The sequence below is a fragment of the Hibiscus syriacus genome, unplaced genomic scaffold (genome assembly GCF_006381635.1).
Source record: "Hibiscus syriacus cultivar Baekdansim isolate YM2019G1 unplaced genomic scaffold, ASM638163v2 tig00110154_pilon, whole genome shotgun sequence".
NCBI classification, from domain to species: Eukaryota; Viridiplantae; Streptophyta; class Magnoliopsida; order Malvales; family Malvaceae; genus Hibiscus; species Hibiscus syriacus.
This window is the reverse complement of record NW_024062605.1, coordinates 145768-289946: the sequence shown is the minus strand read 5'-3', so window position 1 is coordinate 289946 and position 144179 is coordinate 145768. Positions and strand designations below refer to the sequence as shown.

The 144179-nt window shown below is 33.8% G+C and overlaps 6 protein-coding genes, 1 long non-coding RNA gene and 5 pseudogenes across 7 annotated transcripts; 3 read left to right on the top strand and 9 right to left on the bottom strand.

Moving 5' to 3' along the window:
• Window positions 1-7907: 7907 nt before the first annotated feature.
• Window positions 7908-10299, bottom strand: LOC120215699. The gene has a single exon (XM_039213302.1). It carries the CDS (start codon window positions 10231-10233, stop codon window positions 8296-8298), a length of 1938 nt encoding a protein of 645 aa, XP_039069233.1. The 5' UTR covers window positions 10234-10299; the 3' UTR covers window positions 7908-8295.
• An 18985-nt stretch (window positions 10300-29284) lies between these two features.
• On the bottom strand, window positions 29285-31035 carry LOC120215709 (scopoletin glucosyltransferase-like). Its single transcript, XM_039213310.1, has one exon. It carries the CDS (start codon window positions 31001-31003, stop codon window positions 29534-29536), a length of 1470 nt encoding a protein of 489 aa, XP_039069241.1. The 5' UTR covers window positions 31004-31035; the 3' UTR covers window positions 29285-29533.
• Window positions 31036-39915: 8880 nt separating this feature from the next.
• On the top strand, window positions 39916-41807 carry LOC120215716 (annotated as a pseudogene).
• A 1832-nt stretch (window positions 41808-43639) lies between these two features.
• LOC120215698 lies at window positions 43640-45308 on the top strand (annotated as a pseudogene).
• Window positions 45309-45626: 318 nt separating this feature from the next.
• Window positions 45627-46456, bottom strand: LOC120215706 (annotated as a pseudogene).
• A 408-nt stretch (window positions 46457-46864) lies between these two features.
• LOC120215707 lies at window positions 46865-49769 on the bottom strand. The gene is made up of 3 exons (XR_005524992.1): window positions 49729-49769; window positions 48505-48600; window positions 46865-46945 (listed from the first exon to the last, which is right to left on the bottom strand). It is a non-coding gene; the product is annotated as an uncharacterized LOC120215707 (long non-coding RNA).
• Window positions 49770-75254: 25485 nt separating this feature from the next.
• Window positions 75255-86768, bottom strand: LOC120215705 (protein IWS1 homolog 1-like). Its single transcript, XM_039213309.1, has 13 exons — window positions 86631-86768; window positions 86096-86513; window positions 85248-85367; window positions 84837-85057; window positions 84622-84751; window positions 84464-84526; window positions 84288-84365; window positions 83875-83966; window positions 83694-83756; window positions 83422-83608; window positions 83095-83203; window positions 75348-75351; window positions 75255-75267 (listed from the first exon to the last, which is right to left on the bottom strand). The coding sequence occupies exons 1-11, from the start codon at window positions 86636-86638 to the stop codon at window positions 83105-83107; spliced, it is 1479 nt and encodes a 492-aa protein (XP_039069240.1). The 5' UTR covers window positions 86639-86768; the 3' UTR covers window positions 75255-75267; window positions 75348-75351; window positions 83095-83104.
• On the bottom strand, window positions 76504-80201 carry LOC120215715 (phosphomevalonate kinase, peroxisomal-like). Its single transcript, XM_039213312.1, has 11 exons — window positions 80194-80201; window positions 79952-80044; window positions 79789-79874; window positions 79489-79618; window positions 79176-79285; window positions 79029-79084; window positions 78515-78901; window positions 78092-78196; window positions 77594-77827; window positions 76956-77156; window positions 76504-76844 (listed from the first exon to the last, which is right to left on the bottom strand). Exons 1-11 carry the CDS (start codon window positions 80199-80201, stop codon window positions 76551-76553), a joined length of 1704 nt encoding a protein of 567 aa, XP_039069243.1. The 3' UTR covers window positions 76504-76550.
• Window positions 86769-89056: 2288 nt separating the features above from the next.
• Window positions 89057-92417, bottom strand: LOC120215714 (annotated as a pseudogene).
• A 107-nt stretch (window positions 92418-92524) lies between these two features.
• LOC120215713 (probable xyloglucan endotransglucosylase/hydrolase protein 30) lies at window positions 92525-93685 on the top strand. Its single transcript, XM_039213311.1, has 3 exons — window positions 92525-92651; window positions 92725-92933; window positions 93172-93685. The coding sequence occupies exons 1-3, from the start codon at window positions 92574-92576 to the stop codon at window positions 93683-93685; spliced, it is 801 nt and encodes a 266-aa protein (XP_039069242.1). The 5' UTR covers window positions 92525-92573.
• Window positions 93686-94421: 736 nt separating this feature from the next.
• Window positions 94422-108624, bottom strand: LOC120215712 (annotated as a pseudogene).
• Window positions 108625-118656: 10032 nt separating this feature from the next.
• On the bottom strand, window positions 118657-121576 carry LOC120215704 (alpha/beta hydrolase domain-containing protein 17B-like). Its single transcript, XM_039213308.1, has 6 exons — window positions 121216-121576; window positions 120848-121181; window positions 120158-120194; window positions 119749-119985; window positions 119508-119555; window positions 118657-119244 (listed from the first exon to the last, which is right to left on the bottom strand). Exons 2-6 carry the CDS (start codon window positions 121165-121167, stop codon window positions 118786-118788), a joined length of 1101 nt encoding a protein of 366 aa, XP_039069239.1. The 5' UTR covers window positions 121168-121181; window positions 121216-121576; the 3' UTR covers window positions 118657-118785.
• Window positions 121577-144179: the final 22603 nt, after the last annotated feature.

Here is a 144179-nt window from a genome sequence, read left to right as displayed (position 1 = left end):
TGGATATACAATGAGGCGGTGAGAGATAAAGATATAACGGAAGATGAAACAGTTTCGAAAAAGGTGAAGGAGGAATTGATGAAGAGGCATGGAGGTGATGTGATCCTAACCAGCCCTAATTTTCTTTTTTTGATCACATCATTGAAGTTCATCAAGGCTAATTCAAAGGAGTTATACTTACTTCATCCTCTACTTGCTCATTTATGCACTAATTTTATTATTCATTTGCATGATTATATTTGTGCATGAATTTGCATGAGAATTTAAAAATCTGCATAACATTCATTTCTTTTAATAAGTGTGCTGATCATTAAAGCATTCATTGCATTTAAATATGCATTTCATTCAGCTATGCATTTCATTTAACAAAGTTAGTTCATTAATTAAACTAGTTCATTCATCAAACTAGTTCATTTATTAAACTAAATTTTAATTGTTTCATGTATTTTCAATTAAGATTGAATAAAGTTCACCTTTGTGTTAGGTTCATGATAGAAGTTGAACGGTTCATCAGATGCAAGAATATCAGTCAGAATGTCTTTCAATTATGGATGTGATACAGAGTATTTGGTTCTAGAAAGTAATTGGAAATTATTCCTCTATCTTTAGCTTTCCAACCTTTTGAATCACCTCAATCCGATATCGGGAGCTTGAGATATGATCGTTTATTGAAAACAGTGCATGATAATTTTTATGCATGGATGATTTGGATGAGTTTGAGCCAATGGAGTCTTTTCAACTTCATCAAGTGAAGCTATTGAAGGACTCTTAATTCATTCATTCAAGGCATTCAAATATGATTTTTATCATCTAAATTCAATAGTTGTTCATATTCTTCAAGGGAACATGCAATGAAGGCTGATTTAATTCACTTATTAAGACAATTTTCAGCATGGAATAACAAGAGTCTTCCACCCCTTGGAATAAATTAAGGCCAAATTCAGCTTCAAATTGTCTAGATTCATCCCCAAAAATGATCTAGAATATTCAACGAACCTTGAAGGTAAGAAAGACAAATCATTCAAGTGCATTTTTATTGCTACATTGATGAGAATGTTTCATCTTTGAGTCTTTTCATATGCTTCTTAGAAACACTATAAATAGGCACATTTGGGATCATTGTAGACATACTTTGAATATATAAAACATCTTTGAGAGATTGCTTTCATTCTTGTTCTCTGTAGAACTTTATCGGCTTCAAGATAGTCTTGTAGTCTTCATCAGTTTCCTTTTGTTATATCATTGGTTCCTAGATCATCTATAGCTAGTTGGTCACGTTCCATCTACTTCCACTTCAATTCCATCTATTTATTGTTGGTTCCTAACTCCATATAGTTAAAGGGCCACAATCCATTTTCTTTTCAATCCATCTTACACATTCCACGTCATTACCAGCCCATACCTTCGCCATACTTCCATTCCATACAAACTACAACTTCCATTATCTTCCGTACTTAACCAAATCCTAAAAATCATTTCCATATCAATCCTTCATTTCCGTTACATCTCTATCCTTCATTAACATCTTACAAGTCATGATTCTCAGGTTCAAAGCAAGCAATTTAATCTCTTACTAGAATCACGATCGGCAATCATATATATAATTCGAAACTCATAATCGAGATCATATCAGGAGGTCTGCCTTGTGTTGCATGAATGATGGGTAAAATCAAGGCTCTACAGTTATCCGACGACAAAAATAAAGCTAATCAGAATAACAACACTCTGCTGCCTTGACATTTCTGGCTGTCTTTGGTTGAGGTTTTGCAATTTGATGTGCTCTTTTTACTTCTATTTGTATTTGTATTTGCAGCCGTTTCTATGGACATATTAATTCCAAGTTGGATTTTGTTTTTAAAATGTCAAATGTTTTAATTCGAATGTTTTAAAATTTTTATTTAACATGAATCGAATTATTTCAATTTTAAAGAAACGACTGATATTCTTAAAGGTTATATGTCTGAACATCATCAATTGATTGAAAGATTAACATCAACTGATTAGAAATATTAAAAAATATTATTTTAATTATTTTAATTAAATAAAAAATTATATTTGTATTTTTTTAAAATGAATTAATTGTTATATTATCTGTAACTCTCAAATTAACGATTAATGTAATAATGAATCAAAGTTAAAAAAATATTATGATTTTTTATAAAAAAAAATTATAAAATTAGACATTATAAAATTAGATAAACTACTTATTAGTCAGTCAGTCACTTATTATGTAATTTTTAATTTTGATATTTCAATTATTAACTTTTTTAAAAATATCATATATACTACTTCCGTTCCACATAAAATATTTATTATTGATTTCTTGGTCAATTTTTTAAACTTTAACTATTTATTATATAAAATTTATTTTGATAAAAACATGAAAATGTATTTTAAAAAAATTTAATCAAGTGATTTTAAAGTATATATTTTATAAAATATAATTTTTTAAAATATTTAAAATAGTTGTGTCCAAAATTTTAAAAAATAACTTTTAAAAGTTAATAAAAATTAATTTAATAGGACGAAGAGAATATTATATTTTATTTTTATTTTTATTTTTTGAAAACTTTTATCGATGATGATAATTTTTATGAGGATTGTTGTTGCACCGGCTGATGCATCAGCCATCGATGAAGCAGATAATAGCCTTTAGTTATAATAAGTAAGCTCAGTGGTTTAGGATTTTAGGCGCCGAATCATCTCCCCAATATATGGGTTAAATTCCCCGCTTTGCTTATTCTTCTTCTTTAATTAATTTTTCATCAAACGATAGTAACACATATTATTAATTGATTGGATAAAAATATTTTAGATTAAAATTAAAAAACATCTTCTAATCATGTCATGATATGTGTTGTAGTATAATTAAAAATTAAATTAACTTAAAATTAACTTTTGGTGTCTAAAATTTTTTTCATTCAAGATAAGTGTCTAATGTTTTCTCTATTACACTTTTATGTGACAACAGTTAAAACAACCCTTAAGTGACATATGTCATGTTTATATTTTTAAAAAAAATATTATTTAAATTTTTTTATAAAAGAAACTAAAAATGACACTTGTTATTTTTCTAATAATGAACATATAAAAGTGTAATGAATAAAACATTAGAAAACTATTTTAACAAAAAGATTTTTAGTGAATTTAAATAATTATTTTTATATTAAGCCAAAAAATAAGATAAAGAATAGTTGAGTATTCGGGGGGAATTACGAGATAAAAAGGCAGTGGATGGACCCTGCCAGTCCTACGTGAATGGCCCAAATGTATGGGTTGGATTTGCAATTTTCTATTTTAGCTCTAAAAGGACCCATCAAAATAGCACAAAAAATAAAATTAATCGAAATTGAATTTTTAAAAATAATAATAAGACTTAATTTTTATTAAATATGTATAAAGATAATGGACGTTTTTCCCGATAAATCACCAGTGATCGGTATATTTACCGATCTAACATCAGTCAGATTATATTCTCCGATCTAACATCAGTAAGATTATATTCTCCGATCTAACACCCGTAGCAGTAAAACGCGCGTCCTGAACCGCGCTATACGCTGATTTGGCGTCACGTGGGTATAGCGCTCCCCTGCCTCGTGATATACAATGATTTGGCGCCATGTGAGTATAGCGCGCCCCCTGATTCGCGCTATACCTGGGTATCTGACACGTGGGGTATAGCGCGATGCAGGGGCGCGCTATACCCCTAAATACCCGCCTCTCCACATCCCAATCCTCCCTATAAATACTCTCATCCTCAATCATTTTTATCACACCAAATTCTCTCAAATTCTCTAAATTTCTCTCAAATACTCTATCTTTTTAAGGTATATTTTATAATATTTTTACTATTATGTATTTAATTTATTTAAGTATTTTTACTTTATTTAATATTTTACTAATATAATTCTATTATAGATATAATAGAAGGTAGTCTACTTCGCTCGGATGAAAATCATATATCTCTACACTTTGCTGATACGATAACATTTTAACGTTTTAATTTAATTTAAATTATTAGTAATAATTAGTTGATTTATTTAATGCATGATTATTAGATTAAGAATTAAATATCTCGACACTTTGCTGATACGGTAACAGTTTAACGTTTTAATTTAATTTAAATTATTAGTAATAATTAGTTGATTTATTTAATGCATGATTATTAGATTAAGAATTTGTAATTATTTATTTTTAGGAGAAGGACCGTGTATTAGATCCTTTTATTAGGAATATTAAGTTAGTGATACCCAGCGTGTCTTGCCGTATTTAGTAGAGGCTGGATTCGATTACATAGGTAGATATCATGGTCACTGTAAGATAGAGCCAGACCCGATTTTTGCATTAGTAGAGCGGTGGAGGCCGGAGACCCACACATTCCATCTTCCGTGCGGAGAGTGCACGATCACGCTTGAGGATGTTTCTATGCACCTGGGGCTTCCGGTGGATGGAGATGTAATATCGGGGATAGCTTCCGGTTCTTGGACTACTTTATGTCGGGATAGTCTAGGACGTGTCCCGGAAAATTTTATCGGAGGTAGGATACCGTTAAATTGGTTAGATGCCAATTTTCGAGAGTTGAGAGCAGACGCCTCTGAGGATGAGGTTAAGATGTATGCACGGGCATGCATACTGCAGCTGATAGGAGGGTTGTTGATGCCGGACAAATCGCGCAACCTAGTTCACTGCATGTGGTTGCGACATCTTAGCGACTTTCGTCTCGCCGGATCATTCAGTTGGGGCTCGATAATTTTGGCTTTGCTGTACAGAGAGATGTGTGGAGCCACTGACTATAGGCGTAATGCTATCGGCGGATGTCTCCTGCTGCTGCAGTCTTGGGCATGGTATCGATTGCCCTTTTTATGTCCCGTTGTGAGAACACATTCGTATTTCCACTACTTCTGAGGTAATTATAAAAATGATTTTGTATATTAATAATTTTATACAACGCATAACAAATTTTTTTTCCTTGAATAGGTGGTCTACTGATAGGAAAAATCATCAGGAGCTACCTGATGATTTAGAAAAAATTAGGGTGCTAATTGATCAGAAGGCTGGCACACAGGTTGGCGATGTTTGGATGTGAGGGCATAACAAATCTACTGATGATGTGAGGGTAGTGATCCCACCTGAGTTGAGGGGTCCATCAGATGTTTGAATGGCGATGGTCCCTCTGATCTGTTATGCGACCGTCGAGTGGCACTCCACTGATCGCGTGCTCCGGTAGTTTGGTTGTTTTCAACCAATTCCGGAAGCACCTCGCAATATGGACGAGTTGCATAGCTTAGATAGACGCGGTAAGACATATACAGATTGGCTGGTGAGGCATCATGAGTGGGTCGTGTTGTGGGAGGATCGACATCGACGCCTTCCACGTAAAGAGCCCATTTTTACTGACTTCTTGATGTATGCTGAGCATTATTATGATGGTTCAACAGTAACGGGAAACCGTTTCTACTTCCCGAGGATGCACGATGGCAGACCTTTCTACGACGTCGAAACTCTGTGACACGAAACATTTCATGCCTTCTAGAGAAGCTTGTTACAGACATTCCATTTGATGCAGCAATTTTTTTCTATAGATCTGCAACTAATCTAGGGTGATAGACATGACCGCCTTGCATCCAAGTTTGAGCTTGTCCCCCGAGCTTCACAAAAAGCGCCCCCAAACGAAAATATGTAGTTTTTACCAAAGTCGTTACAGGTAAGTGACGTGCACCCTTTAAGGTTGAATTGATTGCCTCAGCCACGTTGGTCGTCATGTGTCCGTATCGATATCCGCCATCATATGCGTTCGTCCACATTTCTTTATCGATGAGGCTGATGTAATCGTATCCTTCCTCGTTCTTCGCCCGTAAATCTTGAAGCATTGATTCAAACGTTCGAGAAAGTAATTCGAAACCTGATCAAAAAATGTATAACTTACTATCTTGCTTTCTTTGCAAAATTAAAATGATCAAAAAATGTATAACTTACTAACTTGCTTTCACTTACCCATGCGCACAATTAATTGACGCTCATCATTCTTCTTGTACCTTCCATGATAGTTCGCAGCAATGTGTCGGAGACAATACTTATGTTGGACAAAGAGTGGTTGCCACATTGGACCCATAATCAGCTCCATACATGTGTGCATGAGGGTCAGTTTGTGCCACATTTCCTGGAACTTCATCATCATCAGAGTTGAATTGCGATGATTCTGGGTGAATGAATAGTCTAGTATCAGCACCATCCGTACCAGGCTCACGAAGCGGTTCTTCTGGTGGAGATTATGGTTCCTCCATGCTCTCCACATTTAGGTCGAAGAACCTACTACTTGCACGCCTTCCCCTTGAACTGGATGGCATATCGACATTGAGATCGAAAAAGCTCGCAGTCGAATGCCTCCCCCTGGAGCTTGAAGCCATCGTGTCAAATGGAAACTGCACAGATGGTTGCGTCGATGACATCTCCATATGATCAAAGAAATTTGCAGATGAATGCCTTCCCCTTGAACTGGACGCGGTGTTGCCATACAGATTGTTCGTGGACCCACCTCGGTACATATCGTAAGGAGTTGCGGATGAATGTCTCCCCATTATGACATTAAAATCATTACACATTATTGTAGTCGAGCTGTCAACTTGTTCAGCCAGCCCATAGTGTGAGCTTAAAGATTGACCCTGAACAGCACGCACTTGAACAAAATGTGCATACATCTCAATAGCGGTGTCTGAATAATTACTTTGAGCTTCAACCATCATTTGAACACCATCATTGTTCGAAAGTTCGAACACTGTATAAGTTAATGACAACAATGATGTTGGAAATCTGTACTGCAACGACGACATTCTTCTACTACTTCCACCATAAATCTTCTTCGAAATCTTCGTTATCAGCTCCTCAAGAGTTATGTTTCTCCTGAATGATATTTTAACACGCTCATTTGATACGAAAACAACGACGGTTTCATCTTCTCGAATTTCACCATCATAATAAACAATAGCTGAAAGTCGTGTCATTCTTTGAGTTTAAAAGTGCGGCAATATTATATCTGCTAAAAAAATAACTGAAACAAACATGATTAAATAAATTATATATGAACGAAAATATAACACAATAAATTTTTTACATATCAACGTAAATAATTTAAATAATATAATTTTATATTATTACCTGCACCACAAAACTATTTTGACGTATGCTCCCGCTTTTCAATTTTATAAACATAAAAATTAATTGAAAATAATTAGTATAATATTTTTTCAAATAATGATAATAAACAATAAGTATAATTAAAAAATTATAACAAAATTACCTTATAACGAAAAATTAAACGAACTTCTAAATCAAATATGAGAAAATTGTCAGAATTTTTACTCGTTGACGGAATTATTGTATTAATTTATAAGTTGAGATGAGAGATGCGAGAACCGGATGAGTGTATTTATAAACATATAAGGCGCGGTACCTGCACCGCGTTATATGTAATTATTATATAGCGTGGACCAGAGACCGCGATAAATATAATTTTGGTACGGCGTATAGCACGGCCCCTGATCCGCTCTATACCCCTACGTGACGTATAGCGCGGAGCAGGGGGCGTGCTATACCCCACGTGTAACCCAGTCAACGTATAACGCGGTACAGGGGCGCGCTATACTCCACGTGACGCCAAATCAATATATAGCGCGGTTTAAGGGAGCACTTTACTGCTACGGGTATTAGATCGAGAAGTATAATCTGATCGGTGTTAGATCGATAAATATATCAATCACCAATGATTTTTCGGGAAAAATACCAAGATAATGAGCAGAATATTTCCAGAGAAGGAAAATGCAAGTCCCTGAACAAAGTAGAAAGGAGGTGGAATAGAAATGCCACACAGCAGAGAGACAATTGTCTGGTAAGTGAAAACAAAAGGAAGTCTATTTGGAAGGAGCTTGCCAGATTCCATTGTCATCGCATGGGCAAAGTGTGATCCTAGGGCTTCTAACATTCTCCAAATACTTCAATTTGGGGAATTTTTCCAGCATCTCTTTCCAGTTCATCTTAAAACCCACCAAGAACTTCAAATGCAAAGTGTCCACCTTCCACTTCTTCTTGTCATCATGTTTCAGGTAACTCAGTTTCCCACCTCTGATCGACAGATTCGTCAGCCTCCGCAGTTTCTTCGGTACCAGCCATTCAGGTGGATCGGTGTAAGGGAAGCATTGGAGGTCTAGTTTCACCAGATTCGCAAGTCCTACAAGATCTTCTTCTTCTTCCTTCACTCTCCACAAAACAGTAGCCGCGAAAACCCCAGTGGCCACCTGTTTAAAACGACTGTGGTCTCTTGGTCTCTTGGTTGCTGCTCACACCACTGTTTTGCTCGTCGTTACCCTCAACCTTAGTGGTCTTTGAATTCGCTTCACTGCCTTTATCGTCTCCCTTGTTCTCTTTTCCTGTTGAGGCTTTCGCTGCTGCCTGCTGGTTCTTGATATCCGATTTTGATTTACTGCTGTTAGTGTTTGGCATCCCTCTTGATCCCCACGCTATCCTCAACTTTTCAAGTTTCTGAAATCTATTGAGAGACCTCTCTTCATCATCAATATTGAATTTCGTGGTGTTGACATTGATGCTTAGTTTTCGCAGATTCTTTAAATTCGACAAGTCTTTGAGAGTGCATGAGTTTTGGGTATCAACAATCACAAAACCTTTGAGTACTTGAAGTTCCTTGAAATCACTCAGCCTCTTGGGCATATAATCAAGCAGGTAGCACTCAGATAAATCCAGGTAAGTCAGTTCCTTCAGTGAGCCGATCTTATCTGGTAATCTCCCCAGGTTGTGACATGCTCTAAGATCTAAGATCCTCAAGTTTCCAAGATTCTGAATAGTGCTGGGAATCTTTGGGATACCTGAAATACCTTGAAGACTAAGAAGCCTTAGATTCTTCATGTTCTTCAATCCTTTTAAGAAATCAATGTCTTCCACCTCAATATGGCGAGCCGTGGTTTCCCATTTACCCATGTAAAGAACTTTGAGCTCCGTCATCTTGGAAAACCACTCCGTAGGTAAAGCTGGAAATTGTTTGCTCAAATTAAACAATATCTGCAATTTATCAAATCGTTTACTAGCCGTCATCAATGTGTTCCTGTCGGGAAAATTGAACAGCATTTGCAGCTTTACTAGATCTACAGGTAGCTTTCCCTGCCCCGATTCTTCTTTAAGATACTCTGAGAACCAGGGAGCGGTGGCTCCTTCAGATCTCACCATGCATGCTTTTTTGCAAGATGAGAAATCCATGGTTGGTTTTCCTTCTTGGTCATAATCAAAGAAACGTGCATCTTTGGCAAACCTGTTCAAACACGAACGAACGATCGGGTCCATTTTGTAGCTTCTGGGCTCTAATCTGCTCTTCTTCAAAACAGGCTGGATAAGCCCTTTCTCCACGAAAATGTTGAGAGTTTCATTTACAATGTCCTTCTCATCTTCTCCTTCCTTTAGGGGTCCGATTAATTCTTCTCCAACCCACCAAAATCTCAGGAACCTCTTCTTTATCGCAGCATTTTCTGGGAAAATCGCGAAACACAAGAAGCAGAGCCTAAGCCTATCATCTTTAAGGCTTTTATATTTTTCCTCGATTTCTTTGAAATAATAGCTTTCTTCAAAAAGAGTTGATCCGTATAGGTGAGGCAAATCCCCTGCATCTCGGGTGACGACTGTCGTCTGCAAACCCCGATTACCTTCGGAATTAATGCCGCCGCCCTGATGTTGCGACGGGATCAGGATCTTGACTCTGGTGATGTTGTTTCTCAACACACGGAGATTGTGCGGAACCTGTTTTGGCAACTCGTCTTTGTCTAGATCAGTCACGATGTCTTTGACATTGGCTTCAAGAGTTTTGAGTGGATCGCTTAGATCATTTTCGAACTTCTCGAGTTTCTGGAACGATCTGTACATATAATCAAGTTCTTTGTATAGTTTTCCCAGCTCGTGTAGCGCTTCCGTCTTACTGTATCCCCCACCATCTTTCCCCTTGTTGCTGCCATCCGTTTTTTGAGTCCTCTGGCTATCCTCGCCGCGGCTAACACCTCGGCTGGTAGTAGTAGACCCGTCTTGCTGATTTTCAGTCGCGGTGTTGGTGGCGACCGTGTTTTGGTGAGGTGGATTGGCCTTGGTTGCATATTTGTTGGTAAGCTCACACAACTTGGAAATGCGATCGATTATATCTTGAATGGGTGAGAGAATCGGTTTATCTGGACTGGTAGACATGGTTAATGCAGTATTTGCTCAAGCAAGTGAGAGCGGGACAACCATAAAGATGAAGCTAAAGCTCTGTAGTTGTGGTAGGATGATTCAAAAAATAAAAGAGAGAGACTTTCTTTGGAGGTCAACAAAGAGATAAAATTAAACTTACAGACAAACGCTGCCTTATTTGAGTTGGCAGTACTCCCATATCAATCAATGAGATAGATTGCTACGCACGTGTTAATTTTTCTGATTTATCCATCCATCTATTTTTAAGATTTCATTTTAATTATTTAATTATTATTTTAAAATTATATTCAACATTATTTTAATTATTAGTTGTTAATAAAATGAATGAAAATGTTTGATATTATTTTTTTTAGAATAATGTAGTATTACTTTATAGTGATCTATTAATATTATCGTTAATTTTATAACAACATACTAAAATAAAATTAAAATGTAACATTAAATATGATTTTAAAAAATAATTGGATGACTGAATAAATAAATTATTTTTGAAAAAACTTTACATTTAATACTTAAAATATTAGTTTTGATTTATTTTAGTACCTAAATTTTTATTTTTTAAATAATACCTAAAATTTATTTTTATTTTATTTTAGTAATCTTCCGTCAAAAACTTAACATGGTTAATACATAAACTATTAATTTTGGTTTGTTTTATTACTCAAACTTTTATTTTTTTCTTCAAAAATTAACGATAAATTTTGAATAAAGGTAATAAAATGAAACAAAAATTAAACTTTAGGTTTGATTTTGAAAAAAATCAAAGCTTAGGTACTAAAATGTACCAAAAGTGATCATTAGATTCTAAACGTGTAATTTACCCTAGGTTTTTAGTTATAAATTAAATAAATAGATAAAGTTGGCAAAATAATTTTAAGGGTAAATTAAACGGATTATCACTGTACTTTTCTCTATTTCATATTTCACTCATTTTACTTTAAAACTGGTCAATTTCATCACTGAATAATTGACAAATTTGGTCACTCGGTCGTTTCCCCACTAACGGTCTTTTCCAAAAACCCATTTCCCTTTCAATCCATCGTCTCCAGCAACAGTCCCGGTGTCATCTCCTGAGTAAAACCCAACCACCACCTGCCCAAAATCGATTGTTAAAACGTCGTAAATTGTGAGAATGTCGCTCAACGTTGCTGCAGATTTTTGTGATTTCCGACCGATTCCATCACCATTGCACCTCACCCCTTTCACCACTAAGTTCTTTGCCTAGTTTCGACCGAAACCTAGGTGGTAATGTCCCATCACCATCGCTCTATCATCGTGCAAGTGGGCTTGAGACAACATTGGTGGGAGTACTGGAAACAACCTTTAGTGGGAAATGGTCGAGTGACCAAATTTGTCAATTATATTAAGTTTAGTGATGAAATAGACTAAATAGGAAATAGAGAAAAGTAAAGTGATGATTCGTGTAACTTACCCTAAATTTTAAAGGTATACAATGGTTGGTCGGGGAGATTCCCAAATCAAGTCAATGGTCAATGCCCTTTAAGTCAATTATTGCAACAAAAACATAAAAAAGTAGATATATATATATATATATATATATATATATATATATATATATATATATATTATGAAAGTAGGAGGGTAAAAACCTTTTCGTTTGGTTTACGAAATGTAATATTATCGGTGGTAATAAAAGATTACCAGAGAATAAGATTACTGAGAATGTTGTATTTTATGTTTGGTTGGTTTAGCAGGAATGTAAAATTAATGTGTTTGGTTAAAGGAATAAAAGATTATTGGAATGTATATTTGACCAAATTGTCCTTTTTTTTTATATATTTATTATTTTAACAAATTAGAAAATATTTATATTTTCTTTAAAAAATTTAAATTCATAAAATTTATATAATTTTTTTACAAAATTGAAAATATAAAAAGGTTTAATGAAATGATAAAATTTTATTTTAACACATGAACTTCATATAAAATTTTAATTATAGATTTTTTTTGTAAATCTAAAATAATATAAGGATAAATTTGTAATTCAACCTTCGTAGAATTTTTATTATTCAAAATTACCTGACCCTTATTTCCATATGTAATGGGGTAGGAGGAGGTAGAATAGTAGGCTGCCCCCAACACCAGGTTGAGAGCAGCTTCCGTAGAAGACCTCTGAAATATAAAATACCTTCCGTGCGACTCGATTCCACGACCCCAAGGTTAAGAACATTGTGCTCTACCAACTGAGCTGGATGGTATTTAGAATTTTTATTATTCAATCACATAATAAGGATATTTTTTTAAATAAATTTTTTTAAGGGCATTTTAGTCCAAAACGCCGGTAATCCAACAATACCTAAGGAAATAGAGGTAATGACATTCCCGGTAATATACCTCAAAAAATTCACTATTGGTAATATAAGATTACCGGGAATGACATTCCCAATCAACCAAACGGGGAATGTGGATTTCATTTCCATGAAAATCTCACATTCCTCCAACCAAACGCACCCTTAATTATCTATCACATATACATATGTTCTTTTAATTAATTTAATATTTATATCTGTTTTAACGTTTTATATATATTTGTTATTTGAAATTATTATTTTTATAAATATTATATTTTTGTTTCTAAAATAATTTAATGTATATTTATTAAATATATATCAAATGCTTAGGATCTAAATTTCACAATCATTTTTCTCCTTTTTAAGTATTTTACGATCAAATTCCGACCATTTGAATATTACTTTTGAGTTGCAGATATAAACAAGCAGCGCATGTCATCTCCACATCCACAACAGTTGGTGATGGGCACATGACCAGATTAATTAATTCACTTATAATATAACCTTGTTGAATCTTCAGCACAAGTGGACCTATGGTTTCGTTTTTAAACTTCATCTTCAATTAAAAGAACATTTTTTAATAAAGAAAGTCCAACATGCATGGGTTGGACCGTGGTGGTTCTGTTTGGTTGTATTAATAGCTACCTGACGGGGTAGATCAGAAAATAAATCATACAGTACCATCTTTTATCTAACTCTTGCTTGCAAAATTGCAGAGTCTTCAATTTTTTTATTAATTACAACGTGTCGTATATATTTATGTTGGACCGTGGGTGGTCTCCGTGTCGTATTACAGTGGGACATCAGACACCCAACTATTGCTTGGAAAATTGCAAATGGTTCCTGTTTTACGTATTACAATGAGACTTATGTTTGATATTAAGGCTTTTCAGATTGGAAAAATAATTAAAGTCTACATAAAAAATTTTATATTAAAGAGATAAGATTTAATATAATTAGATCTTATTTATTTTTATAGAAAGAAAAATTAACTAACATAAAAAAATATTAATATTTTACATGAAAAACTTTATTTAAAAAATTACGAACACAAGAGAAAAGTATCTAGTAATGAAGAAAAAAGAAGAATGAAATAGGAATTTCATAAATAAGTATTTGAAATTTATTTATAGGGATAATCATGGATGGACCTTGTGTCGTTCTAAAAATTTAAAATTATTATATATTTTAAATTTTATTTATGTATTTTCAACTGAAAATTTATTTCCGTTCCCCTAAAATCTTATAAGTTTAAGTTCGTTATTCCCCTTTAAATTTTATACGTTCAAGTTCACCTTCTAACACAAAATCTAATCAACGTAAAAGGAAAAAAGCTTGGTACTTCAAATTAAGTTAAATTACTTTGTATAATTATATATTAATCTTATGTCTTTATTAGTTTGTGTTAGATGGAATTCAGATCAAACTCTAATATCTAACGTATTGTTAATTTGCATTATCTAATTTCTTCTTCTTCGTTTTGGGAGGTAATTTGAGCCGTATACAAAGTAACAGAGCATTTGAAGAAAACACCATAATCTATGATTTGGCACAGTATTACACATTACATTTCTCCACAGCTAACTTGGAAATGAGCAGAAATACAAACGCAAAAGCACATGTAAAGAAAGAAAATGATGAAATCTGGAGGGAAAGTAGTGGTCTATTTCCCGACAATCAATTTAGCCCTTGCATGTCCCTCATTGATTTGGAACTGCTCCCCAAGGCCAAAGTAAGCCCTCTGCAACCAAATAAAAGTAATGAGCTCCCCACCTTTGCTGACCTGCTGAGCGTGCGTGTTTGCTCGGCAGTGACTCCCAGCATACGACACCGATTCCACCCACACCCTGGCCATCAGTTTCCATTTATCCAATCCTTCCTCCTCCAGCTTGTTTAGTTCTTGAGCAAACATGCTGGCATCGAACAGTGCGGATTTACTTCTATCTCCCTTCACTTCCTCATGTTTAACATCTGTCGTCACCGAAAGAATCGCCTCACAGGCCTTGGTTTCAACGGTTCCTCTCCTTTTCATGTTTTCCGCCCGTGATGGTAAAACCTTGCCTTCAAAGAATCGTTCAGCCTCGGCGCAAGTGTCCCTGAATCTCATTTTGCCAATGCCTCCTACAGCAGACATCATCGTTGGCCGCCAAATTAAGAGATACAACATGTAGTCCGAGAGAAGCTTACTAAATTCTCGATGACCGATACTTTTCTCGTCCAGCCATAGTAGCAGAGATCAGTAGCAATGTGCCACAATAGAATGCTTTCGTCGCATGGAACATCAGTTATAAACGGCATCAGCGTGCTGCAGTCGACTTTCGTGTCGCTATCCACTATAACCCAATCACCCCTGGCAGTGGAAATCCTCTTGGCCGTTTCAGGGTCATCTGCATAGTCGGCTTTGGTTTTCAGTTCCTCAAATATGAACTCCCATAGCGATTTAGTGAATGGCTCGCGGGCTACATATATTATCTCATCTATGAAGTCCCGAAGTCCCATACTTCCCATGATGAAATCATGAGCATAGCCAGAAAAAACACCAATCTTTTTGAAGATTTCGTTTAACACATCAATGTTCTTGAGCCCATCGACGACAAAGGTGATGGCGCGATTTTGTCCTTAATAAAAATAAAAGATAATCCCTCTATCACATCAGAAAGTAAACCAATGACTGCTTTCTTGATTTTTTTTATCAAACCAAGTAAAAACATCCCTCAATGTGCAGGAAGGTGCTGATGTTCTCACCGATAACAAGTGGCCATCTCGTGAACTTGTGGATTCTACATGTAGACACTGTTTTTGTTCGGGTCATTATTATTAGTATCACTATTATTATTATTATTAATTATATACTACAGCAAAACAAAATTTTAGCGGCGCTTTTTTAGTCTTATAGCGGCGTTTTAAAGTGACGCTAAAAGCACTTACGGCGATAGGAAAAACGCCGCAAGAAGCGCCGCTAAAACTAGTGTCGAAAGTTAGCGGCGTTTTTGAACTAAAAATGCCGCCATATGTTAAGATCTATAGCGATGTTTTTGGAACAAATGCTGCAAAAGATCGATATCTATAGCGGGGTTTTTGGAACAAAACCCGTAAAAAATCGATATCTATAGCAGCGTTTTTTTGGAACAAACGCCGCAAAAGGTCAATATATATAATGCCGCAAAAGGTTAGATATATAGCGACTTTTTTGAACAAACGCCGCAAAAGGTTGAGATCTATAGCGGCGTTTTTTGAACAAACGTCGCAAAAGGTCAGATCTATAACGACATTTTTTAGAACAAACACCGTAAAAGATCGATATCTATAGCGGCGTTTTTGGAACAAACGCCGCAAAAAATCGATATCTATAGCGGCATTTTTGAAACAAACGCTGAAAAATGTCAAGATATATAGCGACGTTTTTGGAAAAAATGTCACAAAAGGTCAGATCTATAGCGGCGTTTTTGGATACAAACGCCGCTAATTACCTTTCTTTAGCTAAGATTAATTGATTTTGCATATTTCATTTCTATTGTACATCACTTAAATTTAATATCATGTAGATTAATCTAATTAACAACCTCCATACATTTTCATTAAGACACAAATTATGCAGAAAAATACTTAAAAACAAAATAAATTAATATTTATAAACATTAAAATTAAATATAATGTAGTTTGACATTGTTCTTCATTGCAATAATCCAATAAGACATTTTTAATAAAGGCCAAGGAAATTAAAAAATGACACTCTACTTCCAACCAAACCCAGAATTACATGTAGATTGAGACCTTCTTTACCAAAGAAAATGAAACCTAAAATCAGGACGAGAATAGTCTTCATATGGCCAAGCACTTGGACGATACGACCGTAAACCTGCCGATGCAGATAAACTGGCTGAGGTTGGTCCACACGGCAATGGTCCAAGACAGGATTATGAAAAACTGTAAGAAGAGAGCATCACATATTATTTACAGCAGTCATAATTACCTGCATGCAAAATATATTAATAATCCATATGTCTACTTGCACTAGCACATGAACTTCAGAATGTAGAGTTCATGTTCATGGTTCTCCAGTTACAAAAACAGTGCATGACAAGATTAAAAGTAAGTATGATGGTTAAATCTTCCATGTTTTCTTAATCATTAATCCTAGTTATATGACCAAATGCAAGGATGGAAGTAAGTTCTTAGTACGCTCGATACAGACAAAGTATTTCTGATAAAATACCAATACAACTTAAGTTAAAATGATGTATCATAACAAGCTATATTCTAGTAAACTCTAATAAGAACCGTACCACAAATATGGCAGTGTAATTATAGGCATAAACCTTTTTCTCTATTAACCAGTAGTCCACAAAATGACCAGAAAGCAGCAGGCTTGCAGCTTGTATCGGAGCAATATGTCCCAATAAATCAAAAGATCCTAAAGAATGCTTGCGTTGAAGATAATGTACATACTACAAAATGATAAATAAAATTAAAAAAACAAAAAAAGGAGCCAAAATATCAATCCAACTACAAGATCAAGAAATGGTCGGTGCTTCATTTATGGAATGGACCAGCCCATGAAAAATACATAGAGAACCTTGTTCAATCATAACATTAGTTGAAATTAATATCTGAAATCTTACAACTTAATTATAGCTGTGACACAGTAACAAATGGGACACAAAATCAAAGTATTTCTTAGGTGAATATTGTTAACTTTTGACTTGCACCATCAGAACTAACATAGTCATAACAAATCATATTATAAAAAGATATTTTTTATATTTAAGGAATTTAAGACAATGAGAGTAGCTCTCTCTCATCCTACAATAATGACCCATCGATAAGTTATCATACACAAGCTGAAGAAAACAATGCTGATCAAAGTTAACTCTATTGTCTATCTACCATTAAAATATTTGGTCACTTCTTAACCCTCATCCATTAGTAAAAGCTCTCAAAGGAATATGCCAAAGCATATTAGAAATGCTAAAGTATGGTTTGGAATCTTATAATCAATTTCTTATGCATGTGTACCAACTATATTTGTACAATATTTGTTTAAAATATATTTTGATTCATAATGCATGATTGCATTGATAAAAAAGCAACATCATTATAACATCTAAACTCAACCACCAAATCCAATATTAGTCCAGACAGTTCTCAAGTAATATCAAGCATTATACTTATCTACATAAATTCTATCTCTAACAATATTTTATTGTTTATAAGAGTTACTAGACATTTGAAAAAGTTAGGCCTGCTTCAATTGGAAAGAATTTTTTTTCCATTGACTGAAGAAAGATCATCTCCTGGAAGACAGAATTATTACCTTTATTAACTTCTGGCTTTTGGTGGATGTTCATCATGGTTGGAACAGATGGTTCATACACATATGCATCAAGCACTCCTACCTTCAATCCACACCTGTTAGCTAATGAAACCACCAAATTAACTACAAATATTGCAAATAAACCAACATGAGTGAAACAAATCCCTGGAAAAATGGTATTCCTAACCTATGAACATGAAAAAAAGAATAGATCACCAGCAGTGGTAGACTTGCCAACACCACCTTTACCAGAGGCAACAACAATCACATCGTTAACCCCTTTAATTCTCAGCTAATCGTTTCTTAACACTGAATAGTTCCTAACACCCCAAGCCTCTGCCCAAAGGAAAAACAAAAAGAAAAACTCAATTTTTGAATCAACCCAAAAACAAGAGTCATTTTCTTAACAAGAAATGAAGGTTTAATTAGTGAAACCAATGAAGCACAAAGGCCTTTAATCTTACAACAAAAGGTCGCCAGAAGCCCTTCATTGAAAAATCACTTAACTAACAGTTAGCGAGACTCACAAACACAACCATAACAGCAAAAAAAATTGCATCTTTATTCACTAAGACGATGCGATGGCTGGGAATAAATTATTAAAGGCAGGTGAAGGGGAACGCTGAAGCCAGCAACTTAGATCGACGACCCATATTATACTTGGTACAGTTCTTACACTACCTAGAAAATACTAAAAAATGAAATAAACAACATTTGGAGCTTGGCAATGAACCGTTAATGTTAGAAGCCAATGGAAGAAAAAGCAGTCGAAAATCCAAATTAAAAGTTTAGACAAATTGGATCAACATATCAAACAAGAAAAAACAGATGAAGATAAACTAAACGTATTAGATTAAAATCATATCCAGTAGAATCAAACAACATAAGCCATAGAATCAAGAACAAATACAATTCATCTAATCCCATAGATACAAAAGCATGCCATAAAAAGCCACATTATCAAAGTACAAACTATAGATTCGAAACCCTAGGATTTATAAACCCAGAAAAAATAGATAAAATAAGTCAATAGATTAGAGTTTTCCTCCAAACAATTTAAGTGCAAAAGCTTGAAAAAATAGATCTAATAGCCAGAAAAAAGGTTATCATAAGCGAATAGTAGATACTATTCGTACCTCAAATTAGAGAGCCGAGCATTGATGGCGACACGTTGGAAGCCTCGATAGCTTTGACCGGCGTCGAGCATCACCAGTTTTGCGTGGATGGAAAAGATGAAAAAGGGGAAAGAGATTTGAAAAAATAGATCTAATAGCGAGAAAAAAAAGGCTTTCATAAGTGAATATCAAATACTATGTTCGACGGAGATGGGCAAGAGGAAAAGGGGATCGTGGGAACAAATGGAAAATAGGAAATGGATTTGAACAATTAAAATTATCAAATATTGCGGCGTTTGTGTAAAAATGCCGCTAAAGTTATAATCTGTTGTGACATTGATTGAAAAAAGCCACTATAGGTGAACCCTATTATGACATTTTTATAAAAATGCCACTAAAATACTAATCTATTATGGCGTTTGTCAAAAAATGCCACTATAGATGGACCTATTGCGGAGTTTGTATAAAGATGCCGCTAAAGTACTACTCTGTTGTGGCGTTTATGGAAAAACGCCACTACATGTACCTATTGCGGCGTTTATATAAAAATGCTACTAAAGTACTACTCTATTGCAGTGTTTGTTTAAGAAACGCTACTAAAATATCATTTTGTGGCTTTTGGATTGTAAACGTCGCTCTACGTTTAAAGTTTATTGCATTTACTTTTCAAACGCCACTAAAAGTGTCGCTACAGAACAATTTTACTATAGTGATAATAACATTTTTATTTTATTTTTCAGGTTACCTAGGCCCAACCCGAAGCCCAACAAAGCCCAAATTATAAAATATCAATCAAACCCGATCCAGGCCCAGCATCAGGCCCAATTTGACAACTCAAACTTAATTAAGGTTTTACCCTTTTCTGTTTCAGTAGTCTCATGCCATAACCGTTGGATCAGATTTGATCCAACGATCCACGTTAACCTAGATTAGGGTTTTTTCATATCCCTTAAGTCAACAGTAGCAGCCGCCGACCGAAGGTTGATCTAAACCGTCCAATCAAGCGTATGATCCATGCGTCAGCCGTTCGAACTCCTGTCGTATGATCCACTATCGGTTGATAGTCTCACCACCGCCGCCGTCATCAGAACATGTCGAACAATATTCAAGATCAACCAAACACATCAAGTTAATAAAAATACCTAACCTAATCCGAAAAAAACCCATTAAAAATGAGATCCGTCATACAAAAACCGGGGATTTCACCTAGGGAAATCATATCCCTACCAAAAAATCACTGATGCCGAAACCCCACCATAAATCAACATGCAACAATCCAAAATAAAAAGGAGAGTGGTTCGAACGAAAAAAAATAGAGAATAGAGGGGGAGTTTTCAGTGAGAGGAACCAGGGGGAAACCGAAGAAAAAAAACAAAAAGAGGAACCATTCGAACAACAACTAAAAAAATGAAATAGTAAAAAAGAGACTATCTTCTCTTCGGCACCCATCATCGCACAGTCACCGGAGTGGAAAGGAGTACCCCGCCAGAGGTAACTCCCTTTTTTTCTTCGGGTTTATAATGTAAAGGGGTTAAAAGAGGGTAATTTTGAGCTTTGAGGGTTTGAGATAATATGATTTTAGGGTGTTTCCCTCGCCGGAGCCATCGATTTACGATGGCTGTAAGGGTTTAAGCCTTTTAGTGAATTACAGTTATTATGTTTTGGTCGTTAGTGTAGCAATGTTTCGATAGGCATGTTAGTAGATCAAGTAGTTGGGAAGTAGTAGATATACCAAGGTTTATACCAGTACTCCAGTGCAGATCATATGTATGTCTCAGCTTTTTTATTGGGCATGTATATTTTTAAACATTATTGTCCAGTTGAGTTGTAGATTCAGTCAAGTTGGTCTGTAATATTTTTGAAGTGTAAATATTTTATTTTGGAGATCCTCAGTGAAAAGATTTTTATTATATTTCAATTTATTTTATGGTCATTTTAAAGTATGAGAAAGTAAGTTTAAAGTTGGTTAGCCACTTCGGTGGTTCCGTGTAGCACCTTAAATCGGTCGACTGTGTGTCGTACAGGTGTAGGGTGTTATAATAAACTTTGATTTCCCTCCCACGAGGATGCTTTTAAAATTTATCTTGAGATTTTATCTTATATACGACCATTTTCGGCTCTCATAAGAAAAAAAAATTGAAAGCTCATCATAAGATTTCATTCTGATGACATTCTTGAAAACATTCAAAATAGTTGCCTTCATACATGTACATTCTTTTACAAGCCTTTCAGGTTAGAAAGGATTAATGACAACTAAACCTCCTCAATATGAAAGAGCAATATCATCATAAACTACCAGATCCTCTTCAACGTGAATAAGCAGTGTCGTTTCCAACATCAAATTATCTCCAAGCAATCAGATTTCCTCAACAAGAAGGAACAATGTTGTTTTCAGATGCGCAATCACCCAAATATGACTAGACGTCCTCAACGCGAAGGAATAATGTCGTCCACTAACTAGACCTCCTCAACGCGAAGGAGAAATGTCATCATCAGATGGACATCAAGCATGTTGAAAATTAAAGAACAAGTTGGGCTGCTAAGTAGCAGCCGGCTGCTAAAACAAATTGGGGAGGGGGGCTGCCCAAAATATTTTTATTTTTAATTACAATATTAGTCCCTAAGTTTTAACTATAAATACCCTAGCTCATTTAGCTTCAAAATCATCCCAAAATCTTCTAGTTCTCTCTCAAGTGTGTTGTGTAAACACCTGTAAATTTTCTCTTAGTAAAAGATCTGCAGCAGTCCGGAGACGTAAGCATAAATTGGCTGAACTCCGTTATCAAATTTCGGGTATTATTTTTCCGCTTTTATTTCGCATTCTCACTAATCTGGTTATAGGGAAATTACTTGTACTTGGTTTATTTCCTAACAACTGGTAATCAGAGCTTTTGGTTGTGAATTTTGTCAATTTTCTGCGAGGTTACTATTCATTACTATTCACGTGAATAGTGAATTTCGTGAATAGTGAAATTCGGTCGGCGATACGAGTTTGTCGACGGAGGTGTTCTAATACACGGCGGTTCGCAGATATTGTCAGAAACGATCCAAACGAAGCCAGATTCGAGTGGGAGCGATGGCTGCAGACGAAGGGAAGGTGAAAATTGAAAAGTTCGATGGTGCGGACTTTGGCTTTTGGAAGATGCAGATTGAAGATTTTCTGTATTAGAAAAATCTATATCAACCTCTTTCAGGAAAGCAACCAGAGGGCATGAAGAATGAAGACTGGGCTCTTCTCGACAGACAAGCCCTCGGAGTTATCCGACTGACGTTGTCCCGAAATGTTGCTTTCAACATAGCAAAGGAAAAGACCACAGCAGGTCTTATGGCAGCTCTCTCCAGTATGTATGAGAAGCCATCGGCCTCAAACAAAGTTCACTTGATGAGGCGATTATTCAATTTGCGGATGACAGAAGGGGCATCAGTGGCTCAACACCTGAATGAACTCAACACAATCACAACCCAGTTGAGTTCTGTGGAAATTGAATTCGATGATGAAGTTCGAGCTTTAATTCTCTTATCATCTCTACCAGACAGTTGGAATGCTACTGTTACAGCAGTTAGCAGCTCGTCGGGAAATAGTAAATTGAAATTCGACGATGTTCGGGATCTGGTACTGAGCGAAGAAATTCGACGGAGAGAATCGGGTGAAGCATCAACCTCCTCAGCCTTGCACACGGAGTCCAGAGGGAGAACTTCAGAAAGAAATTCAAAACATGGCAGATCCAAATCCAGACGGGAAAAATCCAGAACGGGAAAGAAAGATTTTACCTGTTATAATTGTGGCAAGAAAGGTCACTTTAAAAGAGATTGCCGAGCACTGAAGAAAGATACTGGTGCACAGGAATCTGCCAACGTGACAGAGGAGACAGGTGATGCCATGATTCTAAGCGTCAACAGTCCGATTGAATCATGGATCTTGGATTCAGGGGCATCTTTCCACTCCACCCCATGCCAAGAAATCATGGAGAACTATATCAGTGGTGATTTTGGGAAGGTTCATCTTGCTGATGATGAAACCTTGAAGATCGTCGGAAAAGGAGATATCCGACTAAAGCTGCCAAACCAGACCACCTGGAAGCTGACAGGAGTGAGACATATTCCTGGCCTCAAAAGAAATCTGATTTCTATTGGACAGCTTGATGGAGAAGGATACAGTACAACCTTTTCAGGTTGTGAATGGAAGATTACCAAAGGAGCACTCGTCATTGCTCGTGGTAAGAAGACTGGTACTCTCTATGTAACCTCAAATTTAGAGAATATCATTGCAGTAGCAGATGCTGATGGAAAATCAAACCTATGGCACCAAAGGCTTGGCCATATGAGCGAGAAAGGAATGAAGATACTTCTGTCAAAAGGGAAGTTTCCGGATCTAAAGAATGTAGATGTCGGACTATGCGAGGATTGCATCTTTGGCAAACAAAAGAAAGTCAGTTTTGCAAAGATTGGCAAGACACCCAAGGCAGAAAGGTTAGAATTGATTCATACTGATGTATGGGGACCATCCCCAGTTCCATCTCTTGCAGGCTCACTATATTATGTCACCTTCATCGATGATTCAACAAGGAAGGTGTGGGTTTATTTCTGAAGAAGAAATCAGAAGTCTTTGATACCTTCAGAAAATGGAAGGCCATGGTGGAAAATGAGACTGGTTTGAAAGTCAAGAGGTTGAGGTCTGACAATGGAGGAGAGTACAGAGACAGTAGATTCAGAGATTTCTGCGCAAACAATGGGATTAAGATGGAGAAAACAGTTCCCATAACACCGCAGCAGAATGGCGTAGCAGAGCGCATGAACAGAACTCTGAATGAACGTGCTAGAAGCATGAGGATACATGCCGGATTGCCCAAATTTCTATGGGCTGAAGCTATCAACACTGCAGCTTACCTGATCAACCGTGGGCCCTCTGTTCCTTTGGATGGCGGAATACCAGAGGAAGCTTGGAGCAAGAAAGAAATAAACCTTTCATACTTAAGAGTGTTTGGTTGTATTTCTTATGTACACATAGACTCTGCTGAAAGAAGTAAACTTGATGCTAAGTCCAACAAATGTGCCTTTGTTGGTTATGGTGGTGATGAGTTCGGTTACCGGTTTTGGGACTACGAAAATCGAAAGATCATCAGAAGCAGAGACGTCATTTTCAATGAAAATGTGATGTACAAAGACAGGTCAACCGCAGAATCAAGTAATACCGAGGCTGAAACAAAGGAATTTGCTGAGTTCGAGGAGATTTCTAAAAATGATGTTCAGATCAGTCCTGAAGCAGTTCAAGAGGAAGAACCAGGCACACCAGAACTGAGACGCTCCTCCAGAATTCCTAAACCAACCCAACGGTATTCACCTTCTTTACACTACTTGTTGCTGACTGACAATGGTGAACCAGAGTGTTATGATGAAGCAATGCAAGTGGAGGATTCAGTCAAGTGGAAGTCTTCCATGAAAGATGAGATGGACTCGCTTATGTCAAATCAGACATGGGAATTAGCTGAATTACCACCAGGAAAGAGAGCGCTCCATAACAAGTGGATTTACAGGATCAAAGAAGAGCACGATGGGAGAAAACGTTACAAAGCAAGATTGGTTGTCAAAGGATTTCAGCAAAAAGAAGGTATTGATTACAATGAAATTTTCTCTCCAGTCGTGAAACTATCTACAATCAAACTGGTGTTGAAAATTGTAGCTGCAGAAAATTTACATCTTGAGCAGTTAGATGTAAAGACAGCTTTCCTTCATGGTGATTTGGAGGAAGAAATCTATATGAGGCAGCCAGAAGGCTTCATAGAGGCAGGCAAGAAAAACCTGGTATGCAGGTTGAAGAAGAGCTTGTATAGTTTAAAACAAGCTCCTAGACAGTGGTACAAGAAGTTCGATAGTTTCATGGGTAGTAGTGGTTTTACCAGATGCCAAGCAGATCATTGTTGTTACATCAAGAGGTTCGACAACAGCTTCATTATTTTATTATTGTACGTTGATGACATGCTCGTTGCAGGCTCAAACATGCAAGAGATTATACACTTAAAGCAAAAATTGTCGAAGCAGTTTGCTATGAAGGATCTGGGCGCTGCAAAGCAGATTCTTGGGATGAGGATCAAGAGAGACACAAAGTCGGGGAATTTGATGTTATCACAGGCTGAGTACATCAACAAAGTACTCTCCAGGTTCAACATGCAAGATGCTAAACCAGTAAATACACCTTTAGGTGTTCATTTCAGACTCTCCAAAGAACAGTCACCAAAGACGGAGGAAGAACGTGCACACATGGTGAAGGTGCCGTATGCCTCAGCAATTGGAAGTCTGATGTATGCCATGGTTTGTACCAGACCAGATATTGCTCAAGCAGTGGGAGCTGTTAGCAGGTACATGAATAATCCAGGCAAAATACACTGGGAAGCAGTCAAATGGATCCTTAGATATCTGCGAGGTACCACAAACAAAGCACTTTGTTTCAAAGGTGGAGATACGATACTGACAGGCTATGTAGATGCTGACTTAGCCGGAAATGTTGACATCAGAAGAAGCACTACAGGGTATGTCTATACTCTAGGAGGAACCGCAGTGAGTTGGGTTTCTCAACTACAGAAGATAGTTGCTCTCTCCACAACCGAAGCAGAATATGTCGCTGTTACGGAAGCCAGCAAAGAGATGGTCTGGCTCCAAAGTTTCTTGAATGAGTTAGGCAAGAAACAAGAAACAATGTCTTGTATTGCGACAGTCAAAGTGCTATCCATCTAGCGAAGAATCCGTCTTTTCATTCCAGGACGAAGCACATACAATTGCGATATCATTTTATCCGGTCTCTTCTGGAAGATGGGATTTTGAAACTTGAAAAGATCAGTGGAGCTCAAAATCCAGCAGACATGTTAACAAAGACGGTAACTACGGACAAACTGAAGTTGTGTTCAGCTTCAGTTGGCATGCTAGAATAAAAGACCAGAAATACTGCTGCATCGATCGAGGTGTGAAGACAGATTGAAATCAGTCTTCAAGTGGGAGATTGTTGAAAATTAAAGAACAAGTTGGGCTGCTAAGTAGCAGCCGGCTGCTAAAACAAATTGGGGAGGGGGGCTGCCCAAAATATTTTTATTTTTAATTACAATATTAGTCCCTAAGTTTTAACTATAAATACCCTAGCTCATTTAGCTTCAAAATCATCCCAAAATCTTCTAGTTCTCTCTCAAGTGTGTTGTGTAAACACCTGTAAATTTTCTCTTAGTAAAAGATCTGCAGCAGTCCGGAGACGTAAGCATAAATTGGCTGAACTCCGTTATCAAATTTCGGGTATTATTTTTCCGCTTTTATTTCGCATTCTCACTAATCTGGTTATAGGGAAATTACTTGTACTTGGTTTATTTCCTAACAAAGCAAATCACCCAAAGGGACCAAATCTCCTCATCAAGTAGGAACCGTGTCATTTTCAAAATCAAATTATCTTCTGGCAATCAGACTTCCTTAATGCGAAGGAATAATGTTGTCTTCAGATACACAATCATTCAAACACGACTAGCTTTCCTCATCACCAAGGAATAACATCGTCAACAAACATGACATTCTCAAACGAAGCATCACATCATTAAACAACGATTAGACTTCCTCAACACGAAGGAACATATCGTTTGTATCCTTTGAGATTGCTTCTCTTGAAGCAAAATTTCATATAGCTTATCATAGTTTCCCTTGAAACACAACAAATTTTGCCTCACTCAAGGCAATTTTTTTCTCAAAAGCAAAATTTTATCTCACATGAGATAATTTCTTATGAAACCAATTTTGTCTTGCTCGAGACAATTTCCTTTTGGAACCCAAAGCATCGACATTGTTTCTCTTGAAACAAATTATGTCTTGCTTAAAATTTATTTCCCTTGAAAGTACAACTTATGACATCATAAATTTCACCCCTTTTGAAAATGTTTCCCTTGTAACAAAACTTCAAAAAAATCTCCCTTGAAATGAAGATCGTTTTCAGTCTCACTTGAGACAACATTGATTTTTCAAATCAAAAAATGTATCCGAACGAAAAATGTTGTCTAGTTATCTTTGCCCTATTCGTGTCTTCACACTAATGGGCAAAGAGAGGTAACTATTGACACTATTTTTCGTCATGTATAAATATTATATTTAATTATTATTATTACTTTATTTTTATTAATATTTTTTTATTTATAGATCCAACTGACCCAACATATAAAACCAAATTACAAATCGAGCCCAAAACCAATTAAACCCATTTACCCAATATCAAATACAAACCCTAAGCCTAACCTAACCTAACCCTAATTTAGTTTCACAGTGCCACTGACGTTATCGCCGGAGCTCCGTGCTGCCACCGCCATTAAGCTGGATCCGAGACCCATGTTCATAAATCACAAAATAATAATAATAATAATAATAATAATAATAATAATAATAATAATAATAAACCCAATCGTAGAAAATTTGGGGGCCATACTCGAAAAATCGATGAATCATCCTTAACCCCACCAATCCTCTATTATTCCCACCAAACACAAATGCAAAGCAGATTTAAAAACGAGATTCTAACATAGATAAAAAAAAGGATAGAAAAACAAGAGAAAGGGGAGAGATTTGAAAGAAAAAATTCAATAGATAAAAAAGGGAGGAGTTGGAACAAAAAAATGAGAGAAAAAACAAGAGAGTGATTCGAACAAAAAAAATGAAAAAGGGAGAGTAACCATAAAACTAAAAAATAAAAAAAGGGAAAAAGGATCACCTTTGAAGTGACGAGTGTCACTGGAGAGAAAAAGGGCCATCGAAATCGTGGTCACCAAAGAGATTTTCTTAGATCCACTGCATTAGAAGCATTTCTACGCCAATAGAAGCCCAGATCCATACTCGGGACACAGAGAGGCTTCGGAATGTGATCTCCCTTCTTTTCTCCATTGCCGGTTGACGGTGGCTAGCGGTGGAGAATTTAGTCGGGCTTGAGAAAGTAGATAGAAAAGAAAGAAAGTTTGTTTTAAAAATGAAATGAAAAGAAAATGAAATGAAAAAGAAGGGGAAAAGGGTATTTATAACTATATCAAAACTACGTAGTTTTGGGTGTTAAGGTTCTTGATATTACCGCTTGGTCAAACTACGAATGGAGGGTCTCAACTTTTGTAGTCCTTCCATGTTGGTCACCGAATGAAGGTTTCGTTTCTTTTATTTCAAGCTCAACATTTAGTTTTCATTTCACTTTAGTCCTAATCTATTTGTTATTATATTTATCTAGATGTTCTAATTTTGGATGAGGATTTGCGAAGTATTCAATATGGTCCTTCATCATTGCTTGTATAATATTAATGTGTAATTAGTATCTAGGGTCTGGAATCTTATATCATATTCATTTTGGTCACTATTTTTGGTTTAATGGTTTTTGTGTTATGGATTTATTATATGTTTAGCCCTGTTGTTTCCCATTGTTTTTAATTTCAATATTTATTATTATTATTATTATTATTATTATTATTTTCTTATTAAGTCAATTAGATATATATTTTATTCATTTTAAATAAAATATTTTTTTAAATTTTTTAGTTATAGATATTTTTTATTTTGTTTCATGTATCTATCTATTTACCTTTATTTAGTTATTTTGTTATACCCGTTTAGTTATTTTATTATCATTTTTCATGTTATATTCGGTATTTCATTTATCATTTATCCTATACATGACATTTATTAATGCCACATTCATAACTCATGCACTTATTTTTTGCGTTTTTAAATATTCAAAGGCAATGTCGTCTCGTGTCTTGAATTAATGAAATTATGTCCAACATAATTGAATTTCAATTTTTGTTAATCCACGTGGTAAGGGGACATCATTTTTAAACAAAGTAGAGTGAATTAAATATTTTATCGATTCATATATTTTAAAATAATAATAATAGATTCACTCATTATTTAAAATTCATTTAAATAATAACGATTGTGATTTAAAATTTGGATTTGAATATATAAAGTTTCACTACGTTGACAACATATAACCGAGAGGTACCAATTTTAGGTGATGTGGGGTGCTTATTCTTCCCCACACGCAATCGACTCCCGAATCCTTAAAAAAACAAATCTTTAGTAAACACAGACCAATTTTTATCTTAAAAATGATTTTTCTTAAAATTATTTTAAAAGACGTTTTGAGGTATTCAACCTACGTAATCCAAAGGTCGATGACGACTTCAAATTTCAAATTAAACAAAAATCCAATTTATTAAAAAAAAGTCATAATTATTTCAAAATTATTTTATTTTTATTTAAAAATGGTTACGACACAGATATTTAAAAATCTTAAGAAATATCACTTCTTTTGCAGATGGAATCTCCAGGAAAGTAATGGAAGTTTTAATGTCTATATACATAACAAAATTTGAACTTTAACGATCACATAAATGCACCGTTTTTTTTTTCTAGGTAGAAATGAAGGAAAATAGAACTAAATACATATCCCCTCAGCATCGGGATGCCCAAGCCAAAGAAATTACTAAGGTAAACTATAATCCCCGTATTATGTTGATGAAATAAAGAGGCATTACAAAATGGATTCCATCTTGTGCTTAATCTGCATTTAGGTTAACAATATGATCCTTAAAAGCGTCCAAAGAAACAACTGAACTCGAGGGGAAACCCTGATGAAATTTCATGCTAAGCATCAAAGCTTGCCTTTTCAGCTCTTCATTTCCCATCAACTTCTCAATCCCCTTAGCAATATCATCTGCCTTGATGTTTTGTTGAGATAGATCATCAGAAATCATGCACCCCACTTTGAGATGATTCACCACCAATTTGGCATTGCTGTGCTGGTCACCCCTGATCGGCCATGCCAGTAATGGCACCCCACGTCCGATAGCTTCCACTGTCGAATTCCATCCACAATGTGATAGAAACCCACCCGTTGATCCATGGCTTAATATTAACAACTGAGGTGCCCATCCGTGTATTATCAGTCCTCTTTTTCCAACCTTTTGATCCAAACCATGCGGGAAGTAGCTCGAACCAGGTTGATTTCCAGGTTGTCCAGGTGGTGGACCTGGTCTGCCCGAGCCATGTTGGATTACCCAAACGAATGATCTGGTTGAGGCTTCTAATGCATCAGCCAGTTGCTCGAGTTCTCGCTTGGTGGGAGCAACTTCACTACCAAAAGATACGTACAGCACTGATCCATGTGGATTTGAATCTAACCATTCCATTACTTCGTCCTCAGTTACGTTGGACTGCCTGTTGGCTCGAATTTCACGATCGTGAAGCAAGGAGTCGGATGATTTCCAGAACTGTTGGGGCAATAAGGGTCCAACACCCCAAACTGGTTTGCCAATTTGGATTCCTAAATAATCAAGAAATGGACCCTCAAGATCACAACAAGTATTGAGCATCAATGCAACTGAGTCCTTGGCAGCATCTATCCAGGGCGGTTGTCCACCTGGTTGCGGTGGTGGTTGTGGTGGTCCTGGAGGCGGAGGTGGAAACCCGAATCCCCTAACCCCAGGAGGCGGTCCAGGAGGTGGGCCATGTTTAAGATCAGAACATGTCAAAGCCATTTCTTTAGGTAAACCGGGAAGCAAAAGGGTCTCTCCAGGCTTGATATCCACTACGCCAGCCTTCCACATGGCGTGCTCAAAAGCTGCAGAACAAGCACCCGACGTGAAAAATAAAACTATTGGGATCTTTTGCTTCTTGAAAATGTCTGCTGTCCAATCCATCATGATATCTAGCACGGCACAGGCAGGTACGGCGGCATTCTTCAGCAGATTAGCAATGCCCTGAGCTAAATCAGAGTTGTGGTTATGGCCATGGGGATGGTTGGGATTGAGCTCAGGTGGAGGAGTTGGCGGCGGAGAGGGTATTTGGGCAACTTCGATGAGAGTATGGTCAGGGAAGGAAGAGGGTATGGAAGAAGAGAGATTAGGGGAAATGATGAAAGTAGTTTTGAAATTGCGAGAGGCTATATGCTTGCATAGTTCCATACATGGGAAGAGATGGCCTTGCCCGAAGAATGGAACTACCCATATCTGCCTTTCACTCGCCATTCTTGTTAATTGGTTTATGTTTTTCAATAGTCAAAGAAGATCAGTTAACTCAATTTATAGAGCAGGAAAAGGTAAGACGAAGATGAAGGGAAAGACTTAAAGGTTAAGGTTTATACTAGTAGGTAGGGTAAGAAAAGATGGTTGGACTTGTAGTTGAGGTGGAGAGCATTAAAGACAGGTACGTAGGGAGGGTAGCGGCCTGCAAAGCCTAATTTAGTGCTTTGGTCGGGTTTAAGTTGAATGAGTTTTTTTTTAGTTCATCTCTAGCACGAAAACATGTCGTTTCCATGTATAACTATAAATGAATTCGTAGCAGTTATCAATTGGTTCCTTCGCACTAATTATGTCCCCATGTCTTTTACTTTTCATATTTTTAAAATTGGTTCCTTCTCTTTTACTCCTAGGAATTTAGTCCCCTTCTACTTGTCCCCGGTTATCAATTGGACTTATAATTTTCAAATCACACCTTTAAACATATTAAAAAGAGAAAATAACTTCAGTGACCGAAAATGCCTTATAATATACGATTTTAGCCAACATTTTTTGAATTTGCGAAAATGACCAACAAATTCGCAACGCGAACTGCAATTTTGCAACACAAGCTCCAAAATCACAACGCGAATAGGTAAATCGCAACGCAAATAGGAAAATCGCAACGCTAATTACCGATATAGGTAAACAGTACTATCGCAACGCGAATAGTAAAATCGCAACGCTAATTACCGATATAGGTAAACAGTACTATCGCAACGCGAATATGAAAATCGCAACGTGAATAGTAAAATCACAACACGAATAGTAAAATCGCAACGCGATTTTCAAATTCGCAACGCTAATTACCGATATAGGTAAACAATATATCGCAATGTTATTTTCACAAATTGAATTCACCAATTTCGCAACTTAATTACCGACATAGGTAAACACGGTAGAAAAAATTCGGACAAAAATCTGAATTGACCAATTTGAAAACTGAGTTGCGAATTTGACAAATTCGTGTTGCGAAATGTAAAATCTCACCTCTTAAAGAAAAAATCATTTCGACTGTTTACCTATATCGGTAATTAGCGTTGCGATTTTACTATTTGCGTTGTGATAGCACTGTTTACCTATATCGGTAATTAGCATTGCGATATTACTATTCGCGTTGCGATTTTCCTATTCGCGTTGCGATTTACCTATTCGCGTTACGATTTTTGAACCTGTGTTGCGAAATTGGAGTTCGCGTTGCGAATTTGTTGGTCATTTTCGCAAATCCAAAAAAAGTTGATTAAAATCGTATATTATAAGACATTTTCAGTCACTGAAGTTATTTTCTCTATTAAAAATTATATTCTTTTTTTTCAAATCATATCTAACGTTGCATTTTAGTTTTATTTTTATATTCTATTAAGTTTGACCATTGACTAAATTGAGGTAATGATGTGACATGATATAATAATAATTTTAGTCTATAATAGTTTTAGTCTTCAAAACTTACATATTCTATTAAATTGATCATAATTCAAAATGATTTAATAAATCTTCAATATTTAAAAATTCTATCAAATTGTCTTCATTTTAATTTGAAATAATTGGACACTTTAATAATAATTTATTAATTTAATAATATTTTTAAATGTTGAGGATTTATTGAATTATAACCAGTTTAATAGAATATGTAAGTTTTGGGATTAAAATTGTTATTATACCATGCCACATGATTATTTTTGTTAAGTTAACGGTTAAACTTGATGACAAAATAAAAACAAACAGTAACTTTAATTATGATTTTTAAAAGAATTAGTTGGGTGATCAAATCATAAATGTGAAAGTAAACGGAGTACCAAATAAGTAGTTGACCCTGATTTATTTATATATAATACTACTTTGGTTACGTATACAAAAATCGAGCCCTACTCTGAAACCAACTTAAGTTGACACCAATCAATCAAACTTCAAACCCACAAAATTTGGCATTAGACATTTAGCGAGACCCGCAGTTTCCTTCTAATAAATCTCACTGTTTTTTCTTCTTGTTCTACACGTTAGATAACTATCAAGTTTCATTCCTTAATAATTTTCTGTAAATTTATCGAAGGCCGCTGTATGACTTAAGATGCTTGTCACCATCACACTAAAAGAAACAACAATCTGATATTGTTTGATGGGGCGTTTATCACGAAATATCACCCTAATTAATATATTTCTCTGTCACGCATCGTTTAAATTATATTTTTTGATTTAACATTTTTACAGGAAGACGCCCCCTTGTATTTCGTTTTACGCCACGTGGTCTAAAACACACCCTTACACCGCGCTGTACAAAATGTGTAAAAAATCATGTATTCATTTTATAAATATTTTAAACGGTGCAAATACGAAATTAATTTATATTAGGTGATATTTATAAAAAGTTTGACAACTTCTCAAAAACAGGCGGAGTCCTTTTCACGAGGACCCACCCTAAAATTTAAAATTAGTTTATGGTTTAAATGCACCGTAACCCTAAATTATATTATTTATATGAAATTTCTCTGTAATATTTTTTGGAATGTTTTGTCTTTCCAAATTTAAATCGTTACTTTTTCTAATGTGTTAATTCTGTTAAAAAAACTAAGGGTAAATTATATATTTAGTCACTTAATTATTCGTGTGATTCTATTTTGGTTAGTCAACTATTTTAGTTTTCAAAATCATCATTAAACTTAAGTTTTTGTTTCGTTTTAGTCACTCAATTCAATTAGATTTATTTTTTTAAAATTTACACTATATAAGAATTCATTTATATAACATATTTTTTACTCAATACATAAATTTAATGTATAATAATAAATAAGATTATAACGTAAATAATATACGACATATTTAATTATTTAATTTTTAAAAATTTAATAAAAATATTAAATTATATATTTTGTAAATATACATGTTTGAATAAAATTTAGGTAGTTTTCTTAATAATTTTGCGTGCTTCTTACTTTATAACAAAACTTTCTTCATCTCTACAATTTTTAAATGAGAAAATAACTTCAGTGACAAAAAATCCCTTATAATATACGAATTTAACCAACTTTTTTTGGATTTGCCAAAATGACCAACAAATTCGCAACGCGAATTCCAATTTCGCAACCCAATTTCCAATTTCGCAACGCTAAGGACACTTGAAGAAGCACGAGAACAACTATCCAAAAAATCAAACAAGATAAAATCCCAACATGATAACAACTGAATAGATCATATAAATGTTCAAACTCAAGTTGTAGATTTTGATTTCCTTTTGCTTGGCACCATATGAGATTTGGATTTTGATTTCCTTTTGCTTGCCACCATATGAGCTTTGGATTTTGATGAGCATCGGAAGCATTTCAGACTTATGATTTGGGTGGTACTCAGAAGCATTTCGGATTTTTGTTATTATTACAAGTTGTAGCCCTCAATTATCAGGATTTTTAGTTGTCATTTGTTGCATTTCTCGTATACCACCCAAATCATACGCTCGAAACGTTTCTGACGCTTTAAAGTTGACCAAAAAATATGATGGTCGGGATTTCCCTCGCGTTTAAAGTTGAAAAAAACAATGGAAATTAGGAATAATCAATGATAACATGCATATTGGCTTGGGCTAATATTTATAGTGGAGCCGAAATTTATATTGAAATTCAAACTCAAATTGAAATTTAAATTCAAACTCCAATTACATATGAAATGAATTTGAAATGCAGTGTTAAATTGAACATGGAAATTGCATAATTGATTCATACTGTTCAAGTAACATGCTTTATGAACCATCAAGCTAAAAGACAATATTGATTGAGTTCAAAGCTGAGTTGTGAGTTGATGGGATTATCACACTTGTCTCATGGTTGGAATAAAATACTCACATGGAAGAGATATATTGTTTTGTTATACACAACCCATCTCATCTGAATGAAAATATACATACAATATAATCAAACCAAAACATACATACACAACAAATTTATACATAACAATGTTCAAATAATGTACACACAAAAACGAAATTAATCCGATGAAAAAGGGTTATTTCTAACAAAGTCCGGAACATTATTTTTCCAAATAATGTACCCATAACAATGTTCAAATAATGTACCCACAACAATGTTTAATTGATTTGTTGTTTAATTTTCAATCTGAATTATGTTGAAGGTAAAAAATACATGTTGAAGGTAAATTCGCAACGCGAAATAAGCGTTGCGATAGTCAAATTCGCAACGCGAAAGTCAAATTCACTACGCAATAGTCAAATTAGCAACGCTTATTTCGCGTTGCGAATTTGACTTTCGCATTGATCGCAACATACAACATCAAGGTATATACAACATCAAACACATTCCAAGCTATAAATACAAGCTAAAGACACTTGAAGAAGCAAGAGAACAACTATCCAAGCAATCAAACACAAGAGAAAATCTCAACATGATAACAACTGAACATATCATATCAATGTTCAAACTCAAGTTACTAATGAATGTCTAACTGAAAATGTATGCATTCACACATAAAATACACATAATACAACGTTTGCATTTAAAAATCACCTAAGTTAATAAGTCCCAAAAGGTGAAGCCGGTTGTGATTGGGATTTTTATTTTTATTTCGATTTTGATTTTGATTTCCTTTTGCTTGGCACCATATGAGCTTTGGATTTTGATGAAGATCCATTTTTTGGTAGAGGAAAAGATGATTGTGATGGCACTGGTGATCCACATGTCAACCTTGTATGACCACTCTCATTGCACCAACTACATGTCGATATCCTCTTCTCTTCACCCTTAGACGGTATACAATCGTGATTTTTTTGTCGGCCAGGTAGCTTGCTGTCCATGACTGGTGGCAAAACTGTTTGTAAGTCATCTAGTATGTCCCACTCAGAAGGATGTGGACATGGATAGATAATCTCGGCATAAGTCTGTTGATATACTTCTGTAGTGTAGCAATCCATAGTGTATGCGCTTGAATCATCTTGGTTTAGATGAAGAGCAACTTTTATAACATGGCCACACGGATAACCAGATGTTTGTCATTTCTTACAACTACACGTCTTTGCATTTAGATCGACAAGCCCATTTAAATTATTATCCAATACTTCAAACAAAGTGTTTGAACATGGTTCAACTCCAGGACATTGACTTCACAACACGTTTCGTTATCTTTTTTTTCAGTCCATGGTGTAACACGACGTTCCAATGTTCCTGTAAATTTAAATAAATAATACTTAGTAAAATATATTATAAGTTACGAATTTAAAGAAATAATACCTGCATGGTTTCTTTTCTTGTAGTACCACTGTTGAATAGAGGCTCGAAAAAACTCCATTAACATAGTAATGGGTAATTTCCGGGAATGACGACTTAGAGCGTTGATTGATTCTGCACTATTAGACGTCATGAAACCATATCTTGCTCCAAGTTGATGTACTCTTGACCATCTTTCAAACCCGACATCTTCTAGTGTTTGAGCACATTGAGGCAAAACACGTCTTAAACAATTTATATGCTTATTAAAATCCACTTCCCGATAAGCTTTTACAGCCTTCCAGTATATCCATTTGTGATTTTTTATACCAGCAGATATTGATTTTAGATTTCTGTACAAATGAACACCACAAAGTCCATGAAAAGCATCTGGGAAACACCTTCTAACAATGTTGTCAATTGAGTTTGCCCTATCGGATATGATTGTCAAATTGTTAATAGGACCTATGCAATCCCTAAGATGCACCCCATAAACCATGTCCATGAATCAGAGGTTTCAGATTTGCCAACCCCGTAAGCTATTGGCAGTATCCCATTGTTAGCATCTATGGCTACTGCTAATAAGTTTACTCCAAGGTATTGACCTTTCAAATGTTCTTCATCAACTATAATAACTGGGCGCATACAAGTAATAAATGAACAAATCTACAAAATCATATACACAAGAAATATAATCATTTAAATGTGAAATGCATGCAACTAACAAAAATGAGTCAACAAAATTATAATAGCCGCAGCACCAATGGCGATAAACAACAACTCAAAGCGTCCATCTCTATCTGTTTTGATATGAGTTACCGACCCAGGATTTAACCATTCCATTCAAAAACATTAACTCAGCCAGAAAACACCCACACCTTTTTGTTTGCCTGTCTATGGTGAGGAAAAACTTGGGTTCTTGAACATGTATGTTTATCAATAAAATTCCTAACTTGAAACATTTCGCAATCTTTTATCCTCTTAGCAATCATACACCACATACAGTTTTTGTCAATCATACACCTTGTTTCGAAACGATCTTTGCTTGATTTGTTAACTCTTAGTTGATAGCCATCTTCCACACATTTCGTATACAAAGCTATCTTCAAGTCTTCCTTTGTATCAAAACAATCATCTTTCTTGATACGAATAACTTTTGTATAACAATCAACTGATATCTTTACCAACTCTTCTTCCGGTATCTGAAGTAATTCTGGCATATTCCAGTTATACTCCAGTGGCATTTTCTTCTTTTTCCTTTCTTCGGGGACTTCTTCTTCTTCTTTTTCTTCTTCAGGGTTATATGAATTACAGAATGAATGTTCAACATGTTCATTCACAGTCGTAACTTCCTCCTCATTATCATCGACAATATCTTCCTCGGCAGCGGCTGTTTCATCATCAAAATTTAGATTTTGACCAATATCAAAATCATTACATGCAGGGTCTGTTTCTTCTTCCATCACGTCATCAAAATCTGAGTATTGACCAAGATCAAAGTCCGGGTATTGACCAATATCAAATTTCGAATACTGACTAGTACTCACAATTTTTTTGTTGGCTCATAATCGTCTAACTGGTCAATATGAAAACCGAAATTTGGTGCTGAAAGTTGATTGGGATTTGGATTAGAAAAAAGGTTGTGGGTTTTGAGATTGTGTTTGGTATTGAAAATGTGGTGAAACAAAATTTGCTTGGTGATGAAATTGTGGTGGAACTATTAAATTTTGGGTTGAAGAACTTAGTTGATTACTACCCCCTATTGACACAACTTCATACTTCTAGGTTCAACAACATATAATGTAACATCATCTTCTTGTGAAACACTAATGTAAGCAATGAATCGTTCAATATCTGCATTGTCGGTTAACAAATAAACTTTATCTTTTCTCAGATAAGATAGCCTAAATCCACTTAGAGGCTCTAAATTCAATTTTTTTGCAACACGTAGCATTAGAATTTCATAAGTTAACTTTTTTAATGACAGTTTTAGTTGAAGATTCATGGGTAAAGGCACATATTGTAAAACACCATGAACATTCTCCCATGACCCTCCAAAACACAAATATATCCAAACATGATCAACATTAGATAATTTCATTCTAAAAATTGTAAATTAATTTACTAAACAAACGAGCTATAAACTAGATATCATCACTAACTTTGAGAAAAATATACCTTTATTAAGTTGATAGTTGATAATTTGGGAGAGAAATCATTGAAAAATTATATAGAAATAAAATTATGTAAAAAAATAGAGATGGGGAAGGATGTCGTTGGATATAGGAACGAATGTCGCCGAAGAGAGTGATAGATAGAGATGGAATGAGTTGCGATTTAGGGATTTATGTTATGAGTTATTGCTGCTGCGTTATTATATACCCAAAACATTTGTGTTGCGAAACTAAAACCTGTTGCGAAATTAAATTCGTGTTGCGAATTTGAAATTCAGTTGCGAATTTGATTTTTGCGTTGCGAATTTGACTTTCGCGTTGAGAATTTGACTATCGCGTTGCGAAATTGGAAACTGGGTTGTGAAATTGAATTCGCGTTGCGAATTTGTTGGTCATTTTGACAAATCCAAAAAAAGTTGATTAAATTCGTATATTATAAAACATTTTTGGTCACTGAATTATTTTCTCTTTTGAAATTTCAATTACAACTTTTTTTTAATAGAAGGGTAATAACTCAAATTACAGCGGCCACTCAACATACTTATGCCATCCATGATCCATCATTTTCCATGCTCATAACTAGGGATGGACATAGGTCGGGTTTTTGGATCACCCGACTCGACTCGAGAAGAAATGATACTCCACCCGTAACCCGACCCAATCCGACGAAATTATACTTTCACTCGACTCAACCCGATCTGATAAACAATTAAGAAAATCCGACCCGACCCGATTTAATTTTTTATTTATTAAAACTCACAGATTTTTTAATTTAAATATAAAAAACACTTAAAATAATTGTTGGAAGTCACACCTTAATATCACGCTTGGTCGCCTCGATGACTCTGCCATAAAAACGCTGCCGCTTACCCTCTACACTTTGAAAACCAGACCCAACAACAGCCCCAAAGACTGCGCCGTGTGTCTGTTGGAGTTGGAATACAATGAATATGTCTGAATACTCCCCGTTTGCTCGCATGCGTTCCACGTGGATTGCATTGACTTTACTAATTAAACAAACAATTAAAAATACAGACCAAGTACATATAAGACTAAGCATTACGGGGAGGGAGGAGATTTAAATGCTGAGTTTTTTTATACAAATGTCACCATAATAAAATTAATTAAGTATTTAGCACCCGTTTAAAAATATTTATAAAATTAACACTCGAATTTTTTACACATTTTATAAATCGTGGTGCAGGACGCGTCTTCCTGCAAAAGTGTTAAATCGAAAAAATATAGTCTAAACGGTGCTGACAAGAAAATATATAGGGTTATGGTGATATTTCGGGATAAACGCCGTTTGATGGCAACGTTATTTGACGTCCATACAAACTTGTAAAACCATCCCAGTTTCCTCTCATGGTGAAATGGCGAGTTTCTTAGAAATTTTGATCTCTCCTGGCTAGTTTCAATGGTGAAGACACCCTCGAGTTTGTCATTTTATATCTCTAATCACCATCATTCCAAATCGTTTTCTTTTACTTGTGTCACATTAATGGCAAAGCCAAACAACCTCCACAGGATCCCTCGAAATCCAACATTTCCTCTCTCAAAAGGCAAGTATATCTCCTTTTTTTTTTATATAGTGAAGGAGAGCTTTGTTTCACATTTTTTATTTATATTGGTGTTTGGGGTTTTGCAGTTGGTTGTTTTACTTGGGGTAGTTCTGGCAATGGATAAGTTATTGAAGAAAGCTTTTTGACTGCTGATAAGTAGTTTCCCAGTGCATTATTCGGAATGTTTTGTATATTTTCTGTTTTGGTGATTCTTGATGCTACTGTCCCTACTGCTGCAACAAGATTGATATTCCTGCTGCTTCAGGCCTCAAGCTATGCTTCATTATAGATATACTACTATAAGATTTTTGATGAAGTCTTCTCTTTCTTTCCAATTTAAATTCTGTATAGGGCGTTACTTTCTGAGTTGTTGGTTCCTTTCGGATTCACTTATCACTAGATTTCATGTTCTTCGTTCGAAATGCATCTCTGCATTATCTGTTGTCATTTGTTAGTTCAAATATTTTATCCTACAGCATTGGGGACGATTGCTCGAACATGCCTCCCTTTCCTACTTGCCTCCACTATTCTAGGCTACATGGTCGGTTCAGAGTAAAATTTCGTTTCCCTTTTTACATCAAAACCATCTGAAAAAAAGTTTTTATTGAACGAGGTTTAACTAATTTTATTCTTCAGATTTTCAGGTTGCCATCTGATGTGAGAAAGGTCTTTCATCCAATTATTTGTTGTGCACTCTCTGCAGACACGACAGTATTTGCCTTCGGATACATTTCACGGTTGGGAGTTGGTAGTCTTAGGTACGAATGTAAAAAGTTAAATCTTCCAATTATGTGCATGTGATTGTTCTTCTATTTGTTGTGAGCTAATTATTGTTGCTCTTGACTTTTACATGTTGTTAAGAGACATGCAGCTGTGATTTTCGTATCGATCGTTGTCTCGAGCTTGTTTTCTTCGTATTCAACTGCTCTTGCTGGTCGTCTTGTTGGCTTAAAACCAAGTCTGACTGTTTCAATTTTACCCACTGTGGCAATAGCTCTCAGCATTGTTTCCCTTTTTGATGGGAAGGTTAATGTATTGTAGCCTGCAGAGGGTAGTAAGATGAAAATTTTCTTTCTGGGAGCCCAGAAAAGGTAATTAAAACATGTTCCAATTGTTATCAGTATAACATTTGTTGGATTCATTTCACTGGATATGATAACTTGTCATTATTACTTGTAGGTGCCAATGCATCTCTCACAGCTGCTGCAGTCGTAGTGACTGGTCTGATGGGTACAAATTTTGTGCAAGCAACACTCACAAGTTACGGTTTCTTGACCCTATTGCTCGCGGAATAGTAACAGAGGGTAGTAAGATGAAAATTTTTCTTTCTGGGAGCCCAGAAAAGGTAATTAAACATGTTCCAATTGTTATCAGTATAACATTTGTTGGATTCATTTCACTGGATATGATAACTTGTCATTATTACTTGTAGGTGCCAATGCATCTCTCACAGCTGCTGCAGTCGTAGTGACTGGTCTGATGGGTACAAATTTTGTGCAAGCAACACTCACAAGTTACGGTTTCTTGACCCTATTGCTCGCGGAATAGTAACTGCATCGAGGTATGTCCTAAAGACTCGGCAGGCAATAAAACCAGTGATCATTACTCTGCCCAATTACACACTGGTTGTCTTTCATAGTTGTGTCGTATATGTATATGTTCTTGACATTCATATCTTGTTTTGTTTCAGTTCCCATGGACTGGGACAGCTGCATCATCAGCCCTTCCTTTTTGTGCCATTGCTCATGGTCCCTCTGGTAAGGCAAAGCTTGCTCGCAGTTGTGGGCTAACACAATTCTTCAAAAGATATTACCATTTCTATCACATCTGACAAACAGTTTCTGATTTAATATAAAGAAATATGAATAAAATATAGCAAGTGGAAAGTAAGGTCGATTCCATAGATATTATGCAGTTTTTGATTTAATTATTTTTTTATTTTTGAACAATAGATTTTAGATGTGGATGAAATTCAAGATTAAAAATATAAAAATAGATGTGAAATAAGAATAAGATAAAATAGATGATTTTGAAAGACTGTTTGAAAATAAGATAAAGGTAAATAATACAAAAATAATAATAAATATAATAAAATAATAATTTGAGTTTGAAAAGAAAATTATTTGTGAAAAGTATTATTAGGCTTTCAGTTTTGACTCGGTTTCTTTAGATTATCGAAATAGATCTTTACTTCATGATCTACGCCGGTTACTTGTCTACAATGACAAATCCTTGTGACTGTGCTTTGTATACCGAATACTCAAGTGTTATCTTTAATATCGGTTTGTGAATTGATCTAAGCAACAACAATGTTGTATATCTAAAAACGTTGAGGCCCGAAAAGCTGCCGACTCGGATTATGTTGTTTTAACAATAACTGATTTCGATCTCAGTTTCTTCTTAGCTAACAATTTTGCTAAGTGTGTTCCCAGGAAGTCGAATGTGCTTCAATAAGCCGATCCTTCCTCCCACGTTAACCATAACAACATCCAGATCAATGTCGACTTTTAGCTTTGAAAATTGTTTTGATTTAAAATTAAGCCCAAAAAATAGAGAGAGATATCCGAAACGATTTAAGTGCCTTACAATTCTCACGCTTGGAATTGAGCCATCGCTTTAACCTTCGATTAAAGAAAATTAGCTAAGCATGACAAAAGTCATACTTAACCTATTTAAAAATAAAACTTAAAATTAAAAAAAATGAAAACTTGAAAAGAAAATAAAAGAGAGAATTTTTTAAAGCTAGAGAGAAGAAGAAAAGCAAATTCTCAGTTGTTGAGAGATATGTTTTTAGGCTTATCCTGAGAAGATATTTATAGCTTTCAAAATACTAAAAATAAGGTAAAAATAATTCTAAAATAAAGAAATAAATCCTAATTAAAATACTTAAAACTATTTAAACTAAAATACCTAAAATAAAGATAAGATAAAATATCATATTTAAAATAATATCCTAAAACATGAGTTTAAGTTAAATCTGAATTACAGAAACGTGCGACTGATCCATTCGTTCTTCTAGAAGCGTTGATTGGACCTTCTAGAAGGTGTTGATGTCATCGCCATGTCATATGCTTCATGCCCAAAATCATGCCCACTTATCCAACTTTGATTCCGAAAATAAAATAAAAAAACTATAAAATTTTATCATTTTAGTACAATTTTCATAATCTAATGTCCAACACAACAAATAAATCAAAACGAATAAATAAACCACAAAAACCAATATTAAAAATAATTTAAAAATAAAATATTAACTAAATAATACACTTATCAACATCAATAAAAGTAGTTTTCTAAAAGAAATGTCTTTGGAAAAGTTTTTTCTAAAATAAAATATATCTGTCTGTGACAAAAAGATATAAATCAAAAAATAATTTAAAATGAATGTCGAAGTGAAAAATAATTTTAATGGATGATGATTGAGTAAAAAAGGCAGCTATGATATTCCCTTATGCAAATCTGCTAATGTTAATATGAGGGCTGATAAAAATAAAAATAAAAATTCTTTGGAGAGAGATGAAACTCTTACTGAGGTAAAAGATTTTGTTTTTGTTCATTTTACTATGGTAAACTCGACATTTGAGAAAAGTCGAGCAATCGATAAGAAACGAATATTTTGTCAAATATTTAGGCAAAGATTAAAGGATAGCGAGTTCAGTTGCAATGCTTTTGCCTTTTGGTGCTCACTGTCACTGCGCAGACATACTGAAAAGCCTTCACAGGCCTAACAATTAATGGTGGAAACTTCCTTTTTGGAGATGTTCTTTACTCTTAGATTTTTCAGCTCAGAAACTTGCCTAGAACTATCTCCAGCTAGATCTTACCAAGCTTGTAAGTCCCTTTCATTCCAGTATTCCCGTAGCTTTTAGTACTTGGTACCATCTTTTCCTTGATGGGTTTCTCACTTACGGTTGCTAGTTATAAATCTGATGTCTTTTTGCTTTTATTTTTTTCAGGCTGAGATATGGGTTTATGCAGTGTGTTATCAGTTGTTTCTTTATTTTATGATTGCTTCGATGCTTCTCCTCAAATGGGTTTTTGTTAATAGATCAGGGTTTAGGGTTGTTTCATCTCACTGTGGCCTGCCCTCTGCCTTTTATTTGTTTGTTTCAAAATGGGGTTTGCTTGAAATCTTCTCTATTAGTCATCAAAAACTTGTCTCTAACTTTATACCTCGATAGGCTTGCTAAATTCTGTTCCAGTTAGCCATTTACTGAAGTTGAGATAGCTTAGTTGGATGTAGTGTGCTTTCGTCTTGTTGCACTTATTGATATGTTAAAATCTTTTCAGTTTCCTTTTCAAATGATGTATATGTCCATGCATGCAAATAGAGAGTAGAACATTGAAGGGTTTAATACGACTTAAGAGGAGCTTTGATTTTTTTTTCATCTTGGACGCTTGAAAATCGTTTGTTGTCCTGAGATAATCATAGAAAATTCTCATTTGTCTATTGGAATTTTTTTTTGTTATTGTTTTGCTGTAGAATCAAGTAGTAGCTATGAAGATGAGGTCTTATTCGGATAAAAACTCGATGTCTGAAACCGACATAGGATCAGCCGATTCGCCTTTTTCTTGGCTTTATCATTACAACCCCACATCCAAACCTGGCTTAAGCTCTCTGCATCGACGCGATGAACCTGGTCTTGTTGTTACACCCATTCGTACCATTTGTCCCACAACTGAATCAGGGAACAAGAATGATTGGGAGACTAAAATCACACAGGTGAGGAAACATAAGTATTCTGTGAAGGGCTCTAATCAAATAGCATCCAAGGTTCTGGGGCCAAAGCAGCCCATGAAGAAACCCTCTTTTCCCAAGAAGGTGAAGGGACCAAACATTCCGGAAGCCAAACGTGAGAAGAATAATCTCAATGTCGATCTTAACAGAACAAAGTTTGATTTCTCAGGGGTGCCTTCCCCCATTTGCTCTTGTACAGGTGTTGCAAGAGTGTGCTACAAGTGGGGTGCCAGTGGTTGGCAATCTTCATGTTGTACCATTAATATATCGAAATGTCCTCTTCCCATTAGTCCCACCAGGCCCGTGCTCGTGTGGCTGGGAGAAAGATGAGCAATGGGGCATATTTCAAACTTCTACTGAGACTTGCAGCTGAAGGTTATGATCTTTCTCATCCTGTTGACTTGAAAGACCACTGGGCCAGGAATGGCACAAACAAGTTCGTTACTATCAAATAGAGATGCAGATGGCTGGTATCTGCGCATGATATTTAGTAGTTTCATATATATGTATGACTCTGCTTTCTAGTTTGAATGTATTTACAGCTTTCTCGGAAAACATGAATTCTGAAAATATATGTAGCCAAGTATTAGTTGCTCTGTTCATCTGAGTTCTAATGTATGGTCCATATACGTATGACATGCAAAAGTTTAGATATCAAAAGTGAAGGTCAGTCATAGATATAGGAAGAAATATCTTAGTTGATTTATCTGCCATGGTTTTTATTTCTATCGTGGGTTTATTATACATTCTTTTAGCATGAGGTGATGCACCAAATATCGTTTCAACATACCAAGTTTGAAGGATTTAAAGCCTTATCATTCCATTTCCAATTGTAGAATTCCCAGAATATTGAGGGAGGGAGCATTCAGTTTTTATATCTGACATCAGGTTGCAGAAAGGTTGCTCCAAATACAAGGAAAACGTCTCGTTTTGGCCACACTTCTATAACCAAATCCTCACATTTCGAGTAAAAAGCCAAAGATCATAACATCATAAATGGTTACAAATTACGGGGTAATAGAAAAGGAGAGATGATGTCAAAAGTGCTCGTCTTATATGAACTTCTTAAGTTGAAATTCAACTCATTTTATTTCTCTATATCACAGATCTCAACTGAATTACAACAGAAAATAAATGCATGGGATCATACTCAATTCTTATGATAGCAACAACAGCTCAACAGTCGAATGAAGCTTGAAAGAGGATAATTTGTTTTGAACACAAGGTCTAGTCCAATGTATGCAATCTCAGGCTTTGGTTGCTTCTAGTGGAGCTGCAGTTTTGCTGGAGGTAATTTGCTCGTAGAGATCTCTTATCTTCAATCCGACAATGGTTTGGAAGAGGCTTGGTTCCGTTGTTACTTCCGGGGAAATCAGCATGCTTCAACATTTGCAGGGTAACTTCTCCATAGAACTTGGTAGAGAGGTTGCTCAAATGGCTTTCAACATAAATAAGTTCATCTAGTCTGTCAAATTGCCCGTCCATCTCCAGAATAGAAACCTAAAGACAAGCAATGAAACCATCAAATTCCGTCGGTTGAGCACAGTCGACTAGATGGAGAAGGAATGTTATGGTACCTCATTGCCGAAGTAAGAGCAACTGAGCTTCCTTCCGCAGGGTATCCATGAGATGGTTGAACCTTCATCAAACAGGTAAGCTGGACTGAAATGGTCCACCCCTTCTTTCATGATCAACCTAACTCTCAACCTTCCCTTTATAACAACCATAACCCATATGTATATCGTAATATGAGCCACATATGTCACATCAATCAACTGATCTTTCTTGAACTTAAATGCTTAAAATTTTTTGTTTCATTTAATAATTCCTTTTTTACTTTAAATTTTTTTCCTTAATCACATAAATTTATAAAATACTGTTTGATTATTGAAAACTAATTTAATTTCAGTCAGTAATTAGACAGTTCAGTGTTGTTTCACACCAAAATACCGCTGCCTAAAACTGTTTGATTTTAAATCATTTAAAATTTAACATTTAAATTATTCACTCATAAATACTATTAATACTAAAATTAGACGAAATTAGAGAAAATAACCCTAATTACTATTAAAACCTTTTTTAAAATAAATTTGATAAAGCAACCCAACAAATATAATGTACATGCCACTAATAGGTTAAAGTTAGGATGTCTTACTGATACTGTCGGTAGGTTTGATTTTGTATAAGATGTTGGCAAGCTTCTCACTTCACGACCTCTACTTTATTGGAACCTACGCATCAAAATCCTCACGCGCTAAGTAAAACTTAGTGAGGCATAAATATAACTAAAGTGATATAAAACCATAAATTCCATAAAATATAATAAACAAACTGTAATTTAAATAAAAACATTAAACTTCAGACCGGACCAATCAAGTCGTTTTCCCTTCTAAAAAACATGAAAAATCATCATCTCATGATTTTATCAAAAAATAATGTAAGTCAACATCAAATATCATAAATAACTTTTGTTCTTTTTATTCAAACATATTTCAAAACTTTCTTTTCAATTCTATGTTCCTTTTTTTCATATACTGTCATAACTTTCATGTTTATTGTTATAACCTAATGTATATGTAAAAGAATATAAGGTACGTGAGTTTAAGGTGTGCACTGGGCACAACACGGTGCCGAATCGTAACTGAAACTGAGATATGATGCACTTCAGTGCAATCATAACCTAATTGAGCACCAATGATGTTGAACATTGAGACACGAATATACCAAAGTTGAACTGATAAGTACTCACTTAATGACATGTCAAATGTACCTACGACTCTCAATTCAACATGCAATGGGTTTATATTTATCATCATATAATCATTTATTAATATGTATCTATAACTGTAAAATATCTTATTTTTGTAATTATCTAATAATTGGAAATATCTAATAATTGGAAAATCATCTGATAACTGTAAACATTTAGAATTCATCATCGTAAATATCATACTTGGTCATACCCAAAATCATTCATAAAACTTGATGAAAACTTTTATAGAAATATTCCATACTAAAAATTTATAAATCGTACTGGAAAATAAAATGAGGTTAACTTATCGCAAGTCTTTCTCGACTATAATAATCAAATAAACAAATTGTACTCACTTTAACACTTTATTATTATTATTTTTAAATCAAAATATGAGTCTCACTAAGCTTTAGATTTAAATCATTTGCCTTCCACTATTTTCAATATACAATTTATCAAAATTCTATATTCTGGCAGTTGCACTATCTTCAAAAAATATTATTCTGCATTAATTAATATACTGAAAAATTATTCTATTTGTACTAATGAAAACTAGACTCAAATACAAATCTAACCATATAAGGCATTATGTTTAGTTCCACTTGTACAATTTATAACGAATTTTCAAAGTTGATTGATAGAAGTTGTTTCTACAAAATCTGCTGTCATGTTTTCTGACCTATCACCGATTAATGTTTCATATCTTTTTGTGTACACCTCAAAATCAGACTCCGTCTATTTTAAACAAAGCTATACTGATATACGAATCTGACGATATAAAGATCAACCTCTATCAATTCTTTATAATTTATGGTGAATTTCTAAACTCACTATTTGAATTCTAATTTATAGACAACTTTCCTTAATTAGCATCCTTAGCTTAATTTCATAATTCTATAAGCTTAATAAATGAATCTTTAGGCTAGAATCACAATTCACATAATATTAGGAGTTACTTCTTACTGTAGTAACTCCGTCATTGGCTCATCGCAAGCCAATATTTGTACGATAATACAAACACGAATTAAATGCACTTACATTTGCCTCGCTATCTAACCTTCTCCACGATAGTCTTCTTGATCCCATAATTTTTCCTTCCCATCAAGCTACTTGAATCACTAAATTTACCTTGATCTGACAACATTATATAATAACATAAAATATTCAAACTATATGCTAGCATCAAACTAACATAATCTAAACTTAAATAAAAAAATTTGATGGAAATAAATATGATACTTAAATCGATATAAAACTAAATCGTACTTCTATCGTAACTTTCAAACTTCTCAAAATATTTTCCTTAAATTCCAAAAATATATATATAAATATATATTTCCATTATCAACCCTTCAACTTTTGCTAATTATACAATCAACCCACTAATATGAATTCTTTCTAGAATTCACCTTAACTTCCCATTAAATTCATAATAGCCTTTCACTGTTATGGTCATGTCACATTAATCACATAAAATTTCCAGCACCTTAATAAAATATTCAAATCAATACTTGAATATTTAAAAACTTGCAATTTCATCCTTAACTTTCTAAAACTTTTCAATTTCAACCACCCAACTTGATAAACTTGAATTCGATCCCAACTCAACATTTAAACTCAAAAGTCACATAAATAAAATTTCCGTAAATGTATTATTTTACCCAAATGGTACTTTCACATTTAAAAACTTGAAATCAAGTCCCTATATTTTTTGGACTTTTTGAATTCCACCCCTAACTTTTACCTAACTTGAAATTTGGTTCCAACTAACTTTGCAACTTAATTTTACAGCATCTTAATACTAAAAATTATCATTGAATACTCCAAATCTCACATTTATACAATAATGTCCCAAAATCCTTAAAACTTGTAAAATAGCCCTTTTTCACTTTCAAGGTTCCAAATTGATCCAAATTGATCTCCAAGTCACTTATAACACTTTTAATATCAATTCTAAATCATAGGGAATTTTTTAGTATTTTTACCTAATTTTCCCCTTTGGTCAAACCATAAATATAGTCTTACACTTGATTTTTAACAACTTTCATGCTTGATTTCAACTTCACAACACTTCTAACATCAATAATCAACCTTAAATCATAAGAATCACACTTCCCCTTCATCCACATCTCACCAACTTAAACATAAAACAGAATATTTTTATGCCAAATGAAAGAGAATTTCATGTAGGTTATTTTATCCTTAATAACCTAACTTAAAATCTTAATAAAAATGGACCAAAAAAACAAAAAACAAGCTCACCTTTGGCTATGGAGGTTCGGTAGATTGCTGGAAGAAAGAAGTTGATTTCTTGAAAATTCTAAGCAATTATATCCTAACTTGACTTTTAAAAGCTAATTAAATTAAATTTTTAATTCAATTTAATCCAAAAGTCTAAATTGCCCTTAATGAATCCCTATTTTAGCTCCATGCCACTCCTTTAATTATATTTTAATATTCTTAAATGGATGTACAGATCTCATCTCTAAATTTCCCTTTTTGACCATCAAATTTTTCAAAATTTTATTTTAGTCACTAAAATTTCACTATTCGGTCAAATCTAAAATATTACAATGTTATAAGCCAAATTTCTCTGATCTAAAATATGAAAATAATATTTTCAACCATTTTCTAACATCCTTAAAATTTTCGTAAAATTCCAGTTTGATCCAATTATCCGATTTCAATATTAAATTTTATCGCTTTATAACTTTTAATACAAATCACGTACTGAAAATCTGATTCCCACAAAAATCCTCGTTTCAGGCCAAACTTTTCATTTACGAGCTAAAATCTATATTTTTTAAAAATTACATTTTTGGTCCCTATACTTTTACAAAGTTTATACCCCCTTAAACTTTCAAAACTTACATTTTAGTCACTATTCAAAATTTGGGGTATTACACCTTCTTTGTCGTCCAAAATGACTTGATTCAGTAGCACTTCGATCAAGACATCAGCGTGAGAGCCTTAACTTGCTCATACATGAGGTCAAAGTCGTTGGCTCTTGGGTCAAGTGCCGTCACCTCTTCTCTTTCCTCACGGTTCTGTCGAGTGAATGATAATCGTCTAACCCTATCACGGTGGTCATATCACTAATGAGTGTGTTTGAGTCAGGGTTACCTCCTTTCGGTGGCTCAGTAGTACCGCCGAACACACTCGTTAGTCTCCTCATGAAGGTAGTCTTCCCACACCCCGAGCAGCCAAATCGATCACCACTGTTTGTGAATCACTGGCTAAGCATGTTATCACACATGAGTCGCGCCTCTCTTAGTGGTTCTTCTATAGAAAATTAGTTATTTTTGGTGGAAACCTAAATGGGTTTTAGTTGGTGTGGAGATTGAACACGTTGAATTCAGAGACTGTGTGGTGCATATCGTCGAAACCGTCATTTTTTTGTCGTCACCGTTTTTGTTCTGGGTGGAAAAAAAAATTAGTATAATTGGTTTTTTTTTTTGAAAAAGTTTGTGAAATGTTATAAGTCGCCACCAACCATTTTTAAGGTGCGATTGGGACACCTAAAATCAGGTAATTTAATAAAATATTTTATTTTATCAAAATATCAAGTTTGCGGTCTACGAAAACCATAAAATAAGTCCAGAAGTCGATTACGTGTGGGGAAGGGTTAACACCCTCACAGCGCCCGAAAATTGGTACCAAGTTGATTACTCTATTTTAAAATTTGGAAATTTGGAAATTTGGAGTTTGAAGTTTTATTTTATTTAGAAATCACTATAGATGCAAAGTTAAAGAGGGTGCTTATTTATTATAGTCAATAATTTTCACCCCTAACATAAATGTGGGAGATTAATTATTGTGCTCAATAACCAGATATTGCCTCGAGATTTCAAAAATGAATGGGTTTTTAAAAGAATGTTGGCCTACTTCGGGAATCACCAGTGGTAGCCCCCAGAGCATGATAACGGGGACTATACTATTGATTCCCTAATAAGTCAACATTGTCTTGTGTTTGAAATATAAATGCAATCAATCAATAGGTTTAAGAACATAATTATACTAAGTGAGTTTATTAAGGACTTCCTAACTTAAAGAGTCAATTTATGAAAATTAAAGATCTTTAAGGACTAATCCTAAAGTGAGGACTCTAATATTAATCCCAACTAATTTTTAACCAGTTATTTAATCGAATAATCGAATTAGGCCCTCGGGCATGTTGATACGAGGGCCAATTAAGATTTTTCCCTAAATTAAAGGACTAAAATGAAATTAAACCTAATGTCAAGGCTCTAATTGTTAATCTAATCAATTATGTCAAAAGGATAATCTAGTTAAAAGTTTAGGGACTAGAATGTGAGAAGTCTAAAGTTGAGGGACTAAATCTATGATCTAAGGTTATATCCATTAATCGAATTAATTATTTTATTCGGAAAGTCAATTTGAATCCTTGAGCATGAAGGCAAGGACCAATTTGAAAATTTCCTATTTTAAAGGACTAAAATGTAAGAATCTAAACCTAAAGAATTAAACTTGAAATCTAATTATTAACATTTTAAGATAAAAAATAAATTTAATTAAATTTAAATTAAAAAGAAAATATACCTTAATGAATGTACCTGAAAAAAGTTAGAATACTTATTAAAACAATCTAATTTAAATAAATAATTTAAAGGAAAAAGAATAAATAAATAAATTTAAAGAATTGAATAAAAATTAAATAAATATAAATTTGAAGAGATTGGTTGAATAACCTAAAAAATAAAAATAAAAAACATTAGAAGAATAAATTAAAATAAGGACTAAAATGTAATAAAATATAAAATAGAGAGGATCAATCGAAAACAAAACAAACAGCATAAATAATGACAAAATTGTAATAAAATAAGATAAAGAACCATGATTAGAAATAAAAAAGGGAAGATCAATGACTAAATTAAAATAATAACAAAATATCTTCTTAAATTCAAAGTAAATAAAAATGCAGGGATTAGTGACCATATTGTAAAAACACGGCAACGATTGGATGACCGAAAGAAAATAAACTAAAAACTTAATACTAAAAATAAAAATGGAAACAGGAGAAATACATTAATAAATGAAGTAAACTGAAATTAAAGACTAAATTAAAATCAGAGAAACTTGTGGTGGCCACTGAAGTGATTAGACCCCTTAGTCCAAAACGCAAGACAGGGGCAAAACGACGTCGTTTTGCTTGGGCTACAAAGCCCCTTTTTCCTATATTTTTTTTATTTTCACTTTTTCATTCTCTCTCTTCCCATAAAATGCTCTCCCCTCTCTCTTCACTTTCTAAAAGCCGACGACAGACGCAGCTGTCCCGGTCACCACCGATCGTTGTATCGGTCACTGTCTTCGGTGGTCATTCGGGCCCAAAACACGCTTGGATGATCGTTTTGATGCCAATAATTATCGGGGCTCAGGTTTCCTTGGTTCGACACCTAGCTCCACGAAAACGGCCGAGAACATTTTTGCTCCTAACACTCTGATCTCTTCTAGCCACCGTTAGATCGAGTCGATCTCAGAGTATGTTGTTCCCCTCACCACCAAGTTTTATCTCACAATTTGGATTGGCCAAAGGATGTCCTGAACGCTGGTGAATAGCACCAGCCGAGAGATAGACTTCTCTCCCTATTTTTTCTTTCGTTTCATTTTTTCTTTTTGGTGGTTTTGCTTCGAATAAAAAAAATGAAAGAAAGAGAGGATCCTGATTCAAAAAAAGGGAAAATAGATGATAAAAAGTGGGCTTATGATTAAAAAAATAGATTGTAATTCAAAAAAGGAAAACATATTGTAAAAAGGGCTTCCCCATGAATAAGAAACCAAAAGCAATGTAACGACTACTGCCACCATTTCCTCATTATTGCATGCACTAGAAAGACATGCTTCACGCCAAAACCACCATAATTCAAGACAAAGAAAAGAAGAAAATGAGAAGAAAAAAACCATAAAAGGCTTCATTGTTTTTTTACTTTGCTTTTGTAACATGGAAAGTTTCTATAAAACCCAACAAAACATTGTAATCATTGAGCTCTCTCTTAAAAAAAATCCTTGTAACAGAGGATCCCCACCATTGTAAACCATTTAATAGCAATAAAAAATAGAAGCATTTCCTTAAAAACAATTATATTCTTGCACCATTCGAATAAAACAATATAAGTTTTTTCTTTCATTCAGAGCAAAGAACAATAAAAGTGAATCCTCTCACTGAATTGTTTTAACAATTACAAAAAAAGATCGAGAATAGGAGAAACGACTTTACCTTCGGCCAGAGTCTTTGTGGACGTTCGGGAGGTTCGTTCGAGGATTCAAAAAGTTGAGAAGGGGGAGGAGACGCCAATTAACAACATACCTCAGAACCAACTTGATCTGACTACGGACAGCGGCGAGTAGAAAGTCAAGGGGTTCTCGACCCTTTTTCGCGACGATGGAGGCCTCTTCTCGTAAAATGGAGCCCATATCCAAAAACCACTGTTCCTAGATAGAGTTAGCCATAAAATTTGGTGGCCAACAGCGACTGGTGCAGTAACTGGTGATGGACGACAACGTCATTTTCGAGCTCCGACTGGCCTTCTAGAGAGATGTATGAGAGAAATGAAGTGTAGAGAGAGGGAGTTTATGCATAAATAAAAAAAATGCTTATTTATAGGCGCCTTGAAACGGTTTCGTTTTGGCCCATATTGCCCACAGACTTGAAATGACGATGTATGGCCTAAACGCACGTTTTGAGGCTTGAAGGGAAAACCTTCTTCGTGGTCATTGTAACTCTGCCCCGAGTTCATTTTGGTTACCAGATTTGCTTTAATTACTTAATTCAAATCAATTTTTTTCCTTATTTAGTAATTTTCATTTTTATTTTCTAATATTAACTATTGGTTTATTTTCTTTCAGATCCTCCAAATTTTGTCGTGTTTTTACACTTAAGTCATTGTCCTAATTTCAATTTTATTATTTAATTTTGTATTTATTACAATTTAGCCACTATTTTAAATTAATGTGTGTAGCTGCAAATTAGTCTTTTAACTATTCTGTTTTTTGTTTCAATCCCTAGAATTTAAATACATTTTTATTTAGTCCTTAACTTTATTTAATTACAATTTGATCCCTAAATTATTTTTTATCTTAGTCCCTAGACTTTATATTTTTACACCTTAGCCCCTAGACTTTAGTTTTTGACACCTTAGTATGTATACTATAGGGTTTTTTACACTTTAGTCCTTACACTTTAGATTTTTTACACTTAGGTCTTAGGATTTTAGAATTTTACCACCTTAGTCCTTAAATTAAAGGATAACTAGTTTTGGGTTTTCGCATAAAATGCCTGAGTGCTCACAATTATCCGATCCAATAATTGGTTAATAAAAATTAATAGGATAATTATTAGAGACTTCACCTTAAGCTTAATCTCTTAAGTCCTTTAATTTTCAATAATTTGACAATTTAGGCTAGAAATTCGATCAATTAACACACCTAGAGACAATGGTTTTTTAAATTAATTATGTAATTATGTTTGTTTTTGAAACCAAAGGCAATGTTCTCTTATCAGGGAGTTAACAGTATAGCTCCCGCAAGCATGCTCATATAGCATGTAACACCCCAAACCCATATTTTACATTAGTTTAATACAAAAACTCACAAAAATAATCAGAGTATATACAACTTAAACTTTTAATTACATGCCAATATTACTTTTCTTAACAAAATAACCTACTGTTTAAGTTGTTTCTGATCTGATAGTTGCAGGAGTGATACTGTCCCAACTGCTTATCCTTACTCGTCTACCTTCTTGAACCTACGTGTTAAGCACTCACACGTTACGTCATCGACTTAATGAGGCATAATAAGTAATGATACTATAATGAAATACAATATATTCATTTATCTATTCCATGCAACATATATAACCATGCATTTCATACATAAGTTATCAAAGTAACAATCATGAATTCACGTTAATACTTTCAATAGCCCATGATAAATACTGAGAACTTAAGGTATGTGAGTGCATTGAGGTTGTTCTTGTCACCACAGCTCGTATAAATGCATCAAAGTACCACGTAAAATTGCACCGAAGTGCCGCGTAGAAATGCACTGAAGTCCCATATAAAATGTCCATAAGGACCACATATAAATCTCCTTAAGAACCATATACATATTCCAAGGACCAAATTTGTGTTTCAAATAACCCCATAAATGTTCCAAAGGATACATATATGTCCCGAAGGACCACATAGACCCTCGACTCTTTGCATGCAAATTATACCTATAGCTCTCATCTACATAACATGGGCTTTTACATTTCACATAGTTATATCTCATAGATATATAATTCCTTACCTTTTATCACATCACTTATGTAAACTTCTCATACCTATTCACATAGATCATTATTATATAATCCATATCATAGGAGTTCATATAATGTATCGTATCATATAATGCAATCATGTATTACCCAAAACAGACTTCTTTCACCCGAAAATCATCAACTCTTTACTTAATTCTTCTATTTTTAACTCCCTATTGCCACTAAACCCAATTATAAGCATCTTAAATATCTTCTATCATTCCAACACCTTATTATCTTTCACATCTCATTCAAATTCTTGAAACTAAGAATCTTACTAATTTTTCAACATAATCCAAACTCATTTCTAACACTTATTACTTCTTATTCAAACCTATGTCAAGTCAAATCCAACTTCTAAATTCATTTATATACTCTTATTCACAATTTCTCTTATACACTTCTTACATTTAATCATCCATAACTTACAACTCTTTGAGTTTCTATGTCCCTTTTTATCTCCATGATCTTTCTTAAAGCTTCATTAACCAAAACCACACTTGAATCTTAAGGATTAACCAAATGAAAGCCAACTCACCTTAGCTTATAGAGCTTCACGGCTGGATAAGAAGAAGGTTGAAGAGATATCTGGAAACTTTTGTTTTCCTCAAATATATCCCACGTGGTTATAAAATAACCACAACAAATTTTTTATTATTTCCCTTGTTGAATGACCCATTTGCCCCTTTATTCCTCATTCTTTTGCTAAATCATCCTACATAAAATTTTTCAATTAAAACCCTAAATTTTCAATTTATCTAATTTAATCACTGAATTCTAAAATCTCATAATTTAGTCACAAACCCAATGTTTGGGATGTTACAAATATCCTCCCTTAAGAAGATTCGTCCTCAAATTTTCATTTCATAAGAAGACGAGGGTATTGATTACGCATATCTTCTTCACACTCCCACGTTACTTCCTCTACTTTATGAATCCTCCATAAAACTTTAACCAGTGGAACTGTTTTATTTCTTAACTGCTTGACTTAATAAGCTAATATTCACATTGGTTCCTCCTCATAAGTCAAATCAGGTTGAACTTCAATTTGTTCCAGTGCAATAATATGAGAGGGGTCGGACCTATATCTTCGCAGCATGGACACATGGAAGACATTTTGATTTTCTCCATTTCGGTGGCAAAGATAACTGATATTCTACTGTCCTATTATCTTAACAACCTTGTATGGCCCAATAAATCTAGGGCCCAATTTTCCATTCCGACCAAACCTTAATACTTTCTTCCAAGGAAATACCTTCAAGAAAACTGTATCTACAATTTCAAATTCAATTTCTTTCCTTTTAAGATCAGAATATGACTTCTACCGGTCAAATGCTACTTTGAGATTATGCTGAATTTCTTGAAATTTTTCTTACACATCTTGAATTAAATCTGGACCAAGAACACTTCGATCTTTAAGCTCATACCAGTTTAATGGCATACGAATTTCCTCCCATATAACGGCTCATAGGGTGCCATCTTAATACTGGACTGGTAACTATTGTTGTAAAAAATTCTGCCAGTGGTAAATACTTCTCCCACGACCCTTTGAATTCAATTATACATGCTCTTAACATATCTTCCAATTTTTGAATAGTCTGCTCTGATTGACCTTCAGTCTGAGGGTGAAAAGCGGTTTTAAAACTCAGTCGAGTTCCCAACGTTCCATGCAAAGATTTCTGAAATCTCGAAGTGAATCGAGGATCTTGGTCAAAACTATTGAAATGGACACTCCATGTAATCTAATAATTTATTTGATGTACAACTCAATATACTTTCCCATAGAAAAATCGATTCTAATTGGAAGGAAATGTGCTGACATAGTCAATCGATCAACAATTACCCAGATTGAATCTCTTTTGTTCGGAGTCAGAGGTAAACCTAAAATAGAGTCCATCGTTACATTTTCTCACTTCCATTGAGGAATGGAAAGTGGTTGCAATAATCCTGATGGAACTTAATGCTCAACTTTGACTTGTTGACATATTAAACACCTAGACACACAATCGGTGATATTTCTTTTCATTTCTGGCCACCAATATCGATTCTTCAGATCCATATACATCTTGTTTCCACCCAAGTGCATCGTTAATGGACTGTAGTGAGCCTCTACCAAAAGATATTTCTTCAATTTCTCATCATCTGGAATCACCACTCTTCCTTTATTGTACAAATTCTCATCCGACTTAACCTCGAAATCCTTATTCTCTTCATTCTTTATTTACTCCAATCTTTTCAAACACATGTCATATTTATGTTGCAATTCTTTAATTTGATCCAACTATGATGGTTTCAGCTTTAATTCTACACATAGACCACCATCTCTATTCGAAAACAACCTGGCGTCTAAAGCTCGTAAGGCTGTAAATGTTTTTCTACTTAAAGTATCTGCTACCACATTAGCTTTTCCAGGATGGAAATCAATTATTATCATAATCCTTTAAGAATTCAACCCATATTCTTTGTGTCAAATTAAGCTATTTTTGGGTAATCAGATACTTCAAGCTCTTATGATCCGTATACAAGTAACAACGTTCTCCATATAAGTAGTGACACAAAATCTTGAGAGCGAACACTACTGCAACTATTTTTAAATCATGAGTTGGATAATTCTTTTCATGTGGTTTCAACTGTCTCCATGCATACGCTACCACTCTCCCCTCTTGCATTAATATACATCCCAATCCATTATGGGACGTTTCACTCTAAACCATAAAATTCTTACCAGATTCAGGTTGGACCAGTACTGGAGCTTCTATCAAAATTCTCTTTAACACTTCAAAACTTTCTTGACATTCGGAAGTCCAAACAAATGTTACATTCTTTCTCATCAATTTTGTTAAAGGTATAACTATCATCGAAAAATTCTTAACAAATCTTCGATAATAACCTGCAAGCCCAAGGAAACTCCGAACTTCAGACACATTCTTTGGAAACTCCCAGTCCATAATAACTTTTATCTTTTGAGGATCCACCCAAATCCCATCTGCAGAGATCATGTCCCAGGAAAATTACTTCATTTAGCTAAAACTCACATTTAGACAATTTGACATAAAACTTCTTATCTCTTAGAGTTTGTAAAGCTATCCTCAAATGTGCACTATGCTCTTCATTGGACTTCGAGTACACCAATATGTCATCAATAAAGACAACTACAAACTGGTCCAAATAAGGTTGAAATATACTGTTCATGAGATCCATAAAAGCAGCAGGTGCATTAGTTACCCCAAATGGCATTACAATGAACTCATAGTGACCATATCTCGTTCTAAAAGTTGTCTTTGGAATGTCATTCCCATGAATCTTTAATTGATGATAACCGAACGTAAATCAATTTTCGAGAATACTGAAGCTCCTTTTAATTGATCAAACAAGTCATCAATTCTTGGGAGGGGATATTTATTCTTGATGGTCACCTTATTAAGTTATCGATAATCAATGCAAAGACGCATTTAACCATCTTTCTTCTTAACAAACAATACTGGAGCTCCCCAAGGTGACATAATAAATCCATTCTCTAATAATTCTTGCAACTGAATCTTCAACTCTTGTAATTCTTTCGGAGCCATAAGATAAGGTGTCATTGCAATATGAGTTGTTGCCGACATCACTTCAATTTGAAATTCTACCTCCCTATCTGAGGTAATCCTGGCAACTCTACAAGGAAAACGTTAAGAAACTCTCTGATAATCGAAATTTCGTCTAAACATTTCTCTTTAGTTCGGTTATCAATCACATTTGCAAGAAAACCCTAGCAACAATTTCTTTGCCGACAACGCCGATATTACATTTGCTAAATGATTAAATCTTTCACTGATTACATTCAATTATATTCCTTCTAGACTTCTCAAGATTACCTTTTTCAATCTGTAATCGATATTTCCATAATAATGGAATAGCCAATCCATCCCCAAATTCTTCAAACTCATCAAAGGGTAGTTCTATCAGATTAGTAGGGAATTCAATTCCTTGAATCCTTATGGGACACCCTTTACAAACCTTATTGACCCGTGCACTATGCCCTAAAGGATTAGTGATTATCACCTCATTACTAGTAATTTCCAATGGAATTCTCAATTCGTTTACTAATTTACTACTAATATATGAATAAGTAGAACCCGGATCAATCAATACTAACACCAATTTATTAAACAACTGGAAAGTACCTGCTACAATCTTGGGATCATCACAGTCTTCACTTGTCAAGGATTCAAAACTCTTACAGTTCTCCTCAGGTTGTCTACCTCAAATTGGTTTCCTCTCCTCGTCCTCTTTACAATGCAGAAGCAATTGTCTCGGATGGTGCAGACTCACCCGCCATCAACGGATAATCCCCGATAAAATATCCATCATCTCCACATCAAAACAGGCTCTGGAAGCCATCCGACATATCCCAAAATGATTCTTCCCACAATGATGACGTTGTCATGATTGGCCTTGATTGGGACTGTCTCGCTCTCATCTGACTTGATCCTCTAGCAGAGGATGCAACTTATTCAGATCTATCTTGAGGTCAAAATCCTGAATCTCTTCATCTTTTGATGGTGCTGAACTTGAAGAAGTACATGTTCGCTTGGATGTCTGAACTCTTTGTTCCCCAAACCTTTCATTCTGAGCTCTCTCAAGAGCTTTAGCATGATTAACCACCTCTTGGAATGAAGACATGTTTAATACTATCAATATTTCTTTTAATCTAGGGCACAAACCCTCTACGAACCATCCACAAGTATCTTTCTCGGTAAGAATAAGCTCAGTAGCAAACCAACTCAACTTGTTGAACTCACGCTCATATTCATACACAATACGGTTTAATTGCTTCAAACTCATAAACTCCTGCTTCATTTGCATGAAGAATTGATCTCCAATATACTTGTGATTAAACTTTTTCAAGAACATAGACCAAGTAAATTGATCACTTGACAACCTCATGGTGACATTCTTCCACCATATTTTAGCTTGTCCCCTTAGCAAAGAATCTATTCATCTAACTTCTCTACTTCTGAGCAGTGGAGGCTATCCAGCATGATCTTTAAATCATTAAGCCATTGTCTACCGTAACCAGACCTTCATTGGCTTCTCCCTTAAATTCGGGAGCTCCCAATCCCTTTAACTGTTTTGCCACGTTCATTCTTTGGGTTGATGGAGCAGAAGGTTGGAGACGCGTCAGAATAACGTCCAACGTCCAAAAGAATACATCCTGATCTTGCACAGGTACTTCCTGAGGTGTATGTTCTTCACCTTGCCTGGCCAGGGCAGGTGAATTACTACTCTCAACTGGCCTATTATCTCTCGTTTCACTTCGGGAGTTATCTTTTCTGGACATAAAATAAAATATAACCAAATAATTCTATCATCAAGGCATCATACTTATTTCTTATATCAGATCAGAAGTATTCAATATTATGTTGGCATGTAACTATTTAAAACATTTTTGACATCAATTTATGCCTAGAATCGACTAAACCATAACTCTGATACCATTAGATGTAATACCCTGAACCCGTACTCGACCCGGATACGAGGTCGAGATGTCACATTACCTTTTTAAAACCATATACTTCTACAAAATAATAAAAAATTAAAACTTATATTATAAAATCCAATAATTTACATTTGTTTAATACTAAAACTCATAAAAATAATCAGAGCATATACAACTTGCTACTTATCCTTACTCGTCTACCTTCTTGAATCCTATGTGTGAAACACTCACATGCTAAGTCATCGACTTAGTGAGGCATAATAAGTAATGATACTATAATGAAATGAAATACAATATATTCATTTATTTATTCCATGCATCATACGTAACCATATTCCATACATAAGATATCAAAGTAACAATCATGAATTCACCTTAATACTTTCAATATTGAGAACTTAAGGTATGTGAGTGCATTAAGATTGTGCACAAATGATGTCACCACAGCTCGTATAAATGTACCGAGGTGCCACGTAGAATTGCACCAAAGTACAACCTAGAAATGCTCTGAAGTGCCATATAAAATGTCCATAAGGACCACATAGAAATCTCTTTAAGAACCATATACATATTTCAATGACCAAATATGTATCTCAAAGGACCCCATAAATGTTCCAAATGATACATATATGTCCCGAATGACCATGTAGACCCTCAACTCTTGGCATGCCAATTATACCTATAGCTCTCATCTACATAACATGGGTTTTTACATTTCATATAGTTATATCTATATATATATATATATATTTCCTTACCTTTTATCACATCACTTATGTAAACTTCTCATACCTATTCACATAGAATCATATGCATATATATAGAGTTCATCTAATGAATTGTAAACAATCATGTATTACTTATGTTGGAACTACAAATATACATTACCTATATCAATCATTCTACAAATATACATTCACCTATGGTTCTTTGTCTTTACCCCGTTCAATCCTACTCGTCACTTGTTCCGAAACTCGTTTAGGCTCGGTATCTACATAAATATGATTTCCAAAACAATCGTTAGAATCCTAAACAATATAGCTCGATCTTAATAACTTAACTATTTAATGAAAATAATTCACATTTTCCCTATTAGGTTGTATCGGTACCCAAGGTACAGTACCGATACTTCCTTTATAATTGTATCGTTACCATACTTGGATATTGGTACCCAAATTAGATTCGATGTTTTTATTCCAAAAATGGTATCGATACCTGCCTTTATGGTATCGATACCTATGGTATTGGTATTATCCCTTCTGGTATTGATACCTTATAAAGATGTGTGTCTAAATTGGTCTTATGGTATCGATATTATTCATGCAGTATCGATACCTACATGATAATATAACCTATAATAGATGGGTAGTATCGGTACCTATTCATCTAGTACTGATACTCCTTACCCAGAACAGACTTCTTTCACCCGAAAATCATAAGCTCTTTACTTAATTCTTTTATTTTTAACTCCCTTATTGCCACTAAACCCAATTATAAGCATCTTAACTATCTTCTATCATTTCAACACCTCATTATCTTCCACGTCTCATTCAAATTCTTGAAACTAAGAATCTTACTAATTTTTCAACATAATCCAAACTCATTTCTAACACTTATTACTTCTTATTCAAACCTATGACAAATCAAATCCAACTTCTAAATTCATTTATATACTCTTATTGAAAATTTCACTTATACACTTCTTATATTTAATCATCCGTAACTTACAACTCTTTGAATTTCTATGTCCCTTTTTATCTCCATGATCTTTCCTAAGGCTTCATTAACCAAAACCACACTTGAATCTTAAAGATTAACTAAATGAAAGCCAACTCACCCTAGCTTATGGAGCTTCACTGCTGGAGAAGAAGAAGGTTGAAGAGATATCTGGAAACTTTTGTTTTCCTCAAATATGTCCCACGTGGTTATAAAATAACCAAAATAATTTTTTATTATTATTTCCCTTGTTCAATGACCCATTTGCCACTTTATTCCTCATTCTTTTGCTAAATCATCCTATATAAATTTTTTCAATTAAAACCGTGAACTTTTCAATTTATCTAATTTAATCACTGAATTCTAAAATATCACAATTTAGTCACTAATCCGATGTTTAGCATGTTACAGAGCAACTACTGACGATTCCTGAAATAGGTTGATATCATTTTTCAAGACCGCACCATGATTTTCTAAAATCTCGAGGTAATGTTCGAACTAAACGAATACCCTTCTTAACTTTTGCATCCATAGTGACTTCTAAATTAAATAAGACTTCGAACTAAAAATTTTTAAATTTCAAAATAGGATATTCAACTAGGTACCAATATTTGGGCGTTGTGGGGTGCTAAACCTTCCCCAAACATAACCGACTCCCGAGCTTGATATCTAGATTTTTGTAGACCCCAAAACTTGATATTTTGGTAAAATAAAACATTTTATTAAAATACCCGACTTTTATGGTGTTCCAAACGCACCTTAAATGGTTGGTGGTGACTCCTAACATTTCAAAACTTTTTAAAGTAAAACCCTTAAATTGTATTAGTTTTTTCCCACCCAGGCAAAAATCGGTGACAACAGCTTGGCGACTCTACTGGGGACATTTTGTTTTCTAAAACAAATCGAGAGTGAAGCCACAAGTTGATTACCCTGCATTTGGAATTTAGAAATTTTGAGTATGAATTTATTTCATTTACAGTTCATTATGTTATTTCAAAAAAAGAAAAAATATTTTCTCTCTTATTAATGTTTACACTTATGTGAATATTTAGGACTGTTGTATATCATAGCTCTAAACTCGAGCTCAATCTCGATTTACCTAAGTAGGGGAAACATCACACCTTGTGGGGAGCATTGGGCTTTCTTGTATGGGTTTGGCAAATTACCTCTGGAAAGTATCCTAAGTTGCCTATTTGGTATCTGTTTCGCGATACGTTTTTAGTGGTATGATCCCATAAGTTGAATCTGATTTGCAAGTCTATAATGTGCCAGAATCAAATTCTTGTTAACCTTAGCAGGTTGTAAGGACAACTTGGGAACCCTTTGCTAGAACTGAACTTCGTGTAGAGAATTTAGTAAACCTACCCTTCTAGAGCCATATGGATAACCTAGGAGAACTAGAACGCATGCGATGAGGACTCTTCATTTCCTTTGTATTCTTTATTTTTTAGTCTCAGCTTTGAGTCATATATAATTATTTTTTCTAAGCTTACATTTCTTTAAATAATCATTTTAACTAACTTGATTCTTTTTGTCTTATTTCTACTAACTTGATTTCCTTTTGTCTTGTTTTGTACTTTGTTGTATTTTTCATGAACATGATATATCCTTCAAAGGTATTGATCCCTGGAATAATTGATCTTTTAGAAGGTTATTAAAAAACAATGCCCACAACAATGCCTTTCATTGGGTTAGACAGAATTTCGAAGATTCTTTACGTAGATCAAATAGCAACAAGTTGGACTCAAGAAGATTCGACGTTGAAGCCAATAGTTGAAGGTAGCGAACATGCTCGATAAATTTCTGAAAGTAGGAGACAAAGTAGAAGCTTTGAAGGTTTTCAATATGCCTAACTCTGATGATAGACGATGCATTACCCAAACACTCACAGGAGCTGGACAACTTGAAGATGGACCAGATTTTCACTTCCCCAATGTACCGAGTCGTTGTCGGTTTCTCAAGATTGTTCAAGGAACAGTTACTTTTGGGAACAATTCTTTTGTTGCATTTGCATCTCGTATTTTTTATTCACATTTATGTATTTTTGCATTCGTATATGCATCTTTGCATTCACATTTATATCATACATTGCATAATATACATTGCATCTCAACGTGAATTAATCACAAATCCTGGGAGTAACTCAAAGAGAATCTTGTGATAGAAGTTTTTGAGGTAAATTGAAGTCACCCCATTCGTACCTAGAAAACAATTGAGAGCTATGGACGTGATGTTAGCACTGTCTAAGTTCGAGGCACTTCATTAAGATCTCTAGGGCACCGAAGAGCAAGGTCCACAATTTTGTTTGACCCAGGGGCATTGACCTTTAACGTGTAATGAGACATTCTGGTGCCAATCATGAAAAAGTTCTTACATCCACCATGAAGCCTTATTGCACTAACATTTCCCTGTTCGAATGTGTTTTTGTTCTTTCTTTATTTTCTTAAAATAGTTTTATGATTGAACTTATGTCATTTTCTAATGTTATGAGAAATAAATCAAGTTTTAATCTTGTAATTCTTTGAATATCAAATGAATTAAAGGTTCTTTTACTGCTTCATTAATTATAAATCTTTGACAAGTGGCAAGATTAAACCTTTCGTGATTCCTCCAAAGCTGAACACCCTTACTAGTTTCCTAACATGGTATGTGCTCGTTACAAAAAAAAAATTAAACCTCGAAATCACCTCCCTTTAAAGCTCTAAGTCATACCCTTATCATTCCCAGGCCACCAAACATGTACTTTTTTTCCCATAAATAGCTGATCTTTCCTTAACATTACCTTTTCCAAGATAGATGGCTTTATATTTACTCATTTCCCTTCCTAGCACAGAACAACATTTATCTCCAACCTTGATAGGACCTAGAGGCATAAAGTACAAGGTATTCGTGTGTACTAGAACAATTCCTACAAGATAACGAGATGGGGCATTTCTGATCAAGTTTTTGAAATAAAAAAGCACATATAATTGGGGAATACTTGTAGCAAGAAGAAGTAGTATAAAATAATTCTATCATGCATTAATGACATTGTTTTCATATGAATGAAGTTAATCTTAAATACTCATCCCCCTGGAGATACCTCTTTCACAAGGACCTCTGTAACATCCCAACTCGTATCCGACCTGGATCCGAGTCTGAGGTGTCACATTGACTTTTCAAAAATTTACTTGTATAAAATAGTGAGTAATTTACAATTTTTATAACATATAACTTATTCAAAACATTTACAGAATTATTCAGAGCTTATACAATATATTATTTTGAATACATGCCAACTAGAACTTTATATATTAACATCCATATTATTCACATTTCTTCTGATCTGACATTCGGTAAGGAGAACTAATCTGTCTTGCCCCACATTGCTCTTTACTCTTCTCACTTATGTAACCTACATGTGAAACAATCACACGCTAAATTTATGACTTAGTGAGGCATTACATTTATAAAAGAACTCTAATTATTTAAACATGCAGGAACACATCATCTCATGATGTTATACCAGAACAATTTAACATTACATATAATATAATATACACATATACATATCTCACACTATTTCCATTACTAACCTTATTCCACTATCCATATTCTTATCATTTATGTCTCATAATCATATACTCATATATTCATTCTTTTAAGCCACATATGATTCAATTAATCAAGCAATATACACATCATCTCATATATCATATAATCCAATTCATATCACAAAAACATATACTTTACATGTAATATATATATTTATTGTTATCTCTTTGTTAGCCCATGTACCTCTGCGAGAACTGTAGATATGTGAGTCTATTGAGGTTGTGCAGTATGATGTCACCACAGCTCATATGGGGTCCCACTAGGGGCTATGAAATTTGTCCCGAATAACCACTATGAAATTTCCCGGAGGACCACTATGTCCCGAAGGACCGCGTAGACCCTCGACTCTTGGCATGCCAACTATATCTCTAGATCTCATAACATATAACATGGGCATTATCTTTATATCGTTTCACATCTTCATGTAATCATATAATTCACTTTCATTATCACATATACTTTCTCTTTCATATATCTTATGTCATATATCACATAGCTCATTATCACATTTCATAAGATCACACTTAGTCACATAGTTTATTTCCATATAATTCACATGTACATATAATAACTTATCTCATATCATATAACTTATGGTTTATACTTTTATATTCACATAATTCTTTAACATATTATAACCTATAAACATATCTCACTTATGCATGTATTCATGTACACATTTTCATATAGTCTACATATATATATATATATATATATATATATATATATATATATATATATATCATAACTCCATGTTTTACATAATTACTTATTTCCCATCATTTATTTACTAATTTCATATATTTACCTAGTTCAATTTCACATAGCTTATCACATATACAAGTCTTCTAATAAATTATCATCAAAAGCTCCTATAATATATCTCTATGGCTTCATAGATTTTTACTATATATCTTATTTATTATAAATTCATTTAAGCCTATAAATCTTTCCCATATAATTTATCTTATATGTTTATATAGTCACTTCCTTTTTGTTATCACATGAGTCATTGGTATTTTACATAGTTCGTGATCCTATAATTTATATCTCAAGTTCATATAACTCATATAACATTTTCCTATAATACATAAATCATTGCCATATAACACATATCATATAAATTCATACCACATAACATGAAATACGAACTAAGCATATTCACATAATATCAAACATAATCATATATTCAACAATTGGAAACAGACTTGTCGCAAGTCTAATTTCCATATACAATACATATATTCTAATAATACGCACACACCTTGGTCTCACTAAGTTACAATCCCCTTTTATGATTTCCTTTCTTTCGATCGAATCATAACTGGATAGTGGTCCTAGAACTTGTTTGTGCTCGATATCTACATAATCATGTACTGATACTTATTATTATCCAATTGATATACTTTAATCTATCATTTCTTAGAATGAAATAAAGATTTATTCTATTTCCCATTGAAGCATCGATACATTCTACAGTGTATCGATGCATCCTTTAACATGTGCATCGATGCACTACCCATGCATCATACACAATCACCTTCAATTTTTTCATTTTAAGGGGTGCATCGATGCACTCCTTATGCATCGATGCACTAATTGCATTCGATGTTTCTTCTTTAAAGAGTGCATCGATACACATTGAATGTGCATCGATACACCTTGCCAAAATTTGCATTTTAAGCCCGAAAACCATCAACTTTTCACTTAATTCTTCTATTTTAAGCCCCTATCATGTCATTAAACTCAACTACTATTACATAACCAACTTATATCCATATAAACCATCTTTATCTTCCATATCTCATCATGATTCTTAAAATTTAAGAATCTTACTAAACTTTCAACTTTGTTATTAATCATTTCTAACTTCATAAATCTCTTATTCTTATTGATGGAAAGTCAAATTCAACTTTCAATTCTTATTATAAACTCTATTTCAATATTTCCCTCAAGAATTCCAAATATTTAATCTTCTTTAACTCCTTTATCTTTTGATTTTAAGATAACTTAAGCTTCCTTAAGCTTAGTTATCATCTAATGATCATAATCCAACCTTAAATTTAACCAGAAATTATCTAAATAGAAGACTCACCTTTTGTTCAATCCTTCACGTATGAAGAAGAAGAAGATAAGATAAGAGAACTCTGGAACCTTTTATCTCTTTCCACGTGGTTTCCTTGTCTTATAAGGGAAAATAAAAATCTTCCTTGTCAAATAACCATTTTACCCTTTACTTCATTTAATAATTACTAACAATACCTAAAAAATATTTATAAATAAGTCCCATGTGTTTACAATCTTTTGAAATCATACTTCAAAGTTACAAAAATTCCATTTTAGTCACTCACTCTGATTTTGAGATATTACAAATCTCCCCTCCTTTTAAGAAAATTCGTCCTTAAATTTTCATTGCACATACCAATAAGAACATACCTTCTAATGTTCTCATGTTGCCTCTTGTACGTAACATTTCCTTCCTTTAGTTCTTCAACTTCATTTTTCCTTTATACATTTATTTACTGTCACTATTATATACATAGTAACCAGTAACATCAATCCATTCATGTCTTTTCTCTCATTCGATGCTGCATTTTCCTCTCTTCGATGCTGCATTTTCCTCTGACCTTTTAAACTTCCATATAATGTCACTCATCACGTAGACAGTAACATCAATCTCTAATTACCTTATAACCATAACCAAACTCTTTTTTCATCACCATTTAACCAAGAACACGACCTTAAATCTTCTTTAAATATGATGCAGCATACACTTTAAAGAATCTTTTCACATCACCTTGCACACTTTTCTTACTTCTATATCAAAATTATCATCTACACTTCCATATAACCTTTATCGTATATGATCCTTTAAACTCAATCATTTTCATTTCTTTATTCCATTATTCCTTTATTCATTCCAAATTGAAATCTCCTTATACATAAATCATATCTTTCCTTTCATATTCATATATTCTTGTCCTATCACCTATACTCATCTCTGTGTACCAATCTTCATTACATCTTCGTAGCTTTGATAACCCAATTTACTTATACAAAACTTCATTCTTTACCATCTCTTATACTTGTATTTCCTTCTTTAAAACCCCCTTTTTAAAACATACCAATACTTATCTCCTTGCCTACATCATATCTGTATAATCAAAATACATAACCACATCCAGATTCATAACATACTTGAATAACTCCACTTTATCTTTTCCTCAATCTCATAACTCTATCACTTTTACTCTGATAGTTAGTCAATAACTTCTGTTCAATCTAGGGAACAAGCCCTATTCTACCAATCATATACATCCTTTCAATCAAATTATCTCAAAATTAGTTTACTTAACTTATCAATTTCACCTCTATTCTCATACATCCTGTAAATTCTGGTGTTCAAACTCAACATTATGACTTCATTTGTCTTATAAACTGATCATCGATATACACATTCTCAAACTCTTCTTATCAATCCTCAGCTTTACTCAAATATACAAATCCTTATTTCCTTTACTATACCACATTACCATGATCCAAATATATAACTGTATCCAAATCCATTTCATATTTGGTTATCATATCCTGACAATATATTATAATCTTATACTTCCAGTATATTCCCATCACATATTCTTGTTAGTCAACCTAACTTTTTCCTTCTAAAATACAATCGCTTATCATATCCACACTTTTTTTATGTACAACACCATTCTTTGTTTCAACTCATAAACTCTGTCTTTCTATATCTTATACGCTTGTCACTGATGTACTTATTCTTGAGCTCTTCTATAAGTACTCACCACGTCATTTGATCTTTTAACGTTCTTGTGGTGACACTTGTTCACCATATTCTATCTTATCCACATACTAACAAAACTAATCCATATCGTTTTTCCAATTCAAAACAATAAAGATCTTCTATCACTATTCTAATATGATTTCAACTTTTTGAAATCAACATTTAATCTTATAAGACATTTTCTGAGGTTTCCGCTCTTCTTCCTACCTGGTCAGGGCAGGTGAATTGTTATCACCATCAAATTTGTCAGCTATCGATTTACTTTACTTTGATAATTTCTATAATCAATTCCTACTATATCATACAAATCTTATTCTATTAGCAAGACAACATACTCCTTACACTATCAGATCAGAAATTTTCACTTTTAGTTGGCATGTACACATTTTTAAACCTCATTTGACTTCGATTTAAGCCTAGAATCGACTAAACCTTAGCTCTGATACCATTAAATGTAACATCCTCAAAACGTATCCGACCCATATCCGAGTCCGAGGTGTCACATTGACTTTTCAAAACATTTACATGTATAAAATAGTGAGTAATTTACAATTTTTATAACATATAACTTATTCAAAACATTTACAGAATTATTCATAGCTTATACAATATATTATTTTGAATACGTGCCAACTAGAACTTTACATATTAACATCCATATTATTCACCTTTCTTCTGATCTGACATTCGGTAAGGAGAACTAACCTGTCTTGCTCCACATTGCTCTTTACTCTTCTCACTTCTGTAACCTACATATGAAACAATCACACGCTAAGTCTATGACTTAGCAAGGCATTACATTTATAAAAGAACTCTAATTATTTAAACATGCAGGAACACATCATCTCATGATATCATACCAAAACAATTTAACATTACATACAGTGTAATATACACATATACATATCTCACACTATTTCCATTACTAACCTTATTCCACTATCCATATTCCTATCATTTATGTCTCATAATCATATACTCATATATCCATTCTTTTAAGCCACATATGATTCAATTAATCAAGCAATATACACATCATCTCATATATCATATAATATAATTCATATCACAAAAACATATACTTTACATGTAATATATATTTATTGTTATCTCTTTGTTAGCCCATGTACCTCTGCGAGAACTATAGATATGTGAGTCTATTGATGTTGTACACTATGCTGTCACTACAGCTTGTATGGGGTCCCACTAGGGGCTATGAAATTTGTCCCGAATGACCACTATGAAATGTCCCGGAGAACCACTATGTCCCGAAAGACCGCGTAGACCCTCAACTCTTGGCATGCCAACTATATCTCTAGATCTCATAACACATAACATGGGCATTATCTTTATATCGTTTCACATCTTCATGTAATCATATGATTCACTTTCACTTATCACATATACTTTCTCTTTCATATATCACATAGCTCATTATCACATTTCATAAGATCACACTTAGTCACATAGTTTATTTCCATATAATTCACATGTACATATAATAACTTATCTCATATCATATAACTTATGGTTTATACTTTTATATTCACATAGATTCTGTAACATATTATAACCTATAAACATATCTCACTTATGCATGTATTCATGTACACATTTTCATATATATATATATATATATATATATATCATAACTCCATGTTTTACATAATTACTTATCTCCCATCATTTATTTATTAATTTTATATATTTACCTAGTTCAGTTTCACATAGCTTATCACATATACAAATCTTCTAATAAATTATCATCAAAAGCTCCTATAATATATCTCTATGGCTTCATATATTTTTACTATATATCTTATTTATTATAAATTCATTTAAGCCTATAAATATTTCCCATATAATTTATCTTATATGTTTATATAGTCACTTCCTTTTTGTTATCACATGAGGCATTGGTATTTTACATAGTTCGTGATCCTATAATTTATATCTCAAGTTCATATAACTCATATAACATTTTCCTATAATACATAAATCATTTCCATATAACACGTATCATATAAATTCATACCACATAACATGTAATACGAACTAAGCATATTCACGTAATATCAAACATAATCATATATTCAACATATTGGAAACAGACTTGTCGCAAGTCTAATTTCCATATACAATACGTATATTCTAATAATACACACACACCTTGGTCTCACTAAGTTCCAATCCCCTTTTATGATTCCTTTCTTTCGATCGAATCTTAACTTGATAGTGGTCCTGGAACTTGTTCATGCTCGATATCTACATAATCATGTACTGATACTTATCATTATCCAATTGATATACTTTAATCTATCATTTCTTAGAATGAAATAAAGATTTATTCCATTTCCTATTGAAGTGCATCGATACATTCTATAGTGTATCGATGCATCCTTTAACATGTGCATCGATGCACTACCCATGCATCGATACACCAATCACCTTCGATGTTTTCATTTTAAGGTAGTGCATCGATGCACTAATATCATTTGATGTTTCTTCTTTAAAAAGCATCGATACACATTGAATGTGCATTGATACACCTTGCCCAAAATTTGCATTTTAAGCCCGAAAACCACTCAATTCTTGTATTTTAAGCCCCTATCATGTCATTAAACTCAGCTACCATTACATAACCAACTTATATCCATATAAACCATCTTTATCTTCCATATCTCATCATGATTCTTAAAATTTAAGAATCTTACTAAACTTTCAACTTTGTTATTAATCCTTTCTAACTTCATAAACCCTTATTATTATTGATGGCAAGTCAAATTCAACTTTCAATTCGTATTATAAACTCTATTTCAATATTTCACTCAAGAACTCCAAATCTTTAATCTTCCTTAACTCCTTTATCTTTTGATTTTAAGATAACTTAAGATTTCCTTAAGCTTAGTTATCATCTAATGATCATAACTCAACCTTAAATTTAACCAGAAATTATCTAAATAGAAGACTCACCTTTTGTTCAAGCCTTCACGTATGAAGAAGGAATAAGAGAAGAGAATAGAACTCTGGAACCTTTTCTCTTTTCCCACGTGGTTTCCTTATCTTATAAGGGAAAATAAAAATCTTTCTTGTCAAATGACCATTTTACCCTTTACTTTATTTAATAATTACCAACAATCCCTCAAAAATATTTATAAATAAGTCCCTGCATTTACAATCTTTTGAAATCATACTTCAAAGTTACAAAAATTTCATTTTAGTCACTCACCCTGATTTTGGGATATTACAACCTCAGTGTGTAAAATGATGAACGAGTTTCTTTCATTTATCCCTATATATATGTATACATCCCTTGTTGTCCCCTACTTGAGCCTGTAGTATTTTTCTTCTGATTTAACCCTAACCAAGGATCACTCTCCACACTAGGGGGCAAGGTGAAGGAAATATGCTTTCAAGAATGAAAGCCACCAATCCAGATTTTGTTACAGAGGCAAGTCATGGTGAAATAAAGTGAGAAATAACAAGATATCGCAAAGTGGACCAAATACAAAGTGCTTGATGAGAAAATCAATTTGACAACACAGAGAGAAAAAAGAGAAGATATAGCAAAAAGAAAAAACATAAAAAATAGAGAAAATAAAGAAAGAAAGAGAGAAAAGAAAGGAAAAAAAGAATAAAGAAAAATACTTCAAGACGAGTGACTCAATAATCCTCAAACCACAAGGTTGATCAAGTACGACTAGTTCGATATCCAGATTCAATAAGAAGATCAAGAATGCTATGGCATGACGAGATGGAGATGAACTCTAGGGTGAAAACCCAAAAATGGGTAGTCTAGAGGGATCTAGGAAAATAAAGAAAATGAAACGGTTGACAAGTTGATCCTTGGTTTGATCACCCTTAAACACTTGTTTGGGCATATTTATCTCTTTCTTTCAAAACTGTGAGCCCTAGCCAATGTTATGTGCCCGAAAAGTTCCTTCTAATCATACATGGATTTTTAGTGGAGATACTATCTTCAGATTTCATTCTGCCCCTCAGGGTTAATTTTATTTGCAAAAAATGGTTTTCTAAAATCTTTAATGCATGATAAGAAAAATAACAAAATGATGGTTTAAGACGTAAAATTTTAGATGACGTCTTAAAACCAAAGGAGAATTCGAGTTGAAAACCTAAAAGGTAGCTCGAATGCAAATATTGCCAACTACTGCATAGAATATGATCTTATACATCTCTTGATAAAGCATTGCACAACCCAAAGGCGCTCACGAGGGCTGGGAACCAGTGAACATTTTCGGAAGATAAGCATAACAGCTACTTCATCAGATCAATGAACACCATAATCAAGAAAGCTAGCCCTTAACCAAAGAAACCAACCTGAAACACATTACCTCCGCAAGTCAACCTAAGACTTAAATCAACATCAATCTTTACACTTTTCAAATAGATATATTTTTTGAAGGATTAAAAGATAATTTAACTTACTTGACATTCAATAAACTCTTGCTTCAAAATTTGCTTTGATTGTGAGCCTAAAGAAAATGGAAGCATTTTTAAAAAAAAAACTTATGCATCAAACTTTTTTTCACAAAAGAGGAAGAAAAACATTTTCAAACAGGATAATCTTTCGAGAAAGAGGTCCTTGAAGTGGACGAGGCTCATTCTGCCTCAAGCAAATAAGCAAGATCACAAACAGAAGTCAAATCAAAGATATAAACGATGGGGGAACAATAAAGATGTTCCCAGATTTCTGAATAACAAGGTTAGAAAATTAGAAGATCCAAGAATGAAACTCTTCACAATTTTGTGATGATGTCAACATCAATGATCAGTCAATAAGTAGATAACGGACTGAACAAGAAGAGGCACAACTTACCTTGAAATTTCTTGATGTCTCAATTCATATAAAAGAAAATTTGGTCACTTCTTAAGTGTCCATCTGTTTTTAAGACCTCATAGAAAGAGAAGGCCCCTAAACTATTTGATTAGAACAAGGAAGACACGTGGCGACACTTCTGTTTGCCTAAGATGACTACATGTGGTCGTTAACGAATGGCACGAGGATCAAATCATTCAAAATCAAATATTGACTCTCGAAGGTCTCGCATTAGGGTATTCCCAGAAAATCTCGATCATAAGGAGACAATAATATCGAGATCAAGAAGACCCTGAAGGTGAGCATCACCACTTGGAGTGTCAAGGTCAAAAGATTAAAACAAAAAGAGTTTACCTTGAGAAACATACCATTCATGCTTCAGTTGGAAAACGAACGAGAAACACATGTTGAGAAGGCCCAGAATCTTGTACGAGAACATTTGTCTTGCCTGCCAACAATACATGCTACAACCAACAAGTTGAACAACATGTGAGGCGGCTACATATTTACCTTCTTAATCCACTTGTTGTATTTATAATTTGAATCTATTCACGTTGTTGAAGTTTTTATTTTAATTTAATTATAAATATTTATAATATTATTTGATTTTAGTTTTTATAACTATATAGAATATATTCTTCATATTTTTCTGTTATATGACGTACATATATCATATAGAGTTGAAGGATTCAACTCAAACTTAAAAACCAATCCATTAATTATTAAAATTTTTGAGTTATTCGAGTTACTATTCTAGTTATTCGAGTTATTTGACAACTCTATTTGAACTTGAAATTTTTTAAGTCAAATAGAGTTTATGAAATTAAAACTCGATGTCAATTCGAGTCGAGTCTTCTTGAGTAAAAAAAATCAGTTTTTCGAGTCAAGTAGAGTTTTGTTCACCCCTAATTGAAACATTATCAATTATAAATAAAATTATTATCAATTGTATAATTTTTTGGAGTAGAAATTATAACATTTTAGGTTTTAATTCGTCGCAAATTATTCTTAGGTTTCCCCGCCGCACAGCTGAATTACTGACTAAATATGTTTATACTTTCTTGCTCACAGTAGTTGATTTCCTGCTAAAATGTAAGTGGCTGGTCAAGCAAAATAAGCCAAGTGAAGTCGAACAAATGGTGTAAAAATAATCTTTTTTTTCTTATTCATGGCAGATAGAGAACTTAAATGTGTATAACAGTTGATTCTTTCAATGGGGAGGGGTTCTTCTTTTGATCATTCCCCAATTTCATAAATCTCCAAAACACGGTATAATTTCTCATGTAAATCCACATTTCCCACCAAGTATTAAAATGACATTCCTAACTCATCATATGCAAAAACAAGAAATCAAAAGCTCACTAGACGTTGACGGAAGAAACTGCCGAAGAATTTCCCGGCATCGCGTATCGCCGCTTTCGAAGCAAACACCTTGAGGGTCTTCCCTAACTAACAAGGCCAGAACATTGTGCGAACTCCATGCATTTGTCACATTCCTGCTAGAATCACGCAAGGTAACAGCAAAGACGGCATCGAATCCACCTGCTCCGGGAACGCCAGCTAACAATACTCCTTCCATGTTCATAGTAGCATCCAGAAGTTGAGTTTGTGATTCAGGTTCTATCTGAAATTTAAAAATTATTCAGTCTCTTACTATTTTTTTCTACATCTTGACCAAAATAAGAATGCAAAGTCGGACATTTATAAGCATCAAATCGAAACGACAATAACGTACCGGAATGCCTGCATCCTCTCCCATCGTTCGCATTCGATTTTGAATCTCAAGCATACCCTCCCTTTCCCTTAGCAATGCTTTAACAACTGCTTCTTTGATTGGCTCAGTCACTCCCTCCACCACTGTCCATGCAATTGGTTTTGTAGACCATCTTGGAAGTAGGCATTTGGAAGGAAGAGAACACAAAATGAACCGAGAAAACTAGACAATTTAACCAAACAATCACACCAACTTTCTTAATGTTTATGATGAATAAAGCCTTCTTTGACTATTGAACCAACCATCTACCAAATATACAAGCCAAGAAATTGAAAACGAAATTCGAGCTACCCGAGCAATACAAACAAGTAAACAGTTCTTTTATAGCTTAGTGGATCCTCCCAGACTATTGAGTCTGTGACTATAGCTTGGCATGGTTGGAAGAATATCACTATTTCGAAAAGAAGCTGACTTGGAATTAAGGATATTAAAATATCTTCTGCACTCAAAAATCTTCCTGGGCAAGAGAGCACACTGAAAAACTAGGTATGACAAAATTAAATGGTTCTTTTGCTATAAGTTCAAAAGTCAGTAAAAAATTAACGAGGAATTTCTATTTCTTAAGTTCTTCAATGTTGGGGAGTAGTCTAAAACAATACCTTTGCTTGTTTAAGCCTGCTACACCTATCAATCACATTCACACATTTATAAGCGTCCCAATGTTCTTCAGCTAATTTTCTTAACATGTTGAGTTGGATCTCGAGTTCTGAATTAGCCTTGGCTAGCTTTATCCATGTTTCTTGGGATTTTTCGGGATCAGCCTTCTGCCATTTTTTAACAGCACCTACCATTGACGGTGTTGATGATCCACCAGTTGCCGGTTCTCCTAGTAACTGTGACAGCCAACAAACTTTTTGACCATAGGATACTTATACTTGATTTTTAGTAATAAAAAAGATATTCATAAGATGGCCAAGCCACCTTTCACTTTCTTCACAAAATAAAGGGGGGGAAACTTATTAAGTACATAAGTAATAAGGAGATAACTTTCTGACAATATTCAAGTAATTAAGCAGAAACACGTAGATAAAGTACAAAAAATGCTCACAAAATCATATTTGTCTAAGTGGGAAGATAGTGAAGCTCATAATGCTTACGAGTGTCATTAATGGTGGTACAGAGAACTCAGTCCTCTCATGGTCCCATTTTCCATTTAGAATGTTCCGAATTACTTCCTCTAATGGCATCCCTTTCACTGCAGCCTGCAACATTGCAAGAGGTCTTGTAAAGAACCCAAATAAGTCAATAATCCAGCCAAGGTAACAAGCAGCACTGCAATAGCATTAAATGGTAACAAATACACTTAGTGTCATCTCACTCTATATCAACCTAAGGTTCAGTTGTACACCAGAAAAACAAAAAATGGTTGCACAAATTTAAGGACTAAGTGTATTTTATGGGTAGCACTTTACTTTACTGGTCATTGAGCTATGTTTATGTATTCAGAACATCATTATTGCACATTATTCCAACCTCTGAACCTTAGAGAATGTGTAAGAGAGAGAGAGAGAGAGAGAGACCTGAGCAGCAGAAAGCACTTCTGGTGAAAAACAAACATCACACTGACTCCCGTAGACAGCAAAACTGACATCAAAGCCACTGCCAACTTTACCTTGGGCAATACAGTGAGCGCTTTGAGCTATCATATGCATGATATCAAGATCCATGGAATTCTTATTTAGTCGGTGTTGATCTTCGGAAGAGGTGGAAAGGTTAATAACACCAAGGTAATGTAGTAAAGCAGCAACCACAGCTGTTGTCATTGCTGCAGATGAATCCAATCCAGTTTCTGCAACTTCAGGTTTACAATTTCCTCCATGTGATTCCTCAGAGTTGAAAGTAATTGATGTAAAATGTGGTAGAGTAGCCAATGCTTCTGGTGCCAATGGAAGTCCAAGTGCTTCAAACTGTGGAGGAACATGTTAGCAGCTTATATTGCAGTACTAAAATACAAGAACAGGCAACAGTTACTAAAATCTGCATGCCATAATAAAATAGTAACTAATCATCTCAAAAAATATATTTTATTTCTACAAAGAAACCTCTGTATGAGTAAAAGTCGTTGCAACATAAGATCGTGATATCAAGACCTGCATGACAAGTTCAGATCTGTTATTAGATCCCTGAAGTTATGGTTTCAATAAAAAAGAGAAAATAAATAAATGCAATGTAAAACATCACCTTGTAAGAGCAGTTTATCTAATGCATCCTTCTTATTCTTGTCAAATGTCGCATATGCAGCTGCTATAGTATATTGAATTGCATTCTCTACAAAAAGGTTTCTTGATTCACTGGAATTATATGCAAAAAAATAGTGACACAACTTGACATACGGAATAACTACTTCAACTTATTTACTGCTAGATACACATCAATGATAGAAAAGATGCAATCTATGATGCTGATAGGCATCCATAATACAAAGGATGCAACCTACTACGACTACGACGCTAGATGTGCAAGGAAAAAACTTTGATCATATGACCAAACTTACCTTGAAGATACACACTGAAGTGTTAAATGTTTCCGAGACAGTTTGTACATGCTTTCTCTGGAAAGCTGAGGAGACCAGTAAAGCATGATCCTCCATTGGAAAGTTGCAATAGCATTTGTAAGTGAATTTGCTGATTCCAGCAAGCAAGAAAACTACTATCAAGCCTCCTGTTTGTAGAGCAAGGAATCAACAGTTATAAAGCATGACAATCCAACAAGCACATAAAAGGGGTCAGTATCAGAGACACAAGCTTCTTAGTTGAGTTAATTTTACAATTCAGTGTCAGATTTCCTTATTTACCATCAAATTGAACATGATAAGCTCTCAGAACTCTCAAAAGCATGGAAATGATTACAACTATAGCAGGATAGGTTGAAGCACGGAAACTAAAGGATTAAGTTACCCATGCCCCACCTTTCAGGCTTAACATCTTCATAAATTGGCTTCAGAATAGCGTAAAAACGTGCGTTTTGTGCTCAGAACAATCCCAGCATTTGGCCTCTCCAAAATTAAGTACCCACCAGTCAACAAAACCTTCCCCGGAGCAGAAGCAACACTGTAGTATTAACAATCATTGATCAGAGTAAACTAAGATTAAATCATAGGAATGATCGAAAGTAGGATATCCTTTTCATAATTCGTGCTAATCTACAACAAAATAAATTAAAATTTAATGAAATCTTGCTATAATGAACTTAAACTTACACTTCCATCGTCGTCAACGATTAGGATCTGGGAGTTGAAACCTGTGTAATTCAAATAAGTAAAAGAAAACTGAAACGAACTTTAAGGCTTTAAAGAACCGATAGGGATAGCTTGAATCGCAGATTCCGTGACTCAGTAATCAGCAAACGAAACTAGAAGAGTAAATCGGCAGTCAGCACAAAACAGTCAAAAATGGATGTTGAGAACCATGTCCGGTGGGCCCCATTCACCTACCAGCTTGATTATGCTTACTTGACAAAACCGGACCGGATTAGAAACCGGTGTAACGTTTGTTTTTGGCATTCTTTAAACTGATTGGATCCTAGGGGTATTATTTTTCTGGTCTTTGGGTTGCTGGGCAGAGCTTCAACAGATTGTATTTAATGAAGTCGTTGCACGATAACTGATCCGAAAAACTCGCAACGTTGTTGGCTGCAATTTTTGCAGGTATGGATGATGCATCGTCTAGGTAAAAGCTAAACGTTTTGCAATGTTGAGTGGAATTATAAATTAGGGGTAGCTGTAATTTTTATTTGAAGATGAATGTGATTGACAAATTGTTCAATGCTCTGATAATATTTTACGTTTGATCCGAATTTCCGATGATCATCGTGCAAATCATGATATTTTTGCATTAATTATTTCCTCAATTTTCTTACACTAATTCTCATTAAAATTTAAGCATAACTATATGAAGTTAACATGAAATCAACATAATTAGTACTACCGTTAGTGAAATATAAATGTGATCTACTCTAATATGAAAATAAACGTAATAATTGTGACACATTGACAATTGTGTTTTTTAATCATAATTCAAAGATAATTTATTTGGGTTGATTACGAGTATTTATTAATATGAGATACCTGGCTATAAGACAGGATATATATTACAAAAATAGAGGTAACATTTTACAAGTAGTGATGGATGTTTGATCTAAAATCCAACGATTTTTCTCTTTTTAAATTTAGCCGACTTACGTTTCTGTCTATATGCAGAGATTTATTTGCAGGGATTACTTCCCATTACAGACGCGCATATGTAGACTGCATATGAAGATTGTTCAACTATGTATTTATTTATACATGCATTGTATTTTATCTTTATTTTTTAATTTTCTGACTGTCGGATGTCTTCCACGAAAGTTGCTCTCAATCTGGCGTTGGGGCAGCGTACTATCCTACATCTCTCTTACCCCATTGCATATGGGAATAGGGTTTTGTTGTTGTTGTTGTTCTAGCTTTTATGAAAGGTTGTTGATGAGAAAATTTTGATTTTTGATCCTAGGGGTATTATTTTTTTGGCTTCCATACTTTGTTACAGGTAGAGAGCACTAGGTTGTAAAAAATGAAAAGCTTTGGTTCCGAATTATTTTCCTCTTCTTGTCTTTGATTCGAGACAGCATGCATTGCCTGCGCAGGCGTTGCAAAGTAAGAAATGCAGAAACAGAAAACATTTAGTTTGGAATCCTGGATCAGACTTTGCTTTCCGCGACTGTGAATGGTCGAAGGAAACTTTTGAAAGCATGTCATCAAGGTCAATCTGATCTGTGAAAATGCCAAAAGCTACAAACCCTCCATGTCTTTTTGGTCATTCAGGCAGCACATCGATGGAAGAAACCAATGGACGACTCGATTGGTTTAGATGAGTCTGTTGCCTCGACTCACCGGATCATCAAATCAAATGACTTGTATACATTTTAGGTGCGTTTGATTTACGGAATGTAAGATTACTTTTGAGAATATAATTATCGCAATGTAACATTTCTATGGTAATATTGTTACTCTGTTTGATTTGCTTAGCAGGAATGCAAGATTATAATGTTTGATTGGTAGAATATAAGATTACTTGGATACATATTTTATCAAATTATTCTTGTGATATTTATATTTTTTAACAAATAAAACTTTAATATTAAATTATAAATATTTAAATAACAATTTATAAAAACATTTTAAATATTACACTATTTAAATTTTAAAAAAATACATGTAGCATATAATTAATATAATTAGTATATCAAACTTATAATTTTAAATCATTTTTATAAGTATCATATTTATTTATATAAAATATAATATAATATGAAAAATAATGTTGTGATCTCGAGTGGACAAATATATTATTTTTCAATATATAAAATCTATGTTTTAATAACTCAAAATTAAATATTATTTTAAACAATTATATTTTTTTACCATAACAATATTTTCACCTCAAAAAATTATAAAATAATTAATATACTAAATATTAAAATACAAAATAATTTTAACTACATAAATTTATCAATATTTTACTAAATTAAACTTTTGCATATTATTATTAAGTTTATAATTTTGAATTAAACATGAAGAATAAGAATTAAGAATAATCTATATGACAAATTTATTATATATAATAATATTTATATCCAAAAATTTTAAAGTGGTAAGAATTATTTATTACCTAAGAATTTGAAAGTCATGAACCATACATTGAAATACAATTCTGAAAAATATTATTCCCTTTGATAATGATCTTTTCCACGAACCAAATGCCCCTTATTAGATATTATAAAAGAAATGTTATACAAGATATCTAATTATTGCAAGCACAACAGAATTACGATCCAAATGGTTATTGTTATATGGTTAAATGAAATGAGCATTCCGAGACACAACATTAACAAATTTATTTGAACTGGACGTCTATTTCCAAGGCAAAATGAAAGACTTCTACGACTTAAAAGGGAACCCAGCTGCCCCCACCGCCATCATGGTGAAAGTAAAACACAATACTTAAAAAGTAAATCTTCAAAGCAACAGAGAGCTTATATTGATTTTTGCTGCCACAATGTCTCTGATAGCAGAGCATATTAATATTGCGATTCGGTTCACACCACCACTGCAACTCTAGTGAATGGGGTATCTTTTAAAGGTACTTCATCATACCACGACCCTCGACACTAAGTTTAGTAGCCTGCAACTGCTTCTTTTTAGGAGCTTTCAACTGCTGCAACTTCTTATTCATCTGCCATGAAAAGGTTAACGTTCAATTTCAGATAATCTATAGTATATATCAATTTTTATTAAGCAAGATGGAGATTTAAGGAGGCATCAGGTAGATGTTACAGAGTCAGGCGGCTGTAGGAATGATATATAGATAAACATCCCCTTTTGTTTCATTAACCAAAAAAAGACCATTTCCAAATAATTGAAACCAACACATTCAATATCAGGGAGATAAACCTTCAGACGCCGCTGATCTTGCACAACTTGTTTCGCACGGGCTCTAATTTCATCAGGATCAATCTTAGACTGGGGGCGCACTACAAAATCCAATGGTGTTGCATCAGGCCTTGATGCATGCAGCCTTGAAGAGGATTCTGACCTTGAAGCATCTTGAGCTGATGTCAATCGCCTAGACTTTTGGTCACTGTAATTTTATATCCAACAATTACAACCACGAGGATACAGAATCACAATAATGATATCAAACCAAGCATTAGGTTACATCTTACCGGGAAATATCCAAATCAAAATCACCATCTCTAGATTCCATTGATGCAGCTCTATTTGCAGGCCTGCAAATGAATATTAAAAAAATTAAAAAGAAACACAATATGAAAATGCATGATTGCAAAAGAAAACTGTAAGAAGACATGAAGTCATAATTGGCATAAAACTGAAAACAAAGAGAACCTTTTGACAGTCGGCCTTCGCATGGGAACCCTATCATCATCAACATTTCTCATATCCTCAAACCTTGTACTCTTATTGAAGATTGGTCTACTCTGCAATACGTTTGAAATTATTTTGAAGAGTTAATACAACAAGATAGAAAAGAAGCCCTTGAAAATACAAAATAAACCTTCTTCAGACAACTGGAGAAGTGTAAACTTGACAAACAAAAATTGATTAAAAAAGGTAAGTTTCTACTGAAATCATAAGTACTGAAAATTCAGCAATCATAAATTACACTCCGATAAGCAACATACTAATAAATTAAATGATTAACATAAAGGTCACAATGCACGAGTATTGCTGATATAAATCCAAAGAGGAACCTCGGGAAATAGGAGAAACTTGTATAAGAGCTTAAACCAGAATATTACCCATTTATCAACTAACTCCTTGGCAAGTTTCCTGTTAGATGTTGTTTCCTCATCAGATTTTGATAAAAACATAATGACCTGCCAATAAAAATTGAGAGAACAAAGAATCAAAAGCCAATCGAAGATGTTTTGCAATAGAAAGCTGGATGCAATTGTTACAATAAGGGGTTCCTAACCTTTCCAAGACCACTTCTCTTTAGCTGCTCCCTTCTATCATGTTGCTCTAGATCAATTGGAAACTGCATGAAAAACAACATTTCAGTTTTTCATGTAAGAATGTTGAGGCAGTGACCATTACGGCACAGCCCAAAATTGAAAGAAGGCCAGTTTGTACATCGGTCAAAATCTGCAAAATAGCTGCACGGATATTTATATTTGGTAAGCTTCCATCAGGAAGAGGTTCAAGCCAATTTTTCAACAAGGTTAAAACTCCATGATCTAAGAATTCTGGCTGGAGCTGCTTCCTGCATAAAGAGTAAATTTAAAAGATGAGAACCATAATTTCTAGATAGAGACAAGGAAGTCTTGGTAATGTGGCAAGCAGCTTACTTTGAGAGAACCTCAGTAAGAAGTGGCAACTTCTTGAGTTTATTAATTGCAGGCTTTCCTTGTCTGTTAAGCTCTGCATCTTCCTCAGCAGTTACCTCAAGCTCAGCCATAACACTCTCAACTAGCAGTGCAATTTCTGCAGGACTTTTCTCATTCTTCTTCCTTTTTCTACCCATCTTAAATAAATCCTTAATCTCCGGATCCTCATCATCTTCCTCTGCCTAAAAGATCACAAAAGTGAACCAAAGACGCTATATAATTTAATCTCTTCATAACATCAAATTTAAGCAACCAATGAATTTGTATTTCTAAGTAAATCAATCAATACAGATCACAGGAAACCAATTTCCTAAAATTCTTTATTAACACAGAGACAAACACGCATGAAGAACGTAAAAGATGATTGACAACCTGAGGGGCAGCACTGGGCGACCTTGCTTCATTGTCACTCCCATATCTGTCTGCAGGGTCTACACCAGTGTCATCTATGAAGTCATCGTCATCCATATTCCGAAGACCCTCTTGATCATTCTATTTCAGCACAGATAGATGCTTGAATGAGAAACTCAGTAAGCCTTTTACCATGGTTAATTAAATTCCAGCACAGAAATTTGATTACATACACAAGATTATCTTAGTAAACGAAGTATACCCAAGTATATGGAAACACGGACAACTAAAACAGTATCATCAATGAGTTAAACAGATTAAGAAAACATTAAAACTGATTTATAGAGATAAATCTATAGAGATAAATCTGAAGAGAAATAAAAAGCCATCTTATACTAGTAGAAATAATAATGGTGAATCTTGATTAAAAAATTACGAGTCTAATATCAATTAATGTGTAAACTGAAAGGACCAAAACCATCATAGCATACCCACAAAAGGTTTTGCATTATAACAAAAAATAGAAGTTCAATTCCCATCTTAGTTTATGAAAAGACAAGCAAGTATTTTTACCGAGAAATAAGTTCTCCCTTAAAAAAAAGAGAAAATAGCAACCAAAGAAACTATCTTTTGCTGCTCTACTTTATACCCAAGTTTTAACTTAAACTAATGCAGCCCGAAAACAATTTCGCTAATCTGAAATTTCAATAAACAATATAGGAATTTAGCTTCAATCTGTAAACAACATAGTTTATCATTGTTTATGCAACTGAAACTACTCTGAAGCCTTAAAGCTATAACATAATTCTCCTAACCACGAATTCAATCAAACAATCATCAATTATACAATTACTGAAAGAAAACCATACCTCAGGGTTAACCCACTCCCACATCTCATTAACTTCCGCCGACTTCCCCAACTTTTTAACAGTTCCTTTTTCACTGCCACCCCCGTAATTTCTCTCCTTGTGCCTCTTCTCCTTCTTCCTCTTCTTTGCTTCGGACTCTGATCCTTCCCTCTGAAAATTGGACTCGTCGTCTTCATCCAGTAACTCGGGCGCACCCATACTCTCTTTTCCCGTAGAACCTCCTTTCTTGACCAGCCTTTTTCTCGGCTTTCCAACCTTATCGGTATCATAAACCGGCGTCTGCGATCGTTCACGCTGACCCCAATCTTCCATGTCATCCTCTAAGTCATCTAGATGATCTTTCCGCGGCTCCGGCGATCCGGGGTCAGATTGAAAGTCTTCGAAGTCCATAATCGCCTCTCCTTCCTCATCGCGATAACTATAAGAGGCATAAAAGAAACAATAACCATAAGCAAACCCTAGTGCTTTTTAGAAAAAGAAATACTTTTTATAAAAATTAAACCCTAAAAACAAAAAGCAAGAGATAAAAACTTACGAATCCATGGCGTTGGCGATCAATAACGGGCACAAAATTGATTTTTGTTTCTGCGTTTGGATGACGAATGCAGAAACCTAAACAAAGTTATAAGCTGAGCGCTGGGTGAACGGTTCTCGTTTTCAAGTATAACCCGCGAAATTGGTCCGGTCCACTCGGGTTTTGACTCTTTTGGGGTAAATTATCTTCTTAGTCATCCATTTATTTCATTTCTTTTACGTGATCATTAAACTATTTTTTTAAATCACATTTAACCTATTAAAGTAGTACTTTTTATTATTTTTTATTATCATCTTATTATTAAAAGAAAAGAAAAAAGTTAAAATGTTGATGAGCAGAATCGAACCAATTATATGACTATTTTATGATAAATGATCATTTTGGTAGACTATAAAGAACAAGAATAATCGTAAATTATTTCATTAGTACTTGAATTTATATGAAAATAAAATGTAAAAAAAACCTGAAGGGAATATAAACAAATTTAGATGTAGTATTTAATTAAACTAAGAATTTTATATTTTTTAAATATGTATTTAATCATAAATGATTTAATTTTAAAAAATTAGAAATAAATACGACACATTCTAATTATTTTATAATATTATAAATAAATACTTTATATACATACCTTTTTATAAAAAATAGCTATAAATATACATACTTAAAATTATATATATATATATAACGCATGATGTACAAAAGCTCAAAAATTAATGGATTCTAACTCAAATGTATTATCCAAATTTAATTAATTTGCCCAAATAATACTAACTCAATAATTCAATTAAATTAAGATCAACAAATGCTTGTACAAGAGTAAAAAAAATGCCATTTAGTCATTTAAATCAAAATTGAATTATCATAAAAAAATGCTTTTACAAGAGTAAAGAAAATGCCATTTAGTCATTTAAATCAAAATTGAATTATCATAAAAAAAATTGACTCATTCGAATAAATTTTAATCTCTATAAAACTAATATAGAACTAATCATTTTTAAAAAAAAATTATTTAACTATTTTGCTGCTGTAAATGTAAAATATGTCAAACACAATATAAACAAAAAGTAAAATTAGCAACTATAATTTAAAATAAATGTAATAAGTTTAAAAAGAAAAGAAGATTCTTCCTTTTTTTCCTTTAGAGTTTGTGTCTTTTTCATAGATTAGATCAATTTTTTCTTCTTTAATTTTATTTAGTCGATGAAAACACTTGTCGTGATGTTGATTACCGTCTGCTGATTTTCTTTTATTTTTATTTCTTTTTTAGTTTTTAATAAAAATATTATACCTTTGTGTTTTTCTTTGTCTTTGTGGCACCTATAACTGTGTAACAACTTATGCTCTGGGTTTACATAAACGCATACTTGCTGTTATATTATAATATAATTGAAATTCAGAAATTTAAATTTAGAAAGGTTTTTTTATTGAAAAAAAATCAGCACTATTAGTTATGTATCTCTTTTTTTTCTTATACCATTAGAAAAAGACAAGTGAAGAAGAATCGTCAATCTTTTGTTCGTTCTTTTATTTATTTTTCGGGTAAACTATTCTAATGGTCATTAATATTTGGGTAAATTTTTGTTTTTACCACTGATGTTTCAAAAGTTACAAATTGGTCACTAACATTATCGTTTGTTACAAATTGGTCACTCGCCATTAACAGGCGTGACGGAAAATACACGTGGCCTGTCAACAGAGTTAACATGCCTACCTGGATGGTATAATTACACAAATAGTCCATTTTATTTATATATTTTTAAATTTGATCCTAATTTTAATAAATTAAAATATATTTATTTTTAATTCTTATAAATAATGATATATTTTTATACAAAATAATTAAATGTTTTTTTAGTTATAAAAAAATTAACGTTAGATAAATATTGAATTACTTTTCAATTTTTCATCTATCCATTCAACAAATATATAAATATTTTTACTATTTTATAATATATAAAAAAGTAAAAATGAGTATTGTTAGTCAAATTTATATATAATTTTATTTTTAATTAAATCTCAACACAACTCTAATTTTCTGAATATTTTCTTTTCTTTTATTTTTGAATTCAACTTTTCATTTCTTTTATTTTTGAATTCAACTTTTCAATTAGGCACGAAATAAATTATAGGCACTAAACTGGAATGAAGATTATGATTTGTGGTTGTTAACCAATTGCAAAACTAGGAAAAGCAATTAGAGTTTTCAAGAAGAAATTAAAGTAATTACTAATAATTATTTAAAACAGACTACTAATATATTCATGCATTCATATTAATAATTTTGTACAAATGGGCATTCTGAAATTGTACGAGGGCAGACTCAACGCAAAAAAAAAAACAAGTCCAAATTCAACAAGTACAAATTTAATATAAAAATGTTGATTAACTCTGAAATCAGCCCTTGGAAGACTGCATTATGAAGATCAAGTGAACAGCAGAAGACGATTTAGTAATCCTTTGACGGCAGATTGGACAATTAGACACTCTTTGCCCACATTCCCTGCAAGTCTGTCATCATAATACATTTTTTTTTTTGAAAAATAAGGTACTTTGTATTAAATAAATTACAAAGTAACCATGACCTCGTTAAAAAACCTCCTTAAATCTATACGGAGGAAAAAGAGTGTCCCTTAGGATGGGATAAAACCGAGTAGCATAACAAATAATACAACAATGAACAACCATACAATCAAACTATGAACCTGAGCAACCAATCGGCTCAGACATGAACATTGACTAGAGAACAAAACAATCACAGAAAAATAATGCAGTGGTACACACGAAGCAGACTGTACCAAGACAGAAACTTAAACCATGGCGATACACCAGGGCAGAAGCATACAGCACGAGCCATATCAGCAGAGTTCTGAATTAGACACCGCGAACGATTGCTTCCGGGTCATCATAATACATTTTTAATTATATTAACATTTTCATTTAGAAAAAAAATATTTATTGAAAGAATATAAAGGATAAGAAGAAAAATAAAAGAATTGCTCACCATATGCCCACAATTAAAGGCCAAGTCCTTTGCATTCGTTAGGCATATTGGGCATGCAGACTGCATTACATTGCAATTGCAAACAAAATTAATTATGGGAAAATTTTACAACATAAAATATATATTACAGAAAGGAAAGCATGCATGCATGCAACATTTCATTTGATCATAAATACATGCATACACATACATACCTGCTGATCATCTGATGCAACCGCCGGTGATGCCGAGACATTGCTTGGTATGCGTTCGGGCAGAGCAGGTGGAAGGGAGGAAACTGGAGGAGGCCGTGGAACTATTTTCTTGGCTTTTCTGGTTCGTTGTCTTGATTTGTTCAATACAAATTTAAAAATAGTCCATGAGGGATTACAAATTATACGTGAGAATAAACTAATAAGTTAATTGCCGAAGATTAACTCACCCAAGAATGCCAAGTTCCATGCATGCTTTGTACTGTAAAGGGATCTCCATGAGAGCAGCAAGAGCAAATGCAGTTTCCTTCTCCTTTTGACTTGTATGCTTTGTACTGTAAGGTGAAAATTTTTTCTTCACAAACAAGATTTTAATATTAGTATTTGTTTTTTTAAAAAAAAAGTTTTGGGAAGAAAAAAAATTGTTAATTTTATTAAAAAACATTAATTTTTATGTTTTTATTAGTTTACCCTAACATTAAAAAAAGGTTATTTTTTTTGTTTTTATAACTAATTTTTTATTTCCTTTTTTAAAAAATATATCATTATTTATAAGAATTAAAAAAATTTAATTTATTAAAACTATGATCAAATTGAAAGAATATATAAATAGCATGGACTATTTGTGTAATTATACCATCCAGGTAAGCCTGTTAACTGCTATTAACAGGCCACGTGTGTTTTCCGTCACGCCTGTTAACGGCGAATGACCAATTTGTAACAAACAATAACATTAGTGACCAATTTGTAACTTTTAAAACATCAGTGGTGAAAACGAAAACTTACCCAAATATTAGTGACCATTGGAGTAGTTTACCTTATTTTTTCTCAAGGTGAGATTTGACAACGTCACGACTGATCAAGATGGTGCTTACTTGTAATCTTTATGATCTTCACCGCTATGGATCCTCAGATTGATTTTGGATACGTGATTTTGCTTTTGTGGACAATTTTACACAATGCTCGACTCTGATTTGCAGTTCTTTATGGTATTTCAATGGTTTAATCCTGTTTTGTGGTTCGTTTGCCATTGCAATTAGATTTGTTCGTATTATATTTTCTGTTGAAGTCTTTTTGTTGGAATTTTAACCTTTTCCACGTATAGTCTTTATATGATCTAAAGTGACTAATTTCAATATTATAGAAAATATTAAAATTATGTATTTAATTTACGATGATAATATAAATTCTTATTATAATTTTAGACAGTTTTTAGTTTTTAATAATACCATAGACTTGTATTAAAAAAAATGAGAAGTGAGTGACTTTTTTTTGTTATAAGGTTATAAAATAAAATATTATAAAATTTTGAAATGTAGTGAGTGAAAATATTAATTTATTTTTGGAACGGTGAGAGGTAAAGGGAGGTTGGTTGGTCGTCGATTTATCAACCTAAATATGAAGGTGGTTAGTGTTAAAAGATATATAAAGTTGGAACTCGGCATGTCTCCTACACTTGATTAGGCATCGATGACTCAGTTTGGAACTTTGCATGGGTTATATAATTTTTATTACACGACATTGGGTCTAATATCAGCTGGAATATTAGAAGAATTCTCAAACTGAGAAATTTTGCATTTCCTCTTTATTCTTCTGGTATTCAGCAGGCAAAGGAAATTTGGGGGAAAATCCGATTGCAAGGTCAAAAAGTATACTGGCACCGTCTAGTATGGTATCCTATGCACCTTCCAAAGCATAATTTGATTTCTTGGATGGCCATCTTAAACAGGTTATCAACTTGTGATCGCTTGCAACGCATGGGATTAGTCACTGCTGGTCTGTGCGTTAATTACAGGGCTTCTAACGAAAGCAAGGATCATTTGTTTTCTCAATGCCCCTTGGCTATAGAACTCTGGAAATCTGTTCTCCAATTGAATGGTATGAACTACACTGCAATGACTTGGGAAGAAATGGTCTCTCGCGCAAGCTCTATGTGAAAAGAGAAGTCTCTAATTACCACTATACTGAAAATTTCTTAGAATGCTTATACTTATTTTTTGTGGCAAAAACGTAATCGCAGACTATTTCAAGGAAGATCTCGAACTGTTGACAACTTGCTCAAAGAAATCATTGAAATAGTTAGTATAAGGCTTAGAAGAAAAACTATAAACAGACTTGATTGCACTAACTTCCTCGTTTGTAATGCTTGGAGTATAGTTTAACCAATCTTTTGTTCTTTTGTTTGTTTGTAATGTTCATTGTTTTGATTGGTGATTGGTTGTAAATTTATATTGCTATTGGATAATAAAATTCTGATTTATCAAAAAAAAAAAAAACCGTTGGCGATCCAGAAAGTAACTCCCAACCCTTCTTTCATCGTGTGTATAAATATATCACAGAAATCAAAATCCGAAAAAAATTATGAATCATTTGCATTGCTTCTTTTTTTCAGAGATGTCGTCAACACCTTTCTTCCTCGTTTTCTTTTCGTACTTCTTCTTCTTCTCCTCTTGGTTCTTCTGCTTCATTAGTTCTGCAGGTTTCGACCTCACCACCATCTCCTTTGACGAAGGATACAACCCTCTCTTCGGTGATTTCAATCTCGTTCGCTCCCCTGACGGCAATAGTGTCCGCCTCCTCCTCAATGTTCATTCAGGTATATATAGAGACGGACGTAAAATTTTATGTTAGAACAAACTTACAAAATTTTATGCTTGATTTAGTACAAGTCCATGCAAACCTTTGTTTTTACTTCGACTTCTGTTGTGTTATTGATGGAATTCAGGGTCCGGTTTCGTTTCATCAAATATGTATGCGCATGGATTTTTCAGTGCCAAAATCAAGTTGCCATCGGATAATACTGCCGGAGTTGTGGTTGCCTTCTACGTAAGTTTTCTGGGTTCTTAATCTTTAATCATGTCTTTAATTCATTAAAAAAAAATTTTCATGGTGAATGCAGACATCAAACGGTGACGTATTCGAGAAAGCACATGACGAATTAGACATCGAGTTTTTAGGAAATGTACAAGGACAGCCATGGAGATTCCAGACTAATTTGTATGGCAATGGCAGCATAACCCGAGGCCGAGAAGAACGTTACAGCCTATGGTTCGATCCATCAAAGGAGTTCCATAGGTACAGCATTTTGTGGACGGCCAAGAACATTATGTGAGTTGTCTTAATACACCTTGATTTCCTCTGTTTTGTCCTTAAATTTCAATTTCCCATTTTCGAACTCATTAAGTTACCCGAGATAACGATGATAAAAAAGATGTTGTTCTTCTTAAAATATTAATTAGAGTATTTGAGACTTCAGAATGCTTAAGTATTAATACGTTAAATTTTTTTTTTTTGAAAAGATACTACTTTACATATGTTATGTCTTAGTGACGTTGGATTTCTTCAGCTTTTTCGTCGATGAGGTTCCGATTAGGGAAGTGATTCACAGCGACGAAATGGGCGATGATTACCCATCAAAGCCAATGGCTTTATACGCCACCATTTGGGACGCCTCGAGCTGGGCCACAGGCGGTGGCAAAATCAAAGTTAACTACGACTATGCACCGTTCACGGCGGAGTTTAGAGAGTTGGTCCTCGAGGGTTGCCCTATGGATCCCATCCAAGAATACCCCGACTTCACCATCTGCAAGGACAAAGATGCCTGGCTCGAGAGCCGAAGCTACACCTTCTTAACACCGAAACGGCGAGCCGCCATGCAGAATTTCAGGCAGCATTATATGTACTACTCGTCCTGTTACGATGTATGGCGTTACCCCGCAACACTTCCCGGTTGTGTAATTGATCAGATCGAAAAGGAAAGGTTCAACGAATCCGGAAGGTTGAAAATCGACGTAAGCCATAAGAAGCAAACCATGACCGCAAAAGCACACCGGAAGAGAAAACCACGGTCCGATGCGTGAAGTAATAGATTTGTGTTTCGTACTTTTAAATTGGCATTGCGTTGATTTGGTGCTCAAAATATTTTCGTTCAATCTTTATAATTATTTGTACCAGTAGATAAATATGTTAGGTTTAAATAATTTAATTTGTCATTTCATGGATGATTTACTGTTTGTAATATATGTCAAGTGAGCTTGTATATTACGAGAAATTAATTTATGAACTTTTTTACCATCTCATTAATCATTTTTAATTAATTAAATGAGTAGACGTCATATTTATCTTTAAAAAAATTTAAAAATTGAATTTATTATTTATTATTATATATTTTTATATTATTTGTTTTTTTTCCTTTAACCGACAAAATCACATTAAAAGATATAATAAAAAAGGTAATGAACAAGACCCATCAAGCAAAAAATTTGCATATAATTATATATTTTAGATTTTAATCTCGCAAATGCTGGCGATCCAGATGATTATATTAAGAAAAGGATAGGATAAAGAAGAAGATGGTGATTTTTAGTTTAAATTATTATGGTGAAATTAAAGAAAAAGTAAAACAAAATATGGAGATTTGATGCTTTAAAATTAGGAAAGAAGATGATGGGATAAAGAAGACGATAATTTGAAAATTTTAATATATAAGAAAATATGACGTGGAAAATAAATGTGATGTCATATACTCATATAATTGATTAAAGATCATAGATGCATGAGATGGTGAAAATGGTTCATGAAATAAGTTATCGTATATTACGAATAAGGTGTCACGGTTGTAGCTATTACGAATATTACATGATATATAATAATTACGGACATACCAAATGTTATTTTAATTAATGGATTCTTAGATATATTAAAAGCAGGAAAAAGAAAAAGATTCGAGCAGTGCGCAATGCAAAATCCGATGAACTCCATAAGACCCTTTGCAAAGGGGTAGAGATGTGCCAACACCCAGAAGCTGAAGAACACACCTCCTAGCAGATGACTCCATTCGGGATCGGTGCTGTAGACCGTTCGAAGAACTCCATAAGCTATAGCGATCAAGTTAACGAATATGATGGTGAGTGGTGGTGTCATGAGAGATGTCCACTTGAAAACGTAGAGATCAGCAAACTCATCATCCACATCGTCTCTGGCTGATTTTGATGTAAGGGTGAATGATATTTCGATGCCAGCAATAACCTTTAATAGCCCCTGGAGTACTGCAGCAAGACGAGCACTGGTGCCTCCAATCAACCAAAACTGTTCATTCCTCCACCACTCTTCTAGTTCGATGCCGGAACACTTGATCTCTAGCACCGCTAGAGCGCAAAGGGTCAGTGTGATTGCTAAGAGGTAAACAAGGAAAGTCACGTTGAGTGTCTGAACAATGAATTGATTCGAAAAGAGAGAAAGTGCGGGAAGGAAGCAGTAAACAATGAGGAATATGAAAGTGAAGGTTACTAGTGTTTTATTTGGTTAATATTTTGTTATTAATTAATCATTGTTACTTCTTTTATAGTGTTAATTTGGGTTGTTTTAATTCGAATACGTGCATGACTCTATTTTTCAGGAAATAACAATTAAAAGTTAAATTAAACATATTTTCCTATTTATTTGGGAAAAGTCGAAGTCAATCAGATTCAAAGTTCGATCTAATCACAAACTCTCATTAAATATTTCAAGTAGCAAAACTAAAGGAGAAAAGCAAGGTGAACCACAATTCTTTAAGAATTTAAAAGTTGTAATTGAATTTAAACATTAGAGATTTTATTATTTTATTAGAAATTTAGTTTGCATAGAATTTTTATATAGGATTTTTAACTCTTGACTATAACTACCCCAATAGGGGTGAAGCTTGAGAGGGTACAAATTTAGAATTCAATATAGAACCGGTTCTGGCTTTTTCTTTGTTTCAATTTATTTCAATAAAATTATTTTTCTTCGCTATCTACTCTCATTCTAAACGCCAAGCATGATTTGCTTGGCTAAACTTTTCGGTTAGCTGATAGTTGAGCGACAACTCAATCCAGTCTCGTGAGAATCGAAAAGGTACATAACGTCTTAAGATTTCTTTCTTGATTTTTTTTGCAAACAAGGAGAGACAATCGACCTTTCTTCAACATCTCAATATCTTCAATCCAAGGAGTGTATAGAGTATATTGGTTTGTTTAACGTTGTGATCTATAGTTGGAGAGGAAAATCGGCTTGTAGCAAATTTAATTCTCTAAGAACAATCTTAGCAGTTGTTCGCTAAGGAAAATCAAGATCGAGTTCGATTCTCATCGAGACACTATAATCCGAACACATGCTTTTCCAGTTCAAAACCAACATTGGCATTGACTTTGGAAATCAGTTCACAAGAGAGAAGAGCAAATTACGACCTTGTAGACTGTAACTGGCAAGCATCTGAAGTAAAATCTATATCAGTAATCGAGATGGATTGAGACGAAGCGAAGCTGGATGATATTTCTCATCTTTATTATTTCTTTACAATTTATTTTCTCAATTTTCCTTATTGTTTACGTCTTAGTTTTAATTTTATTTTATTTTACTTGTTTACTTTAAAATTCCTTTTTCTTTTTAATTTACATGTTTTACTGATTTTTTGGTTCAAGATCAAATCGAATTAGAATTAAAAATTTTCAAATCCATGTGAACCGACACCCTTCTTCTCTACATTACTTTTTTAGTATAATTATCCGAGAAAAATGATTATTTATTTGATAATTACGAGGTTTGTCAAAAAGATATATCCCCACGTTGAGATAAGCAATCCTCTGTAGGAATGTAAGGTGGCGTTTGGTTCACTGTAATGTTTCTGAAGGAATTGAAATCTGTGAAGGAATTGAAATCTGTGAAGTAATTGAAATCTGTGAAGGAATTGAAATCTGTGAAGGAATTGGAATCTGTCAGGAATTGGAATCTGAATCTAAAACATGTTTGGTTGGCAGGAAATTGAATTGGAATCCAATTCCATATTCTATTTGGTTCGCAGACATATTAGATGAATTTGATATCAGTAATGTAAAATGACAGAATTGCCCTTCTTCTTTTTTTTCTTTTTTTAATTTATTTTATAACTTACATGTAGCAATATATTATAAAAAATTTAAAAATATTAAATTTTCATTTTATTGATTGATTATTCATTTCAATAAATTATAAAAACATGCTAATAAATATCATAAGTTAAAATCATTGCAATTAGAGATGACCATGGGTCGGGTTTTTGGTCCACCCGACCCAACCCAAGAACAAGGGAACCTCCACTCGAGACCCGACCCGACCCACCAAAATAAAGTTTCACCGACCCAACCTGACCCGAATATATGAATTAGAAACCCGACCCGACACGAAATAATAAAAAAAATATTTTTATTCAATAAAAACAGTGACTTAAAACCCCTAAACCCAACCCGAACCCTAAACCCAACCCGAATATCACACTTAAAAAAACCCGACCCGACCTGAACCCGAATTTTTTTTTAAAAAAAATTCGACCCGAATACCAAAAGATTGATGAGGGTAGTATGGTCAAATTTTACATTCTCTCCTCCAAAGGATTTCAATTCCATCATGTTATGGATGAAATTTACGTTCCCTCATTTGATGGAATTAGACTCAAATTCCCCTTTGAAAACTTGAACCAAACATGGAAAAGTGGTGAATTCCAAGAGATTCAAGCGAACCAAACGACACATAAGCCTTGGGCTGCCTAGTAGAGCATTGTTGCGTGAGAAGAATATCTCGACCGAGCTAGTGGCCCAACGAAGAACCTGGTGAAGCCTATCAGTGAGATTTATCGGAGCAGTGGCACGGAAAGCACCTCTTTTGGTCACACAATAAACAGATCTCCACCCTCGATTATGCATCCTATACCCTGTAACATCTTCTGTCACTGATCCATAAATCCACCCTACGCTTTGGCCCCATTCGGTCTTGTCCTCATACCATCACGAGATAACATTGATCGCCTCTGCAATTGTGGATGCATCAAGGGGTTCCCGAGGCACAGTGAGAGCACCGGGTGGTCGTCCATATTTGACCGAAGGATCTGCAAGGGGCTGGTCTTGAATTGCTGCCACCAGCACAGATTCAATAAGCAAAATCGAGTTTCCAAACTTCTTAGGAATGAGAGCGATATTCGTTTCATCAACTTCCTTCAACTGAACATCTTCATGGTCAACATCGGGTGAGAAGCAACAGTTGCGGATTTTTTAAGTCGTGGAAAGCAGCAGCTGCAACAACCAGGGTTATCTTCTAACCGAGGTGGCTCGAAACCATAAAGGGCAGTGTGACGAAAGAGGCATCCTGTTCCAACATATACCGGACCCTGAAGTCCATCAAGAGCTCGCATGTAAACATTAAAGAATTCTGTATTGTGATTGGCATAGCGATCAGATGGATCAATTCCTTCAAACCTCTGAGGAAACTGGACATAACAAATACACTCCCCATCTTGGTCCATCATAAAGCAAATTCCTTCTCTCAATGCTTGAGAATTGTGAATGTAGTGGTCACAATCAAAATTAAGTATGAAGGGGCCATTGAACAAGATTGCAGAAGCTCAAACAAGTGCATTCATGGCACCTGCCTTCTTGTTGTGATCATAACCAGGTCGCTTTTCACGAGTAACATAAACCAACATTGGAAGACGAATGTCAACCTCACTCAGATCCATGGAATTTCCATCACCTTCTGTACCATTTTGAGGCTCGTCACGGGGAGGGTCCAACATCACCTGCAGTTCATAGAGTTCAGCATCTTAGATGAAATAAGCATATCAATCAAATGGATTGAAAAACATTAAAACAAATGTACCACTTCCGATTCTCTTCTTGAATTCTTACCTGTATGATACTGGCATGATCTCCCCTAAAATGCTCGGGAGCAGAAACTGTCCAAGTTCCCGGCCAATGGGTGCTATCAGCCATCCAAGTAGCTTTTGGGATCTTCAAAGTTTCCATTGGTTCATCACTATTGTCCTCTCTCCAACTTCAAAATCTTGATCTCCTCCCTTGTATTAAAGGCATCAGAACGTCGTCGAATCGAATCAGAAAGACCATTGACCCTAACCTTAAATTCATCATATTCACATTTCACCCGCCTGCGATCGCGTACGAAATCTGGTCGCACCTTGTTCCCTTAAGGATCTCTCTTAAGATTGAAATAGGACTCTGGATTTCTGGGCTGAATGTCATGTTTCCTGCAGAAAGGAATCCAAATTCTAGCAAAACTTGCAGTCTCTGCCATGGCCTCAAAGGTTAACAGTGCACCTCCATCATCCGAAACATAACATGCTAGCTTCTCAACTGGGTACTCCGCTGAATGGAAAGAATGGTATTTGCAGTGGCAAGAGGAGGTTCTTTCTCAGGATTAGCAATAGAAACGAAGACATCTATGCCCGGTAGATCAGATCGACCCAACGGATTACTAGATTAGGCTTTTCAAACTTTTCTTGTGCGTTTGGTTAACGAAATGGGAATAAAAGATTAACAGAGAATAGTATTATTGAGAATGTTTTTGTGTTTGGTTTGTTTAGCAGGAATATAAGATTACCGTATTTGGTTAAATGATTAAAAGATTATTGGAATGTGTATTTGAACAAATTGTCCTTATTATATATTTGTATAATATTACAAGTTGGAAAATATTTATTTATTTTCTTTAAAACAATTAAATTCATAAAATTTATATAATTTTTTTACAAAATAAAAAATATAAAAAGGTTTAATAAAAGGGTAAAATTTTATTTTAATTAAATTTTATTTTAACTCTTGAACTTCATATAAAATTTTAATTATAGACTTTTTTTATTAATCTAAAATAGTTTAAGGATAAATTTGTAATTTAACCTTCGCAGAATTTTTATTATTCAATGACAGAATAAGGATATTTATCAAAAAAAATAATTTTAAGTGTATTTTAGTCAAAAACGTTGGTAATCTAACAATACCTAAAGAAATGGAGGTAATGAAATTCCCGATAATATAACCCAAAAAATCCACTATTGGTAATGTAAGATTATCGAGAATGACATTCCCGACCAACCAAACGGAGAATGTGGATTCTATTCTCATAGAAATCTCACATTCCTCTAACCAAACACATCCTTCATCAACAGAACGATTAAGGGGACAGCTTAGGAAGCTGAACAAGCAGCTAAGAGAAGGCAAACCAAATCTCACAAATCACAGACATAAACCACAACCAGATTGCATCATTCGGATGGCTGATTCTCCTTTGTAAAAAGAATCCAAGAACCACAATTCGAGAAAGGATTAGGAGCCTGCAAGAAAATTGACATAATAGAATCATAAAAACTTTATAAAGTTGAATCATTGATCATAATCAGAGCTAATAAAAAGGATACTAGAAGCATAATGGTAACGAGACAAATAAACATATACCGGTACGGACTAAGGATTCCGACAGGTACACTCGATATCTGTCTAAGAGGCTTCCACTGCATCTCCGGAAATAGTTACGGTCACTGCCGATTTCATCCGGACCACCGCTGGAACCATCATTCGGCCACACAGCATTACCATACCCATAACTCTTATTCGTTTCATACAGATATCGAGTATAATCGAACTCATAACTATGACTCCTCATCAAGAGCTCTGTTGATTCCACATCCGGCAACCTCCTGCCGGATTTAGACGATCGCAATTGGCCCGCCGTAACCATCTCGGACACATCCAACCCCCTGAAATGCTCTTTACATCCAGGACAAAATCCATCACCAGTTGCCATAGCATTTGTATAGCAATCCTTGCAAATCCTAAAACCACATTCACATGGGAAGACGTCTATGCCTTGTATATTGGTCATCATCTTGGAACCGCATCCAGGTGTTTCACAGAACGACCCTTCGACCACCACCATGGCGGGATCGGAATCGAGGATCTTCTCAGAATGAGCACGAGTAACGCGATTGTAACCGCCCGTGAACATGGAATTCGAAACGTATTGCTCCTCGGTTCCCACTGCTTGCATAGCGATTTCCATTGGCATTGGCTGGTTATCAAGTGTTGGAGGGAGATGAACTGTGTATCTACCGGAATCTACGCCGCCAATTTCACTGTCGAGATCACCGGTCGAGTTTGCCTCAAACTACGATTCCCCATGGGAACGGCTGCAGCCGATCTTTACCTTATCTATTGGACTTAGGGGTGTGCATTATGGGATATCGAATAATATCCAATATCCGAATCCGATCTAATTTTTTTTTGTTGCAAATAACTAGTCTTGTATTTTTTATCATCGGTTCGAGAGTATCAAATCTGAAAATTGTACTGCTCAACAAAAAAACCATCAACCATAAACAATTATACAATCATTCATATATAGAAATATAACACAAAACTAGTTATTAATTAGTATATTTTAAGCATTAGACTTCTACATGCACAAGAGATAAAACCAGACTTGAAGTTCAGATCCGGAATAGAAAAGAAAAAGAAAAGAAAAGTAAATCAACATATAAATCAACATCAAAAATTACTTAGGAATTGTGTATGTAGAGGTTCAGGAGTCGTAAAGAGATTGTCTACGTTAATTCAAGAACTAGACCTCTAAAGCATATAAAGTAGCCATGGAAATGTAGTTTTTAAACAAATAGATAATAGAGTATATGCTCCTCGGATCCAACCATTTCATCAAGAAATTTATCATTTGTATCGTCGAAAACCGTTTCTAAGAATTAACTTCTGCAAGCCCAGCATTCGATATTCTCAACCCAGATTTTATTAACAATCTTTCCTCAGTTTTTCTCTCTCTCTCTCCTCGGTCTTCTTCTTCAGCAAGCAAAGCTCTTCTCTCATTGACTTGTGTTTCGAATTATAGAAAATAGAAAAAAATTAGGATTTTCGGATAATCCGAAAATGGTATATTTTCGATCCGTATCCGATCCGATAATCCGGAAAAAAATTTGGATATCCGATCCGAACTATCTGAAAATTGAAAAACGAATCGGATATTCGAATTTTCAGATCGGATCAACGGATCGAATCGATCGAATCAGGTTTTTTTTGCACACCCCTAATTAGACTCTAAGTGCTGACACGGAAAATATGAGCTGCAAATTGCTCTAATAGAATAAATTGAATCCAGGCAGATATCAATACATTCATTCACCAAAATTAATATCTAATAATTAATGGTAAATTAGTCCTTATCTTTTTGAAAATTTAATTACAGTGATTCAAAAGTTTTTTTCTTCTCTTTTTAGACTGACCTAACCCCACAACATAATTAATTTCATTAATACTTTTTGTTTCAAATTTGTGGGCTCAGTTCACGTAAAAATGTAGTGGAAAAAAAAAATTCACGTGATAATCCTCTCCTAGAATTAATTGTTCAAATGGTGGGAATGCTACAACGTTCGTATTGGTTTCCATGTAGGCGAAGCGAAGCAAGGTATGTCACCATGTAGGCGAGGCGAAGCAAGGTATGTCGCCATGCAGTAGGGGCGATCTTATAGTTCACCATGCAGTTGGGGTGACGTTGTAGGTCGCCAGGTGAATTTGCTGCAATCGACACAGGTGGCCCCCCCTTCCCTCCTGAATCAACGCCCTGTCTCCCTCACCTCGCCATGCAGTCCCGGCGTGATTCCTTGTTTTGTTATTTTGCACTGCAAATTGCAGCAATAATTCATGCCAAATTCAGCTGCTCACGGGTGGATAAAAAATATTTGAATTAGTGCTGCAATAATTCATGGGTAGATTTGTTGCTATATATTAGGTATGAGGCGGGTTGTTCTGTTGTAAGAAGAAGAAAGAAAGGTGAAGGAAAGGAAGAAGAAAGGAAGAAAGGTAACGAGCATTATGTAAAGTAGTTTAAATTATTAGTTATTTAGTAAGTGGGTATAGTTTAGGTTAGTTATATAATATAACAAAAATTTAATTAATTACTTTATTAGTTTAAGTTAGATTAATGTTGAAGAATTATATTTAATTTGTTTGTTGAATCATATTAAATTACTATATATGGTTTATTATATGTTGTTATTTTATTAAAAAAATAGTTATAGTTTAAATTATATTAAATAATTTATTATATGTCGTTTAATTTATATTAGTTCGTTAGTTTGTTGATGTTATATTATATGAAAAAACTAGTTAATTTGGTTTTTAGATTGTTAGTTTAAGTTAAATTGGATTATAATAAAAAAATAGTTTATTAGTTTAACTGTTTAAGTTATAATAGGTTATTTTTTGTTCTTGTGGAGTGTAAATTAAATAGTTAACATTATATTATATTAAATGATTTTCTAAATATTGTTGTTTATTTTTTTTACAGATTCATTCGAATGGCTGATCAAATTCCACTACTGAGACTTGACAATGAACATATTTCAACTCATTTGGGAATAATGGTGTTATTTCTTATTTAGTAAAATAAAATATTTATTTAATGAATTATTTTAAATATTTGAATATTAAATTATGATTGTGATAAATATTTTTAATTATTTAATTATAGGAGGACGAGCAGCGAGTTCTTCGTAATCGGCTACATAAGTTGCCCAAGCCACACTGATTGATAGAAGAAAACTTGCAACAGGCTGGATTTTGGTATGTAACATTAGTGCGAGAATACAAGTTGGTCCTAGGTTTGATTAGTGCATTGATTGAACGTTGGAGACCAGAAACGCACACATTTCATTTACCGTGTGGAGAATGTACGATAACTCTGGAGGATGTGGCAATGCAATTCGGGGTCCAAACAAATGGGATGCCAGTGGTAATGACACATGAGTACAAGAATGTGGCACAACTTTGCAGTGCGTTTCTTGGGAAAACGCCTGTACCACCAGAGTGTAAAGGGTGGCGTATGAGGTTACCATGGTTGAAGAATCAATTTCAGCTCCAAGCAAATAGTACGGAGCAAGAAATTATATATGCAACACGTGCATATATATTGCAGTTGATTGGGGGAATTTTGATGCCGGATAAATTCGGTAATTATGTTCACACTCAGTATCTTATTTTTTTAAGAAATTTTGTAAATAGTAGGCAATATAGCTGGGGATCGGCGATATTGTCGTTCTTGTATCGTGAGATGTGCAAGGCGTCATTAGTCGTGAATGATAATAATACAACAGAAATCGGTGGATGTCTGATACTGCTACAATCATAGGCTTGGCATAGACTTCCGTTTTTAACACCGATTAATCAGACTGCAGTTGATTTTCCACTTGCCGGAAGGTAATATGAATTCTCTATTTTAAGATAAAATATTAATTATAAATTATTTATTTTGATTAAAAATATTGAAAAAATGGTCATTTTTTGTTTTGATTGATATACATATGGAGACATAAAATTGAAGGCACGGGGTTAGTGCATAACAATATTAAAGAGTTCAGACTGAAGATCGACATTAAGGGAAAAAAGGAGGTATGCATAATATGTTATTATTAATTATTATTTAAATTAACTAAATTATTTAATTTAAATCAACTTTATTGTTATTTTAATTTTGCAGTTTAATTGGAGACCATATGTAGATGAAGAAATTTTGGCGTGTGTGTCGCACGATGTTTTTGATGGTTTTCAAAATTGGTGTGCTGTTACACCATTGATCAATTTTGCTTTTGTTGAGATCCAATTTGCGGATAGAGTTCTGAGGCAATTCGACTTCCACCAACCTATTCCGCAGAGTCCATGGGATCATGACCTATTCCAAAACTTAGATGGTCGCCGTCAGGTGAATTAGGTTGAGACGCATGAAGATCTGCACAAATTTGATGGTCGCCGTAAAGAAAAGGTGAATTGGGTTGAGAAGCATGCAACATACATTAATGCTTGGAACAATATGGCTTCATTCTTGCCAACTCTTGACCCCATTCAAGACGATGACTTTAACTTTGCGACTTCGGCTTACCTTGATTATTTTTGGGATAATGGAAAGTCGTTCTTGACAACAAGGGTAGAGAGGCGACAATTTTTGAGTTTTAAGAAAAGATTTGGTAAAGTTGAATACTCTCAACCAAGTAGGAGTTCATCTCAACAACCTGAAGCGGAAATAACCGATGTGGATAATAGTGCACCACAACCATTTGGCGATGCAGGATTGTTGCATCACGCATTTGATGATTATATTGTCCCGGCATACGTACCAGAGTTTGTGCAGTCTGAGGCACCCATCTACTCTCCCATGTTTGAGTCGACGTCTGACTTTGACCAAATGACATCTATGATGTCAAATACCAGTATTTGTTAGTCAACGTTTGCAAGTGGGATAGAAGAGCAAACTGTTGGAATGACCCCAATGAATGAGGATGATAGGTATCATACTCCTAAGCAACCGCAATGACCACAACGTATCAGACGTCCGTCCCGACATTATCATTCAACAACACCCCGACATCGACAATAATTGTAAACTCATTTGTTATTTGTTACAAATTAAATATTAAAATTAGACTAGTTTTTAATCATTAAATATTAAAATAAACTTGTACTATAACCTATATGTTCAACAATAACATTATAACGTTAAAAATGAATTGATAAACTTAAATTAAAAACTATTTATAAATATTATAATTTTAAATATGCATGTCTCTACATGAAATGTAAAAAAAATAAGTTCGAGTAGTTATAAATTCAAATATTTATATTTTCGATTTAAATTGAATAAATTATATTAAATTATTTAATCATTATTAAATAATTATTAGTAATCATTATTAAATCATTAGTATCAAATCAATAAATCATTACTAAATCATTACTATCAAATCATTAAATATTAATAATAAATCTTTATTACTAATCATTACTATCAAATCATTTGTTTTTTGAATACATTGATATATATATATATATGATTACTAATGAGGAGGCATATATCTTGGTAAATTAGGACATTTGTTTTTTGAATGACCTTCACCCCTACATAATCCGCATCTTTTTGGTTGACCTCTCTCTCTAGCATGGAAATCCATACTTGTATGAATACGACTGGACTCAGGTCGACCCTTTGGACTTCTACGAAGCATTGGATTTGACAGCCATTCGTCACGATCCTTTTTGGGCCAATATGATTCATTTGGGATCTGCCTGAACGCATAAATGTAGAAATTTAATATCTTATGTAGGTAAAAGCATTCATCAACATAAGTGTATGCGCTTACACAACATACATACATGCAGCGACTGCATGAGCACATGGGTATTTTCATGCCTGAAAGCGACCACAATCACACCATTTATGTCATAAATCAACTCTAAATGTCTGGTCTTCTCCTCCGATGTTACGTCGTATGCAGGACACAACAAAAGTATGACAAACTCGGTCGAAATTATGAACAACCATTGATGTTGCCAATAGCTCATTTGCTTCTATTGCTTCCACAACTGTAGGAGCTCAAGTATAACCTCTATTTATTAGACTCTCAATTTCTTTGCCTTTATCGGACCAAACCTTAGCCAACCTAAAGTACGTCTCTTTCACCACACTCGCTATTGGGAGATGACGTGTACCTTTTAGTACTGAATTAATGGCCTCAACAAGGTTTGTGGTCATATGTCTGTATCGTCGACCTTCATCGTATGCTTGTGACCATTTTTCCTGCGGTATTTTTGAAGCCCACTTCCAAACACGCTGATCATCATAAAATACCTTCAAATTCTCCAATATTTTATCAAAATTTGGCTGGTGTAGTTCGTATCCTGTTTCATAATATATTGTGTTAAACCTCAATTAAAAAACACATAAAAATTCACAAATATTGAGAATAAATCTTACCCATGCTTACTATCTCCTTACGAATGTGTGCGTTATGAAACTGGTCGATACTATTCTTACCAATATGACGGATACAAAATGTCGGATATGCATGTGGAGGTATCCAACGACTTCCTGGTCGTTCAATTGCCGCCAAAATACCTGTTCCTCTATCGAATATCAAGAAACTCCATCTTCTTGAACGACATATTTACGTAGATGTGTAAAAAAAAATCCCAAGCCTCTGTTGTCTCTCCCTCAACAATTGTGAATGCAATTAGGAAGATATTTCGCTCACCATCTTGTGCAACTGTCATCAAGAGTACATGGTTATATTGGCCATATAACCACGTACCATCTACTTGGATCATACGTTTGCAAAATGGAAATCCTTCAATACATGACTTGAATGCCCAAAAGAGTCTATGAAATATTTTTTTTCCTGGCACATGTTGACCTTCTTTGTCATATGCGGGCATGGTTTGAGACTTCACTATGGTTCCTGGGATAAATCGCTTCATTGCTTGTAGAAAATGTGGTAGCTCATTGTACGATGTATCCCAATCTCCATACGTCAGCTTCATTGCCTTCATCTTCGCATTCCAAACCTTGTCGTATTTTACTTGATATCCAAATTGGCTTCGAATAGATGCAGCTAACACTGAACAAGAGATCCTTGGATCCTTTTCAACCATCACCTTCACGTATTCACATATTACATCGGAGTCTAATAGTCGGTGGTCTTGTTCGATGGAGTTTCGCAAACATGTGTGAGGACCAATGTACCTTGTGATGACCCAAGCATTGTGCCTTTGAATTTTCGACACTCTGATTTTCCACTTGCACTTTGGGCCATATTTAATATACTTCATGTATAGGGTTTTCTGGTTGAACTGTGCAACATGGCATTTGATGAAATACTCTTTAATCGCCAGCGTAGCTTCATTTTTTCCTCTGAATTGCACCCCAACTGAAAATTCACCAGAATTTTCAAATGATTCAGCCATTTGGTACGAAGGTAAATGTGGCATGTCTGGGAATTCAGGTGCCCTCATCGCACCATAATCTATCTCGTACATGTGAGGAGTAGCTTCATATGGTGTCGGGATATCATCAATGGCCAAGTCAATTGCACCTCCATCGAAAAAATTATATTCGTCGCCCAAAACGGGTTCTTCCGTTTCTTCATCTTCACTTGAATCATCATGAATTTCTCTCCATCGATTTTCAGCATCAATATCAACAGTCATTTTCGAATGGTGTATATTTCTCGTCTCATACTCTGCTAATGCGGATGTCCCTCCGACTTCATTTCCACTTTCTAATAGTGACATAAAACTGTTTGGGAACCTGTTTGTCGGATCCTCAAACTCACTATCGAAAGCAATTTCAAATGGATTTCGAGCCACATCTTTTGATGACCCAAGAACATCCAATATGTTACGCGCATCAACAAATAACTCAATAACTGCTATATTGCTTGACTCATGTAGTCCAATCATGGTTTCAATATCATCATCTTCTTCAACTGATACTACAGCATATCTGACTAAGTTGGGACATATCATAAACCTGTACATCAAACCATCAACTGCAGCTCGAATTTTTCTTTCTATCTTCTCTTTATTTCTACAAATGTGATGTCTCTTTTGAACATCATATTTATTGGTTTTTCAGACTGAAAAATAACTCCGATCTCATTTTCTATAATTTGTCCATTATAATGGACAATCGTGAAAAAGTTGTTGCTCATTTTCTCTACAAATAAAAATATATATAAATTTATATTAGAGCCAATTCGATCAGATAATTTCATAATTCATTAAATAAATAATATAATACACTATATTAACGATAAACTAATAAACTATTTTTAATTATAATATAACTTAGTAAACTAACAAATTAAATAGACTAAACTCACGTAAAAATGCAATAATTAACAATCAATAATTAACTTTTTTTCAATATAGCTTCAACAAACAAACTAATATAAGATTAAACACACTAACAAACTAATTAATTAATTTTTTATAAACCCTAAACTAAAAAACTAACAAACTAATTAACTAATTTTTCATATAATATAATATATAACTTAAACTAACTAACAAACTAATATAATATAACTTAAACTAACCAACTAATAATTTAAACTAATAAACTTTTACTCGGTTTCTTCTTCTCTCTGCTTCTTCTTCCTTTTCTTCTTCTCCCTTTCTTTCTTCATATCCGTTCCCCATACCCAATGACCAACCCATATATAACCCTAAATTGGCCCCATAAACCCTAAATTAGTTGCGATAATAATTCATCTATTTTTAATGCTACTATTAAAACGTGCAAATCATGTAGAGGAGGAAAATAATGCTTTATATCACGCTACTATAATTGATAAACCGGCCCCATAAACTCTAAATTAATTGCTGCAATAATTCATCCATTTGCTAATTTTATAACGTACAAATCATGTAGGCCATGCATGAGAGGAGCAAAATAATGTTCCATATCACGCGATTAATATTGTTGATCCTGCAATTTACGTTAAAGTATTGATGCAAATCCTACAATTTACGTTAAAATAATGCTCCAACATGCATATTTAACACAGGGCCACTTGTCTCTAATATAATGCTAAAATAATGCTCCATTATCATAAGTCTCTAATTTTCTACAAATCAAGACCATTATTTTCGGTAAAGTTACCATTTGCATTTGATAATGACTTCTTGTTTTTAGCTCTAGAAGTCTCTAATTTAAATTTAATTGTTTTAAATTAGATAAGAGGAATCACGGGAGCAGAACAGCTTGCATGAGGGAGACAAGCAGGGTCACCTTTGTCGTCAATTCACAGATTCACAGAGGAGTTCGCACCGATTATATGGCGACCTATAAGGTCGCCCCGACTCCATGGCGACATACTTGTTTCGCTTTGCCTGCATGGCGACCAATACGAGCATTGTAGCAATCGCACCATTTGAAAAATTAATTCTAGGAGAGGATTATCATGTGAATTTTTTTTCCACTGTATTTTTACGTGAGTTTAGCCCAAATTTGTGTATTAATTAGTATCGTTCGGGTAAATCTGCCTAATATACCAAAACAAGGCCAACTTCCTCTCTTAATTAATTAATTAATCATATATTAATGATGATCTTTGAGTAAGTCAGATCATACCGCACATATACTTTTATACTTTATATTTTATAGCTGCAAATATCTTTTATTATTTAAGTAATAATGAAACATTAAAAATATATATTTAAACAATTTGATTGATAAACATATTTGATAATAAAGTATGTGGAATTATATCAAATTACAAAGTAAGACGAAGCACGATAGTGGGTTTTCTCTGGGTGCACGTTAGCAGGCCTAACGACAACCGAGTTGTCCGTCGTGTTCCCCGATGGCTTTCGGTCCTCTTTCACGATTACTAGCTTCTTTCCTTCACTTGCTTGGTGGGTCTCTAATGGATTGGCGAAAGCTCTTTGGAAGTTCCCCTGGGCATAACCTAAAATTCTTTCCCCCTGTGCTTCGCGACGGTGTTCCTACAGTTAAACCCCCTCCTGAGATTCTCGAAGCAGGAACTGTTGAATGGAGGCTTTCTCTTGTGGGACAGTTTCTGGGACTTTTCCCAAATTTCCTTGCAATGCATCGTATTGTTCAAAATCTCTGGAAAAAAGGCCCTGCAAGGAACCTATGCCCAGGTGAGTCTGCCTGGTAAAAACCTTTATACATTTCCATTTAGTTCTGAATTTGCAATGGATTGGATACTCGAAAACGGTCCTTGGTACGTCCTTAATAAGCCACTTATACTTAGAAAATGGGAACCTATTTTAAAGCGACTAAATTTTGATTTGTCAAAGATTCCTGTCTGTGTTCAATTATATAACATTCCTCTTGAATTATTCTCTCAAGTAGGACTTAGTTACATAGCAAGTGCTATTGGTACTCCATTATCAATGGATTCTATTTATGGCTTCTAAAACCATATTAGAATTTGCTAAACTCTGTGTTAAAATTGGGGTAAAAGATGAAATCCCCAATTATGTTGATGTTATTCTCTAGGATTGTCAGACTGCTTCAATATATGTAGAAATACCTTGGTTGCCACCAAGATACAAAAAATGCAACGTTTCGTCCATACCGAAAAAGGTTGCTCCGAGAAAACCTCTAAAGGAGCAGTGACTACTCAAGTCTGGATGAAAAAGAGTGATCCCAATTCAAGTTTTGACACCTCAACTATAGGAGGAAGTGAAGCTCTTCAAGATCCAGTTCTTCCTTAACTGGTTTGTCCTACTCAGCAAGAGAGAGGTGATAATTCTGATTCTCTTTCTTATGTTGATTTTATTAATGAGTCAACTATAGCTTCTATTTATCATGATCCTCCTGAAATCATTAGTGATTCTACTGAAATTCTTAACGTCATTGTTAATGATAGTCAAGATGATATTGCTCTTCCTGCTGAGGTTGTAAATTCTACTCCTCAATAATCTAACTTAAAACGGGGTGGAGGAGACCTGGTAAAGCTAGAATTGTCCTAGGTGGTTCAAAAAATAGATTTGAAGCTCTAAATTCGATTGATGATAATACTTCTACCTTAGAAGGACATCCTAGGAAGATTAGAGTTGCTTCATTGGGTGTTGCAGGTTTGGTAAAAGAACTTAAACTGAAAAAGAAGGATGAAATGGACCAATCTAAAAGACTTTCAGTTTATGGTGAGGGGAACTCACTGAGCTCATCTTCCCAATGATTATCAGTTTTTGGAACGTTAGAGGATTCAATAATCCTCTAAAACAAGACAGAGTGCTTCAAAGGGCAAAGAAAAATAATGTGGATGTTTTATGTTTATTAGAAACTAGAGTTAAAGCTGACAAGTCCAAAGACATTTTTGAATCAAAATTAGCTACTTGGAATATTAGCTCTAACTATGAATATGCTTCAAATGGAAGAATTTGGGTTTTATGGAAGAATGGCTTGGAGTTTACTATACTTTATACTTTTGACCAGATTATTTCTGCTCAGGCTCGATTCCTTGGTAAATCTTTTATTGTTACAGCAGTGTATGATAGTAACAATGGCATTATTCGAATACACCTCTAGCAGCAATTGTATGATCTGGATAGGAATACAGGTCACCTTCCTTGCATCTTGGGAGGTGATTTCAATGTTATCCTCCATCCAAATGAAAGTTCTGATTGCAATAAAGCTTAATAGAGTTCTAGTCAACTCCAATTGGGTAAGCACTTTCCCTAACTCTTTTGTAGAATTTCGGGCACCTGCAATCTCTGACCACTGTATGGCTGTGGTATGGCTCTCAAAAGATACACCAACTAACCGTCTCAAACTATGCACCTGCAATCTCTGACCACTGTATGGCTGTGGTATGGCTCTCAAAAGATACACCAACTAACCGTCTCAAACTATTTAAGTTCTTTAATTTCTGGACCTTACAGCATTCCTTCTTGAACATGGTTGACCAATCCTGGCAGTGCGATTCAAGGTAATCCAATGTAAATTTTTCCTTAAATTGAAGCGCCTTAAGTCTACCCTTAGGATTTTAAATACATCATGTTATAGTGATATTTCTAGTAGGGTTAGACAGAGGAGAATTGAGCTCGAGCAGCAACAACTGAAATCTTTAAAAGGAGTTGACTATTTCAGTAATGAACTGGAACTTCAGAATGAGCTCATCAGTTTGGAGGAAGCTGAATTAATGTTTCTTAATCAAAAGGCTAAAATTCAATGGATTAAAGAAAGTGATAAATGCTCCAAGTTCTTTCACTCTACAGTTGCTGCAAAAACAAAAAAGAAACTATTCAAGTGTTGGTTAATGATAATGGAAACAGATTTGAGACTTTTGATGCTATGGCCTCTGAAATTCTTGACTTCTATACTAATCTAATTGGGGTTGCTGATCCTAATGCCAAAGGTAGTGACCCTCAATTCTTGAAAGATCTTCTGCAATCTTCACTACCTCCGAATCATCTTCAAGCTTGATCATGGATATTACCACAGAGGAAATCAAAGAAGCTATATTCTAGCAAGGTAATGACAAATCTCTGGCCCTGATGGCTAGACTCATTGTTTTTTCAAAAAAGACTGGTCCATTGTTGGAGAAGATGTTGTAGCAGCAGTTAAATACTTCTTTCAGCAGTCTTCTCTTCTTCCTACTTTCAATGAAACCTCTATTGTTTTGGTTCCTAAAATTATTAACCCTTGTAAGGTTAAAGACTTCAGACATATCTCTTGTTTCACTGTGGTTTACAAGGCTATTACTAAAATTTTAGTCAATAGACTAAGCAGATTTCTTCATAACCTTGTTACTCTTAACCATTCTGCTTTTATCAAGGGAATGAGTATTGTTGACAACACCATTCTTGCCCAGGAATTGGTTAAGGGCTATAGTAGAAAATCCATTTCTCTAAGATGCACCTTGAAAATTGACCTCCAAAAGGCCTTTGACACCCTCAATGGGATTTTATTTCTGCATCCTAAAATCTTGATATCCCACAGACTTTTATTAGATGGATTGAAGCATGTTACACTGAAGCACAATTCTCAATTTCGTTTAATGGCAGCTTGATTGGATTCTTTAAGGGAGCCAGATGTATTAGGCAAGGTGACCCTCTTTCTCCTATTCTCTTTATTCTCTCTATGAATGTACTGTCCAAAATGTTAAACTTGGTTGCTGCTAGAGAGTTATATGGTTATCATCCTAAGTGCAAGAAAATTAAATTAACTCACTTGTCTTTTGCCGATGATCTATTGATATTCTGTAAAGGCAAAGTGGAGTATGTTATCGGTGTTATTGTTGTTTTGGATTTTTTTCTACGAAATTTCAGCCTAAAATTAAACGCTGCTAAATGTGATTTTTTTGCTGTTGGTATTTTGGCTAGCAACATCGACTTGATTAAGCAAAGCACTGGTTTTAATCAAGGATTCTTGCGTGTGAGATACTTAGTACCTTTAGTATCCAAAAAACTCTCTGAAAAAGACTGTGATCTCATTGGAACATTAAATCGAGACTTCATTTCTGGTCTGGTAAGCATCACAGCTATGTTGGCCGTCTTGAGCTCATCCGGTTATTTTGTACAGTATTGCGAATTATTGGTGCTGACAACTGGTGCTGCCGAATTCAATTCTGACCAAGATTGAACAACTGTTCCAGATTCTTCTGGAAAGGAACAGACAAGGATGCTGCTGGCGCGCATATTAGTTTGATGAAATTGGATGACTTTATTGGATAGGCTTCCCACTCGTGCTCGTCTTCAAAAAATGGGAATCCATATTGATGGGAGCTGTGTGATTTGCAATGCAGCTAATGAAACACGTGATCACTTATTTTTTTATTGTTGTTTGGCGAATTACCTATGGGAGAATATTATGACTCTATCAGGATTACAGAAAATATTCTTGTCATGGGAAGATATGGTTGCTCAAGCTTGTGAAAATGGAAAGGAAAATCTCTCCTTATTACCATCTTAAAGATTGCTTAGTCTACATATATTTACACTTTGTGAGAAGAACGAAATCGTAGAATTTTTAAAGGTTGCTCAAGAACTGCTGATGGCATCCTCAAAACTGTCGAAGACATTGTTGGAATACAACTTCGAGGAAGAAACATTAACCGTTTAGATAGTGTCAATATCAATCTATGTAATTCTTGGGATATAGCTTAACCTATCATTCTTTTTGTAAGTAAATTGTAAATGTTTTGTGATTGGTGATTGGTTGTTAATGTTTTGTAACTGACTCTTCTTTGGGTAATAAAATTATTTATCCAAAAAATAAAGTATGTGGTATAAATAGATTTAATATCATAATATTTGATTTTTTTCTTCTTCCTCTTAGATATATAATGAATGAGATGAGGTTTTATTTTTATTAGTTTCCTGTATAAAAAGATCACATGTCCTGGAGTGTCTCTATATATGATTTATGCCTAAAAAAGATATGAAAATAATAAGTACGTGCATCAGTTGGACCGGTTTTATATAATAATTAAATATTTGGGAAAATCAAACAAGGAAACGGACAAACATTTACGGAGTGTTAGGTTCAAGATTGTGGGATTCTCGTGGGATGGGAATCTCACATTCTCATGTTTGGTTGGCCGGGAATCTCATTCCCGGTAATGTTTTATTACCAATAGTAGATTTTTTAGGGTATATTATCGGGAATGTCATTATCTCCTTTCCCTTAGGTATTGTAACATTATCGGCGTTTTGGACTAAAATGCCCTTAAATTTTTATTTTTTTTCAAAAATATCATTCTTCTGTCATTGAATAATAAAAATTCTACGAAGGTTAAATTATAAATTTATCCTTAAATTATTTTAGATTTACAAAAAAAATCTATAATTAAAATTTTATATGAAATTCAAGAGTTAAAAAAATTTACCCTTTCATTAAACTTTTTTTATATTTTTAATTTTGTAAAAAAATTATATAAATATTATGAATTTAATTTTTTAAAGAAAATATATAAATATTTTATAATTTGTAATATTATAAAATATATAATAAGGACAATTTAGTCAAATATACATTCTAATAATCTTTTATTCATTTAACCAAACACGATAATCTTACATTCCTGTTAAACCAACTAAACACAAAATACAACATTCCCAATAATCCTATTCTCTAGTAATCTTTTATTCTCACTAATAATCTTACATGCACTCTTAAATTTTGCGGCTTTGCCTTGTATTCACGACGTGTCAACAATTAATACAACAAGGCATGGGGGTTTCTGACAATTGGACCGACTTGGAATAATAATTGACACGTCCGGACAATAATTGCAAATATACGAGTTAGATAAATAAATGCATGTTCTTAGCATTTTTGTGCCTGCGCCGGAGATTTGGTAACTGACAAGTGGATTGTTTATGGGATGTCCGGCCTCCATATATCAATTGGATAAATCAACAATTAGTGGGGCAACTGTGGGTTGTGATCGAATGAAGGAAGTCCGAGACTAGTTCTATAAAGATTTTAAATATTTTTAAATATTTTATTTATAATTTTTTATAATTTTATTCTTTAAAAAAATTCTAAAACTCACCATTAACATAATTTAAATATTAGGATAAATTTTATTAATATTTAAATTGATAAAAATCTGAAATATTATTTAGACTTACATAATAATCACCCTTATTCTTCAAATATCAACTAGTATTTTTTTAACAATGGTAACCGAATTTTATTAATAAAAATAGATGAATCAAAATTACAACGCATTTAAAGAAAAAATTAGAGACAATGGTCATCAAAAACTCATATATAAAATAAAAAATATTAAACATAAATATACAAAGAGATTGAAACCTTCCAAACATAAAAAAAATACAATAACCTTCTTAAAACTTATTGTCTCTGTCGAACGAGACGTTTTACGATGTCATAAAGGAGTGGTGAGCGAATCAAATAATTTGACAGACTATTTCGCTACACAATTCTGATTATATCGGCAAACGATCATTTACAAAATAGGGGATCTGACAATACGTGACCACTGACAAGTCAATCAGAAAATAAATGTCGTGATAATCTTTGCGAAAGCATCAACACGGCTGTAGAAGTATGAGAAAAACTTATCGAAAATCATAAGGAATAGAAAAAGACGATGCAATAATATTGAGAGAAATTTTTTTAAATAAACATTACCATGAGATAATTATAGAAAAGTGGAAAATCTTTTTGAAAATCAACTAGTATTAATGTCATGCAATTTGACCATTTCTATGATAGCTTACATTTGAATTCTTTTTGTGCTGCCCAAATACTTAATATAATCATCACCGTATATTAATAGTTGTAGCGTCGGTCATTAATCAAAGCAAGATATTTTTTACTGTGCCCGTCCCATTATCTGGTGTGAACTATGTTGCAACTGATGGTACTGTCATTTCATTTAGTATGAAACCTTCCATCAAATTACATCATCACACACTCCTCTGTAATTTATCTCTCTTCCTGTATAATTACTATTTGGGTAAATTACGCATTTAGTATATAAACTATTAGTTTTGATTCATTTTAGTATCTATTTTTTTCAAAATAATACCTAACGTTTAGTTTTCATTTCATTTTAGTATCAGTCGTTAAAAAACTTAACATGATTAGTACCTAACTATTAGTTTTGATCCCTTTTAATACCTAAACTTTTAATCTGTTCAAAACTTAATGTTAAATTTTGAATGGAGTACTAAAACGAAACAAAAACTAAATTTTTAATAGTAAGGGTTCTAAAATGAAATAAAAAAATAAACTTTAGGTATGATTTTGAAATAAAAAATAGATACTAAAATGGATTAAAAATAATAGTTTATATACTAAATGCATAATTTATCATTGTTTTTCTAGACAATGACATCTTGATTTTATTATTAAAAATAATTTACAACGTACCCAAACATACAGAGAAAATTAGAGACAATAGTCACAAAAAAATCATATATAAATAAAAGTATTAAGCCCAAAGTACGAAGAAAAATAAAACTTTCTATAGAGAATGGCGACCAACATCAAAATAACCCACTAATCTTCATAAAAGCTTATTGTCTCTATCGAACGGGATGGTTTATGAAATAATAAAGGAGTGGTGAGGAGTGGTAGATCTAAAAATATTTTTTAGGGTGAGAACATATACGCTATCGACATAAAATTTTTAAATAGAGTTGATACAAATAAAATTTCAACATGAACACCATAGGTAAAATAAGTAACTAATCAAATAAAACTCAGATTTTAGGATGGGCACAAAAATTTAAGGTGGGCACTATCAGTAAAATAAGTAACTAATCGATGAAAAATCAGATTTCATGGTGGGCATGTGCCCACTCTCACCAAGATGTGGCTCCGCCACTGATAATGAGCGAATCAAATTATATGGTAGGTTGCTTCGTTACACAATTCTGATTATATCGACAAACAACATTTTACTAAAGAGAGAATTTGACTATACGTGACTAATGATAAACCAATTAGAAAATAAACGTCGTGATGTTTTTTGTGTAAACACCAAAACGATCTCAAAGGTATTAAAGAAAACATATCAAAAGTCATAAGGCTTGTGCCACAAGAGCAGAAAAATCACATGTCATAGAAGCATAGAAAAAATTATCATATAGACATATTCTTATTGAAAATAATAAAAAAATTCAAAAAAGAAATAAAACAAAAGGCGTAATAAAAAAATATAAAAAATGAATAACTATCGGTAATTGACAATTGATATTAAAATTGATGTTACGGTGAAGTAATTAAAAAGAAAGAAAAGGGAAAAGGTGACAAAAATTGTTAGAAAGAAAACTAAATTAAAGAAAGGGAAAATATTGATGTAATTCAAATTAACATATACGAGTTAATATTAAAATTATGCATACATCTTAAATGAATTTTAATTTTACTGGTGATCGTGGGTTATAGATAATTTTATTTCTTTTTTTCAAGTTTTTAATAGTTATATGTTTATGATATAATTATTTCGTGTTTTTATGATATTTTTCTTTTGTCTTTCGATACGTTTTAAGTTTTTTTATTAATCATTTGACTATTTATCTGTGGTCAAATCTATTCGTAATGATATTTTGTTTAAGGTTTTTTAAATAATTCAAATTTTTTTCTTATGCGATCCTTGTATAATCTCAGTGACTATTTTTTATACCATGATTATAAAAAATATATAATTTTTTTATAATTTTAAATATTTTATTTTCCTAATAAAATTATTCTATTCACGCTAAAAAAACTCTTAAAACTACACACCCATTATGAAAAACTAAACAAACCAAAACTATGACACCACACAAAAACTTCAAAAAAAATTATGAAACACGAACCAAATCACCTAAGTGATTAAAAGAATGATTTTTATTCTTAGAAGTCTTGTGTTCGAGCACTAGTGACTATAACAAGGTGATTGAGCATTCATTATTAAACAGTTGAGAATAAATTAAACATATACTACTACTTTATAATAGACCTGTCCATTAGCAAGTGTAACCTGTGATATATCACATGACCTCAAGTTTTGGGGTCGATGCTGAAAAAGTATACTAACTCAAAATTTGGCCTCAAAATTCTACCTTTATTATTTGAACTCGAAATAATTAAAAATAATATTCCTTCGATCAACTAGGCTACTTAATGAACTCAGCTATTGACAAATTTAAAAGATATCAAAGCAACAATAATGTATATTATTTGAACGGACATACTAAAATCACAATCTTAAAATCCCCAATATGATGAAAACATTCGATCAATTTCTGCCCTAGAACTCATATTGCTCTTGTTTAGTGTACTAATGCCAGTGATTAGAGGGGACGCTGTTAGCAAGTTCACCAAATCTATACAGAGCACAATATCACCATTAGCCCTCTTGTTCACCATTTAACCCTTTATGTATACCCACACAACATCTCCACTCTGAACATTTGAAGCTGCAGCAGGAACAACCCAACAGGCATTTTGGCCATTCCGGTTTCCAACAACAAAACGACTTCGGCCACCGGCAACATCTGCATCTTGGTTTCGGACATTCGGGGCATTTAGGTTGGCATAATTTAATCTTACAGCACTTCTCACTGGTAACCGAGTTGCCATCTGACCTTGCCGGTAAACTGAGACTCTGCCGAATCCTTTTAAGGCGAATTTCCGTTGTCGTGTTCTCCATTTCATAAACAAACTTGCAAAGATGGCGAATGTAATCAGGGTATAGCTCCAAGTTGCAGTGACCACCTCCTTTGATCCACAAAGGCTCGTATGGTTCCCTTGCCATTTTCCAAAGTCCATTTCCATGCAGCCAATTGACAACGTCATCGTCCGTGCCCTGATTAAGATGTTTGATCAGACCAACTTAGAAGCTCGATACGAACACAAAGTTTCGAGGAAAATAAATGACATTAACACATGCACTTGGCAGATACAGCAGGAACCATATATAAACAGAGTCCATGCAGGCGCTAATGCAAAACAGGAATTTATCAAAGCAAGTTACAACGCTAACCAAAATTATAGTTTAAGCAACAAAACAAGTGCTAATCAATTCGTTGTATTACGGAACACATCACAACGAATTTGAAAGGTACTTACATGTATTACAAGGACAGGACACTTCACCTTCTGAATCTTATTGTTGTTCTGCATTTACGTAGAATGTAATTAGCTCAAGCATAGCAGCAGATACATAAGGTACAAACACATCAATGCTGTTTAAATTTTGTTCACACGTTATTAACATTCCCAACAATGTCAACCAACAAACTATAGGTTCGCTCTTATAATCAACAGTGTTGGTATCTTCCTCAAAATGCAGACATTCATAGATCATTACCTGATAAATGTCAAAGCAGAATGAAAACTTGACATGGCAGAGCACACGAAGGCCAGAAAGAATGCCACTATGCAAAACTACACCTCTTAGCCTTGGTAGCTTAGCTGCCAAATGCAACGTCGGTCCACTTCCGACTGACTGTCCATATAAAATCAAGTCTTCCTGACTAACTCCGTACTCGGTCTGAAGACAATGATACACCGCCTCTATATCGGCATAAGTGTTCAATTCACTTGGCTGGAAACCATTAAACAAAAACTTCAGCAAAGACATCACAAATAGGACAGCTCAAGAAGACTAAACACAGATTTCAGATCCATTATAAAATAGTCGATGATCGTCCCTGCGTATGCATGACCGGTAACAACTATAATTAGAGCAATGCAGCATTATAAAAACGATGAGCTACCTTCCCAGTAGATGCTCCATAGCCAGAATAGTCATACCTAGACCAATTGATAACATAGTAGTAAATAGCAGAGTAAAACAACAGCTAAAGTGAAAATGTAGCGTTTCCTCAAGATCAAATTGTACACAAATTGAAGCTAAAGTGATAAACAATTGTACATCTCTCCAAAGAAAAATGAACACCTCATAAAGCACAAAGGTTTAAGAGTGAAAAACCAATTACTTTATGTAGGTTAAAACTAAAAAGTGATTCAGAAGAAGGAAAAGTAGAAATGACTACAAGCCATCAAAGCATTAACCCATTTTTTACCTTAACTTTTTTTTTATTTTAGCAAGAAAGAACAGAAAAGTAAAAGAATTTCACTAGTAGTGCTAATTACAGATCTAAGACAAATAAGACCATTCAGAAGCAAAGTAGTGAAATATGGTAAAAGAAACCATGAAAGATAAGATTTACATGGTGGAAAGGTAGAACCAAAAGTTTTATCTCTTTCTTTCTAAAGGTTAAATTTGTGAAAGCATCAACCTAGATAAATATACTACAAAAATTAAAAGAAATGCACTTAGAGAAATGCAAACAAGAATGACCAAAGCCAAGAACTTACACAAGCAAAATGCTATTGAGTTCCAAGAGCAGTTGACCATAATTTTCAACCAGAAAATAAGTGGGGGGAAACAAAGAAATACTGACCCCATGAGATTGACTCTGAGGTTGACCTTGAGCTGGACAAAGAGGTCATAGAGTTGGCCAAGGTCAGCAGCATTGCCATGAGAATACAGCACAGTGAGGCGTGCATATGGGTTTCTAAAGTAAAAACCAACAATCTTGTTCCCACGTTTGGTGTCGATCAAAAGCACATCCAAAGAAGGATCATCGGCGACGGGAGCAGGAGTCGAAGAAGAAGAAACCACCGTGAGTTTCCCATTGTCACACTTCTTAACCTGATAAGTAGGTGGAGATGGTGGGAAAAAAGCAAACTTTGCAGCCAACTGAGACAACACACACCCCATTCACCCCCCAAGAAGAAGAAGAGCTAAGATAACCCCAACTCATTGAAAAAGGAACAAGCTTGAGTGCATGACAGAAAAAGGAAAGGGAAAATAAAAGTGGGGTCTTTCAGTACTGTTTAGGTAAGGAAACACTAAAGGAAAAGCTCGTAGCAATAAGATGGACTTTAAAGGGGTGTCTTTACTTACGATGCAGTGGTTGGGGAAGAAGGTAGGAGGTACAAAGAAGATGAGATTTTGCCTAGCTAGATTTGTGAAAATAATTCAGTTTTTTTCTCTTTTTAAATTTTAATGGGGTTGGATTCTGCAGGATGATTGGATCTAAGAGTTTTTTCAAATGGAGATGAATAGAGATAGAGTTTGATGGAGTGAAGTGTATGAGTTGGTAAGTGAAGTGAGAGAGAGGGGCTTCGCAGGTTTGTTAATGAAGGTGGAAAACTATGTTTTTTCCAATGAAAGATCGTCAATTGTTGTGTTCATAAAAGGAGGGGGGGGGGAGAGAGAGGAAGAGAAATGGGTTTAGTTTTTGCTCAACTTGAAAGTTGAAAACGATGTGCTCTTTTGAAGAACATAAATGCAGCAAAAAAAAAAACTTGAAAAATATGAAGTCTGAAACTGATATGTGTAAGTCACTTCATTGCGTGGCAGTAGAACAGTACAGAGAGGTCAATACTAAAATCTCTACTACATGACAAATTCCTCTGTCTTTGTCTCTTTCCTCTCTTGCGAGTATACACGCTACACCTTGCGTGCCTATATATATATAGTCAATTATAATTAGGTTTGAACTATATTTAAAGTTTCAATTTTTATATCTAAAGAATATTTTATTAAAAATATACGTTAGATATTTTATCATTAAATTTTTAAGCGTAAATCGTTAAAAAAATCATTAACTTACACGTATTATATTTATATTTTTTTGATTTTTTAAATAAATTGTATTTAAATATATTTTTTAAGAAATTTCAACATGATACGTGTTACTTAATAATTTTTTAACGATAAACACTTAAAAATATAACAGATAAAATATTACGAAAAAATCTTTAATCACCAAAAGTTAACTTTAAATATAAGTTAGACACTTACTTTTACATCAAGCCTTGTAATTTTTGTTAGTAGTGTTAAAATTATCAAATATGGTATATTTAATTTATTTATCGATTGATTTTGATAAAAAAAAATATTAAGTATTTATTTTAAAATATTTATATTTTAAGATCGAATATTCATTTCGCTATTTTTCATGGGTTTAGGAGTTGGGTTTATACCACAATCTTTGATCCATTAAACTATCGAGTACCCATTTTTTTCTTATATTAAGTTTTCCGTTCTCAATTCTTAAATTATTTTATCTAACCTTCTAAATTATCTTTAATCATTTCTTTTAACCTCGAAGAATTTTAAATTTACTTGTATATCTTTTAAAAATTAAGTTTCATCTTTGGATTAATTAATTTAATTTTTTTAATTCTAATTTTGAATTATGTAGTTACTTCATGTATTTAGAAAAATAATATAATTTGAAAAAAATATAGAATAAATATTCGCCACTCAAAACTATAAATGCTGGACTTTTACAAATATCTAATTATCACGAGTTGGATTTTCCATGTGAATTTACTTTGGAAGTTCTTTTTCCTTAACATTGTCACTAAAATAATTGACACCTTTAACTATTTACTTAACTAACATTATGTATATAATAAGGGCATTAAATTACGCTAGATTAAAGTATAAAGATTAAATGTTAAATTTAAGTATATTGATGGATCTCTTAATTGTTCAATTGAAACGTTAGTAATAAATTGGAGTTCTATTTTCTAACCTTGAAGAGGGTCCCAAGAGCATCTAGACTGAAGAGAGCATGGTTTGCAGATTGTATACAATTTGGTTGGAGAGAAACGATGACCAAATTGGAGAGATTGAAGAACTTGGAGGATTAAACGATGACCAAAGCTTAAAGTCCATTAGCAAGCACCCATGGTACCATAAGAGAAAGTTGAGGATGATTCTGCTGAGCTATAATGTAATATAGGTTAAAAAAAAGAAAACTTTAGATGTAATCGATAATGTGATAAAAATCATAATATTTTAGGTTAGTCGTAACTTAAAAATGTTACATTCTTCGTAACATTTATAACATTTTCAATTGAACTTAAAATTTTACAAAGACTGTAACATTTTCAGTTCAACACAAAATATTATAATTTTTATCATATTTTAAATTGTGTATAAAATGACTGCTTTTTAATCTTAAATTATGTTGCGGTCTCTTTCACTTGCCGGAAAAAAGAGAAAAACAACGGTAATAAGGTCAATATTAGCTGCCTTGGTTTGCAAGGCTAATAGTGACAAAGATCTCAATCTAAACACAATGTTTCTTCATTCTTTTTGGGTGATAATGCATTTGGATTTCAGACATAATCATCATATTAAAAAGAAGTAAAAAAAATGATGACAATTAAGTCAAAAAATGCATGCATGTAGGAGATACGGATCAACCTTTTCTTTTTCATTAATAATTGGGCCATCCTCCCAATTGTGTTCCATTTGCCATGCCAAATCTTTAATTTTCAATGCATTACTTGTTGTTTGTTTTTCCTTGAAGGGCAAGGTTAGGGTAGGGATGGCAATATGGTGTGTCGGGTGCGGATACCCCTCACCCATCCCCATACCCAACTGGAGACGTACTCGGCTAGACTCGCCTGACAGCATATATCTTATACAATATTAAGATTTATAAATTAGTCTCTAAAATTATATAAACTCGTAATGGTCCAAAATTTAATGGGTATTTAGTGGGCGGGCGGATGTGGGCAGGCGGATGCGGGGCGGGCGGATGTGGGGAAGGCGGATGCGGGGCGGGCGGATGTGGGGCGGGTATGATCTCAAACCCATCACCCGCCCACTACCCGCGATGGGTACCACTTTCTAAATCCACACCTGCTCACTACCCACTAAAGTTATACCCATCCCCGCCCTAGTTAGAGCGGATACGGTACGAAATTCACGAAACTGTACCCGTTTGTCATATGAGGTTAGGGCAAAAGCAATTAATGAAATAAATAAATACAACAAGGAGCCATATCTGAAAATGCCATAAAAATCACCACATGCTGCATGGTAAATACTAAACACATTTGGTATTTTGCTTTGATTTCTTTTACCAACCCAAGGCAAAAGTGGAACCCAATCACGTGCATTTATATATTATTGACACTATTCCCCATGTTACCGGAAATGCACAAGACTTTCCTCTTGGCTTTAACCAAACTCATCACACTAATTGAAGAAATTGGACAGTGATTTGTGGTTTCTCCTTTCTTGAGTTGGCCAAGAGTCACCCGTGGACAGTCTAAGACGAAGGGTATAATAATTTTATTTTATAAAATATTATTAGGATGTAAAATCACCAAGGGTATAATGTTTACCTTTAAAGTAACATATTGTTCCTTCGGAGTTATTTGTTTCACCCAACTAGTCTTTGTCTCTTGATTAACTTGTCTACATATTTAAGAGACCTAACAAGACCCAAATTTATTGATTGGCATTTCTATTTATTTATTTATTTATTTATTTATTTTGTCGATTTACATCTTCTCTTCATTTACATCAACCATCAATCATCGAACAATTATTCATTGTGTTGTCCGCCTAAATCAGAATATGAAGGAACCACCAACAATTAATATAATCACATAATTTTCATCAACAAAATTCAAACCTAAAATCTCAAAATATTCAAAGTCTTATCCAGGACGGAGCCAGGATTAGATATTGTCAGGGGTCAAAACATTTTTTTTTAAATATAATAGATTATTGACTATTTAAACTTAAAATTTAGAAGATAGTGTCTAATTTGTCTAATATTTAGACTTATAATGACCTAAATTATTATTAGACCAAAAAATCGAGTATATTGAATTATCATTCTTTAGTTCGACCCCTAATTGATTAAATATTTAACAACTAATTATATTTTTTAATTCAAATAATTATTTTACATTAATTAAAATACTATTAGATCAAAATATATTAAACATTCCGCCCCTGGTCTTATCTGTAAATCTAAACATCGTTTTTATAATACTATCTTTTGGGCCCATGTTAGCTTTATGAGATTTGAATTCTTATAACAATGTAATCGTTGAAGGACACGCCGTGATGATATGTTGTTTGATATTCCCTCCACCTGAAAGCACCACTTGTTTCCCAGCGAAGGAGCAGATAGTGGTGGCGCGTGGGCCTCACACACCACTTGTCAGGGGACATTAGCAGCAACCTTGGGGATTTCAATCCCGACCTTGATTCGTCATTTTACTTTGAGAATAAAATTGGAGACGAAACTCGAAAGGGACGCAAACGACTTATCCGATGGTGATGCCTCACCCACTTGGCACATTTTGTGCATCTGACGGCTCTCCGAATCCCACTTCTACACCAGTCCTTTTCCGCCACATTTTGTGGGTTTCAAAATGAACAGGAAGAGGAAATTATAAAATTGAAACGTATAAAAATATATTTTAATAAAAGATACCAAAAAATTATTTAAAATATCTAAAAATTTAAAAACTTTTAAGGAGAATCATCCATCTGCCCCTTGATCATCATTGCACGCACAACTATAAAACCATAAGCTTATTAGTGTCCACATTGATTATTACAACCATTCAATAACAAAAACTCATACCGTATCAGAAAATTGAATGGGTGAAAAGTTTCAGTTGTCCGTGCAATCCATTAAATCCAGCTATGAACTGTCAGAAATCTAAGGGTAATTAATTTAATTTACTTTAGTTACGTGCCCCCAAATGAAAGGGTGGAGCAACTGTAAAATTATTTTAGACAGAGGAAAGAAAAGATACCGGTAGTTATGCCGTATGATAGTTAAGAAAATGTGTTTTTGAAAATATTAATAATTTTTTAATATTTTTGATAAAAATTATTTAAAATATTATTTTTTATTTAAAATGTTAATTTTTTAATATTTTCGGTAAAGTGTTTAATATTAATATTTTCAGTAAAAAAATAATGTTTTATGCAGTAATTTACCGTATATATTAAACATTTTCTGTAAAACGTTCAATAATAATATTTTCGGTATAAATAATAATATTTTAAATAATTTTTACGGAAATATTAAAAAATAATAACATTTATAATAACATCTTTATTTAGCTGTATATTAAGATCGCTTAACCTGATACTTTTCTAAAAGATACATTTGTAATTTTTAAACCTGGTGTACTCACCCCCACAAAATTTCATTACCAGACTGGACTTTATTTTGTTTGAAAAAAAACACAGCATTGGTCCGAGTATAAGCAAAATGTGGACATTTATGAATGCGCCTGCATGTAATATTATAAATATAATCCACATTTGAGTGAAAGGAAAACATTCTCGTGCTTTGTTAAGTTTTAAGAAAGGGGAAAGTGCTGTCTCTTCACAACAAACGATAAAAACATCGAATACAAGGAGACAAAAACAAGATTTAAACCTACTGTTAGCATTTGATGATCTGACCACAACTCTTTTATTTTCTCATGTTTCCCATTCACCATGTGAGCTGCACCTTGTCGCTCTTATTTTACTGCATTTACCCATGTCCCAAAACAAACGTATAAATTTGTAGAAAAGTTTTAGTTAATTTTGCTTAGCTGTACAGTTCATTAGTTTGTTAGCTTATGGTTAATAGGTTAGTTACAACAATTTCTTTGTATATAAATAGGATTTTTTTGATGTAAATTTATGATAGAGGAAATAAAAGTAATTCTACCAAAATATCATATTGTAATTTTTAATATGGTATCAGTTTAGCCCATGTTGCTCGCTGGGTAATTTTCCTCTCTGCCCATTCTCCCTTAACCGGTATTCTTTCATTCTCGATTAACTCGTATTCTTTTATTCTCGGTTAGCCCAGGCGATTTCTATGGGCAGTGTTCTTGTTTCTCATAGATTGGTTGGCATTGACAACTACAATATATAGAGTCGGTCAATGAAGATTGCTTTGCTGGAGAAGAATAAGCTAGGTTTTGTTGATGGTTCCTGTTGCAAAGAGGACTATGATGAGTTCTTGCACTCTCAGTGGGAACGTTGTAATGCGTTTGTCTTATCCTATATCCTTAATACTGTAAGTAGTGATCTTTCTGCTAGAATTGTTTTTGCTTCAAGTGATGCTCATGTCTGGACCGATTTGAAGGAGCGGGTCGATAAGATTGATGGATCTATGATTTTTCTTGCATCGGGAAATTGCAACGTTATCTCAAGGTGATTCAACTGTTTCTGCTTATTTCACTCGATTAAAATTATTACGGGATGAGTATCATTCTTTAGTTCCTTTTTCGACTTGTAATTGTGATGCTTCTAAGCATCTTGCCCAACAGAGATTGTTGCAGTTTCTTATGGGTCTTAACGACACGTACTCAGCAATTCGCAACCAAGTTTTGCTTATGCATCCATTTCCAACTGTTAATCAAGCCTATTCTATTATTGTACAAGAGGAAGCACAACGGGTTCAACTCTCTGGTATTTATTCTGTTTCGGGAGTGACTGTAATGTATTCTAATACTTTTGGAAATTCTGATCGAAGACGATTCAATGGGATTTATGATTTGTGATTTCAAGTTCACTAAGAAGAATGGTTCTCAGGTTGCTCTCGTTACCAACAAATACTTGAATGATTCTGATCGTGAATCTTATTATGGTGATTCTAGTAATGCTCATGTTGCTCTAGTTTTCACCACAGCTCAGTATAATCAGATTCTTAGCTTCTGAATAAGTCTTCCTCGGTTGATACAACAGTCAACTTAGCATGTATTATTTCTAGTTGTTTACATGGTCACTCTGATTTTGTGCGTTGGATACTTGATACAGGTGCTACTGATCATATGGTGTTTTATATCCAATGTTTGCAATCTATTACCTCATGTGCTTCTGGTTCTCATTGTGTTCATTCACCTGATGGTAAAACTGTCCCTATTACACATACTGGTGCATTTTGTTTTGATTCAGCTAATATTATTCCCAATGTTTTGTTTGTGCCTAACTTCCACTATAATATGTTATCAGTGTCAAAGCTTACCAAAGAATTCAATTGCAACATTTTTTTCTATCCTCATTTTTGTATTTTGCAGGATCTCTTCACTGGGAAGATGAGGGGGATTGGTAGGAAGTCTCATGGTCTCTATATTTTTTATTCAAATGATATTGTTTTTGGTTTGTTTTCTAAACGTTGTAATCATGTTTTGTCATCCTCAGTCTGTATGTCTGATTCTCAATTACTTGGTTGTATGTCCGCTTCTTCTATTAATAACACAATGCTTTGGCATGCACAATTAGGGCGTGCCACTACTGCTAAAATGCATAAGAATTCTTTTTTATGCTCTATTTCTTTGAATGATAATTCTGTCAAACAATGTTTTGTATGTCCTCTTGCAAAACAGTCTAGGTTACCCTTTCCTATTAGCTCTTCTCGGTCACCTAAACATTTTGATTTAATTCATATTGACTTATGGGGTCCCTATAGAATCTCAACACATAGCGGTCATAGATCTTTTTTTGTTATTGTAGACGAGCATACTAGAATGTTTTGAGTTTATTTGTTGAGGCTTAAGGGTGATGCAATTCTTTTTCTCAAACAATTTTTTACCCTTGTTAAAAATCATCATTCTACTTCAGTTAAATATATTCGCAGTGTAATGGTGGTGAATTTTTTAGTAATCATTGTTCTGACCTCTTCTCATCCCTTATAATCATTCACCAAAGCTCATGTGTCCATACGCCCAGTAAAATGGGGTTGCTGAGTGCAAACATAAGTATCTTTTAGAGGTAACATGTGCTCTTCGTTTCCAGTCTCATGTACCTATAAAATTTTGGGGTGAGTGTGTTTTAGCTGCTTGTTATATCATCAACAGGCTTCCCACCACTGTCTTAAATTAGAAAATTCTTTTTGAAGTTTTTTTTATAAAAAATCACATGATCTTTCTCATCTGAAAGTTTTTGATTGCCTATATTATGCAACTTAGGTCAACTATAAGGATAAATTTTCACTAAAGGCTTTATGTAACATCCTCAATACTGGGTTATGATTAAAGTGTAAGATTTTAAAATTTTAGTGACCAAATTAAATAAATTGAAAAGTGAAGAATTAATTAAAAGATGGTGTAGGATGAATTAACAAGTAAATGAGAAGTAAAAGGGTAAATTGATCTTTGAACAAGGAAAATAATTAAAAATTGGATAGTGGGTATTTTATAAACCCATGTGAATCATAATTTGGGAAATCAAGTTTCCAGATTACTCTTCTCTCTTCTTTTTTCATCTTCTTCTTCTCCCAAACGTGAAGCACACAAGCCCAAGGTAAGTTTAATTTCTTTTGGTTAATCTTCAAATTAAAGCATGGGTTTGATTCATGAAGCTTTAGGAAAGATGATGGATGAAAAAGGTCATAAAAACTCAAAGATTTGTAAGTTATGAAGGATTAAAGATAGGAAGTGACAAGTGAAATTTTGAATAAGGATGTATAAATGGATTTAGAAGTTGAATTTGACTTGTCATGGGTGTTAATAATAAGTTATAAGTGTTAGAATTAAGTTTGGATAACATGGAAAATTTGGTATGATTATTAGCTTTAAGAATTTGAATAAAGTATGGGAGATAATAAGATGTTGGAATGATAAAAGTTAGTTAAAGTTGTTATAGATGAGTTTAGTAGCATAATAATTGTATACATGAAAATTTAGGTGAAGTGTAGATGATTTTGGGGTAAAACCAGTTTATTCTGGACATGTGCATCGATATACTATGAATGGGTACCGATGCACTAAGACCAATTTTGAAGATGCATCGATGCATGAATATTTCGAAGCTATTTTGGGTACCGATGCACCTATAGTGCATCGGTACACTCCTAAAGGAAATTAGGAATATGAGTTTGTTAAATTCGTTTAAGTTATTAGTATCGAATTATAAGGTTTAAGCTTCTTATAATTGTCTTGAAAATTATAATTTTGTAGATATCGAGCCTAAACAAGTTCGGAACAAGTGACAAGTATGATCGATCGAGGAAATGGCAAAGAGTTGTAGGTGAGTGCATATACATAACATGAATATAGTATTATAATCAGTTCTAGACTTGTGATAAGTCTAGATTCAATATTTTGATACATGATCACATTTCATATTATGATACATGACATGAATTCATATTATATGCATTATGTGACATGAATATGAAGGAAAAGTTATATGAGCTATGTGATAAATGTATGAAAATGATATGTCTATGTGATAAAGGTATGAAAATGATATGTCTATGAGATACACTATGTGAATTGTGAAAGCCCATCTTATGTAGAAGAGAACTACAGGTATAGTTGGCATGCCAAGAGTAGAGGGTATACGCGGTCCTTCGGGATAAATTCTACGTGGTCCTTCAGGACATATATGTATTCTTTGGAACATGTATGAGGTCTTTTGAGACACCAACTTGATCTTTGGTATATGTATATGATTCTTAAGGAATTTATATGTAGTCCTTAAGGACAAATCTTATATGGCACTACGGTACATTTCTACGTGGCACTTTGGTGCAATTCTACGCGGTCCTTCAGGACAAATTCTACGTGGCACATCGGTGCAAATTTATACTAGCTGTGGTGACAGCATAGTGCATAACCTCACAGTACTACATACCTCGGGTTCTCAATATTGTATCATGAGCTATTAAACCTACTGAATCTATTGAACTTATTGATATGATTAATGATGGTTAATTTGATCAGATAATGGGTAAGATACATGATTATGCAATTTGCATGAATTGAATATATGATTTCATGATAATGCATCTCATTATGACATTCTCAGTATATTTCATTATGCCTCACTAAGTCTATGACTTAGCGCGTAATCGTTTTACATGTAGGTACCGAAAAGTAGATAGATCTATTATAAGCTCAACATAACAACATATCTCCACTTGAAGGTCAGATTAGAAGTAGATTAAATAGTATGTATTATGTGTTAAATAGGTTGGCATGTAAACAAAGTCGGTAAATTAAGTATTTATGCTTTGATCGAGTTTTGTAATGTTTTAAACATATTTATGTAAATGTAAATGTATAGTAATGAACGGTTAAATTTTTACGAGTTTTATGTATGTTTTACGAAAGTTACTGTAGCAGTGCATCGATACACAATTTTGATTCGAAATTTTTGTGCATCGGTGCACTTTAGCAATGCATCGATACACTGTAGCAGTGTTCATGGTATTGTTCATTACTATTCATGATAATGTTCATACCGTATAGTACTGTTCATAAATACATTTTTGCCTTAAATTTTTATAATGAAGCATAATTTAATAATATATTATTGCATTTTTTTAATACGAGTTCAAATGTTTTATTATTTTGTAAGAATATTGTTTCAAAAAGTCAATGTGACATCTAGGACTCGTATCCGGGTTCGAGTACGGGTTGGGTGTTACACTTTACCTTTTGTCTTTATGGGTTATTCGTCAACTCAAAAGGGTTATCTACTTTTAGATCTTCATACAAAGTGTTTTTTTGTCAATCGTGATGTGGTCTTACATAAACAGTGTTTCCTTTTGCCTTTCCAATCAATAAGTCCTTTCTTTTTTCCTACTCAGTCTGCTGTTGTTGATTCTGATTTTCTTACTCTTGTTGTTTCTACATCCTCCCCTCCAGTCCATTCTGCTTCACTTACAGTCCATTCTGCTTCACCTCACATACCTTCTCCTTTTTCTTCTTCTGCATCACCTCAAGTCTCAACAAGTCTTCCTAGTTATCCTATTTAAAACCAAAATCAGTGTCCACCTCAGAGAAAATCTACTAGGATTGTCAAACCTTCTAATTGGCTTCATGACTATGTTTAGTCCTACCAATCTTATTCTCTTCCAAGTAAGTATCATATTTCCAATTTTATTTCTTATTTTCATTTACCTTCCAAAACTCGGAGTTTTGTAATGTTTTAAACATATTTATGCAAATGTAAGTGTATAGTAATGAACAGTTAAATTTTTACGAGTTTTATATATGTTTTACGAAAGTTTCTGTAGCAGTGCATCGATATCAATTTTTTTTGCATCGGTGCACTGTAGTAATGCATCGGTACATTGTAGCACTGCTCATGGTACAGTTCATTACTATTCACGGTACTGTTCATATAGTATAGTACTATTCATAAATACGTTTTTGCCTTAAATTTTATAATGAAGCATAATTTAATAGTATATTATTGCATTTTCTTAATATGAGTTCAAATGTTTTATTATTTTGTAAGAATATTGTTTCAAAAAGTCAATGTGACATCTTGGACTCGTATACGGGTCGGGTACGGGTTGGGGTGTTACATTTAATGGTATCAGAGCTACGGTTTAGCCGATTCTAGGCATAAATCGAGGTCTAGAGTGTCTTTATAGGTGTACATGCCAACATAAATGTGAAAACTTCTGATCTGGTATAGTAATGAGTATGTTGTTTTGCTAATAGAACGATATATTTATTCTTAATAGATGTTCGGACATAATAGTTCTCAAAGTGAAGCAGGAGATGATCGGCCCACTGAAAGTAGTAATTCACCTGCCCTGGCCAGGCAAGGTGAAGAACAGACACCTTCTGGAGTGCTTGTAACTGATCAAGATATATTCTTTAGAACGTTAGATGCAGTATTGATGCGTTTCCAACCTCCTGCTCCATCAACTCCTAGAGTAAATGTAGCAAAGGAGTTGAGAGGATTAGGAGCTCCTGAATTTAAGGGAGAAGTCGAAGAAGGTTCGGTTACAGCAGATCTTTGGCTAAATGATTTGAAAATCATGTTAGATGGTATCTACTGTTCTGATGTGGAGAAACTGGATGGAGCTGTGTCTTTACTTATAGGACAAGCTAGAATATGGTGGACGAATATCACCATGAGGATGTCAAGTGATCAAGTAACTTGGTCTCTGTTTTTGGAAGAGTTTAAGCACAAGTACGTTGAAGATCAATTCATCAGGCAAATGAAGGAAGAGTTTATGAACTTGAAACAGATGAATCACTCAGTATATGAATACGAATGTGAATTTAATAAGCTAAGTCGGTTTCCTTCGGAGCTTGTGACTACAGAGAAAGACGCTTGTGAATGGTTTGTAGAGGGTTTGCGCCCTAGATTGAAAGATTTGGGGATTAATGTGGAGCTGCTAGTAATAAAATTGTCCTCATTCCAAGAGGTGATTAATCGTGCTAAAGCCCTTGAGAGAGCTTAGAATAAAAGATTTGGGGATTCAAGAGTTCAGACATCTAAGAGGACTGGTGCTTCTTCAAGCATAACACCACCTAAAAGAGGAAGAGATTCGAGATTTCGACCTCAAGCTAGATCAGAATCAATTGCATCATCTGCTAGAGAGCAAGTCATATGAGAGATCGACAGATGCAATCAGTGGGATTCGGTATGGGAGAGCCACTCAAGGTCAAGCAAGACAGTGTCAACATTGTGGGAAGAATCATTTTAGGATATATCGAATGGCTTCCGGAGTCTGTTTTCGATGCGGAGATGCCGGACATTTTATCCAAGATTGTCCATTAATGGTGGGTGAGTCTGCACCATCTGAGAGAACTGTTTCTGCCTCACAACGAGGATGAGGAAGAGGTAGAGGGAGGCAATCTGAATCCTCTGCACAACCTGAAATTCGCTCTACTTCACGGGTATACAATTTAAAGACAAGTGAAGACTGTGATGATCCCGATATTATAGCAGGTACTTTCCAGCTGTATGATAAATTAGTATTGGTGTTGATTGATCTGGATTCCAATTATTCTTATATTACCAGTAAATTAGTAAAATAATTAAGAATGCCATTAAAGCTACGAGTAATAAGGTGATAGTAACTAATCATTTAGGGCATAGTGCTCGGGTGAATAAGGTCTGTAAGGGATGTCCTATAAAGATTCAAGGAATTGAATTTCCTTCTAATATGATGAAACTACCTTTTGATGAATTTGAAGTAATTTGGGAATGGATTGGTTGTTTCATTATTATGGGAATGTGATTGTAGATTAAAAAAGATAACCCAGAGAAGTCTAAAAAGAATGGAGGTGAATGTGATCAGTGAAAGGTTTAATCCTTTAGCAAATATAATATTAGCGATGTTCGCAAAGAAGTTGATAATACAAGGATGTCAAGGTTTTCTTGCAAATATAGTAGATACAAGAGCTAAAGAGAAAGGGTTAGATGAGATTCCGATAGTCAGAGAATTCCCTGATGTTTTTCCTGCATAATTACCAGGATTACCTCCAGATAGAGAGGTAGAATTTCAAATAGAAGTCATGCCGGGAATAGCTCCTATTGCAATGGCACCTTATCGTATGGCTCTGAAAGAGTTGTAGGAATTAAAGAAGCAATTGCAAGAATTGCTAGAGAAGGGATTTATTCGACCAAGTGTGTCGCCTTGTGGAGCTCCAGTATTATTTGTTAAGAAGAATGATGGTTCAATGTGTATTTATTGATTATCGACAGCTCAATAAGGTGACAATCAAGAACAAGTATCATCTTCCCCGAATTGATGACTTGTTTGATCAGTTAAAGGGAGCTTTGGTATTTTCCGAAAGACATTCCGAAAGCAGTCTTTAGAACGAGATATGGACATTTCGAGTTCATTGTGATGTCATTTGGAGTGACAAATGCACCTTCTATTTTCATAGACCTCATGAACATGATATTTCAACCTTATTTTGACCAGTTTGTTGTTGTATTTCTTGATGACATATTGGTGTACTCAAAATCCCATGAAGAGCATAACACACATCTGAGGATCGTCTTGCAAATTCTAAGAGATAAGAAGCTATATGACAAATTATCCAAATGCGAGTTTTGGCTAAATGAAGTAATTTTTCTAGGTCATGTGATATCTACAGATGGGATTAGGGTAGACCCTCAAAAGATTAAAGCTATAATGGACTGGGAAGTTCCAAAGAATGTATCGGAAGTTCGAGTTTCCTTGGATTTGCAGGTTATTATCAAAGATTTGTAAAGAATTTTTCGATGATGGTGTTACCTTTAACAAAGATGATGAGAAAGAACGTATCATTTATCTGGACTTTAAAGTGCCAAGAAAGTTTTAAAGCTTTAAAGAAAATTTTGACAGAAGCTCCTGTATTGGTTCAACCTGAATCATGTAAGAATTTTGTGGTGTATAGTGATGCGTCCCATAATGGCTTGAGATACGTGCTAATGCAAGAAGGCAAAGTGGTGGCCTATACTTCGAGGCATTAAAGCTGCATGAGAAGAATTATCCAACACATAATCTAGAGATGGTTGTTGTAGTGTTTGCTCTCAAGATTTGGCGTCATTACCTCTATGGAGAATGTTGATACTTGTATACGGATAATAAGAGTTTGAAGTATCTGATGACTCAAAAAGAACTTAATTTGAGGCAAAGAAGATGGGTTGAGTTCTTAAAAGACTATGATGTGATAATTGACTACCATTCCGGAAAGGCTAACGTGATAGCATATACTTTGATTAGGAAAACGTTTCCAGCTTTACGAGCTATGGACGTAAGATTATCTTTAACAGGAGACGGTAGCCTATGTGCAGAGTTAAAGCTTATTCCAACGTGTTTGGATCGAATTGGAGAATTAAAAGTAAAGATAAAATGTGTTTGAAAAGAATAGAACAAATAAAGAATGGAGATATTAAGGATTTTGAGGTTAAGATGGATCGAAATTTGTATTATAAAGGAAGAATTGTGATACCAGACGATGAGAAATTGAAGAAAGATTTATTGACAGAGGCTTGTTGCAATCCATTGACGGTGGATCCGGGTGGAACCAAGATGTATATGAATTTGAAGGATCGATATTGATGGCCAGGGATGAAACGAAGCATCACCGAATTTGTGTCTAAGTGGTTAATATGTCAACAAGTTGAAGCTGAGCATCAAGTTCCGTCAGGATTATTGCAACCGCTTTCCATTCCACAATGGAAGTGGGAATATGTGACGATGGATTTTGTTTCGGGATTACCCTTGACTCCGAAAAAAAGAGATTCAATTTGGGTAATTGTCGATCGATTAACTAAGTCAGCGCATTTTCTTCTGGTTAAAACATATTTCTCTATGGAAAAGTATGCAGAGCTGTACATTAGAGAAATTATTAGATTGCATGGAGTGCCTATTTCTATAGTTTCTGATTGAGACCCTCGATTTACTTCGAGATTCTGAAAATCCCTACATGGAATGTTGGGAACTCGATAAAACTTTAGTATAACTTTTCATCCTCAAACTGACGGACAATCAGAGAGGACTATTCAAATCTTGGAAGATATGTTGAGAGCATGCCTAATTGAGTTTAAAGGGTCATGGGAGAAGTATTTACCATTGGCAGAATTCACTTACAACAATAGTTATCAGTCCAGTATTAAGATGGCACCCTATGAGGCTTTATATGGAAGAAAATGTCGTACGCCATTAAACTGGTATGAACTCAAAGTATCTCCCTGGAAGAAAGTATTACGATTTGGTCGGAAAGGAAAGTTGAGTCCTAGATTTATTGGACCTTATGAGATTGTAAAGAGAGTAGGACTAGTGGCATATCAACTAGCTTTGCCACCTGAGATAGAAAAGATATATGATGCCTTTCACGTTTCAATGCTTTAAAGATATAGACCTGATCCCTCTCATATCATGACACCAAAAAAGATTGAGGTTAAACCTGACCTGACTTATTAAGAAGAACCAGTGCAGATATTAGCTCACGAAGTGAAACAACTAAGGAATAAGACTATTCCTTTGGTCAAAGTTTTATGGAGAAATCACAAGATGAAAGAAGTAACGTGGGAGCATGAAGAGTATATATGAAATCAGTACCCTCATTTGTTCATGTAATGAAAATTTGAGGATGAATTTTCTTAAGGGGGAGATTTGTAACATCCTCAATACCGGGTTAATGATTAAAGTGTAAGATTTTAAAATCTCAATGACCAAATTAAATAAATTGAAAAGTGAAGGAATTAATTAAAAGATGGTGTAGGATGAATTAATAAGTGAAGGAGAAGTAAAAGGGTAAATGCATATTTGAACAAGGAAAATAATTAAAAATTGGATAGTGGGTATTTTATAAACCCATGTGAATCATAATTTGGGAAATCAAGTTTCCATATTACTCTTCTCTCTTCTTTCTTCATCTTCTCCCAAAAGTAAAGCACCCAAGCCCAAGGTAAGTTTGATTTCTTTTGGTTAATCCTTCCAATTAAAGCATGGGTTTGATTCATGAAGCTTTAGGAAAGATGATGGAGATGAAAAAGGTCATAAAAACTCAAAGATTTGTAAGTTATGAAGGATTAAAGATAGGAAGTGGATAAGTGAAATTTTGAATAAGGATGTATAAATGGATTTAGAAGTTGAATTTGACTTGTCATGGGTGTTAATAATAAGTTATAAGTGTTAGAATTAAGTTTGGATAATATGGAAAATTTGGTATGATTATTAGGTTTAAGAATTTGAATAAAGTATGGGAGATAATAAGATGTTGGAATGATAAAAGTTAGTTAAAGTTGTTATAGATGAGTTTAGTAGCATAATAAGGGTTTATACATGAAAATTTAGGTGAAGTGTAGATGATTTTGGGGTGAAACCAGTTTATTCTGGACATGTGCATCGATATACTATGAATGGGTACCGATGCACTAAGACCAATTTTGAAGATGCATCGATGCATGAATATTTCGAAGCTATTTTGGGTACTGATGCACCTATAGTGCATCGGTACACTTCTAAAGGAAATTAGGAATATGAGTTTGTTAAATTCGTTTAAGTTATTAGTATCGAATTATAAGGTTTAAGCTTCTTATAATTGTCTTAAAAATTATAATTTTGTAGATATCGAGCCTAAACAAGTTCCGGAACAAGTGACAAGTATGATCGATCGAGGAAAAGGCAAAGAGATATAGGTGAGTGCATATACATAGCATGAATATAGTATTATAATCAGTTCTAGACTTGTGATAAGTCTAGATTCAATATTTTGATACATGATCACATTCCATATTATGATACATGACATGAATTCATATTATATGCATTATGTGACATGAATATGAAGGAAAAGTTATATGAGCTATGTGATAAGTATGAAAATGATATGTCTATGTGATAAAGGTATGGAAATGATATGTCTATGAGATACACTATGTGAATTGTGAAATCCCATGTTATGTAGATGAGAACTACATGTATAGTTGGCATTCCAAGAGTAGAGGGTCTACGCGGTCCTTCGGGACAAATTCTACGTGGTCCTTCAGGACATATATGTATTCTTTGGAACATGTATGAGGTCTTTTGAGACACCAACTTGATCTTTGGTATATGTATATGATTCTTAAGGAATTTATATGTAGTCCTTAGGGACAAATCTTATATGGCACTACAGTACATTTCTACGTGGCACTTTGGTGCAATTCTACGCGGTCCTTCAGGACAAATTCTACGTGGCACTTCGGTGCAAATTTATACGAGCTGTGGTGACAGCATAGTGCATAACCTCACAGTACTCAAATACCTCGGGTTCTCAGTATTGTATCATGAGCTATTGAACCTATTGAACTTATTGAACTTATTGATATGATTCATGATGGTTAATTTGATCAGATAATGGGTAAGATACATGATTATGCAATTTGCATGAATTGAATATATGATTTCATTAAAATGCATCTCATTATGAAATTCTCAGTATATTTCATTGTTATTATCATTATGCCTCACTAAGTCTATGACTTAGCGTGTAAGCGTTTTACACTTAGGTACCGAATAGCAAAGAGGTCCATTATAAGATCAACAGAACAACATATCTCCACTTGAAGGTCAGATCAGAAGTAGATTAAATAGTATGTACTATGTGTTAAATAGGTTGGCATGTAAACAAAGTCGATAAATTAAGTATTTATGCTTTGATCGAGTTTTGTAATGTTTTAAACATATTTATGTAAATGTAAATGTATAGTAATGAACGGTTAAATTTTTACGAGTTTTATGTATGTTTTACGAAAGTTACTGTAGAAGTGCATCGATACACAATTTTGATTCGAAATTTTTGTGCATCGGTGCACTTTAGCAATGCATCGGTACACTGTAGCATTATTCATGGTATTGTTCATTACTATTCAAGATATTGTTCATACCGTATAGTACTGTTCATAAATACATTTTTTCCTTAAATTTTTATAATGAAGCATAATTTAATAATATATTATTGCATTTTTTTAATACGAGTTCAAATGTTTTATTATTTTGTAAGAATATTGTTTCAAAAAGTCAATGTGACATCTCGGACTCGTATCCGGGTTCGAGTATGGGTTGGATGTTACACTTTACCTTTTGTCTTTATGGGTTATTCGTCAACTCAAAAGGGTTATCTACTTTTAGATCTTCATACAAAGTGTTTTTTTTGTCAATCGTGATGTGGTCTTACATTAAACAGTGTTTCCTTCTGCCTTTCCAGTCAATAAGTCCTTTCTTTTTTTCCCACTCAATCTGTTGTTGTTGATTCTGATTTTCTTACTCTTGTTGTTTCTACATCCTCCCCTCCAGTCCATTCTGCTTCACTTATAGTCTATTCTGCTTCACCTCACATACATTCTCCTTTTTCTTCTTCTGCATCACCTCAAGTCTCAACAAGTCTTCCTAGTTATCTTATTCAAAACCAAAATCAGTGTCCACCTCAGAGAAAATCTACTAGGATTATCAAACCTTCTAATTGGCTTCATGACTATGTTCAGTCCTACCAATCTTATTCTCTTCCAAGTAAGTATCATATTTCTAATTTCATTTCTTATTTTCATTTACCTTCTAAAACTCTATCATCTACTTCTCATTTATTTGAGCCTAAAACCTATGTTTAAGCCATTACCAATCATTTGTGGGTCTAAGCCATGAAGGAAGAGATTAATGCTTTGGAGTCAAATAGCACTTGGTCTGTAGTTACTCTGCCTTCAGATAAAATTCCAATAGGTTGCAAATGGGCGTATAGAATCAAGTACAAGGCCAATGGGGATTTTGAGCATTCAAAGCTCGCCTTGTTGTTAATGGATTCAATAAAAAACAAGGTGTTAACTTTGTGGATACATTCTCTCTGGTTGCTAAGTTAATCATTGTTCGAACTGTACTTGCTCTTGCTTCTATTTTTAACTGGTCTCTCTATCAAATGAATGTGTACAACGCATTTTTGCAAGGTGACTTAATTGAAGAAGTCTATATGGCACTTCCTGATGGTTTTTGTAGCCATAGGGAGTCTAAGGTTTGTAGGCTGCACAAATCCCTTTATGAATTGAAAAAAGCTTATAGGCAATGAAACTTAAAGCTAACAGAAGCGTTACTTACAACTGTTTACATGCAAAGCAAACATGATTATTCAATGTTCATAAAACATCAAGGGAATTATATAGTGGTTTTACTTGTTTATGTTGATATTCTTTTAATTACTAGCAGCAATGAAGCAATGATAGTGGAGCTTAAGCATATTTTAAATGGTAACTTTAAAATAAAGGACCTTGGAGAATTGAAATATTTTTCTATGATTGGAAGTTCTAAGGTCAAAAGAAGAGATTGTGTTGAACCAACGAAAGTATATGTTATAATTTATTAAAGAAACTGGGACAAGGGGAGCTAAACTAGCTGTGACTCTGTTAGAGAAAAACAAAAAGCTCACTACATCTGAATATGATTGAGCACTTTATGGAGATGAACAATTGTTACAAGATAAGTATGTTTTCAGGGGCTTATAGGCAGACTGATATATCTTACCCACATAAGGCTAGACATTGCTTATGCAATACATTTCCTAAGTCAGTTTATGCATCAACCAAAGCAATCTCATCTTGAAACTGCATTAAGGGTGCTAAGATATATTTAGAAAAATCCAGGTCATGAGATTTTATTAAGTGCAGTAAGTGAATACAAAATATTTGCCTATTGTGATTATGACTGGGCATCTTGTCCAATGACTAGAATATTTGTAACAGGTTTTTGCATAAAACTTGGAATGTCTTTGATCTCCTGGAAGTCTAAGAAATAAAGTACTATTGCATGCTATTCTGCTGAAGCAGAGTATAGAAGCATGGTAAGGACAGCTGCTGAAATAGTATGGTTGAGAGGTTTGCTGACAGAGTTGTGTTTGAAGAGTATGGAGCCAACTAAGCTAATGTGTGACAGTAAGGCAACTTTACAGATAGCAACCAATCCAGTTTTCCACGATAGAACTAAACATATTGAAATAGATTGCCACTTTGTTAGAGAAAAAATTCAAGAAGGTTTAATACAAACTGAACACATTAAAACAGGGGAGCAACAAGCAGACTTGATGACCAAAGCCTTGGGTGTACATCAACACGAGTATCTGGTTTTCAAGTTGGGGTTTAAAAACATTTTTCAACCACCAACTTGAGGGGGAGTGTAGAAAAGTGTTGGTTAGTTTTGCTTAGCTGTACAATTTGTTAGTTACAACAATTTCTTTGTATAGAAATAGAATTTTCTGATGTAAATTTATGAAAGAGGAAATAAAAGTAATTCTACCCAAATATCATATTATATTTTTTTTAACAAAATTACATAAACATGATCATATTTGACCGTCAACTTGTTTTTTATCAATAATTAAAGTCATCTTAATAAATCTGTTACTTTAATTAATTAATTAATTTAATAAAATATTAAAAATTAGAGGACTAAAAGAGACGAGAAAAATTAAAAACAAAAATGGGATTCTAAAACGTTCGAAGCCAAAAAGTTGTTAGGCCCATTAGCCCATCACCACATTGCATTTGCACGAGCCTTGAGCTTTCAGAAATGGGTTGCAATATTGGAGAAAGCCGCCCAACATATAAGCAAATGGCCTCATGCTTTATCTTCTTTTTTGGACAAACTACATGAATTACCACCCAACTATGGGGATGATCTCAACATGACCATCATTTTTAAATTTGCATCAATATGACCACTGAACTATTTAAATGACTTCAATATAGCCACATCTCGTTAACATTTAACGGAATTGTTTACGTGTTATTTAACAAAATTGTATAATAAGGGCTCGAGTTCTTGTAAAGTTACGTATTCATGGTGCTGAACCCTACTTTGTTTTCTTCCATTTTGGTCACTACTTGTATATGATTTGTTTCCTTGGATTTTCTCTTAATGCAATATGATCCTGATTCTGTTTTTAATTTGTCTAATGTCTTAATTTGAGCATCAACTTTAAAATTATTTATTCTAATCATGCATTAAATTTACTTATTAAATCCCATAGATTTTAGAATTAATCGATGAGTCAATTCTCACACTTATTATCAAGATAATACATATGTTATATAACTTAATTGCATTTGAGCTCAAGATAAGTTAGTAATCAAGCAAAGCCTTAACCAATAGGCTAAATCTAATATTTAAGAATCAATTAAAATATTTTTTTATATATTATAGTAAATGATATAAATAAAAATAGACAAATGACAACTTAAATCTAGGCCAATTGAGAATATGATAACACTTAAATTGCAAAACAATATAATATATTGTTTATAATTAATTTGAGATCTTAATAGTTTTAAAACATATTTATTTATTTTATATTTATTAATGACTATATATATGAAATTATATTTAAAATTAAATTAAAAATTTATTTAACATACCCAAACTCATGAGTACAATTTAAAATTAAAAGATAAATTTATAATTTGAATCTTAATATTTTTACTTATGATTATAATTTGAATATTTAATTATTTTTTAATGATTTCATATATATAATCATTAAAAATAAATTTGAAATTAATAAATTTAGTTAAAAATATTAAAAATAAATATGAAAATAGTAAATTTAGTTATATTTTCAATTGGCTTAGATGTAAGTTTTCACTTATCTATTTTTTATTTTTTATCATTAATTATACTATAATATATACCTAAATATTAGATTTAGCTTATTGGTTAAGGCTTGCTTTGTTACTAATTCATCTTGGGTTCAAATCCAATTAAGTTATTTTTTTATTTTTCTGTCTAAAATTGAACAAATTATCTATGAAAACTATTTTTTCTCACCTTTTGATTGGATTGAAATTTTTTAAAATTAATTAAATTAAATTAAAAACCCTCTAATCATAGTCAGATTGTGACATGTTTCACAATTTTATTGGAGAAATAATTTTTTTAAATTAAATTGAAATTAAGACCTAATTAAAAATAAAGATTTAAAGTTAATCACGCGATCAAATTGATTAATTCTAAAATCTAGGGGATTTAAACTATAAATTTAATACATGGCTATAATAAAAGATTTTAAAGTTAATGCTCAAATTAAGGCATTAGACAAATTAAAAATAAAATCAAGATTGTAACACCTCCAAACTTATACGGGTGACCTGATACAATTCAAGGTGCACATTAGGGCCACCGAAGAACCCAAAATAAAAATACGTAAAATTTTAAAACTATGATGAACCATATAAAATTCTATAAAACAATTCATAAATAAAACCACAATTTATATATTAAAACATAATTCTATATTGTCGTACATCAAAACAAGAGTTGGGTTAAGGTTCTTTAACTTAAAATGGTAAGTAACGTACTTTAAAGTAACACTGAAATTACTCCTATTACTGATGTCAACAACTGCACATGATCAATTCTTTAACATGAAATAGTAAGTATCAGAGTGAGCTTTGGGAAGCTCAGTAATACAATACTACCAGATGAATGCTAAAGGTCAAGCATATATGCAAAATTAAAATAACAATTAGTTATCCAAATATATACATGTCATAACGATGAGTTGAGGTTTCACCAATTAATTATTTAGATAACAGTCGGGAAGCTTACAGTTCAGAGGAAATGTTCAGAGAGACAGATTCAGAAGATAGAGTTGGGGAATCTAGTGTGTTCTAATAAAAAACCAGAATAATAGTTCGTTTCAATAAAACATGTGTTTGAAAATACAATAATACCCTCCAAC

Excerpts from the sequence above, each read along its gene's own strand:
- LOC120215699 (XM_039213302.1), bottom strand. The coding sequence starts at position 10,233 with ATGTCTACCAGTCCAGATAAACCGATTCTCTCACCCATTCAAGATATA.
- LOC120215709 (XM_039213310.1), bottom strand. The coding sequence starts at position 31,003 with ATGGCGAGTGAAAGGCAGATATGGGTAGTTCCATTCTTCGGGCAAGGC.
- LOC120215715 (XM_039213312.1), bottom strand. Across the intron at positions 77,157-77,593 it reads GCAGGCTTAAACAAGCAAAG|TTTTCTCGGTTCATTTTGTG; the intron begins GTATTGTTTTAG and ends TAAATTGTCTAG. Across the intron at positions 76,845-76,955 it reads GAGAGGATGCAGGCATTCCG|ATAGAACCTGAATCACAAAC; the intron begins GTACGTTATTGT and ends TTTAAATTTCAG.
- LOC120215705 (XM_039213309.1), bottom strand. Across the intron at positions 84,752-84,836 it reads CTTACTGAGGTTCTCTCAAA|GAAGCAGCTCCAGCCAGAAT; the intron begins GTAAGCTGCTTG and ends CTCTTTATGCAG. Across the intron at positions 83,609-83,693 it reads TTTGATTTGGATATTTCCCG|TGACCAAAAGTCTAGGCGAT; the intron begins GTAAGATGTAAC and ends ATAAAATTACAG.
- LOC120215713 (XM_039213311.1), top strand. The coding sequence starts at position 92,574 with ATGTATGCGCATGGATTTTTCAGTGCCAAAATCAAGTTGCCATCGGAT. Across the intron at positions 92,652-92,724 it reads GAGTTGTGGTTGCCTTCTAC|ACATCAAACGGTGACGTATT; the intron begins GTAAGTTTTCTG and ends TGGTGAATGCAG. Across the intron at positions 92,934-93,171 it reads TGGACGGCCAAGAACATTAT|CTTTTTCGTCGATGAGGTTC; the intron begins GTGAGTTGTCTT and ends GGATTTCTTCAG.
- LOC120215704 (XM_039213308.1), bottom strand. The coding sequence starts at position 121,167 with ATGGGGTGTGTGTTGTCTCAGTTGGCTGCAAAGTTTGCTTTTTTCCCA. Across the intron at positions 119,986-120,157 it reads ATGGAGCATCTACTGGGAAG|CCAAGTGAATTGAACACTTA; the intron begins GTAGCTCATCGT and ends AATGGTTTCCAG. Across the intron at positions 119,245-119,507 it reads GTCCTGTCCTTGTAATACAT|GGCACGGACGATGACGTTGT; the intron begins GTAAGTACCTTT and ends CATCTTAATCAG.